Source organism: Bactrocera tryoni, chromosome 2 (assembly GCF_016617805.1).
Source record: "Bactrocera tryoni isolate S06 chromosome 2, CSIRO_BtryS06_freeze2, whole genome shotgun sequence".
Lineage (NCBI taxonomy): Eukaryota > Metazoa > Arthropoda > Insecta > Diptera > Tephritidae > Bactrocera > Bactrocera tryoni.
Window position 1 is genome coordinate 32,369,401 of NC_052500.1, and position 118,287 is coordinate 32,487,687.

Below are 118,287 nucleotides of genomic sequence, written 5' to 3' on the forward strand. Positions count from 1 at the left end.
TCCCACCCAAAGAAAAAATGTTATCGATAGGTAGACAGATGTACATATTATCTATGAAAATCCTTGTTTTGAAGAATTCTAATGTAAAAATGAAAACAGCTTAACAAATATTTTATGGTTTTGAACATTTTTATTTTAACTTATATAAATTTTGTATTTATTTAACTACAGATGTTGTTCTCTTGTGTTATTATTTCACTTCAGTTTTTCTTTTGTTTCAATACATTTGTAATACTTAAATTCATAATAATATCTGCACATAGGTCATTGCATTTAAATAAAATTCTCTCTTTAAATACAGTTACGTTGAACTTGAATAAGCTTTATTCCTGCTCACTGCCGCATTGCAACGCCAGTGATCAACAGCTTCGTTATAAGTCATTTTAATTACTTTTATAATAATAATATTAAATTGTTTACACTTTAATTTATATATATATTTATAAATATTTATACATTAAATTGGTATGTAAAATATGCGAATGAGGCTGTGTATGTTTCGTGGATGATGAGCAGTTTGCCTAACAGTTTAAACACAATGCAAAAATCTTTGAGCCTAAATAGGGGTTGTCAAACTGATTTAAAAACTCTTGTACTGAGTGGGTAATAAATTTAAAGATAATTACAAATAATTAAGCAGGCTCTGGATGGAAATAATATTAGCTAAAAACCGAAAGCGTAAAAACTTCGAGAAACTTTTCACTCAGAGTGCCGGTGCCGGTGCCGATGCTAATGTTTCCCGTTTCTTCCTTTCAAACGCACAAAAATAGTTATGTATGTGTGTATATTTAAGCGTTCACTACTCTACTTTTTCAGCTCCCACCTATCATTGCTCCTTTACATACATCGTTTAATTGCCTTATTTTTATATTTTGCTTCGAACTTTTAATCTACTGAAACTTTGTGCATTCCGGTACGTGTGTGTACAACTATGGTATTTCATATCTATGTATCTATGCCAGTATATTTGTATGTATATCAATTGTATTTAGCTGATTAATTCATACTATGCGTTGCTGATGATTATGTATAGATGATTATTTGTATGCCATTTCCATTTGCTAGTACATTTTATATCAAGATTTTTTTTGCTTTTATTTATTTTTGTTTCATACTTTTTGCATTTGTTTGTGTTATTTTTGCGCATGCTCCCAGTGATTTTGAATTTGTTTGTCTTGAATTTTATATAAAATATAAAATTGATATTCTATAGATTTATAAAAATTTTCGAGAAATGGTTCAATGCGCGGTGCGGCTAAAATTCCTCGGTCTATCGTCAGTTCCTCTCTTTGCAATAACACTGATCTCTCAATAAAGCTTTCAACATGTCTACAACGGAGTCTTTTACATTTGTTAATATTAAATTTTGAAGATAAGTTAAATTAAATTTGAATAACTTTTTGAGCAGTAGTTTTGAGTCTGCAGCTTCGGTTGGTTATTTGAAAAATAAATTCCGTTTCTATGAGAGAGAGGGGCCTGGTAGTGCTGTAGCAAATCTGCTGTCTTTAAGTTAACTTGTCAGATCTGTACCAATGTGTCGGCTATTCAAAATGATAGTTAATTTGAGTTTTTGCGATTTTTTACTAGAGTTTTAACTTATTTAGTTTGATTACTTTTCATTCGTTTAGTTTTGCCTAGATGAGCAGTTTCATGGTTGTAAGTGTGCACACATATTTCATGTGTATATATATACTTATATATATGTATGTATATATAAATTTTAAATGGTTTACAAATGACTACTTATGTATGTAAGTAGGAGTTCTTGCGCTAACTCTGCTAACCGTTTAACTCATAGGTATGGTACCCAAATCATTGCTGGGTACTTGTTTCTTTCGTTCTTTCAAAAAGAGAGAGTGAGAGAGAGGTACTTAAGTTCTTTCGTAGAGATGGAAGTTCAACCTAGCGATTTCGATAATTTACTAATATACATGCAAATGTCAGAGTTTGATATCGTTTTGCGGTAAATACAAAATGTGGTGTGTTTCAAGTGTCACTGTGTCATTGAAATGTCTTAATGTATGTAAATAAAACCAAATCAATCTTTTATTTTCACTTGCAATTTTTATTATACTCGTATTTATGTATGTAATTGTTAATAATATGTATGCCTCATTGTAATCAAAATTAACAATCTTGTTTTATTATTATTATTAAATAGTGTCGCTTTAGTTTTGTCTTTCTTTTGTGGTATATAGGTATTGTTTATATATATAGTATATATATATATATATATATATTTATTTAATTATCTCTAATTTTGGTTTTTATTATTTAATATGTATAATATATGTTTGTATAGTGCAACTATGTGTAATCTAATTTTGTTTAGTTTAACTTTTCATAGCAATTTTTTATTTATTTTTACACCGCCTACAGGTTTTTCGTGCATATCATCAACATACATGTATCATCGCCCTACCATACTACTCGACAAATGGCGCTTAGAACGGTACAGCCGTTCTCAATATTCCAACTTTGCTATGCGAAATTAAAGTTATCTTAAAATTGCAGCAACAATATATTGCCGTTTTATATGTATGTCAGTGTAACTGTTTTCAGTGTTCCATTATTTGTGTGTGTTGCCATTTAACAGTATGTTTAGTTTCGGTACGAGTTTGTGTGTAGACCTTAACTATATTTTTACAAGACAAAAACATATACATATCTTCATTATTAATGTTCTATTTAGTTTAAAAATCAATAGTGGTATCTTCTCCATAACAATGATATTTGTTGTTGCATTTACTTTTGTCACTTAAAATAAATTTAGTTATGTTCGTTTTTATGCTTGTTTTGTTACCATTGAAATAACGTATATTTTGTTTTGGTTTAATTCTCTGCATGCTGAGTTGTCTGCCTTAACCATTTATCCTTAATATAGTATAAATTAGCAGTAATAACTATTATTGTTCTTAATATGTCTTTAAATATTTTAATTGTAGTATTAAATATGAGTTTTCAAATTCTAAATATCTATTATTATTTGTATATATATGTTTATATATATATGCGTGTATATATATATATATTAAATATAAACTCCAACGATTTTTACATAAGTGAATAAAAGCAGCATGCCACAAAAGCACATCTCTCAAATATCGATTAACGCGTCAGTGTGGTGAAAAGGTGAAAATGAAAGTGACAAGACATTACTGAATTTAATTGAGATGAACTCAACTAAAAGCAAAAGTTGAAAAGTGAAAATGAAAGTGACATGTCATTAATAAATTCAGCTGAACTAAATAAAAAAAAGAAAACAAAATAGAAAATATAAAAGTAGACTAGTAATAAAATTAGACCTACACACGGTAAAACGAAATATATATGAATATACATACACATAACGATATTTTTACAAAAAAGAAAAAAGATTTAAAATTTAAAAAAAAAATTACTTAAACTAGTTGTAAACAATGTCTTAATCGAAACCGATTACCAATTTTTTAACGTAATTACAAATACGAAAAATTATATATATACATATGTAATTGAAATGCTGTCACACAACACATAAAAACATGCTTGTACATTTGTATGTAATATTATGCCGTCTCAATATATATAAGTATTTAAATTATTGTTTTGTTGGCTTCCAAGAACCGATGATATTTGCTTTTTGCAATCACGCGTGAAGTTAAACTTTCTACAATTTATTTATTTTAACATGATTCTTTAAATATTTATTTTTTAATTTATTAATTAATTGTAATTAGTAATTTTTCTATTTAGATTACACTTACATAGCCATACAAACATATGTATACGAAATGCAATCATGCTATGCACATACATATGCTGGTGTGTTGATGCATTGAAAAGAAATAGATGCTTACTTAAACATAACGGTTAAAATTTATTATTATATTTTGTGAGATGAAAAAAAATTGAAATATTTATGGTACATAAGTAAGTAATGATGATTATGGACAAAAATGAGCTGTACAAATATATTCAAGCATTGGACAATAATTAGGGTTTCAGCTGGATAATATTTCTACCAGCTGTTTTGCGAATTTCGGGGGCACTGAAGTTAGTTTTGTTATTTGCAATACGCTGTGTAACATTGAAAATTGTTATTTGTAATATTAGTGCTATGTACTCTCTTTAAAATAAGTCTGACCTTATCGATTGCGACTGCTTACAAAGTCGATACAATTTTGTGCGTACTCATAACTGTAGCGGAAGTGGAAGTGCAAAAAATTGCTTTAATTGAAAGGCCAAATCTCTGTAGCTTACATATTGAATAAAGAAGGCATGTGAAAATCACTACTAAACTTGGTTTATGGTGGAAACTGGTTTAAAACAAATGCACAAAAGAGATTTGTAAAAAAGTTTGTCAGACTCCTTTAAGATTTTGTAATTTTATTGAAAGACTTTTCGTTTCGAAACCATTGTCATAAGGGATATCTCACAATCTTTCAAATTTGTGGAAAAGTTTGTCAGATTCCTTTTGAGATTTTGTAATTTTATTCAAAGACCTTTCGTTTCGAAACTTTAGTCATGAGGGTGATCTCTCGATCGTTAGAAAGGACGCAATAGTGTACCAATATTAAAAAGATTTTATTATGTTCTGAAATTTAAATTAATGCTTAAGGATTCCGTTCACAAATCCAGTTTTATTTTTGTATCGCTTAATAGTAGACAAATTTCCCCTCTATAAAAGAATTTGGCTGGCAGAAACCCCAATTATGTATGCAAGTTTTTATTTTTTGTGTTCTACAATGAGCGTCTTTAGAGCATTATCTTACACGAAATTAAATGTAACATCCCATACGTCAGTGTGTTTTTTGTATTATTTTTGCTGCGTAAATATTAGTTTTAGTATTTTTAATCGCTTTGAATTGTAAAATTCATAATTTGCTGATGGCGTAAATGTTCAACAACTTTATTATTTAATTAAAATTTAAATACAATTTACATTACAATTGGAATAATGACAAAAATGGCAAACAGTATTAAGAAATTGAAAATCTTTTATTTAATGTTTGCACCTTTTAATTTATACTATTTTGGTTTGGGTTTAAAGGTTTAATTTTTACTTTCATACTTATTTTGTTTTTTGTATTTTTAATTAGCATGTTTTGGTAAATTTAGTTTTAACATTTGAAACATCGCCCTCAATACTTAAATACAATACATACAAATTATGAAACAAATATAATATTGTGAAAAAATGCTTCCTTTCTAAAGAATCGAGCTGAAAGCAGAAAACAAACAACTTTGGAAAGAGCATACGTAGATACAATGGAGGCATCTCAATATCTATATATGTATATATAAATATGTATATATAATTGTGTATATAGTACAATACGGTCACAATATATACTAGACGATGCAATATAGTAGAGTACAATACAATGCGTCTTAATTCATTGCATATGATTTTATATAAACATTTTAACAGGAAGTCAACAGTTACAGAGTTTTGTTTTTGGTTTTCATATACATAACTACACACACACACATATTTCTGTGGATATGCATGCATGTGATTTTCGTAATTATTTAAATATTTGTCTAAGAGTAGTTTTTGCATTTGGTTTGTTTTCATAACCGACTCGCCTCGCCGCGGCCATTTTGAATGCCAAAGCTGCATTTGACAGCGAACCGTTGCACAGGCTTAATGCTGTGTTTACACCGCCTACTATATTTATTTCAATTTGTTACCATTTTCATTACATTTTAGAAATTTCTCTAGTTAGTTTTAACGCGGTGTGTTTGATTGTTGGTTTCGAGGTCGGAGTCGAGGACTAACAAAGAATTAAATTATTTTTGTTTGTGTATATATATATACAAGTATATGTATATATATATATAATTATATATATATATATAGGATGTATGTATGTATATTTTTTATGCGAATTAGACGTTTCTTCTTCAAAGACTTATACTTTTTCTATGTGGAACTAATGATGAGCGGTTTGCCTGTTGTTGTTGTTCGGTTTTTCGGTAATTTGTTGTATATTATGTGTTTGATTTATTTTGTTTTGTTGTTGTTGCTGTTGTTTTTTCTTGTTGTTGACGGCATTGTAATTTATATTTGTTATGTTAGACTATCATCTCTAGCATTCATTTGCGGTACGGTACGGTTCGGGTAACTATTACATAGTGAGTATGTAAATATGTTAGTTGATTTATTTTGCGTTTACTACATGAATTCATTGTATTGATGAACAACTGTTAAAAATGTTTAATCAATAATCTTAATGTTAGAAATACATTTTTTTTAAATACAGACATACAAGTTATGTATTTATGGTAGTTAGTGAAAGCACCATGGTATATTTATATATAGCTTGTTACCTTGATCTTCACGTCTCACATTCTTCACACCTCCTACTTAGTACTTTCTACATAAACCGCCCCCGTCACTTTACTTCATATTCTTCAGTATTTCATCGGTTTCCTCGGGATCCTTCAATGTGTGCCATTGGGCAATCGGTCGTCGTGGTGAGGCCAACATATCGGACCAATGCCGCAATTCGGTGCCGGTAGCCATACAGCCGAGTATGCAGCGTCCAATCGGCTCAGATGTACCGATACGATCGTAATCCACAACAGTAACGACGAGACAGATTTTCTGAGATAATATCCAGTAAAAGAATTGCATCAAAATCGCAGCAAAACGTTTGCGTATTTGTAAAGAGTAAAATAGATTAGTAAGTTGTGTATAATATTTTACAGCAAATTTCCTGCATTTGTTGCGGTCACAGTTTTTTATGTTTCTTGTTCTTTTGTTTTTAATATAAATATTTTATTTATCTTTATTAAAAAAAAAAAACTTTAATTAAAATTAATTATTTTAATTTTTCTTGACTTTGGGTTTGTTTTATAGTTTGTTGAAGAAGAAGAGTTTTTGTTTGTAGTTGTTAAAATAGGATCTTTCGCATGATTATCTGAGTGAGCAGAGAAGTGGGGGGAGTTGTGCACCACGAACAACTAGTTTAACGCTAGGTTTGTGCAATTTTGCGGGTAGGTTGGAGGAGTTGGATGGTGATTGTCTCAATTTAGGCATACTTAAATGTAATTACTCACTAACTACGATTACTAATAACAACGAGAACAAATTTTGTATATGTAATAATATCAAGTGTATTATATTTGAGCAAAATAGGGTAGTATTCTAAGACTAAATTGCAATTATTCTAATTAAAAAAATTGTGAAATGTTTCAAAACCAATGTACTCTACTCCGTACACTATCTTGATAAAAGTCTTTTTATTAAACTCGGTCTAAATGCTTCTTAAATTAACTTTTAGTTTAGAAGTGCACAATTCTTAGTTGCCTAGGCTAAAATAATTCGCTGTAAGTTTACTCCTTATATATATAATGATTCTCAATCAGTATTTACGGTGTTCTATGGGGTTACATGGGTTGCGGGTTTCAAAAAATCGATTTCTTATTAAATTCTATAACAGCTCTAGAATATTGTCCTAAAATTTCAAGTTGATCCGAGTAATTGTCCCGGAGATACAGCCTTGAGAACTTGTACGCTATAAGCTAACTAGGCTAAGTGTGCCGTCTTAAAACTCGTTTTTCTCGAAACTGTGTTTTTGAAGTTGTGTGGCAAGATTTCTCGAGAATTTTTTTCCAAAAATTTCAGAATTTCTTTTTTAATAGTGTATGTTTGTAACAATAAAAAATTCGTATAAAATATTTTATTTTTTATACGAGATAAAATTGTTGAAAAGGCTGTTTTTTACCCGAGGAAATCCATGTAACCCCGTATAGGCGGTAAAGCCACTAGCTAATGCGTCTAAGGTCGAAAAGAAAAAGCTTACGATGATTGTATTATATTGGCCTCAGACTTTATACTATTTTTCATGACATAAAATATGTATATAGTTTTTGAACTAAAATCACTGAGAAAGTGCATAAGTACTTAAGGGTGGTAGCGTTTAACACCTTTCAAATGAGAAATTTTATTTAACTACCGTTTTTAAAAATTATAACCTAAAAAACTTTGTGAACTAGTGAGCAACCACATAGGAACTTAATGGTTCAAATATTCTCTTTAATCGAGAACCTAACATAACCTATATAATTCTGGTAAAGCAGAGCCTTTTGTGTACTCTATTTGAAAGAATGCTGAGGATACTCTTTCTCTGCAGTTTGGTTGGGATTGAGATGCTTTTCACTAGTTACATATTTGAAAATGGAAAGCATAAATTTGCTCACTTCGCACAAATATATTGAATTATACAAAAACGAATTTTACAAGCTAATTGCTAAGTATGTAAGTTGATCAAGCTGATTGAAAGTTACAAAAACGGAAGCTTTAACATAAAATAGCTTAGTGTTAGGCGTTTACTAGTCAAGATCGATCACTTAAGCAGCGAATTGTATTATTAAACACATGCAAATAAAGAAAAATATCAGCAGTAACGGTTTTTTCTAACCTAATTAGCTATTTGTTCTATTCTAAAACTATATTTGCACTAAGTATGTATGTATGTACTCATTTCGATATGTAATATGTACGATTATGCATTTACATTCAGCATTTTCTGGTGGTTTTGAGGCAGTGCTTATTGATCGCTTATCACAAAGTTAGCATACATAAGCTTTGTATGTGGTAAATAAGTATGTAAGAGCGAGTAGAATGGCCGTGGCGCCACCCATACATAAGTATAACGGTGCGATTATGTCAAACAGTGTCAATGGATATGAGATATTGCTGTAATATTTATTTATATTTTTTTGGTGATATTTAAATGAACAATTTCTTTACGAACACGTGGCTACGCGGCGTCTGGGTTGACGTCTTCGCCCAAAGAATAATGTTCATTAAATACTGGTAAACGAAAATGTATAATATTCAATCCCATTTTGCGAAGTTGTTTTTTTTTTGCTGTGTGTGTGTTTTGGTATTGGTTTGAAGTCCAGCGTACAGGGACTATTGAGTATCACAGTTAGGGGGCGTGAGAGCGGTCAGCCTGACTGACACGAAACAACGCGGCTACATTCTTTTTGGGTCTAGCTGACGCTCGGGACATTACTACTATCTTAACTACATACATTGTAAATTTGTAAGTTAATTGTATAAAATATATGTACGTATATGTGTGTATAAACCAGTGTATTTCAAAAATTAAAATTAATTTCAAAAAAACTAATAATTTACAACACTGGACCACAAAAAAGTTTTGACGACTTGTAAATTTTATCTTCGCTATTTACACTTCTCAATTGTTTTCATTGTTTTATGCTTTATTTTTAGTTTTCTTTTAGTTTACTCCTCTCAGCTACTTGCGCCCGTTAGCATTTGTTATTATTCTTTGTTGGTTTTTCTTGTTGTGCAGTGTTCTTGTAGTTGTAGTTCTAGTGCTTGTTGTAGTTGTTGTTGTTTTGCGATTTGTTATTGCTGTTGTAATATCGTATCAAATCAGAAGACAGTGTCAAAACAACGAACCCATGGCGGTCGTCGTTATTGACGCCGACAATATTCACATGTACATATGTATAGTATATATATATTTATATGTATGTACATTGACTATTTTACGCTGCAGCTCCTTGGGAGCTTCTCAGTAGCGAAGCTTTGTATTACCAAGTGTTAGTTAGTTAGAAAATAAATAGGAGTGAAGGAGTTGTAAGGAGTACCCACCCCTTATAGTGGTGAGTATGTAAAATGTATCGTGGTGATATTCACTTCAAGGACGAAGTAGGGAAAGTTCATACGAAGAATACGATACGGAAAGAGCTGTCTTTGCTAGGTGTGACGTACTTCATTAGAAGCAGCCAATTACATTTTTCTTAATATGGTAGGGTGTATATCAATGGGTGGAAAGGTTCTGTGGAAGATTTACGGTCCTTTGCGCATTGCCAACCGCGAATACCGCAGTCGCTGGAACGGTGGACTGTACAGGATATACGACGACATTGACATAGTTCAGCGAATTAAGAGACAGCGGCTACGCTGGTTAGGTTACGTCGTCCCAATGGATGAAAACACTCCAGCTCTGAGATATCAATGGTTATTTTAATTATAAAGCTGACAGTAGTCGATCTGGGGACTGACCAGTTTCAAGTCTACCCTCAGTGGCTGGTGATTTTCGGGATAAGCGTTTTCATGGAAGACACAAGCTCGAAGGTTTAGCGTTGCCGATCGATATCGGATAAATCACTTTCGAAGCTGGGATTGAGTCCACTTTCTACGTGAAGAAAATACGCACTTTTATTAACACGCCATTTTGGCAGGCAGATAAAATTATTAAAGTTCTCTTCTTGCGTCAAAATGTAAAGCACACATAGAAGTGTCTACTTATTTAGAAGGTAGCTGCAAGGTTTAAGAATATAACTTCGCTTTTTTAGTTCAAAATCGAGTATAAATCAAGAGACGAAGCTTCATTGCGTAAGGATGGTACAATGCCGAAATCAATGGACTTTTAAAGTGTTACTCATTGCATATAAGCTGACCCCTCGGTAATTTTGCTGAAAGTAATAGATGCTGGAATAGAAGAGCTCAGGACTTAGGAAATAATACCCTAAGCAGTGGGCAAAGCGCGAAATCATTGAGGGTCAGTTTGTGTTATGGATTAGTAATATGACAGTCTTCATCGCCTGAATGATTGTTTGGGATGAAGAGACGTTGGGTCAATTGCGAATTCGCACTTTCAACTTTGGAAACCATTCAAATCGTTTATAAACTCCAGCATATTATTCAACGATGTTTGGTCGGTCCTTACTGAGGAGCACATCGGTGTGTTGATGGCTTAAGAACGATCCCTGCCCCCCACGTGTCTATTTCGCCTATCCCTTCCCTGATACTGACTAAGCTTTCGAAATATCACGTATCAATTGATTATAATATGAACTATAAAATAAATAAAAAACGTTTTAGGTTTTAGAACATCGCGGGAGGTGGTGCTGAAACCAAAAATTAATACAAAGCGTTTCAGGCTCAATATTGTCTTCCAAAGTTAAGTTGTGGATTGAAGATTTCCACATGGTGAGGTCAGTTTGGAAAACTATTTACTGTGTTTACTCCAGCAATCCCTAAGAAATTATCATTGCGGATTTTCAATTGAAAGACGAGAATTTTTAAACAATGCAGTTCTTTCAATGTAATGCCACTGGACAATCTTATTTTAGGCGCTTTCATTGCCAAAGTTACACAGTAAAAGTGTACAAGGAAGCTACCTGAAACTACCAGTTTGTGGTTATTCAGTTCATAGCATACTATTGTGAACAGGGAGACCAGAAGTGTAGCCTATTTCGAAGTAGAAACTTCTTACTTTGCAAGTGAAACACAGGAAAACAGTTTTCTCAAGCAAAGGATGCTGCTCAATTGGAGTTAAATGCTGAAGTGTTCGATAGTTACTAATAATATTAAAATACTTGTACTTTCGCTGAACTCCTTACCGCCTGCAGTGAATACCACCTGCATACATGCGATTATTTGCATTGGTTTGAGTTGTGTTTGAGTGTTGAGAGTGTCAAGTCGAAAGAGTTTTCGATTAGTGAATCAACAAAAAGAAAACTTGAGTGAGAAACTCAAACTACATAGATACAAAGTCCTTCTCCATGCACATATACAATTGTGTTACACGGGTTTTTGAGCTCGTCACAGCTGCTGTCAGCTGACTTTTACACGTCGTCATTTACGTATGAGGCATTGCTGTGTGTGGGGAAAGTTTGCGCTGAATTCGCGTGCAGACCACACTTCGGGTGGCGAACTAAGTATTTCTTGCAATCTATGTAGCCATACACTTGTTTAGTAATACTTATGTACATATGTACACCTGTGTATGTGTATAAAGCCGTTAATTGAGTATCTCGCTACGAAAGCCTAAACTAGTTAGAAATTGGTTAAGGACTAATCGTGCACAGTCCTACGGGCTAACACCGTTCAATGTGATTGTTTTGTTTTTGTTTTAGTTTTACAATAATTAATTTGCTTTAATTTTTGGTACTAATATAAAAGCGCAAAATAATTAAAAAATAAAAATTTTTTTTTGCTTAAATTTTTTGATTTTGTTATTATAAATAATAAAGGAACTTAAATAATTGAAATACTCAAATATTTGTTAACACATTTATGTAAGCTACACAAAAATATGCCACTTTTTAAACAACAGTTAAGCCAAAAACAAAGTACGCATGTGTATATCTCTGTCAAAGCAAAAATAAAGCATTTTCGTACTCGTATGTATGTATGTATGTATATACACACAGCGGTACTCTTGCCGAGTGAAAATGTAGCAGCAGTTTGCTTTGCTTATTTACAACAACAAATTCTTGAATAATTTTCTTCAACAAAAATGATAATAACAGTAACTAAGCAGCCGACTTTTCCAAAGAAAAAATCAAAAGCGGCGAAAATGAAGCCATTTTGGTTAAAATTATGGTTATTGAGCGAACACCGATTACAAATAATCATTATTACTTAAGTACTGGTACTTTGTCTAAATTAAATGGTACGTAGTAATTTGTTTGTTTGCTTGTTTTGCTGTTTGGCGTCTGTACGAATACTTTAGTGTGCCGGATATGTGGTATATAACGGTTATTCAAACTCAATCGGTACTTGGTATGTACAAAACATTGAATGTAGACTTTCAAAACATGTAGTGGATTAGTTCGCTATGTAGGGATTTTATAATATTCTTGCGGTATATTTTTCTGTTTCAAAAAACATTGATAACTTTGCAAGTACAAGGCAGGTGAGTGGGAGCGGGGAGAACATTTAATATAACGTTGGTTGGGTGGTAGTAGTGGGGTTCATAGTAGTAGTAGTGGTGGTTGTAGTAGTAGTAGTATTTGTTGTTGTAGTAATAAGAGTAATTTTAGTAGGTATTTGTTTGAGCAGTTGTGATTGTAGTAGTTTTCAAGTAGTTAGTAGTAGAAGTAGTGGTAGTAGTAGTAAGTAGTAGTAGTAGTAGTAGTAGTAGTGGTAGTAATAGTAGTAGTTTTTAAGTAGTTAGTAGTAGGATAGTATAATACATTCTCGCATACTTGTATTTGTTCAAATGGTACTTCAAATGAGAACGACTCATTATAGTAAGGGTTGAGGGTGCATTTTTTGATACTTGTCTTCTTCTTTTTCAAACGTTTTCCATTTTGCATGATTGCAATTTTCACATATGGATCTATAAAAATAGAAAGAGAAAGTGAGAAAATCAAAAGTAAATACAAAATTTCAATTGCAATTCAATTCAATTTGTTTACTTTGTTTAATTTGCTTCAATTTTCATTAAATTTTGGTTGAACTAATTTCTGTTTGTGGCTTGGGTTGTTTTGGTTTTTTTCGGTAATTTATCTTAAATATGTATAGTCCACGTTTAGGTTTATATATATGTAACTTGGTTATAAAATTTGCAAATTTAATAGAAAACAGCTTTACATATATATATATGTATAAATATATACTATAATTGTTAATTTTCTCAAACCAACTTTGTAAACATTTATTATGGGGAACAACTTAAAGTACGGTTTCAAAAAAAAAAAAGAACAAAAATTCAATAAAGAAATAAATAAAAATAAATAACTGAAATAATTACGAAGTTAAAAGCAAATTATGCACAGCAAACGGTGCACTGAATCTTCCTAACTGCATATTAACTATAATACTATATTATAATTGCAGCTTCTTAATTAAGATATTTGCATATACTAAACACTAATGATTATTTTGATGTGACATTTGTCATTGATGTCACTGACAGTCATATCAACTAAGGAAAAAAATATTTCAACGAAAGCGTTTTAATTTATTATTGCAGCTTTTTAACATAAACTTGATTGCTAACTTGATAGAGTTACTCATAGATTTGGTGTAAAGTAGCCAAGTATTGCATCTTATTCTCTATAATAATGGGTTGTCAAAAAAGTCTTGCGGTATTTTTATTGATTTTTTTTTTTTATTGAAATTGAAATGAATTTTTGATGACTCATGCCCAGCTCTTGACCGATGCTACGCCTGCTACTATGCCGGTCTCTTTCGACCACTTCAGCGATTTTATCGCAATTTTCGACGACAGGCCTTCCGGAGCGTGGCGCAACTTCGACCACCTCTAGACCAGAACGAAAACGTTGAAACCATCGTTGTGCGGTGGAAATGGAACTGTATCGGGTCCATAAACTGCACAAATTTTATTGGCGGTTTGAGATGCATTTTTGCCTTTATCGTAGTAGTACTGTAAAATATGCCGTATTTTCTCTTTATTTTGCTCCATGTTTGCGACGCTATAACTCACGAACGACTTAAAAGAAACGACAATCAATCAAACACGTGTTAGCGCGTGAAATGAGCTTTCCAAAAAGATATAGCATGACCCGATGCGACGAATAAAACTAGAACTACGCGCTTTCAGCCCCAAGCAAGACTTTTTTGACAACCCATTATAATTTTGAATAAAGCAGAAAGTAAAACTCCACTAAGAAATCATATCGATGCCATAAGAGCGAAAAGTTAACACCAATATATTACAATCTGTTATTATGTGACTATTATACTTAGGCATACATAGACTAGGTTAGGTTAAGTCCTTTGTGAAACCGAAAAACTCCTATGGTTAGATCTCATTTATTGAAAATGCGCTAGGAATCCATCGCAATCCTGCTTATTTTACTTATATACACGGTGGTTCACTTGGATCTCTTAATAAGCCACATGTGTGATCTGAAGCTAAATCTGTAATTTATTCTGAGAACACTACTTTATATCTAAACTTGTTGAAAGGACAAAATGATAACTTCAGCTATTAGCGTGATCTATTGTTCTATAACTGTTAAAGCAAGAAAAAACATAAACTCTGGTTACGCGGAATCTATAATAATCCTTCACAAATATAGAAAATTACATACTTGTATAAGAATGTAATGTTTGTTTGGCAGCTATATGCTATAGTTATCTGATTTGAATAAAATTTTTGGCGATTGTACCGCTGCATTGGAAAACAATCTCTGCCGAATTTCTTGAGGACATCTTTTTAAACAAGAAAGTTTTCTATATAAGGATTGGATTTTAGATCAAGCAGTTTGTATGACAGCTATATAACGGTTGATCCAAGTAGATATACTTTTTTCAATAGACTCTTTTTGATAGATCACGCGTGAGTCGTGTCAAGCTGACATGTTAGTTTTGTTCAGTATTGTTTGGCATTTAGTCACGGAAAGTCTCACGGCTGAACAACTTTATTACGAAAATCCACGTTCTGTAAACAATGTGTTTCGTGCGCTTCGCTCAACTTCTGGTCGACATAATTGGCCTACTGAGCGTACTATTCGTAACACCATCTTGAGACCCAGAATTCATCATTGAATAATATTCGACCGAATAGACCATGCCGAGCACGCAGGGAAGAAAATATAGTAGCCGTAGCTGAGAGTGGAGAGTCGATTTGGCGCCGTTCGCAGCAACTTGGACTGACGTATGGAACGACTTTGCTCATTTTACGTCGTGATCTTAAATTGAAAGCGTACAAAAGTCTTAAAAAGTCCAAGAAGATCCCTTGTTTTCGAGCCAAATTTGCTTCAACGATAAGGTTCCCATTTCAGGTTCAATGGGTATGTAAAGAAACAAAATTGCCGCATTTGAGACAAAGAGCAACCCGAAGAGATTCAAGAGCTGCCATTTCATCCAGATAAAATAACGGTTTGGTGGGGTTTGTGGGCCGGTGGAATTACCGTCAATGGCCACTGTTATCGCGCTATGATAACCGACTACTTGCTCGTATCTCGGACTTTTGGTTTCAACAATACGGCGCCACTTTCCACATATCGCATACTATCAATGGATTTATTGAGAGAACATTCCTTGAGCAGAAAATTTCACGTTTTGGGCCGGTCGATTGGCCACAAGGATCGTGTGATATCACACTTTTTTCTGTAGGGTGGGATATGTAAAGTTTAAGTAATCCCGCTTCGATTCGGGTCTTGGAGAAAAATATAATATCGTGCGTGTCGTTCGCCTGTCATCAGTCGAAATGTTCGAACGAATCATCGAAAATTGGCATCAACGAATGGACCATCTGAGACGTAGACGCGACCAATATTCGAAAGAGATAATCTCCAAAAAATAAATGCCAAAGAATGCTAGGTTGAATGATAATAAACATTTTCCATTCAATTTAAAGTTGCTGTGTTTTTTTTCTTTAAAAAAGTAGAGAACCTCGAAATAGATCACCCTTTACTATCGTAGTCCGGCTTAAAGAAGTTGTTTAGAAATTTTTCGTTGCTTTATAAAATTATTTGATTATTATGACAGCTATATGTCCAATAAATGAGCAGCTTTTTGAGGTGAAAGTGAAGTTGGCATAACTACTACTCCGATTTTCTCCCTGTTTCTCTTATTTTACAAAGACTGTTTCCAAGCTCCTGAAGACTCAGTGGCACCGGCATTTTTAAGCGCTTTGCTAAACAAATGCGTTTGTGGAAGACTAAATAAAACATGTAATTCGATTACTTACGAAAATAAGATAACACCTAACTAATAAACATTGAATAACATTTCTTTTTAACAATTATATAACCAACTGATTTAAAATTATTTAACGGTAATTTAAACGATTTCATCAATTCATATGTTTGTAAAAGCCTAGAAGAGCTGGATTTGATATTTTCAGAGGCAACACCGCTGCACGTAGGAGGGCGCATTAGGACGAAACAGTACGAGTTGAGAATGAAAGCGAGCGGATAAGGTAGCAAAGATGTACAGTTCAAAACGTGCGAGCCTCCTATAGCTTAAAATATACACATATTTTATATATTAGTTTTTAATTTTTTACATTGGAGTTCATTTGAGAATGCTTGGCAGGCCTTACAGCAGCTTTGTTGCATTTACAAATAAATATTTTTCATATTTAAATATACAAGTATAAACTAGCATATGCCATATAAGTATTTATGCAAAAATATTATTTTATTTTTAGTCGTAAGAGTAAAGTAAAATAAGTAGGAAATTATGAGGAGCGCCGCACTGTGTTGCCATTTGAAAATATCGATGATTTTTAATGAAGGAGTGGTTGAAATTGTTAATCGTATAGTTAGAGAAGCGTAGAATCGAAATCGAAAGTTAGTTATAAAACACAATTTAGAAAGCTACGCCAAAGGGCAAATGAGAATGGACGGTTTTAGCAAAACAAAGAAGTTCATATGAAATAAAGTTAATAAAATATTGCATGGATTGAATTTCAAAAGCTAATTTTTGCAAGCAATGGAAAAACATATATAAACATAGCGTACATAAAATCGCCCACTTGCTAAATTGGAGTAGTAAAAAATATGGCAACAAAATCTCAAGCAATTTTAAGAGTTTAAATTAATAATTTAATTTTTTTCTATTAAAAAAGTAATTAAGTAATTTTGGCATGCATGAACCCCCGAGAAAAGGCTAGTAAATATACCTACATGTACTAAATAAAACAAAACTACACAAACACTTATTGGACACAACATTCAGTGTGTAACGGTTTTGCAAAAGTCCGATGCAAGGACGACAGTTTCACGTAGTGGAATGCAGATTTACAAGTTTTATAACTGTCTCGGGTTTCTCGCTGCTTATAACGGTGCAATTATAAAACCCGATTGCATTCAACGAAAAAGGCAAATTTGAAAAACTGTCGAATTCCTTGCATCGCATTGGCGCCACAATTTATTACCAGACAATCCGCCGACGTCCATCTTCTTCAAGTTCTTTGCCTCCAAGATGACCACAGTTAGCTTGCCAGCAGTTGGAACGTAACGTAGTGAGAAGCAGATATCGCCAAGCTTTTCCTATATACACATATTTTTTTACAAATCATATAATCGTATGAGAGAATTGTCAAAGAGAAGAGAAGGAAAGAGAAAAAAAATCCAAAAATATTATTTTTCATTTGATTTAACTCTTATTTAAGCACAAACAAATTATATATATTTCACACAATTGAAACATTAATAATATTTAAGCACACAACATATCACTTGAGCTACCATACAATATATATTTGAGTATTCAGTTGGGTACATACATACATACATACATCATACAAACATACATATAAGTCAATATGGCGCGTACATAGGTATAGGGTATACATATTTATACCATATTATTACAACAACATATATACGTTAATTATATAATTATTTATAAGTAATTGATTACACATCGAAAACGCTAAATTACACAAGTAAATACAATGGCACACATACATATATTGGGGGTTCGTACTGGAGAGGTTGGTTTTTTGGTTAGATTTAGAAATTGTGTACTTAAGAGAGCACAATAGTTCATAGGTTCCCTACGTATTACCGAGCTTTTGTTCAAAAAGTTTATGAGCATGACTTTTCTTCTCATTGATATGAGGTTACAAAACTCACTAATTTCGGAAATTGATATTTGTTTTTTCAAAATTGAAAGCAAAATGTTTATTTGTGGTTAAAGCAGTAAGTTTAAAGTTCAGAAAAGAAGTAGAAGTAAAGGCTCGTCATATAAAGGAAATAAAAAGTCCTAAGCTCTCGTAATGGAGACAAAAGCTAAAAATTTATAAGCACTTGCACTCACCATTTGTTAATACTGTAGGTCAGAAGACTAATTTCGAGCAACTCTAAGTTGCTGAATAATTAATGGTGAGACAATCAAACACAGTTTCTATGAGAATAAATAAAAAATCATCACATATGCACATACCTTTATAGTAAAAGTCTCAAGTAAAAAAATGAATCATAGAAAAGCCGAGGAATTACATACATTATGATAAAAAAGTAGCCGGAAATTGTAAATAAAACGCAATATATTTAATTATTTATCAATATAAATTTTGTCGCCTTCAAAGAAATCCCGATTTTTCCAGTCCAAGAAGCACTTTTTGTTTCATCTCTTCGATCGACTGAAAACGGGTTTCACAGTTAAAGGAACTAAAAAAAATCACACGGAGCAAAATCTGGTGAATACGATGGTTGATCAATGATATTCATTGCAATCTTGGCTTTAAATTCGGTCCCAATCGTGACTCGATGCTATGGTGCATTATCATCATGTAAAATTCATGAGGTGTTCTCCCACAATTCCGGCCGTTTTCGACGGATGTTCTCACGCAAATGCCTCAATACGGCCAAATAGAACACCTTATTGACATGTTCCTCTGGAACAAATGCATTATGCACCAAACCACGAATATCGAAAAAAAAACATTGTGGATCACCTTTATTTTTGAGCGGCTTTAGGAGGTTTTTTGGCTTCGGCTCGTTTTTTTCTTCCATTCCGATAATTGTTGACTTGTTTGTATGTCAAACTCATAAACCCAAGTCTCATCGGCAGTTATAATGCTCTCCATAAATGTGGGATCGGAGTTCGTACGATCAAGCATGTCCAAAGAGAACTGTTTACGGTACACTTTTTGAAAAAAATCAGCTTTATCGGAACAAGTCGTGTAGGAACGTGTTACATATCCAAAATATGCACCGACATCATTCAATCGGACACCCAAGAGATGTCGAGCTCTTCTGCCATCTCTTTAACCCTTGCGTAACGAGTTTCAAACACCATATCTTTCACTGTTTTAATAGTTGAAGAGATTGAAGGCTGTCCAGACCGATACATGTCTACAACGATTTCTCCAACGTCTTTGAAGGCTTTGTGCCAATTGCAGGCTTGAATCACCGTAAGCCTTTTCCAACATTCGCAACGATTCCGCACACTAAATTTCATTAATAATACAAAATTTGAGACAGATGTTTGTTCAAAGTTTTTATTCATTGCAAAATCGCAAAACACTACGGTGGTATACCGACTTAAGCAGTTCTTCTTCTTCTTCTTAATTGGCGTAGACACCGCTTACGCGATTATAGCCGAGTTAACAACAGCGCGCCAGTCGTTTCTTCTTCTCGCTACGTGGCGCCAATTGGATATTCCAAGCGAAGCCAGGTCCTTCTCCACTTGGTCCTTCCAACGGAGTGGAGGTCTTCCTCTTCCTCTGCTTCCCCCGGCGGGTATTGCGTCGAATACTTTCAGAGCTGGAGTGTTTTCATCCATCCGGACAACATGACCTAGCCAGCGTAGCCGCTGTCTTTTAATTCGCTGGACTATGTCAATGTCGTCGTATATCTCGTACAGCTCATCGTTCCATCGAATGCGATATTCGCCGTGGCCAATGCGCAAAGGACCATACTTAAGCAGTTGCTGTAAACAAATTGGTTGACAGATCGCGCTCATATTTGCCATGGTAATTAAGGGCAGTCCTACCAACTTAGCAAAATACATTTTTTTGAAATATCATTTATCCGTGGAATTTAAACTACAATTTCGGGGTACTTTTTTGACACAATTTATGTATATAGGAACTGAAGGCTATGTAAATTATATTCAGTGATGACAACCTGTTGAATTGTCTGTAAGGAATTATCAGAGCCCAATTAACGCTGAGGCAATTTAACTACAGGGAGCATATATGCGTGTTCTCATACTCAGACTTTGACTCGAGTACTTTAACGCTGTATCTAGTATTGATAAACACTCAACGCTTTTCATACAATTACTTAAGCTAAGAAGATACTTAACTACAACACCACTCTAAATTCCTTAAGGATTATTTTTCTGATTTGAAGTAGGGAGATTCGAGTAGAGGCTTCGTTTAATTCGTTCAAAAGATATTATCATCAAATACATTACTTTGAATATCACCAAATTATACTTATTTATAAATAATTGACCAGTTTCAAGAATTCCAAAAAAGTATTAGATTACAACACAACAACAATTTCGCACAAACATCGATTTCAACACATACTTATATACGTATATATGTATAAATTGGTATATAATTGCATAAAAACGGTAATTTAGCGCAAATTTACAACTCAATTATAAATGAATAAATTCAACTTGAAAAGAAGAGAACAGAATTTATAAAGTTGTAACATAAAAAATTGTTAAAAGTTCTTAGTAGTTGCTAGAGCTTCGATTTGGTATTAGACAGAAGTAAGTGATTTTACTTAAGTTTAAAAGTTTTCAATGTTTTTCGATAGTTGTTTGCGTTTATCCCTTTGTGGTGTGCTAAAATTTGTTCTGCTCAAAGTGTGGTGGGCAACGGTCGGTATTCATGACAACTGTACTGTGGATGGCTGTTGATCCCTGCTTGTGCTTCCTATACATACCAAGTTTAGATAATGTGTACATAACTTAGATTTTGAGTACTAAAATAAAGTTTAATATGAGAAAACATAAAAGAAATAAACATAAAATTTCCACGCGTCTTAGATATTCTCTTAATTAAGTCAATTACCATAGTTCTGTTTTCTCATAATTCATAAAGTACACTATTTTCTGCGTTACGCAGTTTTCAAATAGATCAAATTGCTGCAGTAATAGAGTGTTAAACTACTCAATTACTTACTCACTTATTTGGTATTTACCGGTTACATATTCTCAGGCAATCGGGATTTAGTTTCTTCATAAGAAATTTAATACAATTAATTTAGATTATGAAAATTAAGGCACCAGGAAGAGAGTATTTTTTTCAAAACTTATATACTTACAATTCAGCAGTTACTTGGACTGATTACTTGATATTTCATTTTATCTAATCCATCTAATGGCCGAACTTCTCCAAATACGCGTTTTAAAACTTATAATTAATATAGTATTTGCCATAAATATAATATGAAAACCTATTGCGCAATAGACTAGGCTTTGTTATAGTTGAAAAATTGAATGTTATTGACAAACTAATCGAGTTCTATTTACGAATTTATTTTGTGAAGGCCAAAAGCCTTCGTAGAATCTGGTAAAATACTCGTTGTAATTTTGAATTCTGTTTTTTGTTTCCTGGTATTAATTAGCAGATATTTACATTTATATTCAACTTCAGATTCAGACACACATTTCTTAGCAATTAATTACTAATTGACACTCAATTAATTTTTTGCTTAATATGGTCTTAATTAAGCTATCTATCTGAACATTACCAAGTCATTAAGTTATTTTTGCTTAATTTTTTATTAACATTAATAAAGACAATAACAATAATAAAAGGAAAAGCGAAATTAAATAAGTAAACTAATAGAAATTAGTATTTTTTCATATGCAAATTTTGTTTTCACTTTCGTTCTTTATTGTATTTTTTCGAAAGTAAAATGTTACAACTAACTTTGTTCATTTACACCCAGTTGAAAACGCTTGACACAGACCTAGTCATGTCACAGTATTAACTCTAATTGAAAAGTGTATTTTATAACTAAAATAAACTGAATAATTGAGTAACTGTATTGTTTATATACAAAAAACTGGGCGTCCATAAAACCATCACTCGTAAAATGAGTCACATTGTGACTTGTAGAAATGAGTTGCCATCAAATTTTCGGTTCTCATTTGTATATGTTTATGTGTATGAGTGCGTTTAAAGCCTTATAATGCTAAATAGATTTGAAAAATGCATATAAAATATGAAAAGTGAAAATTTCAAATATGCTTTAAGTTCAAAATACTTAATTATATTTAGTCACCAAAGAAAACACTATCAATTAGTAAGGTAATTCTTATTGGCATTCAAAAACTAAGTTACATATATACTATAAATGTAGTAAATAGAGGTGACATACATAGAGAAAAAATGTAAAGTAAGACTTTGGTTCATTCTTCAATAAATATATGCATATAAAGAGTTAATAAAAAGTAGCTACTTTTCTGCCAATTTTAGTATTTTTTTACAAGTTCTGCTCCGATATCGTACAATTTTGCAATTTTTGCTTGTATTTTTTTTTCATTACTAGCAAAAAAGTAAGTTTAGCTTTTACATAGAAAATAAGTAGGATGCTATAGGTTTACCACTTACCTAAATGGTTCAGTTTAACGTCTTTTTGTTGCTGTCTTGTTACTTTTGTAATTACGAGTTTTCATGACTTGAATATGTGTGTTTGGTAATTTTTTGAAAAACACAGTTTTGAGATGTTTAAATAATTTTTTTTTATTAAAACTAAAGAAATGTGAACGAAAACATAATTTGAAAATAAATTTATAAAATTAATTTTTACAAATTTTGGTTGTCTGTTTGAGTAAATATTTGTTGTTTGCTGTTTGTGTCGAAGCTCTTTATATTGAAACTTAAGACATAAATGATATAATATAAATAAAAAACATAAAAATACGGTTATATTTATGTATGATAATCAACAGAGCAAACAGAAGAGTTCAGACACCAAGCCAACGAAAGAGAGAATTTTAAAAAACTAAATCCTTTAGGGAAATACGAACTATACGTTGAAGATCTTGCTATATTTTGAATAGGGGTCTATTATCAGCAATGAGGTCTGAAAATAAATAAGTATTGTAAGGTGTCGCCTTTTAAAAAAATCGAGTTTTTTTGATTTGGATACTTCTAATCATTTCGTGGTTTTCAAAGTATAGATTATTTTCTCATTGATATTTTCTTCTTCACTCTCACGAAGCACGATCCTGTCGCAGATTTGTTTCCGGATTTTGACTGAGAATGATCGGGCTTCTTCAGTTTTTAATATTTCATAGATCCGGTACTATCGATAAAATTAAAAGTATACTGCTCCTTATTATTCAGAACATTAGTTGCCTTGAATCAAAAAGCTGTTTCGGATTTGTTGAAGTAGATAGAATATCAAAGCTTCTCTTTAACTTTCTTTAATGAATAACTCTGGGCCTGCACGAGAGCTGATGTTAGCAGACATGCATGAGTAATTTCGGTATCGTCTTTGTACGAATAAGAGTATTTGGTTTATGGACAGAACGATAATATTTTGGAAAAAACTCGCAAGACAGATTATATTGGTGCGGGAACGTAGCATAGATTATTAGTATTTTGGGAACATCATAAGAATGTTGAATATTACAAAAATATTAGATTTTTTCCAAAGTAATTATCAAGTTACTTTCAAATTTCCCGATTCGTACTATTAATTTTCGCTGAACTAAGATTTTAATGGCTCGACGGCACCATAGTCAAGTCCACTATGTTCTACGGAGTCTTTATGTGGTAGAGAGCTCTAGAAAAGACCACACTTGCAAAGAAGAGTGCATCGCGTGTCTTTGTGATAAAACTGTTATGGGTGCCCGGTCACAGCGGAATCGTAATCGGTAGAATGGGAGCGGATGGGTGCTTCCATATCCTCCTGCGTTCTACTATTAAGTAGCTGGGAATCCCGGAAGCTTGGTCAGCGGTGGGCCACCATCGGTACATGTGCTGTCGCAAAAGCAGTTTGGTCAAAGAACAAAGGCAAAAGATTTAGTAATTTCTATGGCCTCAGCAAGGCTAGCCTCTCCCTAGTTTTTTAGGCTTTTAACGGGCCATTGCCCTAGTGGCGTCCACGCAGTAAGACTAGGAATCCTACCAGATGCCATCTATAGTTCGAACACAGGAGTTTTTCTTTTCTGTGGCCTCTCAAAGGACTACATACGGCAGCCCACATGCGATCTTTGATCAGCCATCTAAGCTAACCTAACCAACATAAGTTTTTAATTAGAGGTAAATGGCCACAGTCACATTTCACGGAAGAACGAATCGAACAAACAACTGATGTAAATACAATATGATAGTGTGATAAGATGAAGCAAATAGGTGCTGTAGATGAGAGGGCATATACTCTCGAGTATTGCATTTAACTGAAATACATTGCTGTTGGCTTAGAACACATAGAACTCACAGCGAGTAGGGAAGGCTTTAAATTGTTGAAATTGGTTTAATTTTTCATATTTAAAAAAATTCTGGTACAAATAAGAAAAGAACTCTGAGAATAATTAGCTTCAGCTGACCTCTAAAGAGGTATGAAAATTCTCTCTTGATGTAAAAGTCGCAAGCAAATAAGGCAAAATAACAAATAAAGAATTATGCATGAAAAATTATTTAAATTAAAGAAAACATTAAAAAACAGAACAATTTCTTTTAGCAAATTGAAAAGTGCAAATACAATTTCTGCTCACATAGGGGCGTCCATTTATTTCGTTACAAAAATATCAAAGGAATATGCTTAACATTCGGGATGTACACCAATACATCGAAATACGAGTATATATGTTAGAATTTCAATAATTGTTTATATATGCACATTGATTATCACTAATAGCAATACCAATTCGGAAAACAACGAAAATACGATTATAAATACTTCGGTAATGTGACAACAACGAAACAAAACAATGAGTACTTTGGAGAAAATCCGTTTGATGAGTACTTACGTGTGAGTGGCCATTGCGTTAACCCAGTTTTATAACGTTAAAGTTGAGCGAATATACGTAAGAGATTTGAACAGATCGAGGTGGTTGTGGTGGTGGTGGTTGGTAGACGGTTTTGCGATGGAAAGTGGTTTGAAGTTTTTGATTTTTGTTTTCGTTTTGGTGAACCAATCGCATTTTTTCATAATTCATAATTCGTAATTTGCATTTTTATTTTTTTGTTTGGCAAATGATGTGATTGTACAAATTGAAATGAGTTGTTTTTGTAGTTCGTTTTCGTTTTTTATTTTCGATTTTTTTTTTTTAAATTTTTGTTTTTGTTTGACAGATCAAATCGTTTTGGTAATGGATTGAATTGTAACGGTACAATATTACGGGTGGGTTTGATTGGTCAATTTGCATTTTAGCGATACGAACGGAAGTAATGTAACGTGTTATAAAAGATAAAAGTAATTAAGAAGAAAAGAATTAAGAGAAGATTAAATATTTTCAATATTAATTTAATGTTTATATAATTTTTGGTTTTGAATAGCCAAAATTTTATAAAATTTATATAAGTTATATAATTTGAAATAATTTCTTTGCATATGGGTTGAAAAAAGCAATGCGGTTTCGAAACAAAAACAATTTCGAACGAAATGTATTTAAATTATCTTCTTCATACAAATAATGTAGAGCAACGGAAAAGTTCAAATATTTTACGCATCATAATGAATAATAGTCTAGAAAAGTTGAAAATAATTTATGTAAGCAAAGCATGCAGGTAATGGCAGCAGAATTTCGCTAATATACTTGGTGAGAAAGATCATAATTTTCAATATTTTTTTTGTATAAATGTTTTCGTACATTTTTGTTGCGCTAACTAATTAATTTAATAATTTACATTGACAAGATAAAAAAAAATGAAAATTGTATTTATATTTGGAAATTGTAATGCATTAAAAACGAGCGCGTACACTTGCTTCGGCGTGTTTCAGACTCATTCGCATGCCAGGCTTTTGAGATAATTCAATTTCAATATTTTTACAGTTAATCTGTGGCATTTTTCAATATGGATAATCAAAAATTCGATAATTGGTGTTGATTGTCATGTACTTAGAGTAATGCTTGAGAAATTTCACGGTATGCCATGTGTGTTGGGTGTGTGCATGAGTAATTTTGTGTGGTGGGTGTGCGTATGTGCTGGAGTTTACTGTATGGTAATTTTGTTGTAGAAAAGTGTATGTGGTGTTAAAGAGTTGTGGTTTCCAGAATCGTATGTATGTTTGTAATGCTGCAATCTTCAATCAAATCAGTGTCTTGAGTGCGTCAAATTTTGTTTTTGTTGTTGTGCTGCTATGCTACCGGAAATGAGTTCAGTGCAAAGGATGAGCTCTTCAAATAGTGTACTAATTGTATTAGAAACACTTTGAGGAATATTTCAATGTGCCCGGTTTTTAAATTTAAATAAATCGAAAATAAAATTGTTTGGTGTGGCAATTTTGTATGGTACGACAGCCAAGGCTTATGCTATTAACATTTACTTAGTCTAATCTTTAGCTCCATTAAATAACATTTAAAATTTGTACTCAAAAACGGACAGTACCACAAAGCCTTAATATTAATGTATACAATTTGCTTCCGTAAAATGTTTACAGACGCAGCCATGCTGGTATTAAAGCATTAAATGACAACGTTGTTGGAGTACTCGTAAAAGTAAGATTTTCTCCTACTAAACCTGTTTTTAATATTACAAAACACAGTTTTTTCTAGTAATTCAGAGTAAGACACGAATATGTATGGGCTAAATTAAGAAATACTAGTGTCATATATTACTTATAATTTCAATCAGCAAATGAAATGCCCTTCATATGGTTCCGCAGCAGCAAGGCAGTATACATCTTCTTCGGCTATCAACAGTCTCCGCCGCATTGCATACTCTCTAGCATCTATTCGGCTATTAGGGTCAGATCAGGCCTGTTCCAAAGTCGGCTGGTCATGAAATTTCCATAGCTAATGGTGTCTATTACTTATATAAGCCGTTACAATACCGCAAAGGTCTATTAAGTAGTCTCGCGTTTGTCCCTCAATTCAAATAATATTTCTACTTTTCTATTCTACTATCGAAAGATGAAAATCATTCGAAAATTGGTTCCATATAAATCACAATAATAGTCATCAACTGACCAGATATTCACCATGCGCCAAAGTTTGGAAAATCCACTTGAAAAGAGGATCGACACACACCACCTCTTCGTTGATTTCAAAGCTGCTTTTCACAGCACAAAAAGGAACTGATTTCATGCTGTGATGTCTGAGTTTGGTATCTCCGCAAAACTAATACGGCTGTATAAACTGACGTTGAGCGATACCAAAAGCTCCACTAGGATCGGAAAGGACCTCTTCGAGTCTGCATTAACATCAACAACAACGTCAGCCTCGAAATCCAATGCAGAATAATTCTTGCCTACAGGTGCTGACTAGGCAATTTAGAAGTAAATTCCTTTTTCGACGAAGAAAGACCAATTTCTACAAGTCACTCATCATCGTCGTACTGCTTTGTGGTGCAGAGGCATGGCACAATTTCAGATCAGTATCATAAAATCTGAAGTACTAATGAGTATACATATATATATATACAGGCAAACAGACGGACATGACTAAATCGACTGACCTCATAAGGCTGATTAGTTATATACAATTGTATATAGATAGATAGATTGGGAGGATATGTACCGGGACCATAGGTCTATTGTGCAGTCTGATTCTTTCATGTTGTTTCGTTCAATCTGTCACTCTCAGAATATCTGGGATTCTTCAGGGATTGATGGATATAATGCAACATAGCTTCGAATGCATGACTTCTAGATGTGTCAGCTTTCTTCCTTTAGTCCCAGATCTCTTTCCTATTCTGTGCATATGTTGCGTAGTCTGCAGTGCCCTGTAAGAAATCTTTAAATTTCTTAAGTAATTTTTGCTAAGTAAAATAATATTTGTTAAATCTTCTGGTGCTGTAGCTGTCTATTAGTTGCTTTGCTTGTCTTATTCCATCACTACTGTATTTTATTTTCTTTTTCTTATGTCTCAGTTTTTGTTTTATTGTGTGAGGGTCTCCATTGACGGGTAGGAGTCCGTAGGAGTCTACTTTTTCATTTCCTTCAATACTTTTAAGTACCGAAACATAAACTAGCTATACTTTATTCCGGTTCCCCAGTTGCATTTAGTTTCCTGACACATTCTCTTACCATAAGCGTCAGTGGCGGTTCCAGAATTTATTTTTGGGGGGTTCTACAGTAAAACAAAATTCCTTCCAACAATTTTTTTATTGATGTTACTTCGTAAGTTCTTTTGAATTTGAAGTAAAATAATTTTTCGCGCTCTGATTTTATGAAAGTAGTAAAATAGAGTCCTATGAATTCAATCTATTAACTGATTTTCGTCAATCGTTTATTATTAGTGAACTGCTAATCTCTTATTTTGATCTTCACCCAAATTTTCATAGCCAAAACCCCCAGTTGATCTACTATTTGATGATAATGTCATCAGTGTAGCTTGGCTGTTACTGGAAATTACCATATGCCGATTAATAGTCACTCGTCTGAGTATGATCTTTGCGTTTGAGGTGATGACGAATACTGAATACTTTTTGGACCCATAATCCATTTGTTCTTTTGGCTCTACCTGTGTTAAGTCGTAGATAATTTCGTCTATCTTGAACCCAGTTATCTGAGCTTATTTCCATGATATTTATTAACTTATAACAACGCTGATTTTGAAAACAAAATAGTATGTAGATACTTTAAAGCGTCTTCGGCGTTTCCTTCGAGGTATGACAAATTCTCAAATATACCAATATGACCTAAAAGGTAAACGAAATTCCTAATAAGGATGCTTTCAATTTCAATACTTCTATCGAACAAAAAACTTTATTTAGATAACATTAGTTGACAAAGAGTACCTACAAAATTCTTAAAATAAATTTAGAATTGCAAATGTGAACATGTCATTGAGGTTTTAGGTATTTGGTCTATGAGTGTGAACATACTTTAAGTGTAATTTCGTGAAGTAAAATTCGAAAATGGCATCTACAAAATAGTTCGTTTTAAATGTGACGCCTGAAATATTTTTACAGAGGAATAAAGATTTCTAAAAAGCATAGGCTTGTTTTCTTTATAATCATTAGTGATTTTCCAACAACGTTGTCATTTTCAAGTATATATTTTTTAATATTGCATTCTCGTACAATAAAAGCCGGAGGGTTTTGCTCTGCAATTCATCTGAGTTTCTCAACAAAATAATATTGTAGCATAAATGATTGTATTTTTAATTTATGAATAATTAAAAAATGCCCACAAATCTCATATTAGATTTCAATCGATCATTTTTGCGCCGGTTCTTCATTTTAATTCTATGGTGAAACTGTACATTTTTATATAAGTAATTAGTTAAATACTCAATAAGTTTTTGCGACAAAATTAAAACACAAAAATTTAACTACAATATTAACAATGTGAGAAAAATGCAGAAAATATTTGTTTTTAGAATTCGAAAAAAATGTATATTGCATAAAAGTGAGGTGGTAATTAAAGAAATATTAGTAGTAGTACAAAGAGTAATATTCATATGATTTTTTGTTGTTGTTTTGTATGTATTTATTTACCTTCTACGAAAGGTCGGAATCAAATCAATTTTATTTTTATTATTTTTTTGAGTTTGAGTAGTGAGTACGAGTAGTAGTAGTAGTACATAGTAGTAGTAGTAGTAGTAGTAGTAGTAGTAGTAGTAGTGGTTGTAGTAAATAGAGGGGGAGTGGAAAAGAAAAACTTGTTTAGAGTTTGATTTAAATGCTTTTGTTCATTGCAAATGTTGTCTTAATTTAATTTTAAGTTTGCTGCTATATAAAAATGTTCAAGACCTTGAGTGGAACTTAAGCGCCTTGATAAGTAAAAATGAAGTTAAACTTTTATAGTAAAATATTATAGTAAAATTGCTTGTTGTGCTGTTGAAATAACTAGGAAAATCATAAAATTATTTGAGAACCAAATAACCTCTAATACATATAATTCATATTAACAAAATTTCAAATGCTTTAAGGCACTTTCTTTTGCTAGGGTAATAAAGGTTGGTTGTTAAGCTTTTTCATTTACTCGTAATGCTTTTTTATAGGTAGCGGGTTGTTGTTAAAGTGGAAACTTAAAATTTATTTTTCGTTTATTAAATGCATTTTGAACTGGGTGTGTTGAGCTAAACGGGTTGGTTTCTGCGCTGTTTCATATTAATGTTGCCAGTGGTTCCTGTAAATTTCTTTATGTACTGAGGTTGTGCATTTGTCTGCTGCTTTGTATGTCATTACGTAACACAATTAACTGACACACACTGTTGCGCGAAAAAAATTCCAACTGTACACACACACAAAATATACTCATTACACGCGAGTTAACTGTTTATAGCAATGCAGTATCTCTAGTATTATTAAATTATGTTAAACAAGTGAGGAATGGCTAAGTTCGGGTGCAACCGAACATTTTATACTCTTGCAACCGGCTAGAGTCAAAGCGACATACATTAAGCTGCTAAACGTCAACCAGAGGATCGGAATTCAAGCAATATACAGGGTGGCTCAAAACTAATCCTGCTATCAGAGGCTGCTATAAATTTTGCAATTGACCTCTAATGTCAGTTCTGTTTTGACATTTGTGTAGTAAACACATGCGAAATACACGTCAATAAACAATGGTACGCCACACTGCGTGCCACAACCGATATGCTGCAGGATGCATTTCCCCGGCGTCTAATCTCCCAATTGGCGATTTGCACTGGCCAGCAAGAGCGCCGGATTTGACCGCTCCAGACTTCTTTTTGTGGGGTTTTTGAAGTCGCTGGTTTATGTCAACAAGCCTCGGGCTCTTGCAGCTCTTAAAGACAATGTCCGTCAAGAATGTGAGGATCTATCGCCGGAAGTTCTGGCCAAAGTATTGGAAAATGTCATATGAAGGGCTCAAATGACAATCAACTGTGGCGGCGGCCATTTACATGATATCATATGCTCGACTTGATGTAAAAAAATTTAAAAGACCAAATGAAAATAATACACAAGCAGAATCAAAGTTTTTCATTTTCCAAAAAACATCGGAAGATTAGTTTTGCGCCACCTGTTATATATATAACTCATATGTATATATATCGCATTCGGAGGCCTATTTTTGCCACTACTACATACCATGAATATGCCATGTTCCCGGAGATTCATCAAGGTACTTCACATACCACTACCAATCATATATACTAAAGTCACCCGGAAACTCGAAAATCTTTATATTTCAAGTAGATATATAGGAGCTAAGGGCAGTATTGACCCGATTCAATTAATTTTTGACTCACAGACGTACCATTGTCAGGAAAAGATTATGCCTGAATTTCAATTATATATCTCACATATTGACCGAGATTTTCATAGAAAAGTCAGCTATAGGTACCGGGGTCCAAATATTCGGTACCTAGAGGCTTGAACAGTTTTTGTTGGATATGGACAATTTTTGTTTATAAGACGGCATACGCTCAAGGCATTATTCGGGCAAAGTTTTATACTGTTATATAATTGCTGCTTATTTTGTACACGGGAAAGAAAAGACAATATCCGTCAAGAAGATAAATGGATAAAATTGTATTATATGGAAAGTAGGCGTGGTTGCAGTCCGATTTTTCTTATTTTCGGGCTGTGTAATAAAAATGATTTCATCCATGTTCACACTGTCGGTAAAAGTTCCTATACCATTTGCGCTAAGTGAATTTGGTTGTTATAGTTCTTGTGGTCTTATGTACATTAAACCTATTAGAGGACGGTTCCACACCCACTTTTTTCACAATTTTCAGCCCAGAGATGCCCCTTGCTACTGCTATCTGATCTGATTGCGCCCTTCGCAGAATACACTTTACTTTTTAGTCATGTATACCTATATCATAAATATGTATATCTTAATTTTTACTTGCGTTGCAGCTTGCAAGGACGGACGGACGAACAGACAGACATTCAGCCGGATTTCAACTCTTCTCGCCATCCTCATCATTTCTATATGTATACATAACCCTATACCTATCTCGATTACCTTTAGGTGATACGTATAAACGTTAGGTGAACAAGCTATTATACCCTGTAGAAACATGTTGCAAGAGTATAAAAATTGTGTAACTGCACTTTGAGCTTTTAATTGAACTTTGAACTTTTAAAAGCGCTAGAAAGCTAGCACTTAAGTTAAAAACTCAAACCCGTTAAATTATTTATTGCAGTTGTTTGAAATGTATATTTATACGTAGGGACTTAGAAATATATTTAGTTTATTTTTGTTGTTGTTTTTTGCTTATGTATTTTACTCATTACGTTTACATTTAGAAGAAAGTAATAATAAATTAGTAGAAGTACAACATTTTTGTTAATTGAAAATAAAGTGAAAATGAAAAAGTTAACTCTTAGCAGCTGGCAACGCTGTGCGCCAGCACAGCCAGTATCACATACCTGTCCGCCTTCACCTTCAACGCTGACCAAGTCTCGCCATTCCTCGATAGTTTGCGCCAAGTCAATTGTGCAGAGTGGCACCTTCACCTCGCCGATTTGGTCATGCTTGGAGAAACGATCGAAATCGAATATGGCAAATACGAGCGTCTTGTTCATGGCATCGGCATAGGGCAAGCTCTAGCAGTTGACGACGAGTATATAAATTTTCTCATTAGCAAATTGTAGAATAGCAAAAATAGGTATATTACCTTAAATGTGAAGGTTTCATTGAAGACCGGGTTCAGTGTTTTGCGATGCACTTTGGTTTCGAACTTCTTCTTCTTGTCGGGTAGCAAATAGACCTTAACGTAAGGATCTGATGTGCCGCCCATATCAAGCGCGGGCAATTCTTCGGCTTGTATAACGGTGACCGCTAAGCTGTTCGAGTTGAAGTCATATTCGAGCTATTAAATGGAAGAGCAAAGCGACATACAAGAAAGAGAGAAACAAAAAGCGTAAAAAAATGGCGAAAAAAAGAAAAAGAGAGCAAGTGAAGAGTATTGAAGCAGTTTCACGCAATCCAGCCATTTGCGGAGCGGCGATATTAAGAAAAAATATATTTATTAGTTCATTTGTAATTATTTCTTGGATGTTCAAATCAATTAGGATTAGGCGCAATGTGTGTAAACTTATTGTTTATTACTTAGTGAATCAGTTTGTGCAGTTGTGACTTGATTAAGATATGTGGTCTATACTAATATGTGGGATATAAAATTTACTGAAAACAATTTTCTCAATCTCAACATTTAGAAATTCAATAATCTACCAGTGTTGTTGGAGTGTGGAGGACGCAAAGTAATTAGAAATGTAGATATTTATTACAAAGAAAATCGGTACAATATTGGTTTAACAGGGCAAACCGTTAATTACTTAAAAAATGAGAAACATGAAAATTTAATATTGAATTGCGCGAATAAGAGACAACACCTGCCTGAAATATTTGGCGTTGTCACCAGAAGCTAAAGAATTTTGAGTGGAAGCAGCGACTTTACCCGGCGAACCTGCACTAAAAAAGTAAATACTTGTCTATCAGCCAGAAAGGTTACGGTTTTCTGGGATTCACAAGGGATGGTTTGCATCGACTATCTGGAGAGTGATAGTCGGTCAAAGGACTCTATCTATTATGTCTTTTTATTGGGCTGATTCAACGTTGGGTTGCAGGAAAATTGCCACATTTAGCGAAAAACTTATAGAACCGCCTTCGTTATAGCGTAAAATCCGAAGATCGAATTGATTTCGCTAAATCTTCTTGCGGAATTCTTTAACTCAGTTCCCATTTTTGTCTACCCCCTGTTCAGTAGCCAATCGTTAAGCTTTGCTGTCAGGATCGACTATGAGACCATGATCTTCCTCAACAAACCGAAGAGAAGATTTTAGTGTAATATTATTTATGGTTGCTGGTTCTATAAGAACATATTTGTTAGTTAGTTTAGGAGCTGGAAACTTTGTTTGTTTTCATTTTACATTTTTTACTTGAACATTAAGACATCTTTATTGAATGTTATCGATTTGTAATCTCGTCATCAGCAGCTTATGGCAGTGGTGGAATTTTGAAATCCTAAAGTGATTCCGAAAATGTAACGAAAGTTTCATAGTGACATATTCATATTTATATATAGTAGAATATGGACGAACTATCCATGGTATTATCCAATTGTATTTTTGAAAATACATATGTGCATAAGCATACGGCGGCTCACGTTTCAATCTGTTGATAAGGTGGTGGCTGGGTCCTATTCCAAATTAGAGGCCAAATGTTGAGGAGAGAGTAAGGATTGTCTTACATTGCTGTATAGGAGATATAGGGAAAAAGTGGGGACTCTCATCGAAGGTGGTGGTTTGGCTCTATGAAACCGTAGTTAAGCCAATAATGGTCTGTCGTGCATTCAAATGGTATAGGGTGCTGAAGTGTTACACTTCCTAAGGAGGTTGATCGTGTACAGAGCTGCTCTTACGGCATCTCTGGTGCACTACGGACTACATCAACAACGGTACTTATTGGCATTTAACACATAGTACCCGTGGACATTGCCGGAAACTGTATTGGTGCGAAGAAATTCTCGATTCCTTCAAATGCATTCCTAAAAACTTGGATCACTGCGTCGCAGAGACTACTCGGCTTTTTCTCTGCTCACATACCGACAAGGGACATGTGGATAGGGAGGATTCGCTGAAGAAGAGGCGCAGTGAGAGTTTCAAGAACGGATCGAAGCTAGAAAGAAAGGTTGGAATGACAGTTTTCTGTAAAGAGTTCCTCCTCGATCATAGCTTTAGGCTACCAAATTAGTTTAGTGTTTTTCAGGCATAGGTGCTTGTTGAACAAGTGGCGGTAGACATGCTTTCCGGAAGTAGAGCCTCTTTCAGACAAGTGAGCATTCATTTCGACATCAGAGCGGCAATACTAGAGCTGAGGGCGCTAACTATGCGCTTAAAGTTAGTCTAGGGGTGTCTGTCCTTACTAGAAATAGCATCAGTTTGCTTCATCATCAGACTCGTTTGGGTACCTAGGCATAATGGAATTGCAAAGCACCCTTGCGCTCTATCCAGTTGTATGGGCCTTATGATCTATTATGGTGTATAGGAATTTCAGTTAATAAAACGGATCGGCATTTTAAGCTGTTCAAGTGAGATCTCTGTTAGGATCGAACTCATAACCTAACCTAGCCATAAACATATTCTTCTAGCAAGTCAAGCGTGTGCAGGGAAATTAGTTCCCGTCTTTGTTCATTATATCTCAGCTTTGTTCTCACCGTAAAGTTAACATAAGAAAGTATATAACATTTAAGATATCGAACTCAATTCCATACCAAAAATGAGCTCATTAAAAAGGCATAGCAAGCCTTTTTTGAAACTCATCACCCATTAAAGTTATATAAACTATCTGGTTTTTAGAAAGAAGTAAAGCATCTTTTGGGGTTTTGAAAAGTAGTTGGCCAACATAAAATATTTTACGTGTTCTATCAACTGTTATGAGAGTACTCCAACAACACCGGAGAGTTTTACTTACATTATTGAAAAATGAATATTGGTTTAATTTAATTGAGTCAAGAGTAAAGGAGCTTAATGTACATGAGTCCAAAAGTTATGATAAAATTGGAAAAATGCGAATGCAAATTTTATGTGCAACAACAATATTGGTGACATATCAATCTTATGTTATGTAATTCAACTTTACTTTTGAGACAGAAGTATTAACAAATTATTTAATATAAAATATTGAATATTATAAGAAGAGATCTGAAAGAACCGTTGCTACTTTCTACTTAAATTCTTTACGTTAACGTTTGCTTTGCTCCTTGTGTGCCTTGACAACACGTTTGGTGTTGTCTCTAGAGTGTGGACTTTTGTACAACGCCAAGATGCTAGAGAGCTCACAGCAAGCTTACCTTAAAATTCAGTCTGCCTAATTTTTGCTCGCTTTGTTTATCCTCCTCATCGCCTTCTTCAGCATTTTCGGTGAGTTCCTCCATATCAGGCTGAACCTATGACATACCAGAACCCAATAACTACTAAGAAATGATAGCGTTGTTGATACTTACTTTCTCTTTATACGCCGATCCTAATAATTGTACCGATTTCATATCGACACCCTTCTTACCCTTACCATCTTTGGTTCGTCGCTTCTTTAAGAAACGACGTACACAAAAGAAGAGTATACCAAAGACGACGAGGAATACCAGTATGATAATTGCCACCACGCCCCATGTGGGCAGACCTGTCTTCTCGGCAATCACTTCGGTGACCACTTCGCCGGCATGTCCGATTTTCTGGATGGTAGACGCAGTTGTTGTGGTGGGTTCCTCTACAAGTTGGTGTAGACGAAAAAATATCATAGTACATGCTATGTATGTAAATGCGGGTTATTTGTAAATTGGATGTACCTTCGGCCTCTGTTGTGGTTTTGGGTGTCAAAGTGGTGAACATTTTTTGACTCTCCGCCTGCTGTTGTTCCGCCTGTTTTTGCGCGAGCTCGCGGAACACCTCACGCTGCGTGGTCTCCTCTACTTTCTGATCGGCCGGTTCCAGACTTTGCGTCGACTCTTCCGGCAGCTGCTCTTCGGTGTTCGTATTCGTGTTTGGCGGCATTTTGTGCTACTGGAAATGGAGGAAAATGGAGAAATATTGAGTAAATAGTTGTTGAGAATAACGCTTTCTTTATTTAAGTTACTTATAAAATTACATACAACCGACTCTCGAATTGGCAAAAGAGGTATAGTCCACTTTCACTCAGTACAAAATGTCGTGGACGTGCTGTGTCAGCCTAATTGAATTGATAGTTTTGCTTTAAATGTGTTTGTAAGCGGGAGAGCACGTGGATTTTCTGATAAATAGCAATATCGGGTTTTGATTCGATTCTTGATTTTAGGAACAGTAATCACGCTGTAGAATCAAAGACTGTTGCAGGTTAAACTCCTACTTATCCAAAATTGACCCCGACATATCAAATATATGTCCAGGGTGCAATGAGTCACCGCATGACTCTAACCACCTTTTTACATGCCCAGAAAGCTATGGTCCGGCCCCTACGAAACAGTACGTTCCCGGGCATACCGTTGGATGACCTCGATGACAACTTATCTCAACCTTACCACCCTAACGGGGACTAGATAACCGTTATAACGACAACAACTACAACAGTAACTGTTCATATGAATGAATAAATTAAATATTTAACATAAAAGATTTTCAAAATCGGATTCTTGAACACCTATTTGACGAATATACTTTTTTGGAAAAGTGTCACAGCAAATTGAAAGCTTGCCACACAATAGTTTAAAGCCACTTCAACGGAAACGGCTTTTGCTTTGTGTATGTACCTCAGAGATTTTGTCATATTTCTGTAGTATGGCTTTACAAATAATTGTAAAGACTGTTATATAACTACATATCGTCTTTATCAAATTTATAATTTTCCATTGAAACCCCGCATGCATGGTTGAGTATGTATTCACGTTTGCGTGAATGAACTTTTGCTGATAATGTGCCCGGAAACACTACAACTGCCGTCTCAATTAACGCCAATTCCACTAACCGCTTTATTTAATGAATTTTCTTGCAATGAAATGTGTGGGTATGTGCTTTTATCGTTTATGTATGGTATGTGTTCATTTATAAGAACAACTACAAGCTCCATGTTATTCAACGAACAATTTCGATTACTAAAGAAGCATACTGAACCATTATATTGAAGTACTCATACGAATTCAGCAATTTTCAATTGATCAAGTTATTTCAAAAGCAATATTGATTAGAAAAGTAAAAAATTATCTAACCCGTCAGAATTTACTCTAAAAATATAATATGTATATACTTTCCACCAGGCTTGTGCGCTGCGTTTGGGACCCACCACGTAAGGACGATGAAGCAGACGGTCCTTTTCTGCACTTCATCAGATTCTTTGTAGAATATGGTCGGACGAAAGCATGCCCGTCGATTGGAATTTCAGTGTGCTCCGCCTATTTTTCAAAAAGGAAGACCCCCCAATCTGTGTGAACATCGCATAGCTTCGCATGGTTCTATTTAGCGTACTGTGTGAAAGACTGAAGACCACCGTCAACAAACTGTTTGGACCTTATCAGTGTGGCCTTAAGTCTGGAAAATCAACAACTGACCAGATATTCACCATGCGACAAATCTTGGAAAAGGCCGGTGAAAGAAAGACTGACACACACCACATCTTTGTCGACTTTTAAGGCGCTTCGACAGCACGAAAAGGATTGATTTTAGGTCAGTATGTCTGAATTTTGTATCCTACAAAACTTATATGGCTGGATAAACTAACTTTGGGCAATACCAAATGCTCCGTCAGGAACGGGAAGGGGATCTCTTCGATTCGTTTGATATCAAACGAGGTTTCAGACAAGGCGACTCTATATCGTGCGACATCTTCAATCTGCGGCTGGAGAAAATAATTAGAGCTGCAGAGCTGAATAGAGAAGGTACAATCTTCTATAAGAGTGTACAACTGCCGATGTTGATATCATTGCCCTCAACAACCGCACCGTTAATTCTGATTTATTCAGAATGGATAAGGAAGCAATGCAAATCAATCATCAAGCATACAGTCGTCACACTCCTGACTTGGGTCCCGCGTTGGTGTCATAACTTCGAAGTCGTAGATATTTTGGTTTATCTAGGGAACAGAATTAATACGGACAAGAACGTCAGCTTCGAAATCCAACGCAGAATAACTCTTGCCAACAGGTGCTACTTTGGACTAAGTAGGTAATTGAGAAGTGAAGCCCGCTCTCTACGACCAAAGACCACGTTTCGAGTTCCAATTCTACAATTCACTCATCTTCCTGCTATATGGTACAGAGTCACTAATGATGACAAAATCTAATGAGTCAATGTTACGAGTTTTTCAAAGAAACTTTGCACATTGGCAACAGCAAATATGGCAGTCGGTGGAACGATGAACTTTATGAGATATACGACGACATTGACATAGTAGTTGAGGGAATTAAGAGAAAGCGGCTACGCTGGCTTGGTCATGTCGTCTGAATGGATGAAAACAATCCAGTTTTGAGAGTATTCGACGCCGTACCCGCCTTGGAAAAGAAGACCACCACTCTATTAGAAAGACCAGGTGGAGAAGGACCTGGTTCCACTAGAAATCTCCAATTGGCGCCAAACAGCGAAACGGAAGAACGACTGGGGCACTGTTGTGATCTCGGCTGTAACCGCGTAAGCTGTCGGGATCAAAATCGCTATCATTAATACTTCTCGAGATATTCGCTTTTTAAGTAAGGCTATATAGAATTTTTATGGATGGTATGTATTAAAAAATCTATGAAAATTGCATACAGCCTTACTTAAAAAGCTGAATATCTCGAGAAGTATTAATGAGAGCGATATTGACCCCGCACCTTTTTTATAGCAAATAAAATTTTCTACAAGTTTGTCATGTAAATTTTTTCTATAGCTCTTGTCATTTACGAGATAAATACAAAAAAATGCGAATTTCGTGGAAAAATCAGGTTTAGAGCACCGTATTACCTCGCCGGTGTGAGTTACGACTTTGTTGCACTGAGCACTTTTGTAGAGTGAACAATTCTGAGCAATACTTACGCGTCTAAAGTCAAAGCGATGCCATAAAATACCTCTGATCTGTAGGAATTTAAAGATAAAAACTCACGATTGCAGTGTATTTTCTATTGAAAATTTTTACATGCCTTGGTCCAGTTCTTAATGTTAATATTAAGGGCTAAAGTATTCCGGGAATTTCTTTTAGGGTATTTCCAAGGAAATTTCGTGACGAGACTGAAAAGTAAACACCCTAATGTGTACCTTAAATCAAAAATACGGTGAGTTCAAAAGTGTTCACGTGCAGTAAAAAACTCCGCATTGCAGCTAGATTTTAGTAAAGTAAACAGTAAAATTTTTTGCTTTTACGATTAGTAAAGTATATTCAACTAAAAAATTGTTAACCTAATCAAGCACTTCATTTAATAATCTTTGACAGCTATAGTACCCAGAAAGTAATAAAATTCACGTGCACAATATTTGAACTTTGAGGTAAAGTGGCGATTGAAGTTCAATAACTAATAACTTGTGTGGCCTTCTTTAGCTTTTATGACTGCTTTAATATGGCCAGGCATAGTTGCAACAAAACAAAACATAAATATTCACTCCAATTACTTTAATTATATATTTCCAGTTATAATTAGATCTATATGTATTTAATGTCTCTGGCGTATTTATTTATGGATTTATCGGTATTTTAGTCGTTTTTAACGGAACCTTTATAGGGGGGGGGGGGGTAGGTATATCACCTAATTTCATCCAATTTTATAGTGTCGGCTGAAGTGCTTAAGTGATTTGTTCTGAGCGAATTGGAATATTGTGCTGTAAGAGATCTAGGAGATATGAGTATTAAATCTCATAGAGGGCAGGGCGGGCCCATACCAGTTTTTTTTTTTTATTTTTAACCCACAGTTGCCTCTGTAACCCCTTAAGAAAGCCACCGGCTACATATTTTATATCTAACGAAGCCATCCATAACAGCTGAATAAGTTGGTTTTGATTGAGTTGAAAAATTGTTTCGGATAAAATAGGGTAGAAAATTCAAGCGCTTAAATAGTTTTGATAAAGAAAGTAACCAAAAAGTAAGTTATATTAATAAGCTATTGAGAAGAAATGTTTGGAAAATTGTATAAAGGGTAACTTTTATGAAATTCCCTTCCACCCGTCCCAATACTCTGAACAGTCAATCAAACTTGGTGAGGGCATGTAAGCAGCTTGGTCATTAACGCATAAGTGAAATGCACGTAAAACCACTCATGACCAATTAGTTACTGTTTTTTTATGGCTTAACTGTCGTTACAGAAAGTTTAATGGTTGATTTAAGCCGGCACTTTTACGAGTAACCTGCGGTGTGGTGAAATTACACGTGATTACAGTGAACTGCAGAGTAATCTGGGAGGTTAGAGGAAAAATCAAATTTTATGTGCATGATAGATTTTATATGCCACTATTACTCTTTACGAAATGAGCTTTATTTCAATTATCATGAACTGAACTTCTTTAATATGTAATCGAGAAAAAAAATATACAATAAGTTTTTAGTATATTTGGGACTTTTGAAGCTGTGTAGCAAGTAAAGTACTAATAAGAACCTGTTTTCTCTAATCTGTAGATATTATTTTTGTTTAATTTCTTTCTAATTCCTCTTTTTGAAATTTGTAGCAACCAAGCCAAGAAGTCTCTTATTCTTAAATTACTTGTAGCACTCGTTACAAATCAACATACGATATCGAATACTAAAAAAATCGATATTATATATTATACACCCAACTCTTTTTTTACTCCTTAAAATACATATTTCATATAGGTGAAAAATTGGTAGAGCAAGCAAAAAACAAAAGAAATCTGTTAATCCAGAATTAAGAACAGAAAAATGTGAATAGAACTAAAGAAAAAATATTTACATAGCTCCATAATTAATGGTCGCTACTTGATAACAAGCGCAATTGTTTGCGATGAACTGGACTAAAGTCGGTAACAGCACTTGAGATATTCATCAAATTATCCAATAGTGACTTTCGTCCGGTAATAGAGTTTTGAATTGTCGGACTACTTTCGAAAGGTCTTGCGCCGTCGACTTTTTTGCAAAAAATTTTCAACCGTTTAACTTCAAATCCGCGTAAAAAGAAACCGTGTAAAAAAAGAGTTGAGTGTATATATGAATAGATTCAAGAACTGTAATTTCATCCAGAAAAAACAGTGGTTTGATGTGGTTTGTGAGCCGGTAGAATCATCGGTCCATATTACTTTAAAATCGATTTCATGATAACCCACTATTTGATGCCTGAAATTGAAATTCGTGTTCTCGGAGACATTTGGTTTCAACAAGACGGAGAAGAGAGAACACTTCGGTTAAGATAGAAGATAATTCAAAACTTTGAGCCGGTCAATAGGCCACCGAGATATCACACCGTTTGACTTTTTCCTGTCAGAATATGTAAAATATCAAGTCTATTTGGACAATTTCGATACAGACCTTGGAGCAAAACATCACTTACAAAATTAGGGAATCTCGAAATGGATCACCCTTTACAAGCAACCAAAACAAAGTATTGTCGACCAGTCAGTGTCAACAATTCAAAAAGAAACATTTGGCGAGAAGTCTAATCCGGTATGTTTTTGCGGCCTTAAGATCATTCCAATTTTTCACAAAGGACACACTTAGGACGGACATTTAGAAGAAGAAATGTCAAAACGGTCGCCTTATATTAAAGTTTTATAAGAAACACATCGTGTCAACATCGTTTTTTAAGCCACAGCACACTACGTTCATTCATCTTTGGCTTTAAAGAACAACAATGTAAATTTTGTTAAAGAGGGGAGAACCCTCCAAACGCTCCAGAATTGCGCCCAATAGAGAGGTACATAAAATTTTCAATTCAGAGAAGAGTAATACTGCTATCGCATTCGCATATTCCATGAAGAGTTGATTGTCTCCTTGCTTGTTGAGTAATTTCTTGAAGTCCTTACTAAAAAGTATATTACTCGCATATAAATATATTTTATTGATTCAAATTTATTGGCGCTAATTACATTGAATTTTGTAAGAATTTTTTTTGGTGTCTTCTTCTTTTTGGTGTCTAGTGTTCAAAATACTATTGAAAATATTCCATAAATGTATACCAATTTTAGAAGTTCAGCAATATACTAAGGCGCCTTCCAGCATTTGTACGACAAGGCAATTCATTAGCGTGCTTGAAATTAGATTTTGCGCAGCTTTTATTGCATCACTGTGCCATTTAGTTAATCGCTGTAAGGGTTTTAAAATTTAATATTACAAGGAAAATAAATTAATTTGTCCATTTTCCCAGCCATTTCGACGGAAAACTATGCAAAAGCACTACTCATTAACAGTAAGTCTATATTTGACACATTTTTTTACTGCACAAATGCACTCGCACTTTCAATACCAACGGTCCAACTGCAGTCATGTCAAATTCAACCCAGTTTCGAGGAAATGCGGGCAACCTCAGGGTGATGTTAAAGTTGGCATTAAGACCACAGCTCCACAGCTTATTACTCAGTTGAATGTGGACTATGTTTTCGAGGTGGCTGTGCAAGCTGTATATATGTAAATAGCTTTTATACGAATATACGTATAATACATAGCTTTTATACGAATATACATATACAAGTATATCTATATATGAACATTAGTGCCAGAGTGTGCAGTGAGTCGTAGCGCAAATGACGTCAGTTGGAAAGGCTTTGGTGCTGCTTGGCAGCTGTTGATGGCGCCTTCGCTTCGCCACGGTAGACGAACACAGACCCTGTCATAGCCATTTTTCATGTCAAAATGGGAAAAACATATACATGCTATATACATTTATAATAAGAAGGTAATGTAATGTAAATAAGCTTTGCTTGTATGCGTAAGTGTGTGCAACTGAGCTTTATGGCGTGAATTTTAGGTCTGCATCACTCAAATATAACGCGTTATACAGTTAAGTGTAGGAAAATATAATGTCGAATACAAGTATATTAACTTATATATTAACGGCAACTTGTAAGTTTTCTATATAAAATGCACACATACATATATCTCAGCATATATGTGTAGGATACAGGTAACAGCTGCAAGAAATTGCTTTCATTTTGATGGCGGTCACTTTAGTTTTGCTGAAGATTGTCAAAGATTTTATGTGTTTGAAAGAAATTAGGGGGATGTCTATGGCTTTCAAGTACGAAGTTTTATTTTAAGTTGATTGTGTATGCGTTGTTTATATTTATACTGATTAAATTTGCTTAACTTTGGCCAAAAAAGAAATCGATAAATCAATTTTGGTGACTTCTAACTGCTTCAAATCGAAAAATAATGTATATACAGTATTTATTGAAATTTTACACTTTAACTTGTTGTGCTGGGAGCGCCAAATATTATGTTATGTATGAATTCGTAACTGCGGAATACGGATGCTTGTCATATATACTTGTATATACATTAGGGTGTTTTTTTTTTGAAATATTAATTTTTTTCATCATGAAATTTAAATAATAAAAAAAATTCCATGAAAATTTGAGCCCTTAATATTAACATTAAGGACTGAATCAAGGCATGTAAAAATTTTCCATAGAAAATACAGGACAATCGTGTTTTTTTATCTTTAAATTTCTATAGCTCAGAGGCATTCTATGGCATCGCTTTGACTTTTGACACATATTTCTCAGTACTGAACACTCTACAAAAGTGTCCATTGCGACAAAGTCGAAACTCACACCGGCGAGGTAGTACGGGGCTCTAAACATGACTTTTTCAAGAAATTCGCATGTTTTTGTATATATCTCGTAAATGACAAGAGCTATAGAAAGAATGTACATGACAAACTTGTAGGAAATTTTATGTGCTACAAAAAAGATCCGAGGTCAAAATCGCTATCATTAATATTTCTCGATATTCGACTTGTTAAGTAAGGCTGTATGGAATTTTCATAGATATTTTATTACATACCATCAATGAAAATTCTAAAAAGCCTTACTTAAAAAGCTGAATATCTCGAGAAGTATTAATGATAGCGGTTTCGACCTCTTTTTTTATGCACAAATTTAGTCGTAAATTGTTTGTAAGAAAAAAAAATTGTAGATACCAGATAATGTTACTGTGAAGCTACAGTTAAAACTTCAAGGTTGGAAACTGCAGTTTCGAGAAAAACGCGTTCAAATCTTTATGTACTAAGCTAATATCAAGTCAGCTACGGTTTCGGCACTACAGCGGACTCGAGAGGAAATCTGCTTTCAGTAATTTATATACCAACTTCAAAATGTTTATATATTACCAAGCTGTACTTTAAGGCAAAAATAAATTAATTTTGCGTCTTTCCTGGGCTGGTATAACTTCTTCGTCTGAAGAAACTTCAAATAAATTCAAGATTTTTCGCAAACAAAGATAATTTCTCAGAAAAATAAGTTTATAAGAGGAAAGGCTGGAATAATGTTATTTTAAACTATTAATAAGACTTTAATTATCCTCTTAATACAAACGCATTTTTATAACCAGAAAAGAGTATATAAGGTTTGTCATAATATTTGTAAAAAATAAAAGGAAATATTGGGTACCAAAAATTACATTCTAAAATTTTTTTTTGTGGCAAAAGTTTGAAAAGTTTTTTGAGGAAAAATATTGGACAAGTATTTTCTTATTTCGACTCAATATGACAAGTTTTTGAGTTCGAATTTTGCAAATTTTCAACTTATAACAAGTAAGGAAGGGCTAAGTTCGGGTGTCACCGAACATTTTAACTTGAGTAAAAATTGAGATATCATGATGAAACTTGGTACACGTATTCCTTGGCTCCATAAGAAGGTTAAGTTCGAAGATGGGCAAAACCGGTCAACTGCCACGCCCACAAAATGGCGGAAACCGAAAACCTATAAAGTGTCATAACTAAGCCATAAATAAAGATATTAAAGTGAAATTTGGCACAAAGGATCGCATTAGGTAGGGGCATATTTGAACGCTATTTGTTTTGGAAAAGTGGGCGTCGCCCCGCCCCCTACTAAGTTTTTTGTACATATCTCGGAAACTACTATAGCTATGTCAACCAAACTCTACAGAGTCGTTTTCTTCAGGCATTTCCATATACAGTTCAAAAATGGAAGAAATCGGATAATAACCACGCCCACTTCCCATACAAAGGTTATGTTGAAAATCACTAAAAGTGCGTTAACCGACTAACAAAAAACGTCAGAAACACTAAATTTTACGGAAAAAATGGCAGAAAGAAGCTGCACCCAAGCTTTTTTTAAAAATTGAAAATGGGCGCGGCGCCGCCCACTTATGGACCAAGAACCATATCTCAGGAGCTACTAGACCGATTTCAATGAAATTCGGTATATAATATTTTCTTAACACCCTGATGACATGTACGAAATATGGGTGAAATCGGTTCACAACCACGCCTTCTTCCAATATAAAGCTATTTTGAATTTCATCTGATGCCTTCTCTGTATAATACGAGTATAAACATTAGAACCAATGATGATAGCGGAATAAAACTTTACAAAAATACGGTATTTTAAATATTTACAAATAAAAACTTTTTCTCAGCTCAGGGATATATGTATGTACATTGGATTTGCTCGAGTTGTTTTTTATAATTAAAAGATATTTATCGCGAGAGACTAAATTCGAAAATTTGTCAAAATCACAGTTTTGTACGGTCCACTCCGAAATTTAAAAATCAGTAACTGAAAAGTCCTATACACATTTTTCAATAAGAAAACACTGATTAAAAGTAGTTCCACAGTGAAAAAAATATTAGTTTGCCATGTTTTTCCAAGAAATTGTTTATTTGTTGGAACGGCTAATGTCGGACAACTATAACAGGCAGCTGCCATAAACTGATACATCCAAATCAAGTCTGTTTATGGAAAACCTTTTTTTGACAAGGTATCGTCACGAACAGGGCACAGAGTACTCGCTACAATCTCTGAAGATAGTGGTCCTACTATAGCTTTAGCTGCCATTTAAATTGACCGATCAAGAAAAAAGGTCTTTTTACATCATTTTATGCCATAACAAGAAAAAACGTACCTTCACAAGTGCATTTCTATTAGTAACTATGTGTCCAGTTTGCATGGAAGCTATATGTTATAGTAATCTGATCTGAACAATTTCTTCGGAGATTATGTTATTATCTTAAGCAGTAAGCCATGTCAAATTTCGTGAGGATACCACGCCAAATGCGAAAGTTTTCCATACAAGCCCTTGATTCCGATCCTTCAGTTTGTATGGCAGCTATATGCTATAGCTAACCGATCTGAACAATTTCTTCGGAGATTACATTGTTGCCTTAGAAAATAATCTATACCAAATTTCGCGAAGATACATTGTCAAATGAACAAATGAGCAGCTTCTTGAAGAGAAAATGCAAAATTTCAAAACGATATCTTAAAAACTTAGTATATATACAGACGGACATGGCTAAATCGACTCAGCTCAACATAATGAGCATTTACTTGTATATACATATATACCTTATAGGGTCTCCGACGCTTCCTTCTGGGTGTTACAAACTTCGTGACAAACGTAATATACCCTGTTCAGGGTGTAAAAATGCACTTTTGAAGGGAATTATAGCTTCAGTGCAGTCGATATTAACATTGTTTTTGTTTTTTATACGAAAAAGGTATACTCAAGCAACAGCACTGCGAGTTTGAAGCGCTCAGTGATTTAATTCTGCTAAGGAAGTAAGCAAGCTACTAAGTTTTGAAGTACCACAAATCAATTAACTCACTTACTTGTGTTAAATACATTTTTTTTTGTTTTTGCTGCTTTTTGTGCTTGAGTAAAAGAAAAATAAATTTGTCTGCAAAGTTGGGCACTTAACTAGTGTCACAAAATTCAACACAAGTACGGATTTACTTTGGCTAGTTTTCTGACTCAAACACGAAGCAATACAATGAAATGCGGAAATGACGAAGGTTTTAGCTAGAAGCAAACTCCTGACACCGTTAAAAAGAAAAAAAAAACGAAAAAAACATTCAAAGTACAAAAGAGAATATTTTTTACCTTTGCTCATTCGTCACCTGAAATCTAAAACTACGTATCATCAAAAAAATCGAAATTGAGTTTCGTAATGCTTACTATTTCCTACATCATGTTATCATAAAATTTTAACCTCCTCAGATATAACCATTATATGTACAACCATTTTATAACCAAAACTCACAAAAATTAAAATTTTTGTTCCAATTTGTGTGGTTTCTATTTATAGCTTTTCCTTCACCTGAAAACTTTTGAAAAGTGATGTTACGTTAGTTTGCATTTTAGGTGAGGAAATGTATGTATGCGTTCGCATGTTAAGGTGTCTTGAAGAAGAGGTTTTCCACTGTCACAATATGCAAACATCTTGTCTTAGAAAGGTCTTTCGTGAGCTCTCTTTCTTGCAAGGAAAATTGTAAGAAAAATGCAATTTCTAATGCTGGCTGACATGTGAGTGTAAGTGCACTTGAGCAGCCGCTTTCTGTGTGTTGTAATGTTGTTGTAATGCAGTATGTTCCAAGGCACTCGTGTGTGCTGATGGCTTTAATTTGATATGGTCGCATGCAGGTGTGCCTTTGCATGAACAAAATAAACGTTCTAAGCAAACTTTTTCAATTTTTCATTTTACTTTGCGCTCGACGTCATTCTATGTTAAATGAAATGTTACGTATACCACATGCTGGCCCGTGCAAAGTGTTCATGAATGTTGCGTATACGCAGCGGTGGTTGCGATGATTTGGCAATATTTTTGCGCAATTCATCAATGAATCTTTTTGCTATTCACTTTTCTTAGCAAATTTCTTAGAATGTTCAACATTCAATACAGATATTAGAAATATTTCAGTATTCCTCGCTAGAAATTGCAAATTGGTGCTTGTAATATGCTTTCTATAGTTTTCCGTCACTTCGCATCAATTTGCTGTGGTGCCCAAGCGCATAGCAAATATTTATTGAAGCAAAGGCGGCACTACAAGTGAGTAAACACTTTCGTGCAAATTAAACCTGGGACGAAGCGTAAACGTCTGCGAGACGACAGCGCCTTTAACAGTGCATTTTTACTATTTATAGAAATTCCTTTGCACATATACTTGGCGGATATGCGGAATAAACTAATTTTACAAAATTTAGTTAAGAAATATATTGAATAAATGCGACTTAAGCTAAAATTTCCTCAAAACGCTTCTAAAGGTACCTTTCGTATAGTTTATTGCTGTGATATTAAACGAAAATTTAGTATTAATATGGAGACCCACGGAGCCAGAAATGGGTCTCGTCGTTGAAAAAATTTGTCTTGAAAATACGGATCTTCTTGGAACTCTTCAAGAGTCCATAGAGCCAGAGCAATATTTATTGAGAAAGTCGATTGTTTCAGTTATTGCACGGACAGTATTTTGCATACTTTCAATTTAAGATCTCGACGTCCAATGCGCCAAGTCGTTTCAAACGTCAGTCCGAGTTGATGCGAGCGGCGACTCTCCACGGTCTTCGTGTACACTCTTAGCTACGGCTGCTATATTTTCTTCACTGCGTGCTGGACGTGGTGGGTCGAATATTTTCCAACAATGAGTGCTGGGTCTCAAGATGTGTGATCGTTTTGCAAAAAGTACGCTCAGTAGCCTTACCATGACGAAATATCAAACAATACTGAACAAAAAAAAAACATGATAGCTTGTCACGACTGACGCGTAATCTGCCAAAAAAGGCTATTGAAAAAAGTACCTTTACTTGAATGACTTGCTATTAGTTCAGAAAATATGGTAACTTTGGTATTTTTGGGGAAAAAGCTTTGTTCGTAACATAACTTCGGTGTATTTGACCAATTTGATTGCCATACTTACGATAGACCTTGAATTGCGAGACCATTTTCTATTGAATAATTATGCTACTAATTTCTAGATATACATATTGTTCACTGGGCAATGTGAAAAGAAATAGGAAAGCAAAAGAGATAGCAGAAATAAGGCTTTAGGCAAGGTCACTTATAAAAAAAACATACGTCTGTGATACTGAATTGATGAGAGCTAAGATTTGAAATAATTTTCATATTTTCTTATATGCATTAGCACGTTCATTCAATAAAAAATATTGAAATATAATAGTTTCTGACCCTCCATGCGATTCTTCTGCCATAAAGACACTATCAAGAGTCATTCTTATAATGACGTATACAACTAAGCAGCCGTAAACATTCAATTCTATTAGAATTTCTGCACATAAATTACGTCCCCTTAATTAAGTATGTCTGAACACAATAACCAAATACTTTGTAAGTGTTATTTTCTCTTTTCATATTTGTTTCCAATTGATCACCGCCGGTGGCACACAATAATTAATCCTTCTTATCCAATATATCTATGTACGTAGGTATTGCCAGCCCCGAAACCGTTGACTTGCTGGAGCTTCAACGCGCATTGCTTGCCTTGAACACCCACTTGCTGTGCATATTAATTAAATAAATAGCGGCAAGCTGCTTGGCGAATACACACGAGAAAAGAGGCAAGCAGCAGCTTTGGTGGAAAAGTACAGGGAAATTATAGCAAGTGATGAAGAAAGCAGAAGCACTAGGAAGGAAGCACTTCAGTGTGCGCACATTGACTCAGTAGACACTTGACTGACAGATAATTACAAGTGGCAGCTGTGGAGATTGCCAGTTTGCTGCGCTCGTGTTGCGCGTCAAGTACAGTGGAGGCAGAAAGTCTGTTCATATACATAAAATATATACGCACGTTGTATAGATGTAATGTCATGATTGTGTGTGGGCATGAAATAAGAATTAAATATTTTATAAGAGTAGCAATTAAGGTTATCAAATATTTTTTATAATAACTGAAGGTGACAGCTTTTACAAGAAATGTTTTTTCATTAAATTTGTTTGATTGATCTGCTTGGGTTGTTCGGTCTAATAAAATTCGAATGATTTAAAACAAAAAATTGAAATTGTTGCCACCATTTTCAAAATTTCAAATAAATATTAATAAATAGTAAAAATTGATAATAAAACAAAAAAAAAACGATAACTTCGGCTGCACCGAAGCTAATATACCCTTCACAGGTGCATTTCTTTTAGTAACTATGTGTTCAGTTTGTATGGAAGCTATATGCTATAGTAATCCGATCTTTATTCGGAGATTACATTGTTGCCTTAGAAAATAATCGTTCAGTTTATATGGCAGCTATATGTTATAGTGGTCCGATATCGGCCGTTCCGACAAATGAGCAGCTTCTTGAAGAGAAAATTACGTCTGAAAAATTTCAAAACGATATCTTAAAAACTGAGGGACTATTTCGTATGTGTACAGACGGACAGACGCACGGACGGACAGACAGACAGACGGACATGGTTAAATCGACTCAGCTCAACATACTGATTATTTATATATATACTTTATAGGGTCTCCGACGCTTCTTTCTGGGTGTTACAAACATCGTGCCAAACTTAATATACCCTGTTCAGGGTATAAAATGGTTGGGGACATTCAACGGGGGATGGGATAGATACCACGAGCTGAAGAGGGAAGAGATTTGCAGAAAAAATAGGGAGAGGCCAAAATGCGTGAGTACGAAGAGCTTGATAAGCTGGTCGATAGGGTAATGCTCGAAATTTCTACGAAAAAGTGCGGCTAATAACAGAAGGTTTCAAGATAGGAGCATACTCTTGTAGAACTCCCAGAGGTGTTTTAGTGACTGTTGCCTAGAGTATACTGAAATTATGGAGGAAACACTTTTTAAGCCTGCAAAATGGCAGTGAAAGCAAAACACCAGAAGTTGGTGAAGCCGATTCCCCAATCGATAACGATGGAGCGGACGTTCCATTGCCCGACCAGGAAAAGTAAGGTTCTATCGAGCGCACTATGTGAAAGCCCATTGCCAACAAACTAAGTGGTCCTTATCAGTGTGGCTTCAGGACTGGAAAGTCAACGAGTGACCAGATATTTATGGCGTACGCCGATGACATCGATATCATTGGCCATAACATCTGCGTCGTTAGTTCTGCTTGCTGCAGACTGAATAAGGAAGCGAACCAAATGGGTCTGGTAGTGAACGAGGCAAGACTAAATATATCCTGTCATCAAACAAACAGTCGTCGCACCTTCCTAATTAAGGGTCCGGACATTCCAGGTGCATGCCTAATATCATAGTCCTTATTTCGTTTGCCATGGTCGTCATCAAAAGGGGGGTCTCTCATCCGAGGCAGTTGGTAATCTTTCATTGGGAAGGCTTTTTACGTGGCGCATAACCTTATGTAGGGGATGTTTCGCCTTCTCACTTTAGCTCGCCTTCGAACGGATGTTCTTAGGCTACCCAGAGGACACTTGGTCAAAGACCGGAAGTTGTGAGCTGCTCGAGCCATGTGTAAAAGAATCGTTTCTGGCCACTCCCAAGTGTATGGCGATCAGAGAACTTTCCTCACTTGCCTGAACTTCTACACATGACTCCATCCTCCACGAATTAGGAGGAAGATAATCGCCATAAAAGAAAATGTCTCACAAGGAAATATTAAAATGAAGCTAGTTCAAACCATAGTCTTCTAGAATCGGTAAAATAATGTCAATAGCACAATGTTGGTATTAAATTGAATATGTTTTTTTGATCCAATTAAATTTCTATGTAAATATTTATATTTGATGAACGAGCAAGTTTTTATTTTAATATCTTTTATGAACAATTTCCCTATAATATTCCTATTGTAAATCCATCACCTTATTGAATTTAAATCGATTACGGTGCAAACAAGTTTATATTATTTTATTTGTTAAATGTAAACTTTAACCACAACTGCCAAAAAGGTTTTTTATTTGCAGAGAGAGCAAAAAAAAATAAATATTATCCAAAATTCCAAGACAATTTTTGATGCCATTCATTTCAGTTATAAAGAACTAAATAAAGCCAAAATTCCGAGTTCACTTATTATATTCTCAACCTAATCTGCTTTCCGCAGAAATGAACTTTACCACACGCAGTATGAGGGTTGGGAACTTTTATGCTTGTGTGCAAAGTGAAAATAGCTGTGTGTGTTTCAGATGACTTCATCGATAAGCTGCTTTCGCATAAAACCGGACAAAGGAAAAGAGTGTAAAAGCGAATGTGGAAACTATAAAATGGGCAAATGTAACTGAGAGATAAGAAAAAATGTATTGCGAAACTTTTTGCTGCTCAGCAGGCATTGTAATCACAAAGGCATGAAAAGCGCTTTTTTACATTACGCATTATTAAGTAATTTGATTGCCCATGTCTGCGACGGTTATTGCCATGATGTGTTCTGTATGTGGCCTCTAAAAAAGGAGCTTAGAATACATCAAGAAAATAAATTATGTAGAGAAACCATTTAGCTGACAGACGTCTGCCGCTGCTGCTGCAATTTTATGAGGAATTGAATTGTTGTGTGTTTCATCTTCAACTGCTTGCCAGTTAAAGGCAAAGTTTTAAAACGTGTATGTAGAGTTTTTGCAAATGACCCTGAAGTTTCGGTTTTCGCCCTAGAGAAAGAATTTAAAGTAAACAAGCTATTCTTTCAATTTAAATCGCGCCTAAATAATTTAAAACATTTCATAAGAGATTTAAGAAAACAAATATCTACATCTTTGAGAAAGTGATATTTTTCTCGCTCACAAAAAACATGCCTTTAAAAATAATACGCAATTAGAGTTATGCATCAAATGTACTGTATTCATCTAGTACTCCATGTCGTATGAGCAATACAGAATGTATAGTATGAACCACTTGTATGTATGTACTATACAACCTTGATTTTAAAAACAATTTAAAATAGTGAAACCTCATCGTTCGTTTCATGTTTTTTCTCTAACTCAGCACTGGAGAGTATTATACAAGGTGCGTTTCAAAGTAAACAGGACTTAAAAAAACAGAACAATTGGTTTTTTCGGCAAAATCAATTTATTTTATTGAAAATAGTCTGCTTCAATACAGCGTTTTGCACGGTCCAAAAGTATGTGCGAGCCTTTTGAATGGCCTCTACGTCTGCATAACGCACAGAAAGAAGTCGCATGGTGCCATATCAGGTGAATACGGGGCGTGCTTAATGGTTAAAATGTGATTTTTGGTCCAATAAACATCCTTAATGATGTCCTTCGAATGTTGGATTCTGAGCAATTTTTGGTCGTCGGTCAATTTGTGCGGAACAAACCGAGCATACACCTTTTGTGAGCCCAAATGTTCGGTCAAAATGCGATAAATCGATGTTTTGGATATGTTCAATTCTATTTCCATGAATTTTAATGATGATTTCGGCTGATTTTTGATGAATTCAAGCACGGCTTCGATGGAATTTCCGGTGATCATGGATTTTGATTGGCCCACATGTTGATCGTTATTTATGTCCTCACGACCACTTTAAACATGTTGAAACCAATCGTGCACTCTGCTACATGATAGGCAATCATTGCCATAAACTTGTTTCATCAATTGAAACGTTTCGGTAAAAGTTTTACCAATTTTGAAACAAAATTTAATGTTGGCTCTTTGTTCGAAACTTATTCTCGCACTGATAACACAAACATACTGACACGCAATAACTTTACTTCCAATCCATAAAATGTTATGAAATTTTCACTGGACAATCGAAAAAGATAGCAGATTCTAACGCAGTCGGCATATAGATGGCGCTACTTGGGGGCTCTAGATTCAAAAAGTCCAGTTTACTTTGGAACACAGCTTGTAATATTCGTCATCGGTTTGCCATTTTTCTGCTCGTTTACTATGGGTGCAGATCTCTTGTTGAATTTTCGATGAGTCGAAATCTGTGCAAGAATATATACTCTTTGATGAAATCAAAATACCGTGGTTTTCATACATTTTTTTTCCATTCTACTCAATATTTGTTTGCGCTTGTTTCAATATTCTTTTGAAATCTATTAAATAGCTCAGTGTTTTCAGATAATTGATTCAAGGCGACGAAATATACCATGTTGTTGTTGTTGTAACTGCAGAATTCTGCCAAGTTCATGGTCCTTGACTGGATAAAAAAAACCGGGTTCGTTCCGGTTACGTAGGCCCGACTGTCTTGGGAACGAATCAACAACAACAACACCATAGGTAATTTTTAACAGTAGGTTTCCAGTGCGACTAGCTTATTTGAGCTTCTGGTATAATGTGTTCGAATCACCAATTTCTACCGCTTGCCGACTTGAAGGTAGCTAACGTTCTAATGAGGCCAGAAGTATATATTTGACCAAATCTATAACTCTCTATTCAGAAAATTGAGTTTAAATGTTTAATAACTGGGATTGATTGTACGAAATATGTGAAATTTAACTTTAGGATTGTTTAGGTATTGTATTTAAAGTCCGTACAAAACATGTTTTGTAGATTTCGGTTATTGAATTGTTTTTAAACTATTTAGAAATTTCGAGATTTACTTTGTTTAATTACACTCCTCGAAAAATTTTATGGAAGAATTTGCGACTGATGTGGTGTGGGTGTATTTGTAGTGTCCTGTTTACAAATTTGAGATCAAAAATGTTCCATCATTTTGTAATTTTTTGACTACATCTCAAAAATCTCAAGTGTTATGGAATTTGTACTTCCGTTTACAGTTTTGGAAAAAATGTTATTTTCCATTACTTTATGAGGAGAAATTGAATGCTTTTCAAAAAAAGCTATTTCAGCACTATTTGAAGGGTTATATACAGTTAGAATTTTGACAAAATCGATTTTTTTATTTTCCTTTGTTTTGCTTTACTATATTTAACATTGCTTTAACGAAATACTTTCAGTTTTTTTATTTCAGAGGATCCAGTTCAGAGATATAGTGGTCAGCGCAAAACGTCTTTTTTGAGAGGAGCTATCGGAGATCAGCTGTTATTCAGAGCTAACTCTCATAAATCGAATTCTGTTTAAATGTTTTAGGCTTAACTTGACCAGAGCAGATTTATGTGAATAAAAAGATTGATAATGATGTTACATGACAAATGGTCCGGTTTTTGGTCTACTTTTGCTCTCGGAACTACATTAGAATTTCATTAGCAATTTTATAAATAAGTGCTATCGGCTGCACCATATTCCCTTTAAATATAACTTCGCGGTCAAAATCGATCTTTTTCTGTTGCCGAATTAAATTTTCTGTATATACTCAGGTGTATAATTTCGCTTATGATTTTGAAAGCTCCAAATATAGTGAGCAAACCTAATCACTAGTTCGGTCACAATTAGCACCCCTTTCAGTCTCACTAATTGAATATCCCTCATTTTACCTTCCTGGCCATATTTTCTCGGCACGCACTTAAATACGCGTGCTTATTTATTTCCCCGCATGCTGCTCCGTGTGGGCGTAGTGAGAACACTCATTCACATAAGTAAGTGGCTTTTTCGCCGGCGGCTAATTGAGTTGCATTAACTCGGTTAGCGACTGCCATTTTAAGCTGTTCGACGCTGTTGAGCTCGTTACAGTAGCCGCACAGCTGTCTCTGATATTACCGGTTCGGTTACTGCCGTTCTAACGGTATTGTATTGCATAGTAATCAACATACACGGCTTAATTGCCTTGCGTATGCAACAACAATAACTACATTTCTTCTGTCGTCGCAAGATATTGTAGGGTTCTTAATTGCGGCTAAGTACACGCACTAGGGTGGGCGAGTATAATCAGCTTATGGAAATAACTGTGCTTATGGAGAGAAAATTCTAAATTGGCAATGAAAAGCTCTAAGCTTGTGTACTGCGTATTGGCGTTGGGAATTTTATTTGATTTTTCAACAAGTCTGATTAACCGTTTATGCCAATATCCGGCGGTTAAATGCAAAATACAAGCAGTCGAATCTTTGAAAACGGTACATGTATCCAGATATCGGTAAATTAAATGGGCAAAGAAGGGAAAACGTTAGTTTCGTTATTAAATTATTTGTCAGAACTTGTAAAGTATAGTTACACAAACGAATACCAGTAGAAATATTTGGAAATTCGATAATGTGGTTAGTCTCAGTTATAGTAATGGATATTCGGCGCAATATTAAAGAAATAATTCCTGCGAAATAATGCACTACGAATGCTTATTAAATCTGGATATCTATAATTCCATCTAATTCTCCAATATCCTGAACTGCCCTAATAATGATATTCTTTCGGGTGAAATGGCTTTGGCTAATGGTTTGTACTTCTATTCCTAATCACTTTTGAAACGACTAGTATAAATGCTCGTTTCTATTAATTGACTAAGAAATTAGTAATGCATTTGCTGGTGCTTTATTTTCGTCTGGTAATTCCTTTGATGCTAAATGTTCTGTAAATAGTTCTTATGTACTACGTTAACCAGAATTTACCTACACAGCAGAACGTCTAATATCTTCATTATTCACTATATGCCTGTTTTTCATTTCCGGATACTTAGCTAGTTAATGTTATGTTATTGTAGAAGATATTTAAGGAGTTACATGAGAAAAAATTATTGAAAGAAGACAGTTTTTTACTCGAGGAAACCCATGTTACCTCTTAAATAATACGGTTTTTATTTCCGAATTCTTAGCTAATTAATTGTTGAAGATTTTTTAAGGCCGGAAGCCCTTTTGCAATGTAATTGAAAGAAGTGACAATTAGTTTTGCATAGTGCCACCACGAAATGTTTTAGTGAAAGAAAGTAGGGAAAGACCAAGAACATGCTTTTAATCAGGACTTCAGTGAATATTATTTCTTAGGCCAAAACTGCCCAAAATAGCTTAGATCTGGGGCAAACCACGTCAGTGTTCCAGGGAAATTTCGCAAAATCACCGATTTTTAAAATTAGCAGTCCATCTCTGAAATTTATCTTCTGGTTTGAAAAGATAAAATTCTAGTATTTGGCTTTAATGTAAATATGGCTGGAATTTGGTTTTCTCAGTTCTTCTCATATGCAACACCATAAGTGACAGGGAAGGAGTTTTCCTTCCTGTTTTCTTCTTTTAATTGTTGAAAGTAAGGTTTTTAGATCGACTTAAGTGACCATCACTGATAAGAAGCCTATTATGAACAACAAAATTTATTATTAAGATTGTTATTATACTAAATTTTCAAATACAATTTTTTAACGACTTGACTCTCTTACAACTAAGTTCTTAAAGCTGTATTTCACAGCTTCCAAGCGCGTGCATGAACTTTCATTGCGAATGTAAACACTTCCATTAAAACCGTTTATCATATTCTTTAGTTTATCTATTTGTTTTTGTTTTTGGTGCTGCAAATGCATGCTGCTGATGAGACGACGCGTATCCATTTTCTGGAAGCGTGCAATCTCGGCTTTTGGCTTTGCTCCAACAACCTTGACCTGGCACCGAGCACTCTCTGTCTGCTGCCAACTTTGGCTGAGGTAAAGAAATGAAAATAAATTGTAACATCTTCAACACTGAAAAACGTTTGGCATTGTTCAGCATCCTTGCAATGTAGGAAACGCGCTAAGAAAACCACGGAAGGACGTCATAATGAGTGGCACACGACAGGAAAGACAAAATCTTTTAACTAATGCAAGGTAATGTTGTAGGCGCAAATGTGTGAATGTTTAAGGTACAAGTTATTGAGTGTTGACATTTGGTTCTATATACTGGTATTTGTAGTTATTTAGCACCTTTCCACTTAAAATTAAAGGTAGTTCGGCTTGTAAGAGAAACGAATAAGCAACTGGCATAAATCAAATATGCTCAATGCTACTTGGTAGTATAAATCAAAGAGAGAAACAATAGAAAGTGGTTAGATCACTCTTATGAAGTATTGTGTTAGGAATTTTTATTGCTCTCAAATGTATATTTCTTTGCGTGAGCACAGAGTTTAAGCAGAACGAGCAGAGAAAACAATACATGTAAATAAGTGTATTATGTTTCCAATAAGATCAAGTGGCTCTGTTTGGATCCGAAAAACATAGAATTTTGAAGGAAAATTATCAAGCCAGCAAGTTGACTAGGATCGCTCAAAACTAACGGTATTCTAGGCATTATTTTATTGTTGGTTGGTTAAATAGCGAGGTGCAAGAGTGCCAGGCTCTAGGGAGTCTTATTTTGGTTATCATTTGACCCATTGTGCTCCCGGGCGGTAAGCACAATACCTTAGTCAGCAACTCAGTGGATTTGATAAAATATATTTTTTTTTTCCAGCAGTGGATTATATTCCGACTCATCGAAGACGGAAGAAGAAGATCATTTCCAATCGGAAAGATGATGTTTCAGCGCCATATCATTCTCGGTATGCACCGAGCATTCCGCCGAATCCTGTTTTACAATTTTGTTAAGGTGGAATCTTAATGACAAATGACAGGTGTGATGTCCTCTACAATATTACAAAATTTCTCTTTGCCTAGATGTAGATGCCTTTTGGTCTGCTTTGGTCTCCACCAACAACACTACTTCAAAATAACTTTGTCGCATGACCTGTGCTGCTTGTGTTCCGAGACCTGAGCTGTCCTAGGTTCCATTGCTTCAAACAACCCTTGAAGGAGCTGACTGGCCTGACTGGCCTCGCTTGGCACACTTGGCGCCTGGTTATGCCATGTTATGTTTACGGGCTAAAAGACTGAATTATTGTCATTTAGTTTGAAGCTACCTTCTGCGTACTACAGAAAAAAGGCTGCTTTGTTGTTAGTTCCGTAGAAATATAGTTTTTGAATTTTTTCAGTTGTAAAATTTTACTCATTTTGCGATATCTCACTTATTTAGCTTTTAAAATTTAGTTTAGTTTTAGTTTAAAAATTATTTCTCAAATATCTTGAAGTTGAAAAGGCTACTGAAGTTGGATTTTCAAATAAGTGACAACTGTCCTCTCGAAAGTAACTATTTCCCAAATCTAAATAACAAAATTTCGATTGTTTGAAACCCTGCACAAAAATATTACCGAAGTAAATTTTCCTTAAACCTTTTTCAAGACTTTAGATAATACCTGTTTAACTTTTTTTTATTTATTAAAATCTTTTTCAATTTAAATAAGTACTAAAATTATATATATGTAAAAAAGGCAGCACTACTCAAAATTAAAGTTTTAAACGAATCTTTAAATTGTAATATAGTAAGCCTATTATCTTATAAATTTTATTGAAGAACATTTTTTAAACAAAGAAGTCTCAGAAATCAAAAAAAGTTATTTCGCGTTTTGCAAGTGACGAATTCTGGTCTCAGCTGTTTTTAGAAATATTAACTTGACTGAGTTTTGCACAAATCATAGCCTCCTTTCAAGTAATTATTACTTTTGGATCGACGTATATTGTGACAAAGAAGCACCCGGAAATTTTAATTAAGTTCACCAGACAAATGATATTCTAAAGTAATGTATTTTGTTAAGGCACGTAGGACTATCCTTAATAATTATGCCAAATATGAGAGCGATCTGCTATCCAGTTTGTTTACAGCAGCTGCTTAAGTCGGTGCACCTCACTGGTGAGTTGCGATTTTTATAATGGATAAAAATATCGCATAAAGAATTTGTCTCGAATTTTGTATTTCTAATAAAATTTTGTGTGCGGAATCTTGGGAAAGGCTTACGGTGATTCAGTTTTATCAAAAATACAAGCCTATGAGTAGTACAAAGCCGTCAAAGACGGTCGAGAGATCGTTGAAGACATGCCTCGTTCTGGACGACCTGCGACTTCTTCAACTGATGAAAATATTAAACATATTAAGAATCTGGTGCTTGAGAATCGTCAGATAAGTGTTACAGAGTTGGTAAGCTCGTCATCTCTCGCGAGTCCACTCGAATGATTTTGGTGGATATTTTGGTTATGCAACGCGTTCTTGCTCGATTCGCCCATAAAGCTTTTTTTTCAAAAAGAGAATCGTAAACAAGTCTCTTTGGACATGATCGAGCGAATTCCGCTCTCACGCTCATGGAGAGAATTATAACTGCCGATGAGACATGAGTGCAGGAGTTTGAATGGAGGGAAAAACGAGCCGAAACCAAAAAAACTACGCCAAAACCGCTCAAAAATTAAGATGATGCTCATGTTTTTTGTGGGTTGGTGCATAATAAATCTGTTTCGGAGGGACAGAAGGTCAATAAGGAGTTCTATTTAACCGTATTGAGGCATTTGCGCATTTGACCAACGCCTCGAGCTATGATTGTGACTGAATTCAAAGCCGAAAACGCTATGAATACCAGCGATCAACCACCATATTCATTTTTTGTTCCCCAACTGAAATTGCCACTCCTTAGAACCCGATTTCCGTCGATGGAAGAAACAAAACGAAATTCGCCGAAGCAGCTGAAGGCCATCCCAAAAAGTCCCTATGAAATCATTTGGTGGGGATTACTTTGAAGGCGACAAAATAAATATTGATGAATAATTTAACATTTTGAATTTTATTTACAATTTCCGGGTATTTTTTTGTCACAATGTATATCATATCAGAAATCTTTTCATGTAGGCACACTGTGATGCTTTGAAACTTTTTATAAATTTCTTTTATGTTTGGTTTATGATATATATGTAAATATATACATATATAATTGTATATATATTTGTTGTTGAGAAAGAAAAACAAAAACAAATATTCAATTTGTAAGTTACGCAATAACTTTATTTATTAAATAATGATATTCGCTTTTCAGGTCGAAAATCGATTGTAAAACTGGCGTTTCAACGGCTGAATTCGTAAACGCTAAGAGTGAGTCTAAAACGAATAGCAAAAACAAAAACAGAAAAATGATTGAAATATATGCCATAAAAAAGCGAGTTTGCTTGCCAAGAAAAAGCTGCCTGGAACCTGATATTATAGATATATAACATGTTGTACATACATATGTATAAATCCAGTTTTTTTAAAAGGAATATGTGCCACTTGGCTAGCAGCAGACCGTTTACCGCAGTAGAATCCATATTTTATATTTAATATGGGGACAAGATAATGGAAATTGAAATCACAAGTTTGTGGCGAGAGCTTATTTGCAACATTTTGCTTTATTTTTCAACTTTTCCTGCACATTTTGTTGGAAAAAATTAGATTAAAGTTACATATTTTCGTTTTGCGGTTGCAGCCTGCTGGCAATGCCAAACGGAGCTACACGGAGCCACTCGAGGCACTTCACAACCGCCCGTTGCTTGCGTTGTTCGCATTTTCTTGTTGTTGGCTGCTCAGAAGTATTCGGTATAAATACATATTCCTCCACGTTTCAAGGTATGTACATATGTATGTATGAGTGTAGAGGTTTTTGTTGGCTGCGTGTTTCTGGCATTCTCTGCTGCCTGGTAGCACATTTCCAGCGTAGACAAGTGGTCTCCAGCTCAATTGGAGCGTGTGTGAGTGTGGGTGCTCGTACGAGTGCTTATACGCCAGCTCACACATACATGCGAACACAAACTCACTTTGCCATTTTTGTGTAAAACATTTCATGTGGTCCACATGGAAAGGTGTGTATAGACATTCATGTGTGTGTTGGATTGTTTGTTTGCACCCAAATTTGTGTGTGTGTGTGTGTTATGTTGGTGTAAGGCTACACGGATTCTTGTCAATAGCTCTAGCTATGAAGGAGGTTTATTGTTCTTGTTTTATTTGTTTTGTATGCTTGTAGGCGCCCACCGACCTGCAGGGAACAAAATAAGCTCGACACAATACTCACGCGCCAGCAATGAAAGCGAAACACAAAAGCACAAATCTCAAAAAATGGCATTGTGTGTATATGTGTGCTTATAAATTATTGTGTAGTTACAGTGGAGAGAAAAATTGTAGAAATTACCAATTTATAGCTGAATGAGACCGAAGTTACTCAGCTGCGGACCAGTTGAAAAATGAGTTGCGTAGAATTTATTCTTTATGTCATGCATATTCTAATGTATGAAATAAAAAATATAATATATTAATATCTTTAAAAGTTAAAAGTAGTTTGTAACACCCTGAAGGAAATATCAGGGACCCTATAAAAATTATAAGAATTATTATAAGAAAATATTATATACCGAATTTCATTGAAATCGGTGTAGTAGTTCCTGAGATATGGTTTTTGGTCCATAAGTGGGCGACGCCAGGCCCATTTTCAATTTTTAAAAAAAGTCTGCCATTTCTTCCGTAAAATTTAGTGTTTCTGACGTTTTTTGTTATTCGGTTAACGTACTTTTAGTGATTTTCAACATAACCTTTGTATGGGAGGTGGGCGTGGCTATTATCCGATTTCTTCCATTTTTGAACTGTATATGAAAATACCTGAAGGAAACGACTCTATAGAGTTTGGTTGACATAGCTATAGTAGTTTGCTTATATGCCCCTCCCTAATGTGATCCCTTGTGCCAAATTTCAATTTATTATCCTTATGTATGGCTTAGTTATGACACTTTATAGGTTTTCGGTTTTCGCCATTTTGTGGGCGTGGCAGTGGCCGATTTTGCCCATCTTCGAACCTAACCTTCTTATGGAGCCAAGAAATACGTGTACCAAGTTTCATCATGATATCTCAATTTTTACTCAAGTTACAGCTTGCACGGACGGACGGACGGACGGACAGACGGACGGACGGACGGACAGACATCCGGATTTCGACTCTACTCGTCGCCCTGATCACTTTGGTATATATAACCCTATATCTGTCTCTTTTAGTTTTAGGACTTACAAACAACCGTTATGTGAACAAAACTATAATACTCTCGTTAGCAACATTGTTGCGAGAGTATAAAAATTTTGCACACTGTGTCCAGTTTGAAGCAACTTAGAATACAGGATAGTCAAAACAATTCATAAATAAGAAATACAGTGAAAGCTACATTAAATGAACGCTCTATTAAGCGGACATATCCATTTACATATTGACCAGTTGATATTTATTAAGTACCATCCATTAAGCGGACAACACTAATAACTGGACAGAAAGGCTGGCTCGTCAGTGTCTGTTTATAGGAGATATCACTGTATATATTTTTAAACATATTCAAACATGTATGCACAATTCCCATAAATGTATAATACAGTTGAACTTCCATGACTTAAACTTATATAACTCGCTGTTCTCCATAACTCGAACTCTTAAAGTAACAATAGAAGTACAACTGCATATAAATTCCGTGCCATAACTCGTAGTTTTTTTGTGGATTATGGTGATTTGAGTTAGGAAAGTTCAACTGTAATTATAATTTTCAGTAAAATGTCAAATCTTAGCGGCCATTTCCTCAATGTCTGTTTAACAGCCATTTGTCAGTTAAGTTCTGATAAACTTAACTAGATGCTGTTAACCGAACTGCGAAAACAGCTTTAAATTCGTTATTTTTTCCAATGACATTTCTTTGTATGAACATATTCAAAGTTAAACCTCAAGTACAATCCCCTGCATTCTTATACCGTCGAAATCGGTTTTGTCTTTATTCGTAAATGAAATTTTCACCATACTGAATAGTTTATTATATGAATAATAGTATAAAATGTGTACCATAGCAACGCCTGGCTGGATCCACTAGTATGCATATAAATAATAAACGTGATGAGCTAAGTTGAGATAGCCCTGTCCGTCTGTCTGTATATCTTTTTATATCCGAACTAGTCTCTCAGTTTTTGAAATATCGATCTGAAATTTTGCACACGTTCTTTTTCTCACAGGCAGCTGCTTATCTGTCAGAATCACTGATATCGGACAACTATAGTCTAGAGCTGATTAAGTTCTTGTATAAAAAAATGTTTTATTTGATAAGATATCTTTACGAAATTTGGCATGAATTATTTTTGAAGACAATGTTAAAATATTCAAAGAAATTTTTTAGATCGGACTACTATATGATATAGCTGCCATACAAACTGAAGTTTAGAACATAAGTTCCGGTTTGAAAAACTTTTTTATTTTATAAGATACTCTCATGAAATTCGACAGAGATTTTTATCTAAAGCAACGCTATAATAAATGATAAAATTTTCCAGATAGGACTTTTTCATGATATATATATCTATATAGGTGACATACAAACTGAACAATAAAAATTAAGTTTTTGTATGGAAACCTTTTTATTTGTGACGGATATTATAGCTTCAATGCAACCGAAGTTAACATTTTTTCTACTTAGTTTAGTTCTGCGCTCTCATTAAAAAAAATTTATATATTTTTTGGTTATATATTTTATAACTAACATGTTTTTGGTTCATTTCGAACTGGTTTGAGACTAGTATATTTTCTTGCAAAAAATATTATTTCCTTGCCTCTCTTCACTAAAAAAGCCTTGTCAGCTTTCCAGTTAAGCTTGAAATGCAAACTAGTTTTCAGTTGCACCGTAACTAATATAATTCATTACTGGGTTTACACACACAGCTACATATTTTTACAACTACATTGGCAGTGTTGGCAAAAATTGCTGCAATCGCTGGATTTTTATAATTTTTCTTTGTGTTTGTGGAGTGCTTTTTGTTACAGTTACACAAAAACAATCCTAGCTGTACATTTCTCTACCTATAAACACATATGTATATTATTATAAATTTATGTACAAATACATGTTATTTTTGTTGCGTGTAACTGAGCGAGCGTTCGTAATTTTCAACAACAACACCAACAAATGGCTTTTACTAATACTACATAAGTTCCGATCTGTTTGTATGCGTGTGTGTGTATGCGTGTTTGGTCGCGCAAATTGTTTTTAACGGTGTGAGCATATTTATAAAATGCCTGACTGTAATCGCGCTACCGACATTTAGAAAGTCCTACTTTCAGTTTCTACTCGCATCGTTGCGGCTTTAATATTTCGCTCACAGAAGCTTGTATTTTTGCATGCGAGCTGTAATTCATCGCGTTGCAAGTACTTTTTTTGACTTCTATGGCACGTGGGTGCAATAATTTCACACCAGCAGCGCACTCATCATTCGCTTGCCAAGCGCAAATTTACATTCAGAAGCGTTTACTACTCATTCATTATGCATGTGTGAGGAAAATTAAAACTGAATTCAATTATGGGCCTCTTAGAAAGCGAATGTTTTTGCGTCGGCTGTGGATGTGAGTATTTCGTTTAATTTATTTAAAGCACCGTTATGCGTGAGAGCATGTACGCGGTATTTGTATTAAACTGCTTTCCGTTTGGAGAAGATTTCGTTTACTTGTCTACAGCGGAAAGGTTTCCATTGATTATTTCCCGAGTCCCGCAGGAGACATGCGCAGAATTGCTCGCTTATTTAATTAATATTTGAATATGTATAGTACATATATAAATGTTTATGTGTTGGATTTCAATTATAAATAGGAAATTTTGAATTGAATATTAAACGTATTTTGGCTTCCTTGTCAGTGAGGTGTTTTAAATTTCCGCCAAAAAATTGAATGACTGATTTTCCAGCACTAATCAGTCATTGGGTTGAGCTTGAAAAGTGTAGAAAATTGTTTCATTGTAGGAAGACTGCAAATTTGAATAATATTTTTATATTTAGTCATACCTTTGGCAAAAACGAAAACTAAAAAGGAAATGTCATATCGTTTCGGTAAATATTTCGAAGTTACACGCACATTTCAGAAGACATTTCAGAGTGCTTGGAAGTGCATTCCAAACTTTAAACTTTTTTCTCAAAACGGCTAAACTAATTAGTCTCAAATTTTAACACGAGCTTCTTAAATATATTTTTTAGTAATTCATCGTTCCACTCCGATAAATATTGTGTATAAACAAATTTTTTCGGAAGTTTTTGACGACATCTGTCGGAGAAATGGCTGGGTGAATGAGATGCGTTTTTTCACCAGCGGACACGATTTCTCATGTTTCGAACATCTGAAACACAAAAACCCAATTTATTCCTAAAAAAGTACCTAAATGGTTATCGTCCCTCCTAGAATCATGAAAAAATGTTGATAAATAAAAAAGTAATTATCGTTTTTTTTAATATTTCTCCATAATAAATTATAAAAAAATATGAGGGACGATAGTCAGGCGTTTGGTGAACATTAAAAAAACAAAACAAGCAAGGAAGGGCTAAGTTCGGGTGTCACCGAACATTTTATACTCTCGCATGATAAAGTGATAATCGAGATATCATTATCCGTCATTTACATATTTTTCAAATACCGTATTTGTGTAATGTTTTATTCCGCTTTCATCATTGGTTCCTAATGTATATAATAAAGGAAAACAATGTTTTGTTCTCGAAGGTAACTTTATTAATGATGAAACAGTTCGAATCAAGGTTTACAATGAGCAAAACTTACAATTAGAATCCAAAGTGAGAGTATGGAACATTCTCCTGGTTTGTTGTTGTAATAACTTAAATCTATAATACAAAGTAATAAGCTAATAATGAGAGAATTCGTTGTTATTGTAATTAAAGAACTTTAACTAAAATGCAATGACAAGAATGAGTTTGGTCAATGACGTGAGAGATTAACTAAAGCTTAATATAAGTTGTTGGTAGTAAGGGCAATAGTACTTATGTGACTATATATTATACATAGAAGGCATCAGATGGAATTCAAAATAGCGTTATATAGGAAGAAGGCGTGGTTGTGAACCGATTTCACCCATATTTCGTACATGGAATCAGGGTGTTAAGAAAATATTATATACCGATTTTCATTGAAATCGGTTGAGTAGTTCCTGAGATATGGTTTTTGGTTCATAAGTGGGCGACGCCACGCCCATTTTCAATTTTTAAAAAGGCCTGGATGCAGCTTCCTTCTGCCATTTCTTCCGTAAAATTTAGTGTTTCCGACGTTTTTTGTTAGTCGGTTAACGCACATTTAGTGATTTTCAACATAACCTTTGTATGGTAGGTGGGCGTGGTTATAATCCGATTTCTTCCATTTTTGACCTGTATATGGAAATGCCTGAAGGAAACGACTCTATAGAGTTTGGTTGACAAAGCTATTGTAGTTTCCGAGATATGTACAAAAAACTTAGTAGGGGCGGGGCCACGCCCACTTTTCCAAAAAGTTACGTCCAAATGTGCCCCTCCCTAATGCGATCCTTTGTGTCAAATTTCACTTAATATCTTTATTTATGGCTTAGTTATGACACTTTATAGGTTTTCGGTTTTCGCCATTTTGTGGGCGTGGCAGAAGGCCGATTTTATTCATCTTCGAACTTAACCTTCTTATGGAGCCAAGAAATACGTTTACCAAGTTTCATCATTATATCTCAATTTTTACTCAAGTTACAGCTTGCACGGACGGACGGACAGACGGACATCCGGATTTCAACTCTACTCGTCACCCTGCTCACTTTGGTATATATAATCCTATATCTGACTCTTTTAGTTTTAGGACTTACAAACAACCGTTATGTGAACAAAACTATAATACTCTCCTTAGCAACTTTGTTGCGAGAGTATAATTAAGCAAATCGGTTGAGTAGTTCGACCAGAATCATGTCCGCCAGTTTGAAAAAGTGTGTTTTGAGAAAAACGCGTTCAAAGTTTGAGGTGTGCCCTCCGAACGTCGAGCGGTATTATTATTTTTGGACCCTTTTCGAAACCTTCCAATGGTAAAGTGGGTTTTTACATTATTTCTAAGGGTATAAGGGAATAGAAAATGCAAAAAAAAATTTTTTTTGGAAAAAAGATAACTCTACTGACCCCTTAAGGCCGAAATTTTGGCCAGAAATCTTTTTTCTTTTGAGAATTCGCCATTTTGTATTTTGCTTATTCTTTCGATTAGCTTTACTAGATTTAATATTATTTTAACGAAATCTTTGTAAATTTTTAATTTCAGAGGATCCCGTTCAGAGATATAGTGGTCATCCCGAAACATCTTTTTGAGAGCAGTTTACAGAGATCAGCTGTAGTTCCTTTCCAAATAAATATTTTTGTTAAGACTAATGCCGGTATTATGTTTGTCACGATTTTCTCATGTTAGAGACATTGTCATTGTCACAATGGTAATTTAGTTACTCCGTTAGTCAGGAGTCTCATTTTGGTATTCTATATACAGTCAAAAGAACAAAGGCACAATGCTCTTTCGGTTTAACGCTCTTTTATTTTAACGCGGGAATTACCCTAAATCATCTATCCGATTGCACATATAAATATATTAAACCAACCAAAGGTCTAATACGTTATCTCCGATTGCATGGTATATTACTTTCGGCGAAAAATAAACCCGATGTTTGAAAAAATAGATTTAGAAGAGAAAGGAGCAATAAAAGAACTTTGGAAAAACCACGACGTTTGTTCTAAAAGTATCGCCAATTTTGTATTTCTTGTTCATGAACATCAATTTTGTATATTGCACTTCTGCCATAGTTTTTTCCAATATCCCAAGCACTTGTGATCTTCTTTAGCTCCTCCTTCGATGCTCTTTCATGAGCCTCTTCAGTTTTCGGAACAAAGAAAGGAATTGGGGGCCAGTTGTTAAGAATATAATGGCTACGACATTCTTAATGTTTTTTTGGTCAAATGTTCGCGCACAAGCAACGAAGGGTGAGCAGGGCCGTTATCATGGCGCAAAAGTAAATTTTTGTTCTTCCACAGATCCTCAAACTAAAAAACTATTACCATTGTTTTATTAGCTTCATATTTCTTCATTATCAGCTTCATTAATGTTTTCGTTTTTCTTAACTTGCCCGGACGTATGGCACGCTCTTTGTCGTTCACATTTCTTCGACCCTCGGAAAACATTTTTTACCGCCGATAAACGTTGTTTCTGTCCAAGGTAGCTTCCCAATATGCCACAGTTAACATTTGGAATGGGTTTGTGCATTTAATTTTGTTTTTAACACAAAATTGTATACAGATTTTTTGGAACAAGCAAAAATAAGCTGTCAAAAGTTAATTAAATATTCAAAATGGCCGAGTTTCTTAGCATAAGTAAGGGATATGAGGACGAACAAAGCGCAAAAAAAAAAATCGAAAACCGAATGCATGTAGCCCGCGAAAATTGAAAACAAAAACTGTTCAAAAGCAAGAAAGGTAACTGAATAATTTGACTGACTTATCATTTTATTTACTTTTATAAGTATATTCTTTAATATTTCTTTTTGCTTTTGTTAAAAATAATTCTTGGTTTTTATTTGTTTTTAGACATGGCAATTATTAAATTTATTTACATGTTAAGATAGCCTCGTTTAGCGCTTACGCTCTACTTCGGCTGTGTTATATACTACTACGAACAAAAAATTCATTTATTCATAAATTTAGAATTTTTAATTTATTCTTAAAAACCTATTTCGTCGTCAACAAAGTAATCCCCCTCTGCCACAATACACTTGTGCCAACGTTTTCTCCAGTCCTTGAAACACGTTCACATTTAATATCTTCAATTGATTCAAAACTGTTTTCCCGGAGCGGTCGTTGGAGTTTGGTGAATAGCCAGAAGTCATACGGAGCTAAACACGTCGGTTGCAGCACGAAATTTGGCGAAAAACTTACTGAGAATCAATGCAGTATGCGACGACATTTGGTACAGATGTCACTGACATTATTTCGACGAATGGATTTTAGCGCGAAATTTAAGGGAGGGCTTAGGGTTTCAAGGTAAAAAAAAGACTTTTTTGGCGAAATTATTTGTACAAGTAAAATCAAATTATAACACTAGTTTACAGTACATTTGTTGCCGAAGAAATTTTAGCTGTTGCTGACTCCATTTAATATGCTATTTCCAAAAATATAATTTAAATATTTTTATCAGCTCTAGTTTCAGAGTTTCAGCCATGTAGGTATTACACAGAAAAAAACCTCTATTTATTAAGAAAAATAATTAATCATTATGTTCTAATAAACTTCGTTTTAAAGCTCTTCTCCGATGTGTAGACTTTGGAAAATGACGTATTAGAGACCAACATTAGTCAGACATCATATTTGTATCCCAGAAACACTGATAGCGCTCTTCCATGACGCGTAAGTCTTAATGTATACGCTCTCCCTTCTCTTCGCTCATATCTCCAAAATTTTCCGGAAACCTCTCTAGGTGACTATGGAGGAAGTGTAGCAGAAGGTCTCTACAAGTTCAATGTAATTTTCAAATTTTTTATTTCCGAGAAAATTCTGCATCACAGATACGAATGCTGTCCAAGCCTTCAGTTCTGACTCAGTCATAGAATTTCTAAATTGAGTATCTTTCGTAAGTTGTCTAATTTGGGGGCCATCGAAAATTCCGGCTTTAATCTTTTCCATAGTGAGCTGAGGAAATTTTTGGCAAATGTAAGAAAAGCAGTTCCCATCTTTATCTAGTGATTTTACAAACTGTTTCATGATGCCCAGTTTTATATGTAATGGTGGCAGGATAATTTTGTTACGAGCTTCTAATGAATTGTGGACTATATTGTGCTTTCCAGGCTCCATTTTTTCTCTCAAGGGCCAGTTTTTTCTCACCCAATGCTGTTGTGTAGCTCTACTGTCCCAAAGACATATAAAACAGGGAAACTTGGTATAAACACTTTGTTGACCGAGCAGAATGTTGACCATTTTTAAATCGACACAAATTTGCAACTCATGGTCAATGTATTTTATTTTGTTCAAGACTAGCGAAATGTTACAATATTCCTCCTTTAACTTTGTACTGTGGGCAATAGGTACCCCAGCGTATTTATTTCCATTTTGTAATAGAATACATTTAAGGTTACGTTTTGAGCTGTCAATGAATAAACGCCAGTCGTTTGGTTCGTATCGCTTCAATCCCATTTTTATCAACAAGTTTTTGATATCTGAACAAAAGCTAATGCCGTTTTCTTCGGAAAAATAACGCCGTAATTCTGCATCTCTTTCACGATAAAAATCATTATAATCAATCGTTCTTTGATATTTTTTTTCATTTAAAAATTTTTAAATTTAAAGTGTAAACTGATGTTTACCTCTAAAAATTCCGCCATTTTGTAGGTGGAAAACACCCTTAATTTAAAAAAAAAATTGCCAAACGTTGGGGGCGGTATTTTGTATGTTAAAAATTTGTATAAATTTTGGAAATGAATCGGTGAAGTAGAAATGACAGTGAACACGGACTTTGGAAAACAAATTTTTAGAGAAAAGCGTCTAAAGTTTATGAACTAAAAAAGTGACGAAAAAAGTTACCCTATATTGTCAAAAGTGTGCTCAATAATGTACAAAAAGTCCGAATAAAATTACTGAATCTATATTTAAGAAACAAATTCGAAAAAACAGTATTTTTTTACTTTGAAACCCTAATTACTCCATTTAATTAAAAAGTCTTACTATTTTTTGCCACAGTAGTCTATACATATATGTATATGTAAATAAAATAGGTACAATAGAACTACTTACTGCCTATAAAAAAATGGGTTGCAACATAGCCCTGAAAAGTCACCTTCTGGACTCCCATCTGGATTTTTTCGCCGAAAATTTAGAGGGCGTAAGTGACGAACACGGGGAATGGTTCTACCAATACATTTCTGCTATGGAAAAACGGAGTGGAGTGCCAGTTTGCTTGCCGATTACTGCTGGACATTGTTAAGATATGCTCCAAAAACAAAAAATCGCCGAAAAACGTCGACAGTGACATTTTAAGGTACTCTTTGGTTAATAAAATAATATATCTGTCGCTATAACTATAGGTGATAGAAGAAATATGTAGCTATTTTCTGCATTTGTGGAAATTTTTACATAATAAACACTTTGTTCTGTTCTGTGTGGCAATTGTTTTCTGAAATCATTAACAGTTTTTTGTTGTTAATAGGTCTAAGACCTGCTGCCTTTACTCCATACATTTGCATATATCTTACCAACCTTGCGCATAACATAACATTAGTGTGAATCATATTCCATAAAAAAAGAAAAAAGTTAACCTCGGTTGCACCGAAACTAGAGTAATCTCCAAAAATAAAATAAAAAAATTCCATAAAATTACTTGATTTAGATTGTTTAAATTGTATGGCAGCCTTATGCTTTAGTGCTCCAATCTGAAATATTTATTCAGATATTATAGCGCTGCCTTTGATAATTCTCTCTGCCTAATTTAATGAAGATATTTTTTTCAAATAAAAGAGTTTTCCATATAAGTTTTGAGTAATGCTCAGCATATTGGAGAGAAAACGAGGTGTGCAATTTTTCAGACCCATATCTCAAATATTGAGGAACTAGTTAAGGTAGAGATAGATAGCGGAGTCTCCGACGTTTTCTTTTGGGTATTACAAACGTCGTGGCAACGTTTGATTTATACAAAAACGGTGTTTAAGTGACACGATTGCCTTTCCAACATTTAACATTTTGTCGCTGGCAATGTTATAAGTATTTTATTTATTTACACTTATCATATACTTATCAGTAGTCAATGTATTTTAGCTATATACCAGTTTCTTATCTGATACATTGTTTGCCATCAGCTAATGAATTATTCATATTCCTGTGTTATTTTTAGGCATTTCAACTTGCTTCTAACTGTTGTGGTGGAACCACAACTGCAAATTGATGTTTGGGTGTTAAAGTGAAATACAACGCGGCATTAGAGGAAACAGGAGATTTGCTGTGATAAGATAATGATCATTGCCGGGGTTGGTTATGGTGCACATATGTAGTAGATGGAAGTCTGACTATTCAGAAAAATACGTACATTAGGGTATTCGTTACTTTCCAATTTGATGGTGTCTTTACAAAGACAAACAGTTTTTGCTCTAAAAAGGCGATAATTTCCAATTTAAATTGTGCCTAAAACATTTTACTTTTTCCAAATCTTTTATAAGGGATTTTTTTGTTATTTTACATTTGTTAGCTTCATAACCAAATAAATCTTCAACTTTGAAAAAGTGTTAAGCTTGGAAAAAATAAATTTGGCCCTCTACAAAAGAGATTTTTTTCATAAAAGTATTTTTTTAAGCTTTATACGCAGTTAAAATTATGCGTCAAACGTACTGTTTTAATATAGTACACCATGCCGTATGAGCAACACAGAATGTACCTGCACTTTACGAGTATTAAGCATTTTTGCGAATACTCAGGTCTTTTTAGGAATTAGGCACGGCTTGAATTGAATAAAGTGCTTGTTTACGTAGGATACCTATCTTTATAATAAAAAATGAAAATTCAGTGGGTGTTTGCAAAGGAAAAATATAACGATTATTTACGACAATTATTTTAATCTCTTAGTGCTGATTTCGGTATGTTTGATTATTTATCAAGTACCAATACTTTCAATGTGAATTTTAGTAAATTATGCTCAGTCATTAGATTAGAGCTAATGGCATATTAGAATGCATGGATAGGCAATTACACCGGTCAACAAAAAAAATATTTTTTTTTGGGTTTCTGTTCTCATGCTTTAATTATGATTCTAGACATGGAAACACACTTAAATATTAATCTTTAGTTCTTTAAGTTTGCTTTGGGCTGATCTACATCGATAAGTATATTTGGGTTTAATACGAGAGAGAGATCATATGAGTATAAAAGAAATACAAAAATTATTCACTTTTAGACAGTAATTTCTTGTTATTTTACATTTATATATTATTGGTTATCACACATCTTGAATAAAAACGACACTTGTATCTAAAAAAAATTTTCTAATTATAATCTATAGTGAAATTGTAGAAAAAATATAAAAATCATCGAAAAATTGCTCTAATTTCTACGAAAGCAAACTTTAACCGGAAAAAATTTTTTTCCTTATTTTTGTCATAGGAGAAACTAAAGTTTAACATGTAGATGTCAGACCCAAAAATCGTGTTGACCGGCGTTATCATTTAATTATGACAATCACATATTCAGCGGGAAGTTCGATTTTTTTATATTAGATATAAGGGAGCTATTGAAATTTTTTCCCCGATTTTAACCAATCTATTCAAGGACACATTATTATTAGAAAAATATTTTCTCTCTATTTAATTGACATGTCTCAAAGAATTACCGATATTTGCGGGATAAAATTAGACATAAGCCTTGAGAAGCTCGAAAGACAAGTTAAGTCAAGTGAACTTTTGTGGCTTGCGATATATACTTTAAGCCTATTAGGGGACGGCACGCCCAGTTTTTAAAAAGCTTTTAAGCAACGACCACTGTTTGAACTTCGATACCGGTACTAAATCACAGTTTTGCATCTTAAGGGGTTATATAGGTTTCCTCGGGTAGAAAATATACTTTTTTCATAATTTTTTTTCTCGTACAAAAAATGAAATATGTTATTAGTATTTTTATTGTTACAAACATATACTATTAACAAACAAATTCTGAAATTTTTGAAAAAAATATTTTAAATTTGGCCTTTGAGACGCCATTTTCGGTGACCCATCGGAAAAAAGAAGCGCCCGCGTTTGCAGGATAACTCCTTATAGGATCATCTGAAGTGAAAAAATACGTATTTTAGGTAAAACCTTAGCTTAGAGCTAAAATGGAGGAAAAAACTGAAAATTGGATTTTTGGCAGACATTTTTACATAAAAACGAAAATTTGTAATCGAAAAAAAACTCCTTTGTCTAAGTCTTTTTGAATTGTATATCAAATACCTGTAAAATTTCATGAAGATTGGTTGAGTAGTTTTGGAGAAATCTTGCCAACCGACTTCGAAAACACAAATTTAAGAAAAAAACGCGTTCAAAGACGGCGCAATAAGCCTAGCTAGTTCGATTTTTTAAAACCCGTAAATCCATGTACCCTCTTAATATGCAATATGCTCGGATGTGCAAGAATACATGTATCGAGTTTCAACAATATATCTCAACTTATATTGAAGTTGTCATTTGCTTGGACTGACGAATACAAAGATAGTCACTCGGCTTACAACTCGCCTTCTCATCTTTATCATAAAAATATGTATTACACAGAGCACAATGCTATATCTATTTCAAATAGTTTTAAGTGGTACAAACAACTGTTATGTAAGTGAACAATATTATCACCTATATTATCTATTACTTACATATTTCTCAAATGCCAGTAAAGAAGAAGAAGAATTTTCAACAGCAAATGCTATTTAGCGCTCACTTAAGAAAGCAGGAGATATTTCCAAGAATTTATGTGAAATATATTAATGAAAAAATTAAGTCACGCCTCAAAACGAAACAAAATAAAATAAGAGACTCTACTGCACTCATTCACATAATTGAGAATATCTGCGTAAAAAAGTAATAAAAGAGGACAGCAGACAGACGGACGCGTCACCGCAATACCAACCGCATTACCGTCATCAATGCATCAACGGGACAAAAGGCATAATAGCCACCGCAGCATATTAAGCAGAATAGAAGAAAGTGGAGCACGAAAAGCAAAAGTGCAATAGTGAGCAGCAATATTAAGAAAATTTATAGTCACAAGGGGTTGTGAATGTGGGTATTTGTTGGTTATTTCGCTACGCCCACCTGCGGTGAACCAGAAAATTCGTTCTGCTGCTAGCAAACAAAAGAAATGATATAATGACAGTTTAAGTGCCAACGTTAGGATATTTCAGCGTACCGTAAAAATAGAATATGTGTTGAAAGGTCACATTGGAAAACTAACTGTCGCCATGCATATTTAACTCTGCAGTGTACTCAATACAAATTTTAGTTCTCTCAAAGCTTTAAGCTACTAGCAGCATATTAGTCGGCTCAAATTAGACAGATAATAAGAGTGGAATTTTGTAATTTTACAACGATACTGAATGTTAGTTAATATGCTTAAAGCATTAAAATTAAATATTTAAACTCCTGCTCACTCTTATGTGTGGAGGAAAAGACTCGAGGTTTAAGGGCGAAAAAATACATAAATTTTTCATGATTTTTAACGAAACGAATACAAGTACCATACATACATATGTCATGTTAGACAAAAATGTCAGATAAAAACTTAGGATGTGGAGTCTTAGCAAGTAAGGTTTAATGATGTTTTGAATATGTTTGCTAACTTTCAGCTTAATGTAAATCTCTCTTTGACTTGCCAGGCGTTAAAGAGTAGCCGATCGAACAGACTCTATGAGTTTTTCAAACAAACAGGCGGCACTTGTAGTGCAACCCTGCTCTAGCATGTCCTCTGACGCATTTGCAATTGTGCTACAAACTGTCTTAGTGAAGAAATTCTTATAAAAAAATATTTTAGTAACTCCTTAGTTTTGCTTTTTATAAACTATAATATAATATTGGGTAGTCGTTTTTTCGCTTTTGTCAATAGATATTGCTACCAATCATATTGTGTCATAAAGTGTTGTAACGGTGACATTTTAAGTTTCAATTAACCAAAACCAAACCAAAAAAAATAAACTCGGAGAAGTTTAAAAAAAGTTCAAGTCCAAGTTGAGCTGTTCTAAAATGAGTGAAAATAATGAAGAAATTCGTTATAAAGGGTGGGCCATCTAACGTTTTAATTTTGAATTATCTATATTTCGACATTGGAAACGCCAAATACCATTCGGAAAGTGACAGATATTCAGTAAAAGGTCTAAAATTTACGAAATGGGTCGCTATTCACTCGAAGAAAACTGGGAAATATTGAAAATTTGAAAGTTTGACCGAGGATGGTCAATTTTACCGAAAAATCATTTTTTCGGACGAGGCTCATTTCCACCTCGATGGTTACGTTAACAAGCAGAATTGTCACATTTGGGGCGCTACGTGCCATACAGCAAACGCTACACTCAATCTTTTACGCCCTATCTTTGAAAATCGCATAATCAGCAAAAGAGGTGATGTGAATTGGCCTCCCAGAAGCTGCGAGTTAACTCCGTTGGGCTATTTTCTGTGAAGAGCTGTTAAATATAAATGTTACGCCAACCATCCAGAAACAATTCAGGATCTAAAGTACGAGATTCAAGCTGCTGTAGCTGCCATAAGGCCTGAAACCATCGAGAAACTACTTCAAAATTAGGTGGATCGGATAAGCTACTGTAAACTCAGCCGTGGTGGTCATTTGTCCAAAATTGTTTTCCATAATTAATTTCATAAAACAACCTTTTAAATAAATGTTAGACCTTTGCAAAATATCAAGCCGTTTTTTCTTTAAATTTAAAATTTTATATGGCCCACCGGTTATTTTGAAATTTGTGTGTAAAAAAGGGAAGAATGCCACATAAGTTAAAAGATGATAAAGAACTTATTAACTTATTAACCTCAGGCAATTGTTTAGCCAAAGAAAAGTGGTCGTCCAAATATTCATAATGAATAGACGTCTAAATAGATCGGTTTAGCTTATATAGGTTGTTTTCGAAAGGATTTTAAATACATTTCTAACTCTCATTTCCCATTCTCTCTCAGTAACCCTAGATTTAAGGTTAACACGAAGGTTAATTTTTATTATAATTTAGGATGAATCTTCACAGCCTACATTCTGATCAATTGAATCAATATGGAGATGTATATAATTTTTAATTTATTTATGAAATCATCTATTTTGTGTATGAGTTTGGTTTCGATTTATTTTTTTAATCTTTGATCTATAAGTTACAAAATAAATAAGTTAATATAATCTAAGGAGTTACATGGGTTTACGTGTGTCAAAAAATCGTTTTTTTTATTGTGTTATTAAATTCTACAACACCTCTAGAATATTGTTCTAAATTTTCGGAGATACAGCCCTGAAAACTTGTGCGTTCGAGGCGAGCTAAGGGTGCCGGCTTTCAGATTTCTCGAGAACTAATCAACCGATGCTCACGAAATTTTAAACAGGTGTTTGAAATAGACTTCTTAAAGACTTGGATGAAGAATTATTTTTCCGATTACAACTATTTGAAAAGAAAATGTTGCGAAATTTTCACTGAAATTTTCATATTTTTGTAAAAGTTTCGGGCAATTTTCAGTTTTTTCCTTCGTTCAAGTTCAAAGTTCTAAGTTAAAGTTTTAAATAAAACACGTAGTTTTACACTTTAGTTGATCCTGTGAGGAGTTATCTTGCCAACGCCGGCGCTTATTTTTTCCGAGGTGTCACCGGAAATGGCGCCGCAGTGGGTGAGTCCAAAAATTTCAGAATTTCGATTATTCATAGATAGGTTATAAATATATAAAGTACTATGAAGCCTTTCGCTAATAGTTCATCTTATTCCGGTATTGCATTATCAGAAAACATTTTTTTAGGTGTTTTACTAAAAGGCGCAGATATTAAAAAATCTGCAGTAGTTCTTGCATTGCGGACAATATACAGATACATTTTTCTTCTTGTCAGTTACATGCCTATGAAGAAAGAATTTTAAGGCCGACTACTTTCAGAGATATTTACAATTGAGGCTTCGTTCTTCGTTTTAAAGATTTTAGCTGCAGATCTTCCCTAAAATCTGTACCATTCGCTCCACTCTCTCACATTATACTCTTCATGTTTTGAAATATTATATTAATATAATACTTGTATTATATCTGATAGGGTACAAAACCAATATCCTGACATTTTTTAGAAGAATAATTGTAAATTCCTGCTGTTGCTTGTCGCTGGAAAAATCTCTAATGACAATAAAAGGACTTAAAATTTATTATGAATAAATCATTTTACGACTACATTTAGCGCTGCATTGGAGGCATGAGTTTGTTGCAGGGCATTGCAAGAATTACTAAACACTGAACATTATTATTATATACCAAAAAAAAAAAAATTCTGATCGTGTGTTTCTGTGGGTGCAATTATAATCTGATAATGAATAATAAGTTTTATAAATCCAAATATTTATAATGGCAATATAACTAAATTATTTTGATGAAAAATTACTCTATTTGAGCTTTGTTGCGTGATTTTCGGTAGTTTATTACAAATTATTGAGGAAAACGAATAATAGGTGGTTTGAAGCTTTGAATATTAATACTAGCGATAAGATTGTATCAAAATTTATAGGTTATAAACTAATATTTAATATATTTATGCAATCATATTTAACAATAATCAAATGTAATGTGCGGGGAGAGTAGTCTTTTTGTTAGGGTTGAGAACAGCAATTACTTTAACTTAAGTGGGTTCCGCAGGAAGAGGATATTACAATGCAGGCAAAAGGTTTAAAATACTAGACGTAAAACGAAAGCTTAACCTTTTCTGAATATATAACTACATACATATGTACACCCTATAAAAACATTTAGTGCATAAACTTGTACACGAAAGTAGCTGGGAATTTCGAAAAAGAACGACGGATACAGCCGAAATTGATAACAAACCAGAGTGAGAATAAAAAGAATATAATAAAAATGAGAGAGTACGGCGTTTCGAGAGAGCAAGAGCTTATTTGTAACAGCAAGCTGTCATAGTAAGAGAAATACAGGTTCTCTGTGAACTGATACTTCAAGTCTGAGAAATTCGAATATCTCAAGGTGTTTTGTGAAAGAAACTCACATCCGAACACACACGAAACCCACACGAGCGTGAATCTAAGCGGATTGTGGAAAATATTGTGTGCCAGTAGTTAGAGAAGACGTGATAAACTGTTTGTCGCATTTCGTAACAAATAAAGAATGAAAGTTCGCAGTTTCAATCGGTTTGAGGCAAAGGAACAAACGCAAGACGCGCGGTAAAGAGCATGGCTAATGGCTTCTTATACGAGCACAACTATACGCCACGCATAGTAAATCTGTATGTATGTATGTACGTATGTCAGTGCTATTGATTACTTTGCGAGCGCAGGAATTGAGCAGAGCGTTGCTACACAGGCACTCGGTAATAGATTCAGGCCGCGGGCATGAACATAAAAGCGTTACAATTTTTATTGGCAACAAAAATTACAACCACAACCTCATCAATGTGTAGATGGAGGGCACTCGGCTGGCTGGCTGCGTGTGGTGCGCCTTCTTGCGACCTGCTTTTCAGGCCTCCAATGTACTTTATTGGGATACTATTTTTTGTGGCTGAGACGAGCAACGCGACTCGCAGCGCGCTAATGCTATCAATGTTGCTCAGGATTTTATGTGTAGACACCATGTTGCCTTTGTCCAAGCAAGGAGAGAGCGGGCAACTGCGATTTGGCAACATTATGTATGTGGTAAATACAATATATATTGGTACATACTATAAGTGTGTCAGTATGTTTCATGGCTTGAAGCCTTTGCTTGTTTTGCTGCTGGCAAATGGGAAATTTCTCTTCAAAGGTCTTGGCACGTTTCAATGCTAACGTTAAGCATGGAGTGGTCCGTGACGTAATGCTCACGCAGCAAACAAGCAAATAACGCGACAAATTGGCGTATGCAAATTTTGTTTTCAATTTAATTTCCATTTTTTGCCTTTACTCGCTGTTTGCAGATATTTGTACTTATTGGATGGCGCTACGTGTCTGCATTTTTGGAATCCTAATCAAATAATGTTCATATTGGTTACAGACAGCAATCACTCAACCGCTCAGATTTCATGAAAGGACTGATAAGATGTTTCAAAAAGAAGAAACAAAATTCATGTGAAAGGTGTGTAAAAATTCAGCTTGAGTATTTATAGAAAGGGTTTAATGGTTAAAAAAGGGTGTGAAGTAATAGAAGATGCTACCTTTATATGGATACAGTGTACCTTTTCAATCAGTCAGAATAAATAATGTCTTATAAATGAAGCACTACTGTGGATTTGACACGTAATAAATAAATTATGCCGTTAAAAGGTGTTGCGAGCTGCGTGTCTTTAGACAGTGCTGAAAATAGCTTCTTCGTGAGTTCATACATTCTATTCTCGGCAGCATACTTTCGAAATTATTAGGGCAGTGTTTGCTTTTACAAATTATTTAAGGGTTACATGGGTTTACGAGTTTCAAAAAATAGATTTTTATTATTCTATTAAATTTTACAAGACCCCTTGAATATTTTCCTAAATTTTCAAGTGGATCCGAGTAATTGTTTCGGAAATACAGTCGTGAGAACGTGTGCGCTCGAGGCTAGCTAGGCTAAGTGCGCCGTCGTTAAACGCGTTTTTCTCGAAACTGTGTTTTTGAAGTCTTTCAATATTTTTTCATTCGTCCAAGTTCTAGTGTGTGTTTGTTACAATAAAAATTCTAATAAAATATTTAATTTTTTAAAAGTTTTAAAGTTGTTGAAAAACACTGTTTTTACCGTAGGAAATCCATGTAAGCCCTTAAGAAACCCTTCCCAAACCTTTTCGCAGAAATTAGGATATTGCAATTTTCACACTCTTCCTTTACGGCCTACATCAAAGCTTAATGGCTTTTATGTAATATATTCCGTAGAAGATACTTTTGGTATTTTTACTTTCTCAACTATATTTCTTTTTTGTTACGTTAGTTATTCTTAATATTTTTCATTCTAATATTGGAACAATGAACAACAGCAAACGATGCGATTATTTATCAAAATATTCTCCATAATTATCTCTTTATTATTTTATGAATAATAGCAATGCTTGCGAGCTTTCGTCGATAGAGTTCATGAAGAGCAATCTTTGCATCTTTAGTTCCACAACTGTTTAGCATGAAGTTGTCATGGACAATAGTTTGTATAACAAAAAGTTTTGGTTTCTAGTTTAATTGATTTTCATGGAATTCTTTCTTTGGCGAACACACTTTCCACCCTAACTTTCTATTTTTTGCTTTTATTAAATTGGTAGATTTTTTATTTTTTATTTTTTTGCGCCTAAACAGATTTATGCCAAGTTTAAGGTGCTTTGTCGGAACTTAAAAACTATTCAAATACATGATTTTTGCTGGCTTCATAAAGGACTGGGCTAATCAATCTTAGTGCGATTCCCGTTTTGACCAACAGCCCTAGCACCTAACCTAATGTACGATAAGTGTTCGTTCTTCTTTGAATCTCCCAACAACATACGTTAATTTGTCTGATCTACGATTTGGGTTTGTATTCAGTCATGATGGCTCGGCGCATATAGATTTTCGGATTAATGAAGGCTCTAATATGTATAGACATATTTGTGATTGGCTCGAATACTTTTGTTAAGTGGTCGATCGAGTTACTACTTCTTTCAGTGGCGTTAATCAACCTAAATTTTGATTGAAATTCTGCCACAGAAATTCCACTGTTTGCACCTACTCGTAGAGTGATTTATGTACTGTCAAAAAAGAGCAAGGCTATACTAAAATCGCATTTCACTTAAAAAATGATGGTAAAATCACGGGTCACCGGAAATGGCGTCGCAATGGTCGAGTTTAAAATATTTTTTCCCAAATTTTCAGAATTTCTTTGTTAATAGTGCATGTTTGTAACAAAAAAAAATTATAAAAAAAATATTTCATTTTTTATATGAGAAAAATTTTTTTAAGGAGGCTGTTTTTTACCAGAGGAAACCCATGAAAATCCTTAACACAGTTGAAATCAGTAAGATAAACGGAAAGCGCTGAGCATGATGAAACGTTGGAGTATGACAATTCTAATGGCCGACACTCAGCCGATTGAGGCATAATCCTTTAGACAACTCTTAATATTTCAATTGAAAATAAATTGGGTAGCCAGGGTGTAGGAATGTGAAACCACGCGGTAGCACAAGATTGAGTGGACGTTCTTTCGATATTCTTAAATAAAACAACCAACCAAAAAGTAACAAATGAAGGCGGGAGGAACGAGTTATTTGTGTTTGGAAAAGATCCATTGGTTCTCATACCTTTTGCACCACAGAGGCAGGACTGTTCACTAACTCACTAAAACTATTTTGATTTCTTATACATAGTGCAATCTCGTGTTGACAAGATATTTATTAGCTCCGCTTTTCAACTATGTACTTTAGTGATAACGAATTTTTGTGAATGCGCCTGAATTAGGCAGCAATTTTGTAGTTTGAATTGATTTATGGTATAAATGATCAGTTAAAAATCTGAAACCATATTTATTTGGTACATAGAGTAATGTTAGGTTAGGCATAGACCAGTTTGGTCCTTTGCGATACCAGATGGAGTTCACTTGTTAAGTCCAAAAGGAGTACTCATCTTTTAGGATACCTGTGCTTGACATGAATTTTAACAAAATCTGCGGCCTCACTGTCGAAACCTCCCCTAGTGTATCATACTGTGGGGACTCCAGATAATTACAGCATAGTCTTGCCAATGCGAAACAAGTGCACAAGAGATGTTCCATTGTTTCTCTGGTGCCTTGCTCTAGCCATTTCCTGCAGTCCTCTCGATCCGAGGGTAATGTTAATATACTAACGTAATCAAATTGAAAGGTGAATTTTCAGTTTATACTTCGCGTGTTTTTCGAATCGATAAACTTTTTTTCTGTAAGTTGGTAGTACTGTTAGTGATATCTATGCTAAATTTCACGTCAACATATTAATTAGTATTTGAGATACGCGTCGTTTTGTGAGGCTCTAAAAGTGAATTTTTCGATTTTTCCCAGGTCTGAATTTATTGAACAAAGAAGACCGATAATGCACCATCTCATACCACATTGGGTTATTCGTAATCATTTCGCCACGTTTTCAACGAATATCGCGCCGCAACCACCGCATTCGCCTGATTTACCTTCGTGCAACTTCTGGCTATTCAGCAAATTCACATGACTACTCCGAGAACACCATTTTGACTCAATGGAGGATATAAAAGCGGAATCGAAGTAGGCTGTGATGGCCATCAGGACGGAGGATTTTTCCAAGTGCTATGATGACTGGAAAATTTGTTGACATAAGTGTATTGCAGCGGGAGGAGATTACTTTGAAGGAGATGAAATGGACAAAATTCACCTTTCAATTTGATCACAGTAGTATATTACTTTTTATCACTGTTTTTCTGCTAAGGTAATTTAAAATTACGAAAACTGCAATCAACGCTTGAATTAGTGACTTTCCTATTATATAATCATTTATGATATTCGTAATCGGCCCAACCATAGGAAGGTTTATAGGCACTCAGCGTGTATTCGTCATGCAAATTAAAGTCTGAAATTCTTGTTTTTACTCACCTTTTATTTGTTTAACGGGTCTGTTGAGTATCAGCAGAATGACAGCGAAAGTCGCGTCTTTAATTTGTTGTTTTTTGTTTTTTGTTTTATCTTTTGAATTAGAGTCTCGATTTCCGTTTCTACGCCACGCTCTTTCACGACTCAGCTGATGATTTGCTATTCGTTGTTATTACTTTTTTCGCTCAAAAACACGAGAGCGAAACTTTAGTTTTTTTTTTTTGTAATGAGAGCACTTTTCTACTGCATTAGTGTTGGTAGTTGTATTTGCTGTAGCATTATTATATTAATTATAACTTTCTACTTATGCGCTTCTTTTGTTTTATTTGTATTTCTGTGTATTTTTCGTTTAGCAAACAACGTTAAATCAATACAAAGCACTCGAACAATTTTGCACGCATCCGTGTCGGTTCGTATAGCTGCAGAGAGCAGAGCGGCAAGCAGTGTCAAGCGTTATTACTGCTGCTGACGACGCGCTTTCGTTGGTTCGCTTGTTTGTTTGTTGTTCTTGGCTGAAGTTCGGTATTGTTTTTTTTTTGCCGGGATGATGATGCCGTTAGCGCTGCGTAAACGAGGGAGGTTGCACGTATTAGCAGAGCGGGAAGTAGGCGAAGGCGAGGGAATAAAATGTGTATTAGTATTAGTGTGTGTTGATAAAAGAAGGACTCCGTTCAATTGTGTGAAAATGCGCTTGTGCGACGGAAAAAATTACGAATAATCGAAAACTATGTTAAAAGTTCAATGTTGTGTGTGTGTGTGAGTGTGCTTAATCAGCTAATTGCGCGTGGCCTCGTGGAGCTATGTGTTGGTTGTGAGTGCTTGTTTCTTGGTGGGTGTGTTGGTCGGTGTCTTAATGTCACAATGGACCGAAGACACAAAGAAAAGTCGCAATTTGATGGTCGACATTTAGGCGCATCAACGTTTGCGGCGCTTGTGTGCGTGTCAATGAGAGAGAAGATTGTATAAAAAGAAATAAAAACAACAACTGCCATACACTGCGGAGCTAACAGTTCTCTAAAATTACTAATGTTAGCCAGAGTGCTTAAGTTATGCTCTCCTTCTCCCCATTGACAGCGCGCTTGTGTGTGTGTGGGTGTGTGTGTAAGTGTAATGTAAGCTTTTCGCTTAGCGACTTTGGGGCGACTTTCGGGATAGAGATTTTTTCTTACAATGACAGGCACTGCTGATGGACCGATTTGATGTGGCTGCTCGTATTTTCAGCAAGTTTCACGCTGTAATTCTTTTCTCGTCCTCTCTAATGGCTGTCCTGCAACTTCGCTGCGGAACCGTTATTCAACAAAAATTATTTAATTATTTCGCTTTCTGCGTTTTGCTGTTCACGCTAGTAGAGCTACGTTGTTTTGTTGTAATTACGACAACATTTTCCAGAATTTAGCTTCTCTCAGGCGCGCCGTGTTCGACTTAAGTTGGAGGGGCTTTGTAGTAGAAAGAAATACCGAAAAAAACTGTGAACTGCCGCCGATTACACAACACAAATGATATGGAGAAATTTCACACTGCTCGCAAAGTGCGCAGAAATTTCTTGATATCAGCAAAGAAAATTGCTCAAAATAAAACTAGAAGAGGAAATTATAACTGTAAATGTGTGCCATGCATATTTTCTTTGGTTCAATGTTGCCCCTACAGAAAATCAATAAATTCATATTTCGTTGACCGTTCGCAATTTTCGAGGTCCGCTGACCGAGTTTTCTCTGCTGAGTTTTTTTTTGTTTTTAATTTTTCTATAAGATTTTTTTAACTCGAATTTAAGTTTGCCTCGGTTAATAGTTTTAGCACTCTATCTTGACACTTGAACTCTATCGCCAACCACGTAAAATATATGCATATACACATATGTATATATATATATATATATATATATATGTATGTACGTATAGCAATCAATTGCTTTCTCCTCCGCACTCCCACACTTTTTTCACTATCGACACACTGATTATTTTTCGTTCTCTACCACCAATGAAAGTTGCCTGTAATGGCTCAGCCTTCAATCGCGTTGGCTTAGCTTTTCTATTAACGGTATTCTCAAGTATTCACTGGCTTCAAAAGTTTTCACATTAAGGTTTCAATTTTAACATTAATTTGTTCAAATTCTAAGTAAGCTCCTCAATATAATTTTAAATAAAAATTTAGATTTTTCTTCTCTCTATATGTGTTCACCTTCAGCGCTGCAATTATTCCTCGTCAACGTTCACGGTCGATGCTCATTCGCGTTTTGAGGTATTACAGTATAGAAAATCCTATGGAAAGCGCTCATCGGCCAGCATTTCCTCATAGGTTGGAGTGTGACAAACGATACGAAATCGATTTTTTACCCAAATGACACGAATGACAGGCAAGCACGCAAGCAGTCAGAAACACTGGTGGAGCTTTGAAAGCTCCAAAGACCGTTAATGCAAAATAAATGCTGGTTATGTCGCGTAAAGCGCTTACAGCCACACATTGTCGTGGTTTTGGCTTCCAAAAATACGAATAAACGTTTCTATAAATATAAAATAAATTTTGAAACTTTCATAAGCTGCTAAAAAGAAATACCTTTCATATAGACCTTATAGAAACACCAGAGTTGATTTTGTGAAAAGGTTTACAAATATTTCGCATTGGCAAGCCCTTCAATTTCGAATTCCCTTGCAGCTCTCAATGCTCTTAACATGCCTTGTAGCTCATTCATACATTTCCGTCGAAAAAAGTAGGCTCTCATTTGACCCTTTACCTCAGCAGGCAGGCATAGCGTTGCCATATAAAATTTTATATCAATTAATGCGATCCTTTTCCTCTTAATTTTTGAAGATGAAACTATTAAAAATGAACTCGTTATTAACTATGAGTAGTTGGTTACATTGATACTACTAATATGCTAGTTTGTTAACTTAGTTCCTATACTTTAAGTCCCAGATGAGTGGTTACGGACTATGACTGATTTTTTAGCGTATATAAAGAAAATATAGAATTTTGGCCTTCACAACGGACAACCATCTCTGGTAGTCCTAGTGGAATTATTCGTGGCTCTACGAGAAATCCTTCTTCTTAGCTAACCTAACCCATACTAGCGCCTATCCTTTAAGTCCCAGTTAACTTGTATGGACTATAATTGACTTTAAAGCGAATATCTGGGTAATATAAAATTTGGGTTTCGCTCACATTTAGGTCTTGCTTTCCAATTCCTAAGTAACATATACCACAGAGTTTGTCTCTAATATTAGGACAAAGAGAGTCATCAAAGAGAGGAATGTAAGGTAACTGTATGAGTATAAACGATGTGTTTAAAAAGGTGCGAGCTTTTTAAGCCAATTTCTCGCAAAGCTTCACGTATTTCACTCTCTGCTAAGAGTGTGGCTTCAAAAATACCCGTGGTAGGACAAATTAACACAAAAACCAACAATGCCTTATTATATCTCCACATGTATATATGTACATAGGTATATACGGTAAGCGATACTGTGATAAGAGGGCGACTTTTCTCAATGACACAACATGACTGACGCACGTCGGGGTGGAAATGTGGTTGTGAGCACGCTGATGACGCTTGATAAATGAGCTCCAGAGGGAATATGTCAGAGAAAGTGAGTAACAATAAGGAAGATTTATATATTTCCATTACTACGTATTCTATTTAATTGAACAGGTTTGCTGAAAGCTTTTTAACCCACTTATCTTTATCCTCCAACTTTGCAAGTTCTTAAAGGTTTTTTGAAGTTCCTTAAAAAGTTAAAAAAATTTTGCGCTTAAAAATTATTAACCAGTACCTTTCATGTTCTCTTCTCAAATCAGCAAACAAAATCACCGTCACTAATGTAACAAAAAGCTAGCAGGTTTTCGTCTATTATGTTGAAATAAGATTCGTATTCTTATCAGCGGTACAAAACACTTGACGAACAAAATTTTAAGCAACACAATTAAAGTGTGTAATTATTAAGCCTAAAATTATAAAGCGCACTGAGCTATGGGTTTACTAACATAAAAGCTTTTGAGCAGGCCTGTAAAGCCTTAAAAGCTTTAACTGTGTTTAAAGTCTGTTAACGCTAGCAGTTCAACTTTACCAATAGATGTCGATGCTGGCAAATTAACGAAAAATTTTTTCAATGCTTGTAACTTGAAAGGCTATATTAACGGCTTTTTACAATGAGATATAAAGTAATTGTTGGTAAATCACATGCAAAGAGGAAAATATTGTGCTTTATTAATTTCGGAATTTTACGAATTTCATATATTCTTTGGGATTTTAATTTTTATTTGGTAATGCTATCAAATGGAGGATAGAGCCATGTGTAGAAGTTCACGCAAGTTAGGAAAGTTCTATGACCGCCATTCACTTGGGAGTGGCCAGAAACGATTATTTTACATTTGGTTCAAGCAGCTCACGACTGACGGTCTTAGACCAAGTATTTTCTGGGCAGACAAAAAACATCCGTTAGAGCGCGAGCTAGAGTCAGAAGGCGAAACATCGCCTCCCCAGGGTTCTGCGCTGGGTTTGGGACACGCCACATAAAAACCCTACTAATGATACGAAAACAACCCCTGCAAACGTTACCTGGCAGTCTCCGAATCGAAAAGCCCCCAACTAAATCGATCATGTTGTGATAGACGGAAAACACGTCTTCAGTGTTTTAGACGTGCGTACGCTCCGAGGTTCTAGCATTAACTGTCTTGTTGCAGCCAATATACGCAGCCGTCTCTGAGCAGCAAAAAACACAGGGATGGTTCGACGCCAAAAGGCTGCAACCACAACAGACATCAGAACGATTTTGCTCTCTGAGAGCACTCATCAGCAACTCGGTAGAAGGGAACTGTGTGACGGCATTTCAGGCTCCTTACGAATAGCTGCAAACGAGACCATTGGTTTTCGGAAAATGCATAAGAACATTATTCCCGTTACAACTTTTCGAGTTAAAGGTTCTGCGGAAGATTTATGGTTCTTTCCGCTTTGGCAACGGCGAATTAAGAGACAGTGGATACGCTGGCTAGATCGTATCGTCCGAATGGACGAAAATACTCCCACTCTCAAAGTATTCGACGCAGTATCCGCCTGGCTGCACTTGGTTTCTCGAATTCGCGTCAAATTGTTAAAAGAAGAAACTATTGCCGTGCTGTTGTTAACTCGGCTATAAACGTGTAAGCGGTGTATACTCCATTAAAGAAGAAGAATTCCATCAAATTAATCTGTAATAAAACTAGAATAAATCTGGTTACATCGGGCATAGACACCGGAACTATTTTCCCATTTTTTTCTTTATTTTTTTTCGTCAATTTTTATTATTTTTCCTTCTGAATATCGAAATTTAATGTTAAAGTGAATGGCATTAGCGGATATAAATTGAAGTTCGATAAAAACTTTGCCATCGAAAAGAAATACTGACAAAACTCCACTGGAACTGTTTCGGATGTTCTTGGAGGACGAAATCATTAACATGATCGCTTCTAACTCGAACATCTTCGCTCAGAAATAAATATCATCTTTGTTACTATTCGACAACAAATGTTTTGCTTTATCGGCGTTATTTTTCTTTCTGGCTACCACACAGTTCCTCAGATCGGCTCAGCTGGATCCGTGGGCTGGCTATCATGAACTAATCAATGACTCGATACTCTCTTCGGACACTAAAATTGAGCTGCATCTGATGGACGACAGTAGTATAGCCAATCTGGACAGATTTGCTAAAGTACGACACCTGATGGATTTATTAAACCAGAAATACAGGAAAGTTAGGATTTTTGCTACTCACTTATTGATTGTTGAATAGATGATGTCCGTATTTCGGGTGTCACAACTGCAAAATGTTCATAAGAGGGAAACTAATTCGCTATAACTATCTTATTTGCCTTGATTTGCTGAATGGTAGGAAGATTCGGGTAATCGACACTGTGAGATCATATTTGATGAGAGTAGCGAACAATATACTAGCAAACAAAAAAAATTAAAGAAAAATTGATGCAATATATGATTCGAAAACACCAACAATTGCGAAGTGATATTCGCGTCAAACTTTATTGGATCGAATTCAGATGATTATGTATAAGCTATACCACGAAAACTTTACTTCTACTTCTACAAACGAGAACACTTCACGAGTGCACAAGTGGTTTCAACGTTTTCGAACGTTCGTGAGGACATAAATCACGATCCACATGTGGGCTAATCAAAATCCGTGCCCACCGGAAATTCCAGCGAAACTCTGCGTGAATTCATCAAAAATTAGCTGAAATCATCATTGAAATTCACTTAGAGTTTTGAAGCGTTTGGTGCGCCGTATTCTACGTGTTCGGCCCGTTTGTTGCACGACAATGCGCCGTCTCATCGATCGACGCTTGTGACCGATTATTTGACCAAAAATCACATTTTAACGATTAACCACTCCCCGCATTCACCTAATATAGCATCGTGCGACTTCTTTCTTTTCAGAAAAATGCATTTGCCCATGAAAGCAACGGGTTATGCAGATGTAGAGGCCATTCAAAAGCCTAGCACCGGCATACTGGGGGCCATACCGGCCAACGAGCTAAAACACTCGTTCGACATGCTTTTGGACCGTGCAGAAAGCTGTATTGAAGCAGAAGGAGACTATTTGAATAAAATAAATTGATTTTGACAAAAAATTATCTGTTCTGTTTTTTTTTAAGTCCTGTTTACTTTGGAACACACCTTGTAAATTGGGATGTTACTTTCACTCGGAGATTAAGGGGTTACATGGGTTTCCTCGGGTAAAAAACAGGCTTTTTCAAAAGTTGATTTTCATATAAAAAATTAAATATTTGGTTACAATTTTTATTGATACAAACATACACTATTACCAAAGAAATTCTGAAATTTTTTAAACTCGGCCATTGCGATACCATTTCCGGTGACCGCTCGGAAAAAAGATGTGCCCGCGTTGGCAAGATAACTCCGTACAGAAACATCTAAAGTAAGAAAAAAACGTGTTTTAGTTAAAACCTTAACTTAAAAATTGGACGAAGGAAAAAACTCAAATAATTGTAAAAAATCAAAAAAAATCCTTCGTCTAAGTCATTAAGAATAGTTTGATATACCTGTGTAAAATTTCATAAAGATTGGTTGAGTAGTTCTCGAGAAATCTTGTCAACCGACTTCAAAAACACGTTTCGAGAAAAACGCGCTTAAAGACGCCGCACTTAGCCAGCTAGCCTCGATCGCACAAGTTCTTAAGGCCGTATTCTCGAAACTATTACTTGGATCAACTTGAAAATATAGGACAATATTTTGGAGGTGTTGTGGAATTTAATAAGACAATAAAAAATTCAAGTTTTTGAAACCCGTAAATCCATGTAACCCTTCAAGGATTTCTTTCCTTATATTTGATGATATGCTAAGAGACTTTGGAGATTACAAAGCCGCTTGTATATCTGTATATGTAAATGTGTATATTTCATGATATGGGCACACTGTTTTTAATGATATGAAGGTTTGGTTTTAATTGCCGTGATCTCCGCTTGGACCACTGCAGTGGTCTGGTAGCCAGAAAGCGATTTTGGTATCTAATTTTGCTAAAAAGATAGCAACTTCGACTCACTTATCCATTTGGATCCACTAATATCCACTGTTTATACCACCCCTGAAGTGGTCCAAGCGGAGATCACGCAATTAAAAAAAAGCCTGTTTCAACTTTGTGTTCCTGTCCACCTCATGGCTTTCTCCATTTTCTCTGGGGGTTTCGAAAACCCATGGTATTGGGTAGAAACGAGAACGTACTAAATATCTTAGAATGTCCCTTAGAAAAGTAATAGGGAGGATTCCCTTAGTCTAAAGGATGACTTAGTAAATTCAATGAGCTGCACGAGGCTCTCTGTGTAAAGTGTTCCAACTGCTTCCATTACCATAGCGTACAAGTTTGATTTCCATCAAAGTTTCCTGTCTAAAATTAAGAAGAATTGATTGAATATGAAGATACTGATGAAGCTGGGTGTGATGAAATCGTTGAACAATAACATAATGCCTCAATTCGTGCCAGCGCCGTTGGCGATTATTATGCGAAAAAAACATTACTAAGAGTGTGAAATGGACATTATGACAGAGCAGAAAGACGAAACGGAAATGTAAGCTTGGGTCTGATTATTATCCTTTTCCCACGTGTTTCACTGTAAGAATATGCATGCAAACGATCTATGGCATTCGCGGCATTTTGATATTTATAATGCAGCAATGTCAGTGGTTCAATTAAGGTGGTGTTAAGGTTTTTTGCTTTGATGGCGCTAATACCTCTTCTGTATGTGTGTCGTTGGGTAAATCAGCACCAATTGACGATATATGGATTATGAGGAATCACAACCTTCAAGAAGGTTATACTCCAAATGCGGCAATAACAGAAGATGAGCAGCTATTTGCTGGCCGAGGACGAACCAGGTTTACGCAGTATTGTATTCCGTCCAAGCTGGCAAAGTACGGAATAAAGATTTGATACGTTTTCGATTCTTCTAAAAACTACCCTCTCAAAAGACAGATCAACACAGGAAAACGGCCTAATGACGAAAGTGAAATTAACCAAGGTGAGAGAGTGGGACTGGGCTTCGGAATTTCGGTCAAACAGTGTATTGCGGTAATTTTTTCACATCACTCGAATTATCAAAATCCCTGGCGCAAAAGGGCTAGTTATCGTAGGCACAGTGCGCGCAAATAGAAAATTAGTTCCTCTATGCTTTTCGCTAAACAGAAATGCAAGGTCATATAAAAGATGTCGATCCTTATATCAGAGTTTGTTTGCTATCCCGAATGAAAATATGTTTCTGCTATCATACGTTGCCAAAGTAGATAAGTATGTGTTAGTATTGTCAAAACAATATTTTACACACATAATCATGAAACAAATACAACCCGTCAGCTATCTTAGACTATAAAGAAAATAGTTCCGGGGTTGACCCAATGGATAAAGTGCTATCTGGCTACAGTTGCAAACACGCAACAAGCATATGGCCATTAGCCATTTTTATACTCTTGCAACCTGTTTCTACAGAGTATTATATATATTTTGTTCATCTAATGGTTGTACGTATCAGCTAAAACTAATCGAGATAGATATAGGGTTATATATATATATATATAGCAAACTGTAACTTGAGTAAAAATTGAGATATCTTGATGAAACTTGGTGTGCGTGTTCCTTAGTAAAAAAAATTAAGACTTCGTAGATGGGCATAATCGGACCACTGCCAAGTCCACAAACCGTCATTAACCGTGAACCCATAAATTGTCACAACTAAGCTTTAAAATAAGATATAAAACTCTAATTTGGCACAAGGGATCACAGTAGCAAAAAGCACCCGTGGGCTAAAAATTTTGAAAAAATGAAAACATTAAATTTTACAACCGAAATGGTAAGAACCGGTATGGTTTTATGGGAGCCGGTGTGAAAATTAGACGATAGGCGTGGCACCGCCCACTTTTTGGTAAAATCACATATCTCGGGTCCCGCTCGACCGATTTTGATTAAAAGTAGTACGTGGCATTCTTCTTATATTACTATGTAACAATGCGAAAATGGGCGTCCAACAACCACTCCTAGTTCCCATATAGCACAATGTTAAATTGCATTTGATTCTTTCACTTTCCAGTAAACAAATCAGGAAGAATTTGATATAACGGGATAAGACTTTGTACTAATAATTACTTTAAAGTAAGGTGACATGACCAAAAATTGCCCAAATGCAAAAACAACTATTCAAGTCCCTGGGTACCGAATATGTGGACCCTAGTACCTATAGTTAATTTTTGACATAATACAATTGAAATTCAGAGATACAGAGATCCGGCACTCGAACGGTAACCAACTAAAGACCGTTCGCCCAGCTGTCGTACTGGAATCAGCTGTTTATAAATTTGCTGAATGACAGTTCGGTGTATTGTTCACAAGTGTACAAAAGCGTTTTGGAAAAAGTGAACGAGAAAAAGTGATCAGCGATGGAATTCAAACGTAATAGTGCTTCATATTTAGCTGGAAAATCACAGCCAGCAATTGTGCGTGAGCTCAAACACCTTAATGTGAATAAAGTTTTACGTTACAATGACACTGGTAGCATCGCAAAACGCCATGGAGGTGGTCACCAAAAGACTGCAACGTCACGTGAGATGGTTCGGAAAGTAAAGAAGCGACTTGAGCGAAATCCACGACGAAGTGCCAATCAAATGGCTAAGGAACTGAAAATATCCGACCGCAGCATCCGACGCATATTGAAAAATGAACTCAAGGTCAAGCCTTACAAGTTCCAAAAGGCCCATGATCTCACACCGAAGCAGCAACAAGTAAGACTTAAGAGAGCGAAGCTAGTGGCATTGTGTTTTTTGACGAAACAATTTTTCCAATTGAGCAATTCGTAAACTCTCAAAACGATAGGGTTTATTTGACTGACCGTTCATACGAAAATCTAAGCCATCGGTTGGCCACCAGGAGGCAGCACCCGCCACAAATAATGATTTGGGCCGCTGTCACCGCAGATGGGCGCTCTCCAATTGTTTTTATCGAGCCTGGCGTCAAAGTAAATGCGACATAAATAGGCAAACAAACATTTCGGTCGCAAACCATGGATGTTTCAACAAGACCCAGCACCGTCTCACAAAGCGCGAGTGACCCAAGAATGGCTGAAAAACAACGTTCCGAACTTCATTACGACCACACAATGGCTTTTGAATTCACCAGATGCAAATCCAATGGATTATTCTCTCTGGGCCATTTTGAAGAGCGAGGTCCGAAGTAAAAAATACACCAGTCTCGAGATGCTGAAGAAAGCCATTGTCCGTGAGTGGGCCAAAATACCGGCAAGTCACATTCGGGCAGCTTGCGATTCGTTTTTTGACCGTCTCAAGGCCATAGTTAAGACAAAAGGTGGTCAAATCGAGCAAAAGTGAATTGGTGCTGAATTTATGATTATTTTCACACATTTTGTACTTTAAAATAAATAAAAATAATTTTCCAAACCGAATTTATGGCTTTCCAATTAATGGTACACTTCGAGTGCTGGATCGTGTTATCCTTTCCTGACAATAGTAATTCTGTGTTTCAAAAATGGGTTGAATCGGGTCAATACTTCCCTGAGCTCCCATATACCCAATATAAAGATTTTCGAACTTCCGGATGACTTTATATTGCAAATATCGGCCTATATTTGAGTTATCTCAATGAAAATTGCAGAACGTGTTTTACTCATAACACTATATCATTATGATTAAAATTGATGTATTGGCATGTTAATAGTTAATAGCCAAAATCGGGTCGGTACTTTCCTAACAAAACTTGTACCGAATCTGACGGTCAGCGTATGAGTTACATATGTATGTATATAATATCGTATATGTATATAAAAAATTGCTGGGATTGCGATTCTCTGGTTGACGTTATACACCTTAAGATATTTCTCTGGCTTTGATTCCTTCAAGTTCCTTAAGGATAAGTCAACCACTTTGTAATCAATAAGGAGTCCAAAAATGTTTGAATACATCAACTTCATCCTTTATCCTCTTTAACACAGCGGAAGGTTGTGACATAATATGTCGAATAAGAATTGTTTGGTCCAATATGCAGAAAAGTTGTTTTTGCCTTAAGGGTTATTGCATTATTCATTAAACCAATTCAACATAGATTTGGATATTGCAAGAAACATTAGTATTGGTGTACTTGTAATTCTATAAGAGTAAAAATATTAACTTTTCGTATTTTCTCTCGATTTGGTCTTTGCTCCTGTTTACATAAATCTCGAATATCTTATTTAAACAATTTATTTTGATAAGAGCACATCTAGCATACTATATATAAGTCCAGAATGCGACGTCAAGTTAGATAGTGTGAGCTAAAGGCGTAAATTAGGGTCATTGAAATGTATTTAAACCGATTACGGCAACAACAAATTCAATTGATGTACGCACAAAGCATTCGCCCTTTGAAGCTAATTTACGGAGAACAGCTTATGGACATGCATACTATGTACAGTTATCAAAGGCAGCAGTTGCAGTATGTCAATGGCATTCCGGTTGATGTGATTATGCTGTTGTCTATCAACGTTGTTATGTTGTTGTTGCAACAATAGCATTTGAGTTATTCGCTTTTCCTTACAATTTCGACTCACCAATACATGGGCACATATTCAGTGTTCGTATGTGTGTGTGTCCGTGCAATTGGAGTTGCCACTGTTGTGAGATGTGCCAACTAATTCATGCCATTTAAATAATTCAACTGTGCCTAATTGGTTGTAATGAGCGCAATAGCTCAGCTGTTGCTGGGCGGTTCAACTGTCATTTGTGGCAATTATGACAAATTCATTTCGCTCTCAGTGAACTCAAAGTTTACGGGAGTTTAAAGATGCAACTGGGAATTCAGCTTATGGGCTAATCAGTTTGTGCGTGTTTATTGGTTGCAGTCGAAAATAAAAAAGTGAATAATTGTTGCTGGCGATTTCAATTAAGATACGATTCGAATAATCCACTTTTTAAGGGGCTATACCAGTGTGACACTTTCAAAAATTTTTTTTTTTTGCTTTTTCGATAGTTTTCAAAAATATCCTGTGAAATCGGCGAGGTCATATCTTCAATAGTTTTTGAATGGCAGTGTTCTAAATAGCGACCGCTCAGACGTGCAAACATATATAAGTGAAACTTTAAACGCGTTTTTCTCGAAACGACATTTTTCAAAATTGCTGACATTATAACTCAACGAGAAATTGACCGATCAACTTCACATTAAAACTGGATATAGTTGAATACATTTGCTATACAATAGACTACAATCTTTTTGATTGGTTGAAAAGTGTCAATTTGGCATTAAAAAAACCACTATTTTTTTTCGTAAAAAAACGATTTTTTTTTTCAAAATTACTCCATTTTCTTAATTTTTGATATTTTTCAAAGATCGTAGTTCATTGTATAGAAAATATATTTAAGTTTAATAAACATTTTGAATTTCTTTGATTCAGCTAATCATTCGACCTTAATCATGCCAGCAGTTGAGGCACTTTTTTTCGGCACTTCTGCAGACAGCTCATAACTCCGTAATTTTTCAATATTTTGTAAAAAAAAATTTTTTTCATATAGCTCAAAACATACTTTATTACGTCCATAGAACGTCGAAACATTCAATCTAATACTTTCTTTTAAAAAAATTCACGAAAATCGCCTAATTTTTCATGCGTCAACTTAAGTAAATATGTATGAATGTGTATTCGCTCAACCCTGTCAAAGAACGCTATACATAATTGCAGATAGCTTTTGATAGCTCATTGAATATTAATTCGTAACGCTTATCCTTTAATACACCTTTCAACACATTGTCAATGTGGCATTCTTAACATCGATACCCGCTGTGTTTTAATAATTCAATTATGTTGCTTTTTTGTTTTGTTCGCGATACCGTTATTTCATTAAAAGGCTTTTATGTGGACATGTCTGTAATGTTGAATTAAATACCGTTGAAAGCGTTAATGTATTTTGATATGTTCACTGGTTAGCGTCGATACATTTCATTACGTGAGGACAACCAATTTTTCCTGTTTAACCATTAGGATAAGGGAATGCGAAATGGAATTATGAATGAGTGAGTAATTTTATAAAAATATATAAATTTGGGATCCACTGAAGTGTCTTTAAGTGCATTGGTGACAATCGGCTATACGCGCAGTACTTCGCAAATTTTTGATTTCAAAATTTGATGGACAACTATTTAATCGTTTGCGGCTCTGATTGTTGGAAATATGCTCAGTTGCGTTTGACCATTCGCGATGGAGAGGTCAGCGGACGAGAAGAAATTTGTTTTGCAATTAATTGAACAAGATGGAAGCTTACAGTAACCGCGATGGAAAAACAAATTGCTAGATTATAGCAAAATACGGTACCCAAAAGAAACGGTGGAAGATTTGAGGAAAAAAAGTAATGTATTACGTACTAATTTTCGACAGGAATAAATAGATTGGTTTAATGTAACAAAAGTGGGCCACAATTTATTGTACTATACGGAGCTGCAATTTTTGATTGATGTGAAAACACCATGCGCACCAAAAAGTATCACAGGAAGTAAAATGAAACCACTTGTTTGATTTTTTAATTTTATTTCATAATGCGTAATTAAATATACATATGTAGATAAGTGGTATTGTAGCATTGTGTTATTTTAAAAACTTTGTTTGCCAAAGAACTGCGCCTTCGCTGATGTTATTGGTTCATAAGCTTCGCGAATAACTTTTACTATTGAACTCTTATACATTGAGGTATAATCATCCATCCATCCATCACTATGAATGAGACTTGGGTCTATCACCATGATTCTGAATCAAAACAAGAGGCTAAAGAGTGGTGTGAACCTGGTTGTTCGGCTTCGAAACGAGTTCGTGTCCGGAAATCGTCAACGGTCATTTTAATTGTGCCCCTTTTGGTCCAGTCGCCTATAAAACCGAGTTTGTGTTGTTGCTTGACAAGTTGTGCGTTATGCCAGCAAGTGTTTTTTCGCGCTGCTTTTAGAAAGGAATGCGGCTAATGTGTGCTGAGCGCAGTTTAATTATCCTTGCTTTCTACAACACAAACAAATGCCTTTTCAGCGAATTCATTGCCTTTGTCCTCATCATCAAAGCACTCTGAGCAGGCCTTTCAGCGAAATCGTTTATTCCTTTAAGCGATTCATGTTTAGTGAAAGCGGATGCGGTCGTGTGTACTGTGCTATATGAATGATTCCGTCATAATATACATACATACATATATATAGAGCAACGGTAAATATATACATGTATACAAATATAAGAATAAACTTGAGCATCAAATCATATTTATTTGCAAGCGTTTGTGGGAGCACATGTCCTTCGGCGGCGTCTTCACATGCCATGACAATCTGTGTCAGTGTCACGTACGACTGTCTATGTTTTGTTTCGGCATTTTTTTTTTTTTTTTTACCGAGTTTCGATGACAATCCTGTCTCGTTTTGCAGCAACGCAAATACCAGCCTAACAGCCTATGCGCGTGTAGTGGGTATTATGTATGTAGAGCATGTCGTCGCAAGTGGAAGTGTCGCTAAAACGAAAGTGAATTTGAGAACAAAAACGAGTGCGAAGAATTGAATTGCGAGTATGAAATTCCGATGTCAGCGGTTGGGGTAGTGACAGCATTTGAATGTCTTTCCAGCAGCCTGATTGCGCGTTTCAGCACGTACCGAATGGCGTACTTAGCATTGCACGAATACACACATGCAATAGTCGATGTATACCCTGTAGGAAATGAGTTGAGTGAAACACTACTGCAACCCTTGATATACGTTCTCCAAATCACGGAACTAGTGCGACACTTAAAACAAACTGCAATCTTATACACACATGTCTTCTCTCTCTTTAAGAGGTTCGTTATGCGTTTCGGATCTGGGAAAGACCATATGTAAAGGGTGTTTTTTAAGACATGTGTTTTTTAATTTGAAATAAAACACAAATAAGACAATGTTATGACTAAGAATTTCAGTTTCTTTTAAAGAAAAGGGGCTCACATTGTTCGAGAGGTCTAATTTTCGATCACTTTTTGCAGCAGTATGCCATCAATAACGCGCACAATTTTCTCTTCCATGGATTTCTCTCGGAGTTATCTGTGTAAACAAGCGACTCTCCATAACCACACAAAAAATAGTCCAACGGTCTTAAATCGAATGATCTTGAAGGTACAATACACGCGTTGGATTTTGTTAGCCCCAAACTAATATCCGACGCAAAATCGTCTATAAAGTGGTTGAGCTTAGCTCCAATTGTTACGCGTGATGGCGGATGGACTCAATCGGGTCTTCGGTGCGTGCTACGCCCCTCTAAAGATCAACTAGATCGCGTGCTGCAAAACCCATGCATTGCTGCTCGAATTAATGATTTTACTGGGCGATTATGTGAAGCAAATATTAAAGGCAGCTTGCGAACCGAATAATTATTTTGATAATAAATATACATGATTTGCAAACTTCTTCAAACCGATTGTTAATCAATTAAGTACTGTCAAAAAATCAGCTTCTAATATATATTACTTCATTGAAAGACGAATACCTAAGAAAACACCCGTTGCAATATATCTAACTCTAAGAATTAAACTTCTTTACAACAAGGTAATTAAAATTTATTGAGATTTCATCGTCAGTAGCGTTTTTAAGTGTGACTAATCGGTCAAAATCTTTTTCTAGATCTCATAGGACGAATAAGGGAAATAAGTATATATTATAGGTATATATTATATTTAATCAATATATACTTACCCCTAGTGCCAATACAAGGATGGAGTCATGTATAGAAGTTCACGCAAGTAGGGAAAGTTCTCTGAGCGCCATTCACTTGGGAGTGGCCAGAAACGAATATTTTACATTTGGTTCAAGCAGATCACGACTCCGATCTTAGACTAAATATCCTTTGTGTAGCCAAAAAACATCCGTTTGAAGGAAAGTTAAAGTGAGAGCCAAAGCATCCTCTCCATTCTCTTATCCTTCACTCATTATTCCCGTCCTACTATATGGCGCAGAGACATGGACGACATCTGATGACTCAAGTTATGAGTTTTCGAGAGAAAGGTTCTACGGAAATTTAATAGTTTTTTGCGCATTGGCTACGGCGCATTCGAATTATATGACGACATTGGCATAGTTCAGCGAATTAAGAGACAGCGGCTACGCTGGCTAGGTCATGTCGTCGGAATGGATGAAAGCACTTCAGCTCTGAAAGTACTCGACGCAGTACCCGCCGGGGGAAGTAGAGAAAGAGGAAAACTTCGTCCTGGTTGAAAAGGCAAGGTGGAGAAGGACCTGTTTTCGCTTGAAATATCCAATCGGATTCAACATCCTAACAAAAAGCAAAATTGAATTAATTGTGATTCGAATTACGGTACGTACCACGAATTAGGCGATCACCAACTAAGGAGTTTAATAGCGGAAGTTTTCTTACAGGGTAAGTGCTTGCCTATTTTGGTACATACATACATATGTATGTGTATGTTGTTTTGTGACTTGTGGCAATACGGCTGATAGTGTGAGACATTTGTATCTGATTGATTCGCTATTTCCTTACTCCATCTCCGTTAGCAATAAAAAGGACTCGGTAGCAAATGTTTTCGATTTACGGAGACTGCTGCCGCGTCTTCTGCTGCTTTAATCCGCTTTCAATTACACGCTTCTGGCTATTTACAAGCGAAGTTCATTTGCTGACAAAATTACTGCGCCTATACTCGTAATGCCGCTGCGCCTTAGCATATTCCGCGCAGAGGCAACTCTGTCATGCGTGCCGTTACGCCAACATTCTGCTTGCTTTATCCTGCGCCGTGGATGTAAGCCTTAAAGACGTCAGCATTTTCACTTTCCGCCGTTCAACTTTACGGCGTACGTTGAAGATACAAATTTTCATTATTGCTTATGCTGTTGTTGTTGTGTTTGGTGATCTGTTGTGTATGCGCAATTGATGAATTTATCGTTGACAGTGATTGAAATTATTGTTGCAGTCAAGCGGAGAGTGGCAACCGCTTGGCGCTGTTGTTGCTTTCAGTGTTTATGTCGAAAATTTCATTTCGCTGTTTGAGTTACGCATTTTAAGCCGCAACCCAACCCATCATTACCACAGCCACGGCTCGCTGCCGCTTATGTGTGGTGTCAGCTGGCTCACCGTCATCGCGACGTCGTTGCGGCTGTCAAGTGTTTCCTGGTGATAAGTTTTGATGAAGGCATTTCCGTGGCATTTGGCGACATGGCGTATTGACGTCTGACCATTTTCCAGCTATGCAAGCACTCGTCCACACCCTCCCCTCTCCCACGTTCTACACTTGTCAAGCGATTTTTTAGTGCGTGAGCCCATCGACGGATATGTTTGTTTTCGTGATGAAAATTCAATCAAACCAAATTACTTGCACCATTTGATGTGAACGGTTTATAAGATTGCTCAACGTTACGATGACACACTTTTCTTGCAGCCGGTTTAAAGTGGCGATATGTGAGGATTCAAAGGGTTTAGAGTTGATATCAGCGGTGAGGACAGCATCCTTGAGTGCTTGAAATAAGAAACTACCGTTATATTCACAAAAGTATTAGGCCCATAATCTGTATCTGAATTAAATAACCCAAAAATTACATATAACTTTCTCAAACATTATGAAAGTATTTGAAGGACAATAATATTATCTACATATTATTTTAGCTGAGAATGAGTTTTAAGTCTTCACATTCTCACAAATTGTATTATTCTGAAGAGCTGTTCTAAAAATAATTGATATAGCTGAAGATGCTCGCTCGAGGAAACACAGTCTATTAGAAAACGATATTTCTAAAATCTTCTGTTAAAGATGTCTAATATGTAATTAATCAGAAGGTTGGATAACTGTATACTCGACCCCAGTTATCGTAGACCGACGCTGTCGTTTTTGTTTTAACTGATCAACAAGTATATTTAACAGATCTTATACGGAAATATGAAGTAAAGTTACTTACTAGTTCTACGCAATTTCGGTTCGTTTGATCATCTGAATCAATTGAAGTTTCATAATCTCTTTTTCTTAGAAGCCTAAATGATTCACGTCTTAAAAAAGTTGAAGCTTATGTATAATTAAATCTGATTTATTTAAAAAATATTATTTTTCAATAAATTAGAGTCTAGTTTCTTTGGAGAAAAGAAGCTGCTTATGATGACTGAGTGGATTACAATCTCTGGTTTAGTTAGCAACATTCGCTTGTTGTTTCCGATCCTAAAAATTGCTCTTCGTAGTTTTTTATGTTTGTACATAGTAAAATTGATTTTACGCTTGTTTCTTACTCTTTTCTTTTTACGTCAAAACATCGAGAATGCGAGCACGCAAAATTTGAGGATCCGATATCAGAGATCGGAAACGCGTATGAGAGTAATCGAAACATTATAACTCAGTCGTCAATTAAGCTACAAAGCTCAAATAACATGGAAAGCACACTTTTCGAATTGAAGGCTTCGTCATCATCATGATTCCATCGGCCCACAAACTACACCAAACCGTTGTTTTCTAGATGCAATGAAAGCGCTTAAGTCTCTTCAGGTTGCTCTTCATCACAAATACGTCAATTTTGATTGTACATAATCATTAAGCCAGAAATGGGCCTCATCCCTGAACAAAATTTGGCTCGAAAACGCCGAAACCTCTTGGAACTTTTTAAGAGTTCGAAAATCCTGATGTTAGTTGTGTGGAGGCTAAATTAAGTTTTCGCCTGATTTGATCCATTTAAAAGATAAATATACGCTCTCTCAATATTATTAATATAATTAACATGTTGACCCATATATGCGGTATCCGCAAGGTCGAAAATATTTATATTTTATATATGGTTGCTAGGGAAGTATTGACGCAATTCACCCCCTTTTTGACATACAAACATACCGTTGTCAAGAAAGTATTATCCCTCAATATGTCACACATTGACCGATATTTGTGGTAAAAAGTCAACTAGAGATACTGGGTTCCAAATATTCGGTTCTTGGTAGCTTGAAGAGGTTTAGTTGAATATGAGCATTTTTTGGTCCACCTTATTACTTCAAAGGCATTATTCCTGCAAAGTTTTATCCCGTTATATTAATAGCATTTAGATTTGTCACCAGAAAGAAAACTATCAAGTGATATTTATAATTGTTATCTGATATCGGATGTTGTATCGGAAGTAGGCGTGGTTGTAGTCCGATTGAGCCAATTTTTGCACGGTAACTTAGGACTGGCACGTACTATATTTAATTAAGATTGGTTGGGCATGCTCCGATTATTGCAGGTTAAGCGGTTTAGATGTGTGCCTTGCTACTGCGACTTCCTGTGCCAAATCACAGTTCTATAGTTAATTTAGTGCTTAGTTATGGTACTTTATAAGTTTTCGGTTAATGACGTGTTGTCGGCATGACAGTGGTCCGATTACAACATCATGATTATCTCGTTTCGAACTCGTCCTTACTTTTTGGGTACGGAACGTTTGTGCCAAGTTTCATCGTGGAAACCAGTAGTAATACCAAAACTGGGACAACGCCTGCATTATAGGCAATCGATTAAATAATTGGGCGTAACACCTTTGAACACTAAAGCATATTTTTCCCTCTGCTTTGATAACTAGATTTTATTCCAATTATATTGGTTAATATGTAGACTGGTTAATATAGAGACTCAGCTCGATTTGGTTGGTACTAAAGCTTGATAAAAAGCGTTCAGACCTTCTTCTAGCTTTTAGCATAGTGGATTCGATAATAATATTAATGATATGGACCATACCATCATCATTTTCCTTCTAAAACTCTTAACGGTCGACATATTTTTGAACATTTCTTCGCCTGCTCTAAAATCTTCTTATATTTCAGATGTTAATGAATGAGGCTTGAGTAATGTATTTTTCCCACCTTGGGAGAAGACTTGCATTGAAGGTAACTCCGACAGCAGAAACTAGTTTTCTATTATATTAGACGTTTAGATAACTTTTTGTTTGAAAAAAAAAATAATGTGCTGACACATCTCTATCCATTAGGAAGATTTCAGATGAAACTTTTTACATGTTCGACTAGCCTTAAAGGTAGTCTTAGTACCACTATATACTATCTAGGAATAGGAGGAATTATATTAGTCATGGCATACATACTATGGAAGTCTGTTTCTGCTTATAAATGGCGAAAAATTCTCCCGTACTCTTAGCTAAGTGTGTGTTCGGTGGAAAACAACAAAAAGGCATTGGGCTAACTTTCAAAAACATCATAATTCGGTTATCCGGGGTGCAATTTTTGAGTATAATGCAGAAGAGTTCGCCACCCTTTAATGAAGACTGTGCTCTATTGTTTTGGCGCTTTGTATACTCGATATTACTCTAAATATTGAATTTTACATTTTTCTTTAATAACTTTCTCGTATTCTTGGTTAATATATAATGTAATCGTTGATACTCCTTTCGAACTTTAATATAAAGTATGAACAGTAAACAAAATATACGAATATTGTCAATGGAAAGACTGTTTGTTCACATCTCGTTGATCTGGGATTTGTCAAGAAAATCAATATTTTCTCCAAGTGACATAGTCTTACCTTGAGTTGAAAGCAAAATCAAACCTGCCCGCCTCGCTTATATAATCTCAGTCTGTTGACGCATGTTGACTAGGATGCAAAAGTACACTTGTTCAATACTCGTATGTATTTACGTTTATGGATCTACTGGCGTGACTGTCAAGCTGTATACATGTATGTGCCTTCATCCTACTACTACTACAGGTCTACTTTTGTAGCATGCACTCACTTGATGGCACTCTCTGAAGGCCAAGATGCGCTTAAGCCGCTGTTAATCCGCAGAATCACAAGCGTCGCGTTCGTGTGGAGGTTGCGATTGAAAAGGAAAGGAAGGCTAAATTGCTCGTGGCTGTGGCAATGGCAGACACGCAGCGTGATTTAGCCGCATAGATTCGCCTGGTTGCTTGACTGCAATTCAGGTTCACGTACACGCAAATATACGCACACATGGAAGTGTGCATTACTACAACCGCAGAAGGATGTTTGAAGACGGATAAGCTCACAAACAAACATAGATTGCACGAGAAATGAAAATATATGCGAGGATTTGACAATGTCAACGTGAAATGGGAACTTATGGTCTCGCGCTGGAAATGTGACTACGCATAGCAACAATTTGTCTCTGACTTTAAGTTTATATCAAGAGATCCACATCCTCTACTTGTAATTGCAGTGTCTGATTTCAGTTAACATATCAATTGATACACATTCAGTGCAATGTAAAATTAAACTATAATCATGTTTTCATTGGAAATTCAAATAAGATCGAATCTAGAATATTGGAGACTGTGTTCGCTTCTCTATAGACAAGAAGGCGTATATAGAAGCTCAGACTTTTTATTAATACTATCTGTTTTTCGGAGCCCTTCCTTTTATCGTATAACACTAAAGAGCTTATTTCAATTGAGAGAGGGCTTAGTCTACCATCTCGCGGATATTCAGCATTTTATCAAGTCAGTTATTCAAGCCAGTTCAGAGCAACAATGAAACAGCTTCAAAACGCTACTTCACGATGCGTGCAAAAGCATATTAGGTTACCGACCAAAGGATTGGTGAAGAAACCTGGAACGTAATTCAGACCCAAAAAGAGGCAAAACCATCTCTGCAAGAAATCAACAATAAAAGGCTTAAAAACAACAAGTCGTCAGGATACAATAGAGTGCGGGCAGATACTTCGAAAGTGGGTCAAAATACACCCCGAAACTACTGCTAAACAATTTCAAATACATTTGGGTAAAAGAGAATTTATCCGGGAATTGTCTGCAGGGCATTGTGGTCGTTTTCCTAAAGAAGTTGACATTTTACAATGTAACAACTACGTCGGAATTATGCTTCTCTCCATTACACCCCAAGTACAGTCCAATATACTTTTAAGTCGCATTAAATAGGAAATTTACCAATATCTCCTCTTCAACTTGTTTTCGTTGACTCGTTTCGTGTGACAGCATACAATGAGAAAGCATTATGGTAGACTCTCAGATGTAGAGAAATTCCTGAGAAGCTTACAGCTATGCTACAATCAATATACAATATGCAGACATGCAGGTGTAGAATACTTCGGATTACTTTTTCTTTTGCAAATACTTTTTCATATTATTATCGATGAGACCGGCCAATTGGAAGCGAAGAGGAATCTACTGGAACTGCATCGAACATCTTAATTTTAAGATCTGTGCACGAAGTCGTGTATGGTTCGTTTAAAAATGAGCTTTGTCGAAACAAAATCAAAGAAAATGACCATTAAAAGCAACTGAAACATAAAGAAGTTATTCATGTTAAAGACTTCACTTGCCTAGGCGGTAAAATAGCAATAGGCGTATGTGTATGTAGAGCTTTTCCAAATCTGAAACTCGACTCATGTACATATACTTTAAAACTTAAATCAGACTATTTAAATCCAACGTTGTCGCTGTACTGCTCTATGGATGTGAAACTTGCTCTGTAACTGAACCTCGTAGTAGAAAGTTTCATAGCTTTGAAAACAGCTGCCAACCGGGTATACTCAAGCTGTGGTGGCCATACGTCATCAGCAATGATGACCTCAATAAAAGTGGAATTTTGAAGCCATGGCCAACTATTTCAAATTGCAAAAATGGAGGTGAATAGAGCACATACAGAGCAAGGATGCTACCGAAGTTTGCCGACGAGTTCTTTATTGCAACCCCCAATGAAATCGTAAGAGAGGGCGTCTTAAGACTATGTAATGGAACATGAAACGAACTAAAGATTCAAGCAAAAAACAAGCACAGTTGGAAATGTATTCTTGAGAGCTTATGCTCCAGCGAGAGTTAAGGAAATGATCATGAATCATATATTTAAAAAACGTGTCTAACTTTCTAGCATCAAAAATTTGATCAAAGTACGTGAAGAAACCACTTACTCATATGCAATTATGTATGTTTTTTTGCATGCATTTTTTTACTGTAAAATATCAATACTATATAATTTAGTACTTTTTTTAAATTTTCTCCTAAATAGCTAAACATCTGCTGCAGGGATTCAATTTATTCTGCTTAATTAATTTTACTATGCTTTATGGCAATCTTCGTTCAATGGAAATCATCGCCTATGCGAAATTCACTTATTCATTCATTCATTACGTTCTCACGTAACCCTAATTTTCGCACCTTTTATCAAACAATGACTGCTGGCGGATTTACTCGTTTCGTCTTCCTTTTCCGACAACTCTTTGCGGAATTAAAGATTTATGAGTTTTCTTGATTTATGAGTTTCGCTTTATTGAGGTGAAATATTGAGTTTGCAAATATGTACTTTACACAAGCATACACACCTAATCCACACCAGTAGTCATAACGTCACATCGAGATACGTATATTAGATACATATATAAATCCCGGTGTGAAGAAAGCAGAAAAATACGTGCAAATGCATTTACATAAAAATTCTATTTTCCTATATATAATTTTTACAGTGTGACAAAATGATACAGCGCCAATGGACTTCAATGACATACATTCTAATCTTATCTATACATATATTTATACTCTCTCAACAAAGTTGCTAAGGAGAGTATTATAGGTTTGTTCACATAACGGTTGTTTGTAAGTCCTAAAACTAAAAGAGTCAGATATAGGGTTATATATACCAAAGTGATCAGGGTGACGAGTAAAGTTGAAATCCGGATGTCTGTCTGTCCGTCCGTCCGTCCGTGCAAGCTGTAACCGTTGAGTCCGTCTGTCCGTGAGATCGTGCATGATGAAACTTGAGTAAAAATTGAGATCTCATGATGAAACTTGGTACCAAAAGAAGGTTAAGTTCGAAGATGGGCGAAATCGGCCAACTGCCACGCCCACAAAATGGCGGAAACCGAAAACATATAAAGTGTCATAACTAAGCCATAAATAAAGATATTAAAGTGAAATTTGGCATCGCATTAGGGAGGGCATATTTGGACGTAATTTTTTTGGAAAAGTGGGCGTGGCCCCGCCCCCTACTAAGTTTTTTGTACATATCTCGGAAACTACTCTAGCTATGTCAACCAAACTCTATAGAGTTGTTTCCTTCAGGCATTTCCATAAACTGTTCAAAAATGAAAGAAATCGGATAATAACCACGCCCACCTCCCATACAAGGGTTATGTTGAAAATCACTAAAAGTGCGTTAACCGACTAATAAAAAACCTCAGAAACACTAAGTTTTACGGAAGAAATGTTAGAAGGAAGCTGCACCCAGGCTTTTATTAAAAATTGAAAATGGGCGTGGCGTCGCCCACTTATGGACCAAAAACCATATCTCAGGAACTACTAATCTAATTAATTTTACAGCAAAATAAAAAAATATGTAAATGACGTATAATGAAATCTCGATTATCACTTTATCATGCGAGAGTATAAAATGTTCGGTGACACCCGAACTTAGCCCTTCCTTACTTGTTTTTATGGAAGGTTTGCTGTAAACCAGAGTAAGATCAAGATAAGAACTTTTCTAAATAAGTTGATTATTTCGTTAGCTGTACGCCATCTTGTTGGAACCGAAGGCCGTCCACCTCAACATCCTACAGTTCATTAATCATGGCTTTATGACGTTCCCCATTGACGGTAACCTTATGGCCGCTTTAGCTTTTGAAGAAATACGGACCAATAATTGGCCGTGCCCATAGGGCACTCCAAACAGTGACTTTTGAGGACGTAACCGCGATGGAGAATGGAGTCATGTATAGAGGTTCACGCAGGTTCACTTGGGATTCAATATATTATTTTTCGGCATAGCCAAAGATAATCCGCTTGAACGCGAGCTAAATTGAAGCTTAGAGCACACCAAGTAGTGACTTTTCGAGGACATAACAATTTTTCAGCTATGGCTTGCTATCTTTACTCCAAATGGGACAATTTTGTTTATCAACCTACCCAATCAACTAAAAGTGAGCTTCATCGCTGAACAAAATTTTTAAAACATGAACAATTTTTTTAATGCAAAAGAGTTTAAAATTGAAAATTGATTGCGAAATAAAAAAAAAAATCCAAATGTTAATTCTATTATTTTTTAATGCAGTTTTGCAACTACATATGCGCCATACAAAATTTAAAGGCAAGAGGAATTTTTGACAATATTTTGACCATACCGCTTTTATTTAGGGATGGCAGTCAGTCTGTTCATTATGAAATGGCGAATGAAACTGAATATAAATTAAGTAACAGCTGTGAGAAGGATCAACCCCAAAAAAATTATTGCCTCTTTGAAAATATCACATCTAAACAAAGCAACCATTATTTAATCGAGTGAATGCATGTAGTTTTAATTGCCCATCAAAAGAAAGTATTCGGGTTGTTTAGAGAAATTCATGATAAATGGTGCAAAATGCATGAATTAATTACACTGGTTAACTGTAGTGCTTTTATACATGAAAACTGATATCAAATTTTCAGTATACTAGGTCTACTAAACAATAATATGTGAATGAAGCTGACACATCCTGTTTTCTGACGTCTGACGTCAAATACACATATTTTATCATAAAATAAAAAAATCGAATGTTTCGTGAATATCTGGCTTCTGGAAGGTATTGTTAAATCTCGAATTCCAATTTTCTCTTGATAGCGCTTCTTCATTAAGGTAATGCTCTGATGATAAGAATCACTTACAAATCATTGGTGTAGCAAATGGCGTTCTGCGTTCTGTTTTAGTTTAACCTAATAGTAGTCTTACTCACGTTGCACAATATTTTTCTCATAGGGCGATAACGGTATCCATTGATGGTTACGTTCTCACTGACATCATGTTTGAGGAAATATGGAGCGATGATTCCACCGGCCCACAAACCACACCAAATCGTTTTTTTTTTGGATGAAATGGCAGCTCTTGAATTACTTTCCAAGTGCAGCAATTCTGCTTGTTTACATTTCCATTGAGCCAGAAATAAGTCTCATCTCTGAACAAAATTTAGTTCGAAAACGTCGGTTCTTCTAGGAACCTTTCAATTTAAAATCTCGACGTAAGATTCGCTAGCTGTTTCACACATCAATCCGACTTGCTGCGAACGGCGCCGAATCGATTCTCCACGGTCTTCATGTACACTCTCAGCTATGGCTGCTATAGTTTCTTTACTGCATGCTGTACGTAGTCTATGCGGTCAAATGCTATTACCGATTATGTTGAAATAAGTTGAGCAAAGCGTGTGAAACACTCTCTTTAAAGAACGTCAATTTGTAAACATCTTTTTTTTTACGATGAAATGCCCAACAATATTGAAAAAATTACATGACAGCTTGACACGACTCACGCGTGATCTGTCAAAAAAAGTAGTACATTGTTAATGAGGATACACCAGCACAAACTAAAATCATCAGTTTTTTGTGGTTTAGAGTGATATACCTCAGTTTTGTTTGAAAATAAATATAAATCAGTGTAATACTTTTTGAAAACACTGTTTGTATTTTTTATATTTCTTAATTATGTAAAAAGAACAGAAGATAAGTTACAGTTCGGCTTCGCTTGATATGAATAATATGTCGAAAAGCAGTGAGTGGAGAAACTTGGATAGTTCGAACATGTGCCGAAGTCACCGCTCCTTATGTCTACAGTATTTTTAAGTTGGTTTTTCGTTTTGTGACAAAAATAATTCAGTTAATAATTCATAATTTCAGGCAAGAATTTAATAACTGATATAGCTGATGTTGGTTTGAAAACATTTCTCTTTGATATTTTGAGAAGATCCTAATTTATTAAAAACCTAAATAAAGAGCTACCCCAATTCTCTTCTTTCATAACTGTTGGATGTCTTACGAGGCTCACTAAACTTAGCGAAACAGGAATGCAACAACTTACCGCATGTACCACTGTCTTCATCATGAAGATTTATATAATTTAGACTCCATAAATAAATAATTTTGAAATTTTCAAATAGTTACTGAGTTAGTTAGTCTTCTGTTTGTCTTCTTCATGCAATGGGCTGTATGTAAGAAAGGATTGTAGCATCTATTATGCTGTCAAGTCGTCAAAACCAATTTCGGGGTTTATTGATCGAGACCAATAACAATCGAGTCAATGTGAAAAAATTGGTCGATATATAGACATATGTATACTAGAACATTTTCACTACAAGTACTCGAAGAGTCGGTCACTTGTTCATCAGCACATTGATTCACTCACCGAATGCTGGCGGGAGTTTGTATTAAATTCATGGCTGGTAAAGTATGTGAACGTGTTTATTGCAATATACCCTCTAGGCAAATATACGCATAGAATATATACTAATATTTGAATATATAAACTAGGCTTTATTTTTATTGTAAATCAGATTTATTTATTCAATGTTTTTTAATTATTCTCTGGGTAACATTACAACTCTTGTTAGAGTCAAACAGTGGTCTCATGAACCATTATATGTAGAATTATGTGAATACGAGAGCGGTCACCTTCGATAGCGTCAAAAATTGGTTTAATTTATTTCAACGCATGTACATTATTGTTGAGCCGCAAATCGTATTTATTTTTAATCGCTGTTTAAGCATAGTTTGGAAGAGGTTTTACGTAATTTCGTGACAATAGGCGAAACATGTATCTACTGGAGTTTACCAGAGGCCAAAGAAAGTTGAAACCGTGGACTTAACTCGGCGAACTTGATGGTAAGAAGGCGATGACTGCCGGCAGGACGGTTGATGGCCACCGTTTCTTCGCATTAATAAGATTTGATGCTCATGGAGCTCTAAAATGCCGAATTATTGGGTGATTCGACGCTAAATTGCAGAAAGAACGATTCCATAACAATACGCTGACTCAAATCTCCTTCGTCACAAGAGCCAATTCTGTCGAATTAGGTTTGTAAGAATGTTTTGTTTTGAGGAAGAAGTTGTCGATTTTGAAGGTTATCGTTGCTTTCTTGTAGATCTCCAGATATTTTTAACATAACATTTTAGGTTAGTATTCCTCTAACAGTTCACTACTTTTTGAAAAGAAAGAATACAATAATACTTTATTTTGAAATTGAGACTTTTTAGAAAGAAGCTTATTGAACGGTAACGGTGAAATCCTCAGTTGAATTTATCTAACAATAAAGAATGAGATGTCTACATTTTCTTACCAGTCAAGCTCTCTTATAGATTACTCCACACACATATACATATCGATGTAGTATGTGTGTTCGTGTACATATTTTTGTGCTGTGTGTTTTTGTATTTTGAAACGTGATGTCGTTGTATGCAGCACCTGGCTGCCTTGCCTCATGCGATTGCCGGAATAAATTTTGTGCACCTATCTCTTAGTCACACACACACACACACATTACACTACATACACTTGCACCTTCTCTAGTTATGTATGCACTTCAGACCCTAAAGCATAAAAAACACCACTCCCAGCCCTGGCTGACAAAGTGACCAACTTACCAAACGGGAATGCAACAAATAATTCAACACTGTTGCTGTGCTGCTGGTGGCTGCGGCCACCGCGCTGGTATGTGCGCAGCATTGGCTGTGACTGCGGCAAGGCCACGCGTACCAGCTGTTTTCTATAAACTGCAGCATGCGGTTGAGATTTTTTATCGTCACTGCTGAAGCGTTGGGAGCAAGCAGCAACGCTTAAAAAATGCCACCAATTTCTGCTACAATAACAACATTGCCCGAGGGTAGCCGTGTTTGCTTCGTTTGTGGCGCTTGTGGCCCTAAGCGGTTGGTAGCGGTGAATTTTAACCCACCAGCCAATGTGCGGGGTCATTGGAACACGAAAGTGTGTGGGTGGCTTCCAGTACCTATCGTATATATGTTTGTTGTATGTGAAGTTTGTTGGTTTGGTTGTTTACCAGTTAGACGCTTGTTGGCGCGTGTGCTGGTAATAAATCAGTGGCACATCCTGCCCGAAGTGCATCTGTTGATCTCGTTGGTCGCAGATGTTACCTCATTTCGATTTGAAATCGATTCTCAGTAACACTTTTTCTGTCGTGACTTGGAGTTTTTCTGTGTAATACATTGGCAACGGAATCTAGTATATAACTGTAGTCACTTTTTGTGCATGGGCCAATCAGTATTTTTGGCTGCGTCCTTCAGTGGATGCGTGCGTGCGTTTGGTCGGGTTGGAATTTGTGTTACACCACTTATTCACGAGTTCGGTTGGTTGGAGAATTGGATGAATTCAAGCGATGTCACGGCATATCAAAATAAAGTGTAACAATGTTGGTGAGACACTTATATTGGAATTGACAATTTTGTATTTTTTCAGTTCAAGGATGAAAATAATTGTGAATTTATTTTGTATTATTTTCTGAAACATCAAGAATGTTTGGCGAAATTTTAGTCAAATGAATTAAAATTTAGTAATAGTCCAAGTGGCTTATGGCTGGCAATATAGAGAAACAATGCTTTAGTTCTGGGAGTCTTAATTTGTCATGTCTATTAAAGGTGCCATGAGACTATGCACAGTTCTCAGATTCACCCCGATGAGTGAAATGACAGCCGCAATCGGCAACAATGTTGAATTCCATCAATTCAAACTAATATAAATACATATGCACACGCCTCGACAGAAGAAAAGGTCGACGATACCAAAGAGCAATTCTACGAAAGCTTGGAGGAAGCGTATGAGAAATGCCTTCGTCACGATGTTAAGATGGTGCTCGGCGACTTCAAGGTCAAGGTGGACAAAGAGGGCATCTTTGTATCGACGGTTGGAAAATTTAGGCTTCACGACAACGCATCCGATAACGGACTTCGACGTGGCGCATAACATGGTAGCTTGTAGCACCAGTTTTCCGCATCTAAGCAACCATAAAGCTACCAGGCTGTCCCCTGATCAAAACACATGCAATCAAATTGATCACATGTGCTATACGGAAGGTACGCTTCTAGTGTACAAGACGTACGTTTTGTACGTTTTGCCCGAAGTGCTAACATCGACTCGGATTACTGTCTTGTTGAAGCTAAGGTAGGCACACGCCACACAGCGCATCGATACTGGACGTCGAAAAGCTGCAACCACATCAAACAGCCAAGGATTACCATACTCGGCTTTCAATTTTGCTTAAGCAAAGCAACTCCATCGCGAGGACATATACAACTAGTGGGACTCTATTTCCCCGTTCTCTTCATATCGCTGCCGTAGAGGTGGTAGGGATACTGCCGCAGAAATACTTGATATGATGGTGAAAGACCGGTATTGCGAGAAGAGGAAGGAAGAGAGACGTCTTTTCAATAGAACGAAAAGAGAATCAGAAATACGTGAGTACGATGAATTTGAAATGCTGAATTGCAGGATTTCGGCTCCTGTAAAGACAGGAACAGATACTCAGATTTCACTCGTAATGTGAAGGGAACACTGCTCGAACCTATCAAATGGCAGAAGCAGTACTGCGACGGAGGAAGAAGAATCCGCACCAACAATCTACCGCGACAACATTGCCGCACCACCACTCGACCAAGACGAGGTGAAAATAGCTCTATGGCGGCTTAAGAACAACAAAGCTTCAGGGACGATCAGCTGAGCTATTTAAAGCCGACGCGAAGGTGTTAGAAAGGCGCATGTACCAGCTGCTAAGAATGATTTGGTCAGATAAATACATTCCCAATGATTGGAATATGAGTGCATGCTGCCCTGTCTAAAAGAAGGGAGAACCATCCAGCAGTCGGGCTAACTATCACGGAATTAGTCTTCTTAATATCACGTATAAGGTTCTTTCGACTGTATTGTGGGAAAGACTTAAGTCCATTGTAAGTAAACTAATAAATAAACCCATGACGTTTTTGTCGATTTCAAAGCCGTTTTGGACAGCACTGATAAGAGCTGCTTGTTCGACGCTATGTCCTAAACGGGTATCCCAGTGAAACTCATACAGATATGCAGAATGACGTCGAGCACAACCATCAGCTCTATTACAATGGGAAAGGACCTTTCCGAGCCGTTCGCGAAACGAGGCTTTAGACAGGGTAATTCTTTTTCGTGCGTCCTCTTCAATATAATGCTGGAAAAAGTACCATAATACGTTCCGCTAATCAGAACCGCAGTGGCGCTGTCTATTCTAAAATTAGAATGCAGTTTTTAACAGTACCGTTAAATGATGAGTGGACGGGGTTATCTTCAGATTTCATACATTTTCACGCTGTCGGTAGGAGTTCTTACAATATTTGTGCTGATCGAATTTGATTGTTGTAGCTCTAGTGAGCTGTGTGCGTTAAACTTATTAGAGGGCGGGAAGAGGGCCACTTTCTCAAAATTTTTAGCCCACAAGTGCCTGTCGCTACTGTGTCAAATTACAATTCTATATCTTAATTTAGTGCTTAGTTATGATGCTTTATTTTTTTTTTTTCTTAATGGAATTTTGTGAGCGTGGCAGTTGTCTGATAAAGCCCATCTACGTAATGATGTTAAGAACATTAAAACTGTCATGCTTCGAAAAAGAAAAGCTGGAAAACCTGAAGAACTACGTTGAAAACGTACTATGGTTGAAAAACCGGACCTGGACGTAGATAATGACATGTAAGATTTAAGACGAGAAATAAGGAATGTCGCCCTTGAAGAAATGCGAACGGGTTCTCAGAGTTTTCTAGAGAAGAGTTTTTAGTGACCATTAAGTGGCACATACCACGGTGTGTTATGTTGGGACTAGGAAAACTAAAAGACTGAGTTAGCACATATTTGTACACAAGTTGTCCTATATATAATGGGTAGTAAATTTTCAACATTTCTTGCGATATTTTTATTTGGTGCCTGAGTTATCCATGAGCTGCTAAAATACAAAATTCTCAAAATCTCAGGTGTGAATTGTTTACAGAACCGATTTAAAGGACAATAATCACCGCGTAGAATAGTGGAAAAATGTTTTCTCTGTCCAATTTGTTAGGTCAGCTAGATTCAGCAGTCGTCCACTGAAGCCTTAATGCAAAAGGTTTCCAATAGGCCAGAATGTGAATATAATTTTTACACAATCAAATCAGCGGCGAAATAGTTTTTCCCGTCTTGTCTATATAAATTGCAATTAGAATAAAAACTATTTTTTTGTACAACCGAAATACTACCGAAACTCAAGAAAAAGGCGGCCATTAGATATATTTTTAATTTAGCACAAAAAGTGGATGGACTCCAGTCCACCTTTTTCATAACTCGTAGTTTACCCAAATTCAATTGAATTTAGTTTAGGTAGATCAGAAGTACACAAAATTCCTATTGACACTCGATAAAAAAGACTGTAAGAGCATGATGGGAATACTAACTGGTCACTGTCTGGTGGCGACACACGCCCGCAGAATGGAGCTGACAGATCGAGAAGACCGCAGAAAATGGCTAGAGCAGGGCACCAGGGAAATAATGGATCATCTCTTGTGCACTTGTCCCGCATTAGCAAGACTACGCTTTTGGGGTCACCGCGGTATGATACACTTGAGCAGGTATCGATAATGAGGCCGCAGAGTCTGTTAAAATTCGCGTCAAGCGAAGGCATCTCAAGGCTGACTACTCCCTTGGACAAGCAACTGAACTCTGCTCTATGCGTAGTTTGTTTGCCTACCAAATTAACCTAACCTAACCTATTCGAATTAAGGATTAGTTATTTTATTATATTTTTCATAGGAGTGTATATGAAATATCTGGTTTTTCCTCTTGAATTAGAGGTTGTCATGGTAATCTATTCTAAAAAGCATCTATAGAACAGGTATAAAATTAAATTGAACCACTCTAGAAAGATACAAACATTAAACTAACTAATATATGGTGAGTAAACTTGCAACGATCGCTTGGTAGCCGGCGTTCCAACTCGTGCCCGTCACTCACAGAAAATATTGAATTTATTACAAGAGAAACGTCAAAAATGCAGCGTCCGCTGGAGCATCCTAAAATGTGCCACGCTTACACGCACACCATCCACGCTGTCACAAGTGTGTGTGCGTACGCGTCACGAAATAAAATACCCCTCGTACACAAATAATAAAAATCGCACAATATGGCAAGGGCGATTTTGATAAATGGTCAACGCTTGCAGTTCAGATGTAAAGTATAAAATGACGTGCTTTCATATGCTCCAAATCTGCTCTTATTGAAACATTTATGTACATATGTATGTATATATTATGTTACATTAGCGTGTGTATGTACATATGCGGTTGTGTGTGTGTAGGTTCACCCATTTTTTGTTATTTATTATTTTCGTTTTAAGCTTTTTGTTATTCGAAATATTTTTGGCAAAAAAGTTAATACATAAATTGCCCAAAATGGCGATCAACTAGCTAAAATGGGCGCCAAGCTGCTGCTATTGTTGTTATTGCAATGGAGCAATTTGTATTAAGCGAGCGAGGCAAGTGTCGCAACAAACTGTTACACAATGAAAAAGTCAATTGCTCACGAGTATTGTATGTATTTGGAGAGCGTACAAAGTGTAACACTAAATGTCAATGCCGTTTATGACAAATGGCGGCGAGAAAATAAAATGAACTGGAGCTACTATTTGGGTTAGTATATATGTATGTGTGTATAAACACATATAAAGTAAACATATTGCAGTACATAAATGTTATTTGAGTTTACTTCTCCTTCGTTTTAAAGAAATACGTTGCTCTATGCAAAGCTAAGGCTAAACGTAAGTCTAAGTCTTTTAATTAAATGCCAATTTTCAATTTTGTTTTAATTTTGATTTGAATTCTAATTGTACTTTTATTTTTATTATACCCTGAACAGGGTATATTAAGTTTGCCCT

The 118,287-nt window shown here is 35.3% G+C and overlaps 1 protein-coding gene across 8 annotated transcripts; it reads right to left on the reverse strand.

Moving 5' to 3' along the window:
* Positions 1–5,053: 5,053 nt before the first annotated feature.
* On the reverse strand, positions 5,054–86,438 carry LOC120768475 (synaptotagmin 1). Of its 8 annotated transcripts, none has more exons than XM_040095189.1 (12): positions 86,351–86,410; positions 85,342–85,608; positions 84,176–84,734; positions 36,548–36,761; positions 36,206–36,468; positions 36,053–36,148; positions 32,876–33,070; positions 32,628–32,804; positions 17,616–17,724; positions 12,967–13,100; positions 6,316–6,592; positions 5,054–6,189 (listed from the first exon to the last, which is right to left on the reverse strand). In XM_040095189.1, exons 4-11 carry the CDS (start codon positions 36,750–36,752, stop codon positions 6,386–6,388), a joined length of 1,386 nt encoding a protein of 461 aa, XP_039951123.1. In that variant the 5' UTR covers positions 36,753–36,761; positions 84,176–84,734; positions 85,342–85,608; positions 86,351–86,410; the 3' UTR covers positions 5,054–6,189; positions 6,316–6,385. The 8 variants fall into 8 exon arrangements, with proteins under 8 accessions (XP_039951123.1, XP_039951118.1, XP_039951124.1 ...); XM_040095184.1 differs by having other exon boundaries at positions 17,616–17,730; positions 36,548–36,758; positions 86,351–86,409; XM_040095190.1 differs by having other exon boundaries at positions 36,053–36,142; positions 86,351–86,409.
* Positions 86,439–118,287: the final 31,849 nt, after the last annotated feature.

Coding starts and splice junctions, on each gene's coding strand:
- LOC120768475 (XM_040095183.1), bottom strand. CDS start 36,752: ATGCCGCCAAACACGAATACGAACACCGAAGAGCAGCTGCCGGAAGAG. Junction 36,469..36,547: donor AACCACAACAGAGGCCGAAG/GTACATCCAATT, acceptor ACCAACTTGTAG/AGGAACCCACCACAACAACT. Junction 33,071..36,052: donor TAGGCAGACTGAATTTTAAG/GTAAGCTTGCTG, acceptor TCCATTTAATAG/CTCGAATATGACTTCAACTC.